The 144179-nt window shown below is 35.4% G+C and overlaps 4 protein-coding genes and 1 non-coding gene across 5 annotated transcripts in view; 2 read left to right on the forward strand and 3 right to left on the reverse strand.

The window, feature by feature from the left end:
• Nucleotides 1-13319: 13319 nt before the first annotated feature.
• LOC141324851 (transmembrane protein 104-like) lies at nucleotides 13320-82409 on the reverse strand. The gene is made up of 9 exons (XM_073833571.1): nucleotides 82365-82409; nucleotides 79710-79831; nucleotides 75191-75272; nucleotides 71400-71496; nucleotides 71211-71291; nucleotides 63321-63420; nucleotides 60561-60657; nucleotides 34097-34190; nucleotides 13320-14458 (listed from the first exon to the last, which is right to left on the reverse strand). The coding sequence occupies exons 1-9, from the start codon at nucleotides 82407-82409 to the stop codon at nucleotides 13695-13697; spliced, it is 1482 nt and encodes a 493-aa protein (XP_073689672.1). The 3' UTR covers nucleotides 13320-13694.
• A 3124-nt stretch (nucleotides 82410-85533) lies between these two features.
• On the reverse strand, nucleotides 85534-110593 carry LOC141317629 (transportin-2-like). The gene is made up of 24 exons (XM_073833151.1): nucleotides 110495-110593; nucleotides 108834-108909; nucleotides 108534-108683; nucleotides 105177-105283; nucleotides 104812-104945; nucleotides 104626-104707; nucleotides 101943-102065; nucleotides 101735-101853; nucleotides 100628-100688; nucleotides 100266-100437; nucleotides 99900-100052; nucleotides 98592-98817; nucleotides 98290-98461; nucleotides 98120-98206; nucleotides 97922-98029; nucleotides 97677-97835; nucleotides 92144-92231; nucleotides 91916-92014; nucleotides 91716-91811; nucleotides 91441-91516; nucleotides 91219-91318; nucleotides 89727-89801; nucleotides 88132-88275; nucleotides 85534-88048 (listed from the first exon to the last, which is right to left on the reverse strand). The coding sequence occupies exons 1-23, from the start codon at nucleotides 110591-110593 to the stop codon at nucleotides 88168-88170; spliced, it is 2670 nt and encodes an 889-aa protein (XP_073689252.1). The 3' UTR covers nucleotides 85534-88048; nucleotides 88132-88167.
• LOC141291767 (small nucleolar RNA SNORD41) lies at nucleotides 100513-100579 on the reverse strand. The gene has a single exon (XR_012340381.1). It is a non-coding gene; the product is annotated as a small nucleolar RNA SNORD41 (small nucleolar RNA).
• A 1976-nt stretch (nucleotides 110594-112569) lies between the features above and the next one.
• LOC141337033 (lysosomal alpha-glucosidase-like) lies at nucleotides 112570-130551 on the forward strand. The gene is made up of 19 exons (XM_073842770.1): nucleotides 112570-113515; nucleotides 115998-116149; nucleotides 116321-116486; nucleotides 116572-116668; nucleotides 116754-116873; nucleotides 116954-117072; nucleotides 119089-119220; nucleotides 119390-119500; nucleotides 119638-119751; nucleotides 120065-120149; nucleotides 120240-120357; nucleotides 120485-120618; nucleotides 120968-121119; nucleotides 125337-125485; nucleotides 125572-125713; nucleotides 126289-126387; nucleotides 126492-126656; nucleotides 129236-129388; nucleotides 129479-130551. Exons 1-19 carry the CDS (start codon nucleotides 112994-112996, stop codon nucleotides 129539-129541), a joined length of 2793 nt encoding a protein of 930 aa, XP_073698871.1. The 5' UTR covers nucleotides 112570-112993; the 3' UTR covers nucleotides 129542-130551.
• An 868-nt stretch (nucleotides 130552-131419) lies between these two features.
• LOC141317645 (TBC1 domain family member 16-like) overlaps nucleotides 131420-144179 on the forward strand; it is a 21515-nt gene continuing 8755 nt past the window's right edge. The window contains exons 1-3 of the mRNA XM_073833152.1: nucleotides 131420-131556; nucleotides 138068-138274; nucleotides 139673-140084. Of these exons, the coding sequence (XP_073689253.1) occupies nucleotides 138100-138274; nucleotides 139673-140084 (587 nt within the window). The 5' untranslated portion in view covers nucleotides 131420-131556; nucleotides 138068-138099. The remainder of the gene's footprint in view (nucleotides 131557-138067; nucleotides 138275-139672; nucleotides 140085-144179) is intronic.

Below are 144179 nucleotides of genomic sequence, written 5' to 3' on the forward strand. Positions count from 1 at the left end.
AAAAAAAGATGCAATTGCTAGACATAAACGCACAATGAGGAAAAAGTCAATTGCGAGATAAACTCACAATTTTAAGAAAGTCACAATTGCGAGATAAACTCACAATTTTAAGAAAAAGTCTCAATTGTGAGATATAAACGGGCAATTCTGAGAAAGTCACAATTGTGAGATATAAACTCAATTCTGAGAAAAAAAACAATTGCGAGATATAAAGCAAGGTTTTGAGGGGAAAAAGTCACAACTCACAATTGTGAGATATAAACTCGCTTTTCTGAGAAAAAGTCACAATTGTGAGATATAAACAATTTTGAGGAAAAAAAAAAATCACAATTCTGAGAAAAAAAGCCAATTGCGAGATATAAAGCAAGGCTTTGAGGGGAAAAAGTCACAACTCACAATTGTGAGATATAAACTCGCTTTTCTGAGAAAAAGTCACAATTGTGAGATATAAACAATTTTGAGGAAAAAAAAAAATCACAATTCTGAGAAAAAAAACAATTGCGAGATATAAAGCAAGGCTTTGAGGGGAAAAAGTCACAACTCACAATTGTGAGATATAAACTCGCTTTTCTGAGAAAAAGTCACAATTGTGAGATATAAACAATTTTGAGGAAAAAAAAAAATCACAATTCTGAGAAAAAAAGCCAATTGCGAGATAAAGCACAATTTTGAGAAAAAAGTCACAACTGCAAGATAAACTCACAATTTTGAGGGAAAAAGTCACAATTGTGAGATATAAAGCACAATTTTGAGGGAAAAAGTCACAATTGTGAGATATAAACTTGCAATTCTGAAGAAAAGTCACAATTGTGAGATATAAACTCAATTCTGAGAAAAAAAACAATTGCGAGATATAAAGCACAGTTTTGAGGGGAAAAAGTCACAACTCACAATTGTGAGATATAAACTCGCTTTTCTGAGAAAAAGTCACAATTGTGAGATATAAACAATTTTGAGGAAAAAAAAAAATCACAATTGTGAGATAAAAACTCACAATTCTGAGAAAAAAAGCCAATTGCAAGATAAAGCACAATTTTGAGAAAAAAGTCACAACTGCAAGATAAACTCACAATTTTGAGGGAAAAAGTCACAATTGTGAGATATAAAGCACAATTTTGAGGGAAAAAGTCACAATTGTGAGATATAAAGCACAATTTTGAGGGAAAAAGTCACAATTGTGAGATATAAACTTGCAATTCTGAAGAAAAGTCACAATTGTGAGATATAAACGCGCAATTTTAAGGAAAAAGTTACAATTGCAAGATAAATCCACAATTCTGAGAAAAAGTCACAGGTGTGAAATATAACGGACAATTCTGTGGAAAAAAAGTCATAATTGTGAGATATAAACATGCAATTTTGAGGAAAAAAGTCAATTCCAAGATAAAAACATGCAATTTTGAAGAGAAAAAAAACCTCACAATTTTGAGATATAAACTCAATTGCAAGTTAAAAACTCACAATTCTGAGGAAAAAAGTTGCAAGTGCAAGATATAAACGCACAATTGAAGAAGTCAAACTTGCAATGTTAAACTCACAATTCTGAGAAAAAGTCGCAATGGCGAGATATAAATGAGCAATTCTAGGTAAAAAAAAAAAGTCACAATTGTAAGATATAAACTTAAAAATTGGAAAAAGTTATTTGCGAGATATAAACACAATTTTGAGGAAAAAAAGTCCCAATTGCAAGATAAAGTCACAATTTTGAGGGAAAAAGTCACAATTACGAGATATAAACTTGCAATTCTGAAGAAAAGTCACAATTGTGAGATATAAACTTACAGTTATAAAATCTTGCAATACTGAGAAAAAAAGATGCAATTGCTAGACATAAACGCACAATGAGGAAAAAGTCAATTGCGAGATAAACTCACAATTTTAAGAAAGTCACAATTGCGAGATAAACTCACAATTTTAAGAAAAAGTCTCAATTGTGAGATATAAAGCACAATTTTGAGGGAAAAAGTCTCAATTGTGAGATATAAACGGGCAATTCTGAGAAAGTCACAATTGTGAGATATAAACTCAATTCTGAGAAAAAAAACAATTGCGAGATATAAAGCAAGGTTTTGAGGGGAAAAAGTCACAACTCACAATTGTGAGATATAAACTCGCTTTTCTGAGAAAAAGTCACAATTGTGAGATATAAACAATTTTGAGGAAAAAAAAAAATCACAATTCTGAGAAAAAAAGCCAATTGCGAGATAAAGCACAATTTTGAGAAAAAAGTCACAACTGCAAGATAAACTCACAATTTTGAGGGAAAAAGTCACAATTGTGAGATATAAAGCACAATTTTGAGGGAAAAAGTCACAATTGTGAGATATAAACTTGCAATTCTGAAGAAAAGTCACAATTGTGAGATATAAACTCAATTCTGAGAAAAAAAACAATTGCGAGATATAAAGCACAGTTTTGAGGGGAAAAAGTCACAACTCACAATTGTGAGATATAAACTCGCTTTTCTGAGAAAAAGTCACAATTGTGAGATATAAACAATTTTGAGGAAAAAAAAAATCACAATTGTGAGATAAAAACTCACAATTCTGAGAAAAAAAGCCAATTGCGAGATAAAGCACAATTTTGAGAAAAAAGTCACAACTGCAAGATAAACTCACAATTTTGAGGGAAAAAGTCACAATTGTGAGATATAAAGCACAATTTTGAGGGAAAAAGTCACAATTGTGAGATATAAAGCACAATTTTGAGGGAAAAAGTCACAATTGTGAGATATAAACTTGCAATTCTGAAGAAAAGTCACAATTGTGAGATATAAACGCGCAATTTTAAGGAAAAAGTTACAATTGCAAGATAAATCCACAATTCTGAGAAAAAGTCACAGGTGTGAAATATAACGGACAATTCTGTGGAAAAAAAGTCATAATTGTGAGATATAAACATGCAATTTTGAGGAAAAAAGTCAATTCCAAGATAAAAACATGCAATTTTGAAGAGAAAAAAAACCTCACAATTTTGAGATATAAACTCAATTGCAAGTTAAAAACTCACAATTCTGAGGAAAAAAGTTGCAAGTGCAAGATATAAACGCACAATTGAAGAAGTCAAACTTGCAATGTTAAACTCACAATTCTGAGAAAAAGTCGCAATGGCGAGATATAAATGAGCAATTCTAGGTAAAAAAAAAAGTCACAATTGTAAGATATAAACTTAAAAATTGGAAAAAGTTATTTGCGAGATATAAACACAATTTTGAGGAAAAAAAGTCCCAATTGCAAGATAAAGTCACAATTTTGAGGGAAAAAGTCACAATTACGAGATATAAACTTGCAATTCTGAAGAAAAGTCACAATTGTGAGATATAAACTTACAGTTATAAAATCTTGCAATACTGAGAAAAAAAGATGCAAGACATAAACGCACAATGAGGAAAAAGTCAATTGCGAGATAAACTCACAATTTTAAGAAAGTCACAATTGCGAGATAAACTCACAATTTTAAGAAAAAGTCTCAATTGTGAGATATAAAGCACAATTTTGAGGGAAAAAGTCTCAATTGTGAGATATAAACGGGCAATTCTGAGAAAGTCACAATTGTGAGATATAAACTCAATTCTGAGAAAAAAAACAATTGCGAGATATAAAGCAAGGTTTTGAGGGGAAAAAGTCACAACTCACAATTGTGAGATATAAACTCGCTTTTCTGAGAAAAAGTCACAATTGTGAGATATAAACAATTTTGAGGAAAAAAAAAATCACAATTGTGAGATAAAAACTCACAATTCTGAGAAAAAAAGCCAATTGCGAGATAAAGCACAATTTTGAGAAAAAAGTCACAACTGCAAGATAAACTCACAATTTTGAGGGAAAAAGTCACAATTGTGAGATATAAAGCACAATTTTGAGGGAAAAAGTCACAATTGTGAGATATAAAGCACAATTTTGAGGGAAAAAGTCACAATTGTGAGATATAAACTTGCAATTCTGAAGAAAAGTCACAATTGTGAGATATAAACTCAATTCTGAGAAAAAAAACAATTGCGAGATATAAAGCACAGTTTTGAGGGGAAAAAGTCACAACTCACAATTGTGAGATATAAACTCGCTTTTCTGAGAAAAAGTCACAATTGTGAGATATAAACAATTTTGAGGAAAAAAAAAATCACAATTGTGAGATAAAAACTCACAATTCTGAGAAAAAAAGCCAATTGCGAGATAAAGCACAATTTTGAGAAAAAAGTCACAACTGCAAGATAAACTCACAATTTTGAGGGAAAAAGTCACAATTGTGAGATATAAAGCACAATTTTGAGGGAAAAAGTCACAATTGTGAGATATAAAGCACAATTTTGAGGGAAAAAGTCACAATTGTGAGATATAAACTTGCAATTCTGAAGAAAAGTCACAATTGTGAGATATAAACTCAATTCTGAGAAAAAAAACAATTGCGAGATATAAAGCACAGTTTTGAGGGGAAAAAGTCACAACTCACAATTGTGAGATATAAACTCGCTTTTCTGAGAAAAAGTCACAATTGTGAGATATAAACAATTTTGAGGAAAAAAAAAATCACAATTGTGAGATAAAAACTCACAATTCTGAGAAAAAAAGCCAATTGCGAGATAAAGCACAATTTTGAGAAAAAAGTCACAACTGCAAGATAAACTCACAATTTTGAGGGAAAAAGTCACAATTGTGAGATATAAACGGGCAATTCTGAGAAAGTCACAATTGTGAGATATAAACTCGTTTTTCTGAGAAAAAGTCACAATTGCGAGATATAAACTTGCGATTCTGAAGAAAAGTCACAATTGTGAGATATAAAGAATTTTGAGGAAAAAAAAAATCACAATTGCGAGATAAAAACTCACAATTTTGAGAAAAAGTCACAATTGCCAGTAATATAAAAGCATTGACTTGATTAACAGGTGATCACAGACATAAATCTTACACGTTGAAGAAACAAACATAAGAAACAAATCGTTTAGAAGCAATAGCTCAAACAAAAATGAAAGTTTAGGCATCGTTTAGACCTACTCACCCTGTTGCTTCAAACTTTCCTAATTCGTTTCGATTCACGCTGCTCTTATGAAACTGGATGCCGTCCATGACTGTCAACTCCAAAAATGTACTACATACAGACATATTACAGCGTTGTGTGAAACTTTAGTCGTTATTATTTATTGTGGATCGTACCGATGCCACACTGTGGCCTAAAAGCGAATCTCACAGGTCAGTATGTCAGCGCCGGTGTTTATCAACACTTTCTGATAAAAAGCAGTTTTAAAAGCACCATGCAGAATATGATTAAGATGGTTTGAATACAGTGTCATGTTGAGAAGCACGGTCATAAATCAAACAATGACATGTTGTCCAGGCTCTCGCTTTGCAATACTCAAGCGGCAGCTGTCTCACAGTTGATCAATAGACAGCGAGACGGTCGGCATTAAAAACGCTATGTTTACAACACTGTCTGTACCTCAATATGCAGTTCATGGAGAGCCGAAGTCTTCGTAAATCTGTATTAAAGACATATTTCCGTAATTTCAATACACTTTTCAAAAAGTCGAAAGTGTCCAGTCTTTGATATATGACTATGCATTAGCAACACAAATGAGATTCCTGTATGCAAACTCCTCCCCGTACTTTCGTTCCAAAACACAGATTGACAAAACTATAGGAGTGACACGTCTTTGGTGAATCTATAGTCTTTGCTATAGTCGATGTTCTCGGCCCCTGCTGTACTCTATTAAGTCTAGTTTGTGCTGCAGGTGTGGATCAATATCCTTCTTTGTCTAATCAATAGAGTAAAGGTAGGACATAAATGAATGCAGGTGAGGCTCAAACGCGGCTGAGCCAACGGAGGACACCTATCTATGAGACTGATTGATTGGAACGACCTTCATGTCATTTTTAATGATCTAATATATGTATAATTAAAGGATGCACAATGCGTTTCTTTAGAGAGAAAAAAAAATGTGATAAAGCAAGTTTTATGAAGAGTAGGCTAATTAGGCTTCTCCAGTCTCCACTATTATTACTCAGAGGATAGAAAGCGAGTAAACCCATAAAAACACCACATTTCATCCAATCAAACCAGCAGGGTGAAATCCAGCAACTCCACTGCCTTTTCAAGCGGCTCCAAGAGTGTGGCATAAATCAAGGCAAATTTATTGAAATACAAATGAATTAAGAGAGACGTTTTAATTTGCAATAACGCAGCACCGTGTAGACGCAAAAGGATGGGGTTGTCACAGACATCCTGGGATTAAAATTCAGAGGTTTATGATCACAATAAAGAGCTAGAACTGTTAACTTGGAGAACTTTGGAAAAGATTCAAAATTGTGAAAAGAAAATGTCCTTGAGTGAATGTTCAGTATTGTCCTTTAGCAGATTTCTGCAGTGTTACACAATCTAAAGAACTATTCCAGTAAATCAAGCTAATAGACATAACAAAAACAACTTTCAATTTGTAACAGTAAAATAACTTAATAAATAAACAAAAATATAAATAAAATTTGATGCCATCTCAAAGCAATGCACATATGAAAATAAAAAGGCAATTGAGAAATGATTTTTTTTACACTTTTATATGCCAAACAATATTTTACATACACTGAGAATTTTCTTTACAGATTTTTTAAATATTCTTTTTTTCTTTTTTGTTGACAAAAACTATGGAAGCCTGTTTCGGCCACTGAATTAAAAAAAAAAAAAAAAAAATGTGTGATACAAACTCTCAGTTCTGACTGACTTTCTTAGAATTGTGAGATATAAACAATTGTGAGAAAGAAAGTCAGAATTGTAAGGGAAAAAAAACTGTTTCTATCCGGCAGTTGTGACTTACTTACTCAAAATTCAGTTATATCTCACAATTACGAGAAAAAAAGTCACAATTGCAAGATATAAACTCACAATTCTGAGAAAAAGTCACAATTGTAAGATATAAACGTGCAATTCGGAGTAAGAAAAGTCACAATTGCGAGATATAAAGCACAATTCTGAGGCAAAAAGTCAATTGCGAGATAAACAATTCTGAAAAAAGTCAGTTGTGAGATATAAAGCACAACTCTAAAGAAAAAAGTCAATTGCGAGATAAACAATTCTGAAAAAAGTCATTTGTGGGAAAATTCTTGGGAAAAAAAAGTCAATTGCGAAATAAAAACTCAAAATTCTAAAAAAAAAAAAAAAAGTCACAATTGCGAGATAAACTCAATTCTGAGAAAAACTCAACTGTGAGATATAAATTTGCAACTCTTAAGGAAAGAAAGTCACAGCTGCAAGATATAAACTCACAATTTTGAGGAAAAAAGTCACAATTGCAAGATAAATTCTGAAAAAAGTCAGTTGTGAGATATAAAGCACAATTCTGAAGAAAAAAGTCAATTGCGAGATAAATTCTGAAAAAAGTCAGTTGTGGGAAAATTCTGGGGAAAAAAAGTAAATTGCGAAATAAAAACTCAAAATTATTAAAAAAAAAAAGTCACAATTGCGAGATAAACTCAATTCTGAGAAAAACTCAATTCTAAGAAAAACTCAACTGCTGATATAAATTTGCAACTCTTAAGGAAAGAAAGTCAGCTGCAAGATATAAACTTGCAATTTTGAGGAAAAAGCCACAATTGCGAGATATAGGCTTGAAATTCTAAAAAGTCACAACTGCAAGATATAAACTCGCAATTCAGAGGAAAAAGTCGCAACTGCAATATATAGAATCACAATTCTAAGGACAAATCAACATAGCGAGATAAATACACAATTTTGTGGAAAAAAGTCACAATTGCATGATATAAACTTGAAATTCTAAAAACTCACAACTGCAAGATATAAACTCGCAATTCTTAGGGAAAAAAGTCAAAATTGCAAGATAAAAACTCGAAATTCTAAAAAAAGTCACAATTGCGAGAATTCTGAGAAAAACTCAACTGAGAGATATAAATTTGCAACTCTAAGAAAAGAAAGTCAAAGCTGCAAGATACAAACTCGCAATTTGAGAAAAAAGTCACAACTGCAAGAAACTCAATTCTGGAAAAAACTCAACTGCGGGACATAAACTCGCAACTCTGAGGAAAAAAGTCACAACTGCAACACTGTTAAAACAAAACAAATAAAGGCGTAAAATTTACGGTAAAAAACTGGCAGCTGTGGTTGCCAAAATTTTACTGTGAAAAATACAGTAGCAATGTTTTACATTTTTACGGTTTTCACTTAAATTTCCAGGTAAATACCATAATTTACCGTAATTAAGTAGTGAAATCTGTTTTGTATCTTCGTAATACACTGATAACCACCAAAAGCAGGTGGTGATGACAACATCACATGATGAACCAAAGCCCATTACAAGGAGGTTTTAAATAATTGCATTTATAGAAGGTGCACAGTGTCATTCACACAAACACTAAACACCATCATGGTAACACACATAAAACTGAAATAATGCAAAAAACATTAATTTAACAACATTAGATGTAACATACAACCCTAATGTATAAAACTGCCAAGAAAAAAAACTAAGAAAAAGTCATTTCAACAAAAAAACATCAAATAAAAAATGAAACACGGGGAATTCTGGAAATGTCAATTTACGGTTATTCACAGTAAACTTTTCATTCTTTTTCACTTCCAAAAACGGTATCCTACCATAAAATTACATGCAATGTCCAACCATTTTTTTTACCATATGTGACCCTGGACAACAAAACCAGTCATAAGGTTAAATTTTACAAAACTGAGATGTATAGTATACATCACATGAAAGCTCAATAAATAAGCTTTCTATTGATGTATGGTTTGTTAGGATAGGACAATATTTGGCCGAGATACATCTATTTGAAAATCTGCAATCTGAGGGTGCAAAAAAAAATCAAAATACTGAGAAAATTGCCTTTAAAGTTGTCCAAATTAAGTTCTTAACAATGCATATTACTAATCAAAAATTACATTTTGATATATTTATAGTAGGAATTTTACAAAAAATCTTCATGGAACATGATCTTTACTTAATTTCCTAATGATTTTTGGCATAAAAGACAAATCAATAATTTTGACCCATACCATGTATTTTTGGCTATTGCTACAAATATACCCCAGCGACTTAAGACTGGTTTTGTGGTCCAGGGTCACATATATAGAAGGGAAACTTACCGTTAACCATTTCACAGGTTTTTACCGTAACATTTTTACAGTTTTTTTACCGTTAAATTCACTCATTTTTTACAGTGAACATACACACTCAATTCTGAGAAAAAGTCACAACTGCAAGATATAAAATCGCAATTGAGAAAAAAAAGTCACAATTGCGAGATATACACACAATTTTGAGGAAAAAAGTCACAATTGGGAGATATATTCACAATTTTGAGGAAAAAGCTTGAACTTCTAAAAAAAAAAGTCACAACTGCAAGATATAAACTCACAATTCTTAGAAAAAATGTCACAATTGTGAGATAAACTCAATTTTGAGAAAAACAACTGTGAGAAACTCAATTCTGAAAAAAAACAACAACTCAACTGCTGATATAAATTTGCAACTCTAAGGAAAAAAGTCACAACTGCAAGATAAAATCACAATTCTGAGGAAAGTCACAATTGCAGGATATAAACTCGCAATTCTGAGAAATTCAGTGAGTTTGTATCTTCAGTGATGAAAACTGGCTTCCATAACAAATCATGGAATAAAAAATTAATACCCCCCCCCCCCCAAAAAAACAAAACAAAACGCATGAGTCAAATCTCAAAGATCAAAAAGAGCATTTCCATTTTTATTTTAACGAGACACCGGTGGATGTGATTGTCAAGTATTTGAAGTGACTTACATGCAAGTGACAGGCTGCACAGAACATACACACAAGAAAAAGACATTAGAGAGCGAGAAAAGAGAGACAGAAATAGTTTTTAAGATGAAAGCAGGACGATTCCTGGAAAGAAGGCACATTTGTTTCATTCAAAACAGATAAGAATTTGGTAACAATATTACATTTCACCCATGTGAAATGACTTACTTTTGTGCTTTAGGGACACATGAATGCTAATGAAAGTACTACAGTTCTTACAGTTTGTCTGTGGAGCACATCACAGAAAGAACTGAATGAAGGAGACGTCCATTCTATCCACAAACGACGTGTTTCCCTTTAAATCAGCAGTTTGAACCCAAACCTACAGCAGAAACAGTGTAAACTCAAGCACAGGTTCAGATACGGTTCTCTCAGATCAAAAGACGGCGCTCTCACAGAGAGCAGCGATCAGTTTACAGTATCAAACACGTCACAGATCAAACGAATCAACCGCTGGCAAACAACACAGGAAAAAAGAGAGAAACATGTCAAACTAATAAGTCTGAGACAGATTCATGTTGCCATCCAAAATCTGAGACAAACATGAGTTGGACGGAACTAAAATTATACGCAAGTAGAAAATCATTAGAGACATTGAAAGGAATAGTTCAGCTCTAATGCTATTTTGGACCCTACTGACTTTCACTCTTTCTGGCCATATAATGAAAGTCAATGGGGTCCAAAATAACATCGGAACACAGTGACTTTCACTATATGGCCAAAAAAAGCATTTTCAAAAAAGAAAGTCGAATTGTTTGACATGAGGGTATGAGTAATTGATGAGTTTGTGTAAACTAGCCCTTTAAGGACTAAAAGTGAAGTAAAATGTGCAAAACGAAGGGCAGGGTGAAAATCAGCCGCCGTACATTTGGTTCAAATTAAAGCCAAACTCGAGACAACTTTGTCAGAACTAAAGTGACATTAACATTAGCAACTGTGTGAATGTGTTCTCCCAGGCACGTTGAGGTGCTCCATATTGATCATGATAAATATCAGTCTCTGTAGATCATGAGGCAGATGTGTCCATTTAATATCTGGTTTGTCTTCGCTTCGTGCCTCCCTAAGGGCCCGTTTTGAGGAGCCCAGAGCTTGGGGTAAGACGTCAGTACACCGAGAACATATGGAAGCTTTCAATGCCTCTATCAATCTGCTGATGAACTGAGATTGAACTCCAGGTCTGGGCACATTATTCAGACGCACGTTGCGCTGGTGTCACCATCCGTCAGCGCAGGAGACGCAGCGAGGTGCCAGCGGGTTTGGTTAGGACCGCCGGAAATGCCAGCTGTGAAAAGCTAACAATCTTGGAAGATGAAAACAAGGAACGCTTATTGTCAGTCTGTTTGTCTTTGATTTGATGAATATTATGAATAGTTTTGGTGTACTGAATTTTTCAGTCCAAAAGAACAGAGACACACCAACACTTGTTGTTTCTTTTGAAGATCAACGAACATCAGTTGGTGACAAGAAATCTGTCAAGAACATGTAAAGGCCACATTTCACCCCAATATCAAAAAGATTGAAATTAGGAATTAAGTTTGGTTTAAATTACTTAAGAACATTGTAATTTAAAAAGAAAATTAAACCACACCCCAAATCCTTTTTTTTTCTTTTTTTTTTTTATAAATAATAATAATAATAATATACACTAGCAGTCAAACGTTTTTGGACAGTAAGATCTAAAAAAAAAAAGAAAAAAAAAAAAAGAAGAAGTTATATTTATTTGATCTAAAGTACAGAAAAAAACAGTAAAATTTTGAAATATTTATACTATTTAAATTTTCTATTTGAATATCTTTCAAATTGTAATTTATTCCTGTGATTTCAAAGCTGAATTTTCAGCATCATTACTCCAGTCTTGTCACATGATCCTCCAGAAATCATTCCGCTCAAAAAACATTATTATTATTATTGTTGAAAACAGCAGAGTAGAATTAATATTAACATTATAAATGTCTTTATCACTTTTGATCAATTTAAAGCATCCTTGCTAAATAAAAGTATTATTTCTATCATTTCTTCCCCTTCTATCATCTTCTATCATTTAATAATAAAAAATGTTTTTTTGAATATCAGTTCAGCATGTTAGAATAATTTCTGAAGGATCATTTGACACTGAAAACTGGAGTAATGATGCTGAAATTGTAGCTTTGATCACAGAGAAAAAAATACATTTTAAAATATATTCAAATTACATTTGAGTTATTTTAAATAGTAAAAATATTATTACTGCGTTTGCTGTATTTTGGAGCAAATAAATGCAGGCTTAGTGAGCAGAGACTTCTTTAAAAACTGTAAAAAATATCTTACTGTTTAAACTTTTGACTGGTAGTGTATAATATAATATAATAATAAAATTCAAAACATAACATGAGAAACTTTGAAGTATTTATACATCAATGTAGTCTATTATTTGCCTTTAATTTATGCAGATAATTTATAGTTTTTTTAAATGTTTTTTTTTTTTTTTTTATCACAATCACTGTATTACAGTATTTTAATAGATTTTCACTCCTACCAAGTAATTTTTTTACTTTATATTTGACAAAAAATGAGAATCACTATTAGAACAGAATTTGGGGTAAATGGGCAAAATTTTCTTGTAAATAACATCACATTTGCAAAAACTATTTTTTTTTCCTAACACATACACTCTTACAAAGGTTCCAAAAGGGTGTTTTTGCAGTGATGCCATAGAAGAACCATTTTTGGTTCCCTAAAGAAGCTTTAAGTGAACAGATCTTAAAATAATATTTTTGATGCAAAGAACCTTTTCTGCCTTTGAAAGTTTCAATGGATGTTCAAGGTTCTTCATGGAACCATCGATGCCAATAAAGAACCTTTATTTTTAAGAGTGTATGATAAAATTTTTATTTTATTATTTTTATATAATTTTGCTTTTGGGGTGAAGCGTGACCTGGTCAAGTTTTAATGCAATTTACCTGACCGAAGAGGAAATTTAAAAATAACTTAAGTACAAACAAATGAAGTGATGATTTGAATGAGCACATCTTATAAGGGTTTTAAATAATGCTTTTGTTGTATCCAGCCTTTTAGAACATCCACTAAAGGATTGTGGATCTGTGAGAGAAAAGTCACAAATCCAAATGCCAAAACTGCTTTTGGTCCCTTTTAAACACTGAATAGAAGGGATGGTTTAGAAAATTTAAAACTACCCAATGATTTACTCACCCTCAAGCCATTCTAGATGTATATGACTTTGTTCTTTCAGACGAATACAATCAGAGTTATATTTAAAAATGTCCTAGCTCTTTTAAGCTTTATAATGGCAGCGATTGGCTGTTTTTTGAAGACCAATAAAGTGCATAAAATCATCATAAAAAGTTGTCCACACAGCTCCAGGGGTTAATACAGGCCTTCTGAGGTGAACTGATGCATTTGTGTAAGAGAAATATCCATATTTAAAACTTTATCAACCATAATCATAATCTCGTATCGAAATCTAAGATTTTTCTTTACACATCCTGATTTTGTACTTCTAATGTACGTCAGTTAGTGGAAGCTAGAGATCTTAAATATGGATATTTTTCTTACACAAACGCATTGATTTACTTTAGAAGGCCTCTATTAACCCTCCAGAGCAGTGTGGAGTACTTTTTATGATGCACTTTTTTGAACTTCAAATTCTCAACAGCCATTCACTGCCATTATGAAGCCTGGAAAAGCCAGGATATTTTTTAATATAACTCCGATTGTATTCATCTGAAAGAAGAAAGTCATATACACCTTGGATGTCTTAAGGGTGAGTAATTCATGGGGTAACTTTCATTTTTGGGTGAACTATCCCTTTCAAATTAGACTGAATTAAACTTCAGCTAATGCCATTCTTTCAAACCAAAAATTAAAACAAAAACACGGCTTGACAAAACCAATCTACTTTTATACTCAGTTCTTGGCTTCGGTAAGGACAATATTAGCCGTCACAAACATTAGGCAGAACGTTGCCCACAATATCACAAACCAAACCCAGAACGTATGATGGAAAGGTGACCGGTGCTTATTTACAGCATCCCTTCCCAAAACGGGCTCTAAATGACGGCGACTAAAAAAAACTAAGAAGGCCGGGATGATATACTGAATGCCTGTTCCGGCATACGCCCCAGTGATACCCACAAGCGCCTCCAGATCGTGAGTACAGAAGGCCACGATAACAGGCGGCACTATAGTAATGAGTGGGAATACGATACGGTCCACCACCCAAGGGTATGTGCCGCCGTCCCGATGGAAGAGTGTTTTCCAGTTGTTGCGTAGCGTGACTGCTATTATGGGAAAGTTGGTGCTAATGGTGAAGACGGGAAAGAGGCCCAGGAAGTAGCGCAAGACTGGAATGCTCAGGACGTCGCAGTTATCTGTGAAATTTAAAGTGTACATGTCTCGCAGCAGAGAACTGTCAAAGCAGAATATGGCCGTGAGGGACAGCAGGCTGTAGAAGCACAGGATGAGGATATAGTCGGCCATGACCAAGGCGCTCATGCGCTGCTTGTCGGAGATGGGCGTCACGAGCGAGGGCAGCGAGTGCTGGCACATGAAGGAGTAGACGCAGACGCCGAAGAGGTTGGGCACACCTGAGATCTGAGCCACCGTTGGGTGACCCTCACCGTGCCCCTTGCCAATACGAATCAAAGCCAGGATGATCATCATGGTGAACGCTGAAACACACAAAGAGACTCATGTAAAATTATTATAGAAAATCATGTAACGTCATAACTAAATGAAGAGCTAGTGTATTCTATTGTATTTAAAGCACATTATAGACCAAAAAAAAATGCTTTGGGGATATTTGGTTATTGGTTTGTCATGTTGTTTCAGACTAGTGTAAAGAAAACTTGCCTCTGTCTTTAAAGGCTGTTTTCTTCAAATGTGTTTACATGTTCCCCTGCCAGCGTTTTTGAAAAAAGTTGTCAGCCACCGACAGCATTTTTGATCATTTTCACAAAAATTTAATGGCCCTCCAGAGGCTTTACTTTTAAACAAAACAAAAAAATAAATCTGTTTTATTCTAGCTTCAAGCATTCTTTTTAAATCAACACTTAAATGTAGGTAAGTTTAATTAAAAAAAGCAACATTAAGAAAAAAATCTCATTCTTATTAAATACTATATCTGGATTATATTTAGTATGGCGATCAAAGATAAAATGCAGTAGACTGCTTCCATTAGCACCCCCAAAGCTTGCACGGTCCTATAACACTTCCTGGATAGACATTTCACTCTGTAACATAAGGCAGTTTTCATTTATATGCTGTTTAATGTTGCCGATCGCATTAATTTTCATATGCATTTGCTTACATATGAGATCGCTCGTTTCTGTGTTGTCCTCGCCTGTGTTTTTGACAGGACCATTCTGGACTCACTCAGGAGATACGTAATAGCGCCACCAAGTGTATAACAGCGAAAACATGGAAACCTGGAAAATTCAGTTTGGCGGAAAGTGTTTTCTCATAAATAACGAAAAATGCCGTGTTTGGCAGAAGCGTTTTCTCATAAATAACAGAAAATTCTGTGTTCGCAAAGAAGTGTTGTCTCATAAATAGCACAAAATTCTGTGTTTGGCGGGAAGCACTGTCTCATAAATAACAGAAAATTCAGCAGGGAAGTGACGTCTCATGAATAACGGTAAAATTCGGTGTTAGGTGGGAAGCATCATCACATAAATACCCAGAAAATACAGTGTTTGGCAGGGAATCATTGTCTAATAAATAACAGAAAAATTCTGTGTTTGGCAGAAACCTAAATAGCTAACTGTTTGACACACATAGGTCAAAACACATAGACGAAGGTCTACATTTCAGTGCCTCTCCATATTAAAGTGGTTAAATGTAAATTAGGGTGTACTAGGCACAGTTGCCTTGAATTATCCCCCCTCCTCACTCCCCTGCCCGGACTGAATTGGACCTTCGCTAAAATTCTGCCTAATAAATTTATAATTTATGCAGTGCATTGACTTTCACTTGTATGTATCAGTTTCAGAATTATTACATACAGCTGACATTAATGAAAGAATTTGCAGCTTTACTCGCAATCTATTATTCCTGTTCATCAATAAGGAGAGAACCAGACCCAATATAAACCTAAATATGCTTGATTGAACTAAATTAACTGAAAAGTATAGTGTAGTAGTAGTAATAGAATATGTAATGACCAGGGTCAATCAAACTCAGGTACAGTTTTGAGTGTCCCAGAAAAGGGTATGAATACTTATGCAACGGGATCTTTTACGTTTTTTATTTCTAATAAATTCGCAAAGTTGTTACAAACCTGTTTTGTGCTTTGTCATTATGGTGTATGAGATGTAGATTGATGTGGAAAAAAAGTAATTTAAAGCAGTTTAACATAATGCTGCAACAAAATGTGAAAAAAATGAAGGGGTATGAATACTTTTGCAAGGCATTGTATTTAAACATTTCAGAAAAAAATGTAAGACAAAAATTAACTGTGGAATGGTATGGTGATATCTATTAGATAAACATTTTACCCTATTTTCCTGGGGTGTCTTGCTTTAATACTGTATATTCATCTCACACATGCGTTTGTCAAGCTGAGATGATTATTTGTTAACACTGTCTGCCTAAAGCCGATTTTAAGAAATAACCGGTTTTTTTTTTGGTAGCCGGAATAGCCAAAAAAGCATGAAATCTGATTTTAACTAAATCAATCCAAGTCTCACAAGGACATGACTTGAAATCCAGTTAAATTGGATTTGAGTAGATCCGTTTCAGCATGAACTGTACGAACAGATATCAAGTTTATCTTCCATCATTTGGGACACGACTAGATGTGGATGTGTAGTGTATGTTTTGTGCTTTGAGTTGTCATGATGGACTTAAGCAGAGGACAAATTCCCAGTTCTGGTCTGTCCACACTGACAGCTTGCTGCTCATATGCCGTGTCTACATTAAAAGCCACTGATGCATCGGCGCCGATAGCCTTGTGGGCAGCGCGTCGACATACAGCGTCGTTGCGCTCCGGGCGTCCCGTGTTTGAATCCCGACTCGAGGACTAGAGGTCGACCGATGTATCGGTTTTGCCGATTAATCGGCACGGATAGTTGTTGGCGGAACTGTCGGTTATCGGCAAAAATCCATGCCGATAGTTTTTCCAGATTGCGTTTGCTGAAGCAGCTCACGCTCCGCTCCACTGTCATAGAGTTTGAGAGGTTCAGTCCTACACCAATGTTCAATGTCAGGATTGTTACCATATATTTGCATTGATTTATATCAAGCTGGTCATATTGTTAGCCAGCAAAGTTGCAGATTTAAAGAGGTGATGTGAGAAAGCCAACATTGTTCATTCAGCCGACAGAATCCTGCAGCGCCACAGCGCGTCATTTATAGTTTTACATTACATATCTGTCCCAAATCGTTGTTAATGTTTATATATATATATATATATATATATATATATATATATATATATATATATATATATATATATATAGTAAAACAGATAACACATTTTCTTAAATGGCTACAACAATATAGATCGCACTTTCTCTTTCCGTTTGATCTGCTGTTTAAACTAATCTTTGCTGCTTTTTTGATCATTCTTGAAGTAAACATTTGCCAGTTTGGTGATTAAATAAACCGTTTTAGATTTCTGCTTGAACTACACGATGCGTCCTGTGTGTGTGTGTGTGTGTGTGTGTGTGTGTGTGTGTGTGTGTGTGTGTGTGTGTGTTTGTGATACCTGCGAGTTGTCCGCGCAACGCAGTGCTGCACTTTTGCCCGGTTTCATTAAGGGTGGGTGAAAAATTGATTCTCCGATGCATCGCAATCCTCTCTTCAAGGAGCTTGTGTTTTTTCCCCCATATGGCACGTGTGCGCGCCAGAAACACAGCAGGTTTCATTGCACAGAATTGGCACTGTGAGATACGTGCTCATTGCTTGACAGTGTGTGCTTCCACCCTTTATTGATCAATATATAATTAATAATTAATTTCAAAAACTATCGGTTAATTAATCGGTATCGGCCAGTGTGGTCCAACCTAGCTATCGGTATCGGTAAAAACCAATATCGGTCGACCTCTATAGAGGACCTTTCCCGATCCCGCCCCCCCATCTCTCTCCCACTTTGCTTCCTGTTATGTCTGATCTGTCCTATCATAATAAAGGCAAAAATGCCAAAAAATAAATCTTAAAAAAAAAAAAAAAAAACACTGATGCAACTTGTGTCTGTCAACACTGTGACTTGATGCACAGCTTTCTATGCCTACAATGTTTAACAACCACAGGCCAATCAGCAGTAAGATCACACCAAAACATTAGCCAGAACTCCAAAGTATAAAAAGTTGACTTTCGGTCATTTAAATATATTAAAACTTTGATTTGTCAATAGAAGGGGCATTACCGTGGTCAATAAGATTTATTCTGTCTCTTATGCTAGCACATATTTGTGCACAACATATGTGCCAATGGACATACATTAACACTGACTGTGGGTTGGGTTTGACTAATTGGTTTGCACACAGAAACAGCCACAGGTCAAACTCAAGAGTAAAGCCCTATTAAGCCCCCTTATTATTAAGTCTCCTAACTCTAACCTATTTATTTTATTTAAGCTTTTCACTATTTCTATAACACTGAATTTATAAAGAGTGAAAAAAATAAAGTGTTTGACTTTCCGTATTAAATTACAGATTCTGTAATCTGATCAATGTTGCAATCAATGCTGAACAAGATGAGATCGTTAAGGCTCTAATGGCCTGCTGGAAAATGCTGAGCTGGTTAGACTGGACCAATAACTTGTCTAGGCGATGTTCCCTGCGTGGACAACCAGGTAGAGAAACACTGGTGGTTAAAATCCAAAACGAAAAGCTCTCTCTTCTATTGTATTGTACAGACAGCTGACGTGCAATTAATTGGAGGTGTTCCCGACAGCAGTGCTGACCCAAAGGTCTCCATTAGCATTAAAGGTGTCCACATATGCTCATTCAGTGTTTGAGAAAGATGCATTCTTCCTGGCAGGAGTAAAACATTCTGGCAGCAAACAAGGGGCAGAGTGCATGTCACACTAATCTCAGTCTATTAACCAAGGGTAAGATGCATGTAAGGGGAATAAATAATTCACTAGTCGCAAATAACAAACAACATAATCGCAGTGATGTTGTAGTAAAAGGGTACGTGTCTTAAGAGAGAGTGCATGATGCCAGAAAAACTACAAATTGCCTTATTTCAAGTGCACAAATAAGCAAATAACTATTATAAATGACTTTAGAAAGGCCTTGAAAGTAATCAAAATGCAGGATTAAGTGGAGAAAAAAGCAGAAAACACTAAATCCATAATGTGAGAGACAGGTCTCATTTGTACACCAAACCAACAAGGCATCTGTCCCATGTGAACAAAATTAAATAAAACATGAGCCTGGACTACAAAACATAAGGGTAGGTTTTGTTAATTGGGATTTATACATCTTTTAAGCTGAATAAATAAGCTTTCCATTGATGTATGGTTTGTTAGGACCAATATTTGGTCGAGATACAATTATTTTAGAATCTAGAATCTGGGGGTGCAAAAAAAATAAAATAAAAAAATCTAAATTTTGAAGAAAAATATATATATAAATTAATAAATGCATTTAAAGTTGTCTAAATGGAGTTTTTAGCAATGCATATTACTAATCAAAAATTAAGTTTTGATATATTTACGGTAGGAAATTTGCGAAATATCTTCATGGAACATGATATTTACCTAATATCCTAATGATATTTGGCATAAAAAGAAAATAAATTATTTTGACCCATACAATGTATTTTTTGGCTATAGCTACAAATATACCCATACTACTTAAATCAAATCAGTAATATTTTAAAGAATTATTACAGTTTAAAACTGGTCATGAGTGTCACATGATCCTTCTATATATTTATAGTACAATATAATATCATGTAATGTAATATAAATTATTACAGTTCAAAAGGTCAGTAGGATTTTAAAATGTTTTTGTAAGAAGTCTCCTATTCCGACTAAGGTTGCATTTAGTTGATAAAAATATAGTAATTCAATAATATTTGAAAAATTTTATTACAGTTTAAAACCATTCGAGTGTCACTTGATCCTTCAGAAATTCTAAAATTCTGATCTGCTTCTTAAAATACATGTATCATTATAACTATAATATAATATAATAAACAGTTGCGCTGTTTTTTTTATGGAAACTGTGATACATTATGTAATTATTTAATTAATATACTGTATAATGAAAGTATAATATAATACAATATAATAAATACGGTTCAAAAGGACAGCATTTTTTTTGCCATTCTTTGATGAAAAGAAAGTTCAAAAGCACAGCATTTATTTGAAACTCTCCAAAATAAATAAATTATATATTTCAGTAAGATACACTTTTGACTGGTAGTGTACGTTTATATATTAAATATTAAAATAAATAAATAACATAAATATAAATATCAAATAATAATATTAGAAATACACATCGGTTACGCTATAGAAACACTGTACCACAACAGACATGTCAGCTAAGAAAGGACGGTAAAATATAGTACACAAAGCCAAAGGCAAACAACTGCATTAACAGGTAACCTTCATTGTGCGATATGCTTAATATAGCAAAACAGATATGCAAGAGCTTGACTAGAGGACAAACATAGGCACACACAATAATGGGACTGCAAATCACTGGGGGAAACGTCAGAGACAGATAATATAACCGAAGAACCAACCGGAGAGGATATAAGCATGAAAGAGATGTAGTCAGGTTCAAGATGCATTACTCCTTTTCATAACAATAGTGGTTCAGAAAGAGTCGCACCGAAAGAATAGGGGGTAGAGGATAAAAAAAAGAAAAGAAAAGAAAATCAAGGGCACAATTAATCCAAATACTCCTGACATCTCCTGACACGACTCAAGTCATTGTATAGATGCTTAACCTTCAGCACAGAGGCCTTTTGTTGTTTAGGGATGAGATGTGATTGCATCCTAGTGCATATGGCACAGCGATTCATCACACGCTATAAATTCCCTGAGTGTACATGCTGATGGCCATGGAAAACGCCACTGGTATCTGTGTCTTCAAGTCTTATTCATCATGATAAGTTTGTATCTGACACCAGTGCCAGCAGAGCCCGGTCGGAAGACCCCACAAAAGGTGGATATTTAAAAAAAAATTCATGCAGCAAAGTCAAACTTGTCATGGCATTACAATCAAAAATGACACTGATTGCTAAAGCTTCCCCAATGGAGAGTGTGTTGGGTTTTGAAGGATGCTCTTCATTAACAAAGCACCCATGAGATGGTGAGTCACATGACCAGCTGTGACCATCAAGTGTGAATGGAGGACGGTAAGTGGCGAGTACATTAGGCAGACATCAAAAACATCCCTGTGAAAGCATCATCAATCACCATCCATAAACTTGGTTATTTAGCCATCCAAAACAACTTACGGTAATCATGATTTTTGCCAAGGACACACTTCTGGTTTCAACAACCTTGCTTGCTTGTCCTAGAACATGCCTATCAAACAATCAGGTTCCAGGGAACATATACATAATATATATATATATATATATATATTATGTATATATGATGTATATGTATATGTATATGTTCCCTGGAACCGATAGTGATATCAGAACTCCAACTGTTTCACAGTTTGTATCACTTCACTTGTGGTGTTTCTCACAACAAGTTTCAACACTCAAATCCACTGCAATTTTACAAATACTGTTTGTAGCTCTATGAGTTCTTTTTTTTTATTTAAGACAAGAATGTACTTGTTTACACTTCAAATATACAGTCTATCTGAAAATTTGCTTTGATGTTTTCGGAGATCCAGGGTATCAGCGGCCGTTCAGCACTTATGAACCCACCGAAATCCACCTTAACTCAGCTGGCTCTGATGTCTCCATTTTGGTTAAACATGAAATATAATTTTTGGGTAAATCTAATGGGCAGTCTTTGGTCTCATTAATCTGTTATTTGTTTCAGAGCAGATAGTTTTGGCCGAAAGGGCCGAATGATGTTATATTTTACCTAAAATGCTGCCTTTGTATTTTGACTGAATTCAATAATTTTACTATTTAATAATAGTGTTTACTATTGGAAAAAGGAGCATGTTCGTGGTGTTGATTTTAGTTTCATTATGCTGCTATTAGATGGCGACGAGACAGCAGTAAAAAATTATATTGAAAGACTAAAACAGGGTTGTATACAAGGAAATTATTTTTACTTTCAACAACAGCGCTGTCATTGGAAATCACCCTCAACAGATGAAGTTATAGTACAACAAAGATATCAATTTCCTCAGTGGAAATTCAAACAAATTTTTTATTGTGAATATGAGATTGAGCTGGAGAATGAATTCTGTCGCAGATGCAGGTAATCAAACTCGCTCATTCCATCTCTCTCTCATAATACTCCACATAATACAGTAGGGTTTTAATACAGTAATACAAGCTTTCAGTGAAGCAATTCAACGTTCCTTCGTTATTAGTTCTAGAGTGACGCTTTCATATTAGTAACAAAGGCTTAGGCTCCGCTGTTAAACTGTCAAACTGAGATTTAAATCTGTGGCAGAAGAAAGTAGTTCTGCACTAAAGAAGGTTTTAAAGGCACTCTGTTGTTGTTTCTTATGTATTTACACTGTTGTGAACTGTTGTATAAGCACAATATAAAGATAACATCTATTTCAAAATTGCTTTAACGTTTTCAAAGATGTGAGCTACAGGGCATCAGTGGCCTTTTCAGCACTCATGAACCTGCTGAGAGCAGCCTTACCTTGGCCAGATGTTCTGGAATTTGCCTCTGACTTTGATGTCTCTATAGTGTTTAAACATTGTGATGACAATTAGCTGTTTTTAAAGATATCACTATCCTCAGCAGACATTCAAACTAATGTTTTATTGTGAATATGAGATTGAGCTGAAGAATGAATGCTGTATTAGATGCAGGTAATAGCACTTGCTCAGTCCATCTCTCTCATGATACTCTACATAATACAGTCAGCTTTTAATACAGAAAGTTTTCACTGAAGCAACTCAGCATTTCTTCATTACTAGTCCTAAAGTGACGTTTTGGAGTTTGCAATGGAGGCTTGGCCTCAGCTGTTCAACTGTCAAACTTAGATTTGAATCTGTGGTGGAAGGTAGTTCTGCACAAAAGATGTTTTATAAAGACACTTTGTTGTTGTTTCTTATGTATTTATACCCTTGTGCCATCAAACTGTTGTATAAACACAATGTCAGACTCGTAACCATACAATATGGCTGTATATCAACATGCTGTGATTAGCTATGGCCGAATCACAACCGCGCCAATATACAACCATAATCGCACTACTACTCGTGTGATATTACTTATTCATATTAGAGATACACTACTGTTAAAAAGCTTGGGGCCAGCAAGATTTCTATTTCAAATACATGCTGTTCTTTTGTACTTTCCATTTCTTAATGAATCCTAAAACAAAATGGATCATGGTTTACACAGTAGTATTAAGCAGCCCAATGTTTTCCAACATTGATAATAATACGAAATGGTTCTTGGACAGCAAATCAGCATATCTGAATGATTTCTGAAGGATCATGTGACACTGAAGGCTGGAGTAATGATGCATGATGCCGAAAATTCAGTTTTGCATCACAGGAATAAATTATATTTTAATATATATTTAAATAGGAACCAGTTATTTTAAACTGTAATGATATTTCACAATATTACTATTTTTACTGTATTTTTTATCAACTGCATGCAGTCTTGGTAAGCATGAGCTTAAGCATTTATTATTTTAATACTGTAAGGTTGCTTTGACAAAACTTGTATTGTAAAAAGCGCTGTATAAATAGTAATCTTGACATAAGAGTCTTCTTTAACACCTAGAGTATGCAGTAACAGTCTATTCAGTCTATACTGCCAAAAAGTCATTTGGAATGACCATAAATTGATTTTTGGACTGTCTTTGTGATGTAGTACTGTTAATTATTGAATAAAAATGCTTATGTGACAGAGGGCGAATATACAGGGTACATACATCTCCCTAATCGCCTAAACTTTATTCTGTGCCTAAATGTTAAAGTAATTAAAGTTTTAGCAGGAACTCATTAAGGAAGGAAATGTGGACATCAATACATAGCATAGGCTTAGAGAGTGCAAAATTTAAGATGTCTATTTTACCACAGTTTACACACAAAAAAAAAAAAAAACTCAGCAAAGAGCATCCACACTATGGACAGCCTGAGCCATTTCAGACTAATTGATGATCCTCTGAAATTTTCAAGCAAATGAGCGAGTGGTTTTATGGTCTGTTAAGGAACGCAGGGCATGGTAGTTTGTAGCTTGTCCATATTGCAGGCCCTGCTAAATGAGAGGCGCCAATGCATTTTCCTTGAGAGCAATTTTCAGGCTCTATGAGCTGAACCATTGCCCGGGGTATTCATTAAGGCACAGCTATATTTCAGAACACCTTGAGACTACACTGCCGCACAATATCCCACACTGATGCTGTTCCAGATCCAGCACCTTTTACAGTATATCTGACCTATAAAAGAACTATAAAGTCTGATTCTCAACAGACGCCTATTAATATGGGGGAAACCCGTAACATTCAAATAGTACTGGAGTTATATCCTTACAGTGGTTCTGCTGTTAATACAGTCTCTTTGAGAAAGAGCTGAAACTAATTGATTAAATTTATACAGAAAATAATTGAAATTCTATTGATGTCACAGTGACATAGTGCAGTAAAATAAAAAATGTTCAGGATAAAAAAAAGCATATTTAGTGTATATTTAGATTAGAACTGTCAATCAATTTTAAAAATGTATCTAATTAAATCGCACATTTTTCTGAAATTAATCACAATTAACCGTGATTAATACCACCCAACAATAAAGTTTTAGAAAATATTTTCATATTGCAATCATTTTACATTCAATCCTAAAATTCATGTAAATATTTTTAATAGCAAGTCTCTGTTAAACCTTTGCTTCATTAGCTGTTTCCATCTCCGTTTTTATCTGCATTTTGAAGTATCACATTAGAAATAAGTGATGAAAATGCCAAAATTTGAAAAATAAAATCCCTTAATTTGCAAAAAATTTTATGCTTGCTTGAGGTGGTTTTTGAATTGTGCCAAAAAAGGGTTCATGCGAATAATGGGAGATGGAAATGCATTTTATTAATAAATTCCTCCACACGCATGTGACTTTTTGACCCTATGGGACGGGATAAATTGATCTCATTGCACAGCATCTGAAATGTTGTTATGGCGATTCTAAATACGCCTGAGCAAAGTCTGTTGTCAAAGTATTTCTGTATTCTGAATAGGTACCTCCAAGAACTGTCTTACAAGACTCCATTCCCAAACAGCTGGCAACCGCCTCCTAAAGCAGTGAACGCATTTATTGTGCTTTGTCTGCTGCTCCAAGTGTTTCTTGGAGGTTATAGTACATTGAAGGATGATTATAGAACTTTTTACATACGTCATGTGACCTGTAAATGCCAAAAAAAAAAAAAAAAAAAAAAATTTTCATTGCAGTTTTGCGATCACCTCATGGGAATGTAAAAACTTTGCGATATATGGGAGTTTTCGCGCAAAATATAAGTATCCATTAGGCATATTTAGGGCTCGAGAACTGGTGGTGCAAGGATCCTATTGGAATTGCTCAATTTATTATTATTATTATTATTATTATTATTATTATTATTATTATTATTCTCCAAAATGAATTGCATTTTTGAGGGCCTAAATAGGCTTGAAAACTCATGAAACTTTGCACACACATCAGAACTGGCAAAAATTTACATCTGATATGGGTTTCAGAAGTGAGTGTGGCGAAATGGCTCAATAGCACCACCTTTACACGTTCAGCAGAGTGTGCTTAGAGCTACACTTCACGTAGATGCATGAAAACGGTACACACGTAACACAAATACCTACAGAAAATCCAAAACTCAACGGGAAGTCAGTTATTTTTAATTTTCTCTGCAAATTTTGTGCAATTTTTGCCATTTTCAGGCGTCTTACTTGAACTAACTCCTCCTAGAGATTTATTCGGATCAACACCAAATGGTCAGTTTAATCTAAAGCTAATCTAAAGCGTTTTCGTTGGAGGGTGTGTCTGTGGTGGCCTGATAGATTTAGATGTTTCTCCATGACACAGGAAGTTGTTATGACTCAGGCATACAATGCCCGATCTGCCGCAAATTTCACAAGTGTGAAAACACTCCTGACCTGAAGACATCTACATGTCCATATTCAGTTATAGTCATAGCGCCATAACTTAGGCATAAAATGTCCGATCCTTCTCAAAATTCACACGTTCTATAAGAGTCCTGACCTGAACAAATCTGAAGGCCAATATTCTCTCATGATCATAGCGCCACCTGTTGGCAGCAGGATATGTCATGTCACCAACTCAAACATACCAAGTTCAATCTGCACCAAACTTCATATGTTTGATATTTACTATATTAAAAGCATACTGCTCCAACGCTCACTGTTTTCCTAAAGCCACCGGTTGAGCCTGGATGCGAGGGCCCTTTCTTCACTGCTTGCAGTTTTAATTTCATTTAGCAATTTAAATTTGCGCAATTTATAGGGTATTGGAAATGCAGGTACTGTGGGGTGTGGTGTTGAAAGTGAAAAGTCTCTAGTCAAAATAAATACATAAGCTTGCATGCTGGTCCTGTAGCATGATTAGAAAGGAAAATGTGAACAAAAATAAAAGCAATTAAATGTGTTATAATTAAAATATGAAAATTAAACGACGAGTAATAGATTATGATGGAATATATATATATATATATATATATATATATATATATATATAGAGAGAGAGAGAGAGAGAGAGAGAGAGAGAGAGAGAGAGAGAGAGACTACAAGCTAGCTAAAACCGGCAAGCTAGCTTATTCACCATAAAATACAGGGATGACATGAATTTGAGTCTGTTGTGAAGTGAATTTCAAGCATGAATGAAGCGAGTAAACTCAAAATGTTCAAGCATCCAACTACGCGCAAATAGTGTGATTTATTTGCGCAGGACGCGTCTGGTGTGACCGCCCCATAATGCAACCTCTGACTCATGCCATTTTTTTTATATATATATAATTTTATAATATTACAATAAATATAAATAAATGCACTTTCCTTTTGGTGTTCATGCATGCACACGGATACCCCTACAAGGCTTGAAGTCTGCACATCTACACCTAATTCTATGCTCTGCATCTATTGCAAGTCACCTTTATATATGCACACATTTCCTTGCATTACATTTACATTTATGTATTTTGCATACGCTTTTATCTAAAGCAACTTAGTTTGCATTCAAGCTGCACCCCTGCTTGAGCAACAGACCCATGAGCTTGTTAGCGCTCCACTGTTTCAGCTATAGGATCGTATATAATGATGCAAATGATGTTTTCAACCTTAACAACAGATTTTGAGTATTGCGCATGTTGTTCCTGCACCATTAACAGTAATACAGTCTCTGAGGAGCGTTCGGTAGCCCAGCACAGCAATGCAACATGCAGTCATTAATCTCTAGTGAGTAATCACACACTCTTTGTCCGTTCCTCAACGTTCCCACTAAATATGAATTAAAGCGGCAACCTCACTGACTCATTTCGCTCTCCCCGTCAAAAGCTGATAAATGTTCTCTACTTCAGCGCTGAGAGGAGGTGATCCTTCCCATTTAAATTACCCCCACAATAAAACTGCCTTTAAATAATGCATGTGAAGACGCATAGCTTTGCATACAAGATGCCACATCACATCCGTGTTCCTGGTAAACAAGGCGCTTCATGAATTTCACACAAGTTGCGATTGAGAGTCTATAGCTTGGGGTTTGTGAGTAACAACACACAGGAAGCAGTATTAACTTGAGTATAAAGCTGCTGTGGTCGTTCTGAGGGTGCGGGCAGTAGATGGCATCAAGGCTAAAACACGAAGTGGCTCCCCTGATGCCAACTGAACCGAACCCTACTTACCACATCTCGTGTGACACAGGAGCAGGAACGGTCTCTCCTGTGCATTATGGGTGAGCGGAGGCACAGAAGGGACGTGCCCGCTTGTCCTGCTGTCTGCTGTGAGTAATGACTGAGAGGAGAGGATCATGGGAAAAAAGCACAAGACTGGAAAGGCGAATGGAAAGAGGGAAAGAGATGATAGGCGACTGGTCAACCTATTGGCAATGAGAAGTTCATGTTTGGTTCAAATTCAAAAACTTAGAAGAGCTGCTGCACTAATGTATTGGTATAGAGAAAAATGTGGAAGAATGTTGAAGGAAGTTTTGGTTTTGGCACTATATACTGTATAATTACTTGGTTTGTATATGGGCCATTCTACAGAATTGCTGCAAACTGCTGTCCCACAACCCAAAAAAAAAAAAAAAAACATTTAAAAAGCGTACAAGCATTCAAATCTTAGATGTTTACTAAGATTCTTCTATTATCTATTGAAATCCACAATAATGTTTAAAATATCAGTAAGCTTAATATATATAAAATCATCATTTATTGGGTACTTTCAATTGGGAGGTGGTTGTCTCAAACCCTAACCTACGGTGGCCGAGAGAGCTCAACGCGCTGCAACTTAAGAAAACACATGCAAACAGAAAAAAACGACAACAAATTAAGAAAACAAATTATTACTACTGTTTCGGTAGTGACAAACATTCTAATGCTTTCTGAAAATACAATGAGAATTAACTGCACAATTACTAGAAATGTTATACAATTTGCATACATCCAAAATTTGTGGAAAAATCCTTTTTTTTTTTCCAAGGCATTTCCAACTCTAATTTGGATCAATTCTGTAAAATGGCCCATATACATGACATAATGATGAAATCTCAGTCAGCTGGTCAAAATAAACCTTAAACGAATGGCAAGATCTTGAAAGTGTCTCGTATCTCTCAGATAGGGGTTTGTTTTGGGATGACCGCTTGAGTCCATTCTCCTTGTTATTACTAGATCAATTATGAAATACATTAAATGGACAAGAAATATCCCATTATCATACCAAATTATCTGTCCACAGAATGCAAGTATTCAACATATCAGTGTGATTTTCCTGTAAAATTTCATGACTGTTCGCAAAATAAAAAAGCCACTTTATATTCAATGCAAATGTGGGTCATAATAATGTCTTTGCAGAAATATTCGACCAACTAATCACATACTTTATATTAGATTTAGCTACCTGTTTTTCTCCTCAGGGACAAATATCAGTGTCTCAATCTATAGTAAAGTAGTTATTTTAACTTATAATTCCATTAACATAGATGAGGCTGTTTTTATTAATAATTAGATTGAGATTGTTGGATCACGCTGCATATTTAATGTACCAATGTTTGTGTTAATAATAGCTATATAAAAGGAACTAAAACCCTTGGACTATTGCTGGATCACATTAAAAATTCAATTCAATCTAAAGCCTAGACAAGATTTTCTTTATTTATTTGGCTTGTTTCACCTGTGAATTAATTTAGTCCTGCCTCAAAAGAAAGATTAATAAGTACACATGGAAAACAAGAATATTTGAATAACCTTGTAAAAGTTTACTTTTTAATGTTTTCACAATTGCTTGACAGAATTTGATACTTGAATTAAGACCAATTTTGCTTAAAATAAAATACAATAATTTTGATGACAACTGAAGTTATAAAAGGAGTTTTTACTACAGAATTTAAATTCCTCACAGAATAAATCAAAGTTTAGGTTTTTTTTTTTTTGAAAAGTGAACTTTGAATACTTTAACGTCTGAATACTTTAAGGACTCCTTAATATCCTAGTTCTAGATCTGAACGGCTCTAAATCATACCGTAGACTAAAAATGAGAAGAATGCAGTATCAAATAATTACTTTAGCTCTCTGGAGATTCAGAATGGAGGAAGGGAAAAAAACAGCAACAGAGAAAGATAAGCGCAGCACACATACAAAAAGATGGCCACTTTGCTGCAGGGCACCAGTGATGTATTTCCGCAAAAAGAAAAAACAATACAAAGCAAACAGCGAGCAGCTAGACCAGTAATGTCTTTCACGATCGAGTGGGATCATACATAATACATACATGATGCAAATGACCCCGTATTGATTCACACGGCTAACAGCGCAGGAATAGAGAAATAACAACACTGCTGTGAAGTTCATCACCTGCATTCAGCAGTATATGTTGCTGAAGCAAGCAGGATGTGCTGTTTCACCCCCCTTAGGTTATAGTGCCCTTAAATGGCCAGTGCATTAAAACACAGATGGCTGAAATATGGGTGCATATACTAATCAGCAGATTTCCGTAGTGTGTCTATACATTTCTTGATACATAAACTGAGTCATTGCTAGACAAAACTGCATAGCATCACTTTCCACCACTCAGCGTTATTGAAACCTACACAGCTAGAACTACCTCCGTTTTTTGCCTTCTTAGCGCCTGTGGAGCTGTTAGAAAACATATCCAACCTCCGATGACTCTCATTCACATCTCATTGATGATCAATGAGACGAAGAGCAGAGAAAGGTGAGCAAAAGGTCGTATAGTTGTTTCTTTAAAGCACTGCGAATGTGCACACAAGAATATGTGTTTTTGTCCATCATGCACGTTCATTCACCACTGAGTGCACATGGAAGCAGAAGCCACGATTCGGTGCGGCTGTGATTTGAGCGGCGGGTGAGGATGGGCGGTTTTATTTTGGGCCTGTCGTCTGGTAAGTGACTGCCCAATCACGCCTGAGACGGCCTGTCTAGCCTGTCAGGCTGAAGTATGAGGGAGACAGAAGGCGGAGACATGGAGCGGGACGCATTTATGATTGACAGACCCTGGCTACACTGCAGAGGAGGGGAACAATGTACTAACCATGATGGAATACCTTTAAGATGCATAAAGTAAGAAAATAAAAAAGGTTAATGGTGAAGTTAAAAAATTACTTAATGCACTTATCTTGTACATATATTTTTAAAGCTTTTACAAAACCAAGTTACTTGCAGAAACATTTGCAAACCACTATATATCGGGAGCATTTCCTATGAGGAGGCAAGGGAGGAAGGGAGTGTCTCCTCAAAATACTGGATGAGAAAAAGTTTGTAACATTATATAACAGTAAGTGTATAAATCACCTGTTTTTCTAACGAAACTAGGGGTGGGCGATTTGGTAAAAATATCATATCACGATTTTTTCAAGAAATATCACGATTCACGATTTTATCACGATTCTTTGTCATGTTGGTTTTACTTTTTTACAAGTTGTCTGAGTAGTACAGCCAAATTAATTTTTCTATTTTAAAACCAAAACCTTACAAGGTAACAAAATATAAAATAAAAAGAATGGCAGATATTTAAGCCAAAGTGGGCGAAGACAAAAAAAATCTTTGTCATTATTTTCTTTGTTTTTAAAAAATAAGAACAAAGATAAGCTACATGTTACAAATACACATACTATACTAAATAAAACAAACAGTGCTTTAATTTTCAGGTACAGTCGGTGTATTTATCAGTAGCATTCAAGAAATTTAATTAACAAATATAAAAATAAAACACTATATAAATTATATACATAAATTATACATAGAAGCAACATTTAAAGCAACTGTATTGAAGTTCTTCAGTCAAGAGCAGTGAATGATTTTCCTTTGTGTTTTGTTTTATTAGCGTATCTTCACCCAAAAATGACAATTCTGTCATCATTTACTCACTCTCGCATTTTTTTAAAGCATAAAACATGCTGAACATAAAACTTATTTTGAATAATGTGGGTAACCAAACAGTTGCTGGGTCCCCAGTTACTTCCATATATTTTATTTATTTATTTTAAGTCAGTGGGGAGCAGCTACTGTTACCCACATTCTTCAAAATATCTTCTTTTGTGTTAAGCACAAGAAAAAAAATAAATAGAGATTTAGGACTTGTGAGTGACAACATTTTTGGATGTACTGTCCCTTTAATGACAATCGGCAGCATGTTTAGCTCTGTTGCAGAGCTGCACGCATCTATTCAGGCGCGCATCCGTTTTTCTCTTAACTGTTTACTTTCACTTTAGACAACCAACTGTGCTTATATGTAATCCTTGCGTGTTTTTGATAGTATACGCAAATTAAACGCCAAAGATAGCTCAGTTTAGTAATCAGGTGCTGTCTGACTGGCTTTTAGCGCACGTGCTTCAGGTTTACGCGCTCATGAAGCGCATGCCAGAACAGCGCGCGGACCAAATGGCGTTATTTTACCGGCAAGACTTTGAAGCACATTCAAATAATGTACTTTTGTGATCGCGAATATGAATAAGTGCAGTGTCCCGTGAGTGAATGTACAGTATATTAAGACGGAGGCACACTGTAGCACGATACTACGATATTTATTCAAAAGCAGATCGTGGAGACATTTTAATCGTCCACGATCAAAAATCGTCATATCGCACACCCCTAAACGAAACAATGTCTAACAGCGACACCAGCAGGTAAAGTTAGTCTCTCTCACCCCCCCGAGCCAATTGAGTTTTAAAAGACACCCTAAAGCGTGCCGTGGGTTTGTTAGGGGGTAATTGAGAATGAATGGGGGAAAGTCACTTGAGGGGAGGATATGATTGGATATGTTTGGCTGTGATTGGTTCATGCGATAAATCCAAGGGGCAACCTTCCGGTCTCCCTCGTGAAACCAACACGGAAGTGACTGAAAACTGCAATTCATCGACTGGCCGCTTGAGGCTGGCTGCAAAAGGGAGTCAATCCCATTGACACTCCATGTTAAAATGCCCAACTTTACAGCAGAAAAAAGTATGTTTACAGCCTGGTTCAAAAAATGGTTTTGGTCTATATAGCTAGTTTTGCCCTTCATGTCAACTGTGAGGGGGGTGAATTTTTTTTATAGCTCATCGGTTTAAGTTATATTAAGCCTTAAAGTTCAGCATAATTAAGGGCGTGGCCACTTGAGTGACAGGGGGATTGCCGCTGCTGTCACCACTGTCGCTCTAGGCGGGCGTGGTTTCAGCAACCAGCTCCACCCACATCCCGCCTTTTTGCCCATTTTTAATTATCCGGGAGTGACGCGCGATGACGCGATTCCAAGATGGCGCGGCCGAATCCCGCCCACTATGAGCTTCAAATTAGCGCTTCAGAATCCTACGGGTGACGTCACGGATACTACGTCCATATTTTTTACAGTCTATGGATAAATCCCAGCTCTTGTGTTTGTGCGTGTTTTGCGTTTGCGAATCAGTTTGAATGAACAATATAATAGCGTTCATTTAAAAAAATATATAACCACATTGTTGCGTCAAAATAAGACTTGAAATTGTCTAAAAACATGATCTGTGGGAGTTTTTAGTGAGTATTTACCTTAGTAAAATTCAAGGTAAATCTCCAAGTCTGTGACCAATATTTACCAAGCTTTGATGACTGATGATCCCAAAATTGTAAACATAGTTAAAAGCTAGCAATTAAAAAGTATAGCTGAACATAAAGTTCACAAATAAAATATATTGTTTAAATTGTTACTGCCTAGAGTTATAATTTCGGAATAAATGTAAAATACTTAAAAACACTAACTTAGTGAGATTCACACTTGGCTTTAATAAACAGAATATTATGGAAGCCTGTTTACACCATTGAATAAACAATAAGAAAAAAAGGAAATTAAGACTCTCAAAATTCTGACTTTTTGTCTTGAGTCAAAAATATATATATTTTTTTAAATAAATAAATCACAATTCTGATCAGTATTTTTTCCGCTCAATTTCACAATTTTATATCCAAATTCTGAGAAAAAGACAGAACTGCAAGAGAATAAAGTCTAAATTGTGAGATATAAACTCGCATTTGCAAGAAAAAAGTCAGAATTGTGAGCTTTTATCTTGCAATTCTTACTTTGTTACTCAACTGTGAGTTCATATCACAATTCTACAGATTTCATAATTCTGTGAGATAAAAAGTGGGCTTCCATAGAATATTGATTACATTGTTACAACACAATTTTTTTTTCTTTGTCTGATAGTGTAAGTAATGTTTAACCAAGAAAATATGACTGGGACATGAATTCACAAAAAAAAAAAAAAAAAAAAATGTACGGTAGAAAATGTTCAAAATATCTTCATGGAACATCATCTTTACTTAATATCCTAATGATTTTTGGCATAAAAGAAAAAATGATCATTTTGTCCCATACAATGTATTGTTGGCTATTGCTACAAATATACCCATGCTACTTAAGACTGGTTTTGTGGTCCAGGGTCACATATATTAACTAAATAAATATCACCCATAAGTCAAAATCTAAAATAAATTTAAAATAAATCAATTTTTTTTTTAAATAAAATAAAGTAAAATAATAAAATATTAAACAACTTACCAATCCATCTCATTAGAGACGTAAGGATCTGGAGGTATTTGGTCTTCTGCGCATTGAAAAAGGTGAAGGGCCCCAACAACAGTGTGAAGGTAGCCTGAAATGAAATAAAAAATACAGAAAGCAAGTCAATGAAAGCAAAAAACAGTTTGAGTAATAGCAGTGTGCTGCAAGTAGGATACCAAGACAGATCTCAGTAAACATTCTGTGGTACTTTGACCTAAATAACCACCAAACTTGGCGCCCATTTCAGCCACAAATGAAGTGTATACATGTGGCACTGACACACAGAACTTCATGAATGATGGCTGTTCCAACTGTATGGAAATCTGTGCTTTATGGAAGCAGATTCTGTGTGGGTCTGCTTCTGACTCTCATGCTACACACATAATTACTTTTTAATGCACTTGTGTGTGCAGGCACATAGATTCATGACTCACATCTAATGAGCTGCTTTGGGTTAAGTGTTGACGCAACACTCTTTGATATGTATATTAGAGAATTTAGCATCTCAATAGACAGGACCTCTCAGTCCTACAGTGCATGACCATGCAAGCAAAGCATTTACTCTGAATGTCCCTCACAGCTACTTCACTATTAAAACTTTTGTGTTTTTAAAAATTTCAAATTCTGTTCTATTCTATTTTTAGATTTAATTTTCCATTTCTATTAAAAACAATCAGTCTTAAAAGCAAGAAACTAAAGTACATTTGTAATATTGCTGACTTGTTTACCACAGTGGTACTATTTTCTTGAAAGTAATCTCTAATCTGATTCAGCTGGCGTCTATTGGTACGTTACAAAAGCTCTGACTCACTATTTTGCATGTGATGATTTGGTTTTCAGGCCACCAGCATACAGATGTGTTTTCCAACAGAGCTGAATAAAGATATTTCCCTTTTCATTCACAATTAGACCAGGAATGTGAATTTAAGTAAATGGGTTCAATTTGATGTCTTGTTGAGCTGGTAGATTTATGGCTAAAACAGAGCTCATCTACCACAGTTTGTTCTACTTTAATACACTCCACAATATTGATGGATGTCTCTCATTAAAGAGTGAATTGTAAATCATCATGACACTATTCATACTTTATCTGGAGAGGTGAGGAGTGTCTTGGTTTTTGTATAGTCAGATAGGATGAGGGTGAGATAACAGTCAATCATGATGCCTGAATGTCTTCCCTGATAAAAGAGCTGACAGAGAGGCTGACAAAAGCTAAAACCCTGTAGGGACAAGACAAAAGAGCAGAAGACTCTAAATTCATGTGCCGTTCCTATTAAGGGTTGTAATGGGAAGCAATATGGCAAAAGTTAAACAGTTACCAGGAAATGGTTTGGACTCAAATGATAATTGAGGAGAGACACTGAGGAGAGGAACAGATGGGTTCTTTTTACCATTTCAATTTGGCTCTGAAACTGGCAGCGCATTGCCTAGATTTATGCACGTTATATACATTTTTATAAAACAGTTCTTGAATCGGATTAGCTGAAAAGATGTGATATTAGAGTGATATCAAAACACTAACAGCCTGTTTGTAATTTTATCACTCTGCTTGTGGTACTTCTTACAGCGAGTGTCATGGCGGACAGCCAAATCCACTATAACTTTATAAATATTACTGTTTTTGTCTCACAGAATGTAGTTTTAAGAGGTTTTTGGGCGAGAATGTACTTGTTTATAGTTCAAATATGCAGTTTGCTAATAAAGATAACATCTATTTGAAAATTTGCTTCAATGTTTTCGGACATGTAAGCTCCAGGGTGTTAGTGACATTTCAGTGCTCATGAATCTTCTGGCTCTGATGTCTCTATAGTGGTTAAAAATGAGATCTAATTTGTTTTGGGTAAATCTAACGGGTAGTCTTTGGTCTCAATAAACTATTATTTGTTCCAGAGGAAATAGTTTTGGCAAAATCTCATCATGTTTATGTAAATTAATGCTGTATGTCAAAGTGCTGCCTGTGTACATTTGACTGAACTGCCTAGCAACTTTTAAGACGGCTGTTGTTGTTTATTAAATATTATTATTCAATAAATAATATTTTATATAAAAATAGTAGTATTACTGTATTTTATATAAATAATAGTAGCATTTAAAGGTGTTTAGTTTTGATAAACAGTGTGTGTGATGGTGATTTTAGTTACATTGTTCTGCCATTAGATGGCGAAAAGAGTTTTTAACAATCAGCAGTAAAGACTTTTATACTGAAAAATGAATGTGGTTAGAAACTTATTTTTCGTTTCAACAACAGCTTGATGCACCGAACAAATGCACTGAACAGCGCTGTCTTTAGTAATCACCCTTAACAGATAAAAGGATATTAATGTTACGACAAAGATAATGCTTCCTCAGTGGACATTCAAACTAATGCTTCATCGTGAACATGAAGAATGAATGCTGTATCAGATGCAAGTAATCACGATTGCTCAGTCCATCTCTTTCTCATTAAAACTCAACCACACATAACACAGTAAGCATTTAATGCAGCAACTCAATGTTTCTTCGTTACTAGTTCGAAATTGACGTTTACGAATTAGTAACGGAGGCTTGGGCTCAGCTGTTAAACTGTCAACTTTAGATTGGAATTTGTGGCGGAAGGAAGTAGTTCTGCACAAAAGAGGGTTTTTAAAGACACTCCATTGTTGTTTCTTATGTATTTACACCTTTGAGCCATAGAATTGTTGTATAAACACAATATCACACTCGTAGACGTGGCAATACCTACAGCCGATTCACAGCAGTGCCAATATACAGCCATATCTCACATCCATTCGTGTGATATTGCTCATTTATACAACAGTTCTTTCCGGATCTTAAATCTGATAGGCTGAGAGGAGTACGACATTCTAGTGATATCAGAACTCCAAAAGTTTCACTGTTTGTATCACTTCGCTTGCTGTATTTTTCATAGCGATTATCATGGCGGATGCCCATATTCTATAATTTTACAAAAAAATGTTTTTGTGTCATGGAATGTGGTTTTAAGATGTTTTTTAGGCAAGACAATACTAGAATATATAATAATGTGGTTTGTTAATAAATATAACGCAAATATAAAAATTTGCTTCAATGATTTCAGAGATGTGAGCTCATGAACCCGCTGAGAAACCCTAACCTTGGCCAGATCTTCTGTAATTTGCTACTGACTCTGATGTCTCTATAGAGGTTAAAAATAATATATAATTTGTTTTGGGTAAATCTAACAGCCAGTCTTTGTCTTATTAATCTATTATTTGTTACAGAGGAAACAGTTTTGGCCGACTGTATTTATGTAACATTAATGAATATCAGAGTGCTGCCTTTGTACTTTTGACTGAATTGCCTAGAAACTTTTATGATGGCTGTTGTTGTTTATTTAAATATTATTATTCAGTAAATAATTGCATATAAATAGTAGTTTTTAATAAAACAGTATGTTCGTGATGGTGATTTAGTTATTATTCTGCCACCAGATGGCGAAAAGAGGATGTTTTTATGAGTGATTCAGCATTAAAGACTTTTATATTAAAAGAGACTCAAACAGGGTTGTAACAAGGAAGTTATTTTCCATTTCAACAACACCTTGTAAGACACAGCCAACAAATGGACTGAGCAGCACTGTCATCGGAAATCACCCTTAACAAATGAAATGAAATGATAATACGACAAAGATATAGCTTTCCTCAGCGGACATTCATTGTGAATATGAGATTGAGCTAAAGAATGAATGCTGTATCAGATGCAGGTAATCGCACTTGCTCAGTCCATTTCTCTCTCATAATATTCTACATAATATAATGAGTATTTCATACAGTAATACAATGAGCTTTTAATTAAGCAACTTAACATTCCTTCGTTACTAGATCTAAACTGACGTTTTTGAATTAGTAACAGAGGCTTGGGCTCAGCTGTCAAACTGACATTTGAATCCGTGGTGGAAGAAAATAGTTGCACAAAAGTTTCTTAAAGTATTTATTACAATTGTGCCGTTGAACTGTTGCATAAACACAATATCATTCTCGTAGCCATGCGATATAGCTGTATATCGGCACGCTATGATTCCCTACGGCAAGTTATTATTTACACAAAGCACATAAAAGGCCCCAGAGCAAGTGAATAATACAAAAAATAGGCATCTCCACATTCAGTCGAAGAAATCCACCTTGATGAATTCCCATAATGCATTGCTGTCAGCATGAGTTATCTCAAAGTGCATGCCTGCATCACTCCCACCACACAAAAATATACAACCAACCCCACCATTCAACGATGGTCGGAAACACCCACAACCATTTACTTCTGAGCAGAACTCCTACATTCCAGAATGGCCATAAAATACCAAATGCAATCTCACGTCAACACAAAATGAAACTGAAAACATAACCCCTGTAAAACAGCTCAGTTTTTTATGGGAGGCAATGTCTAAGATAACCAATCTCAGCTCTGATGGCAAGGCCCCGCTGTAGCTCTTCATCTGAAGCCTGACTTATAACATATGCCGCAGTTTCCGATTTGAAAAGGGACGCTGGCAGAAAGGTTGGACACTTGACAGGAGCTCGTCCACACATGCCAGGAGGGCAAAGCGATAGTAACGGATTTCCATTGCCTGTCCCATTCTAGAGTGTTGCCGATGCTGATAGTGAAAATGGTGCAACATTGGCACGCGGGTGCACAACGCGTGCCAGGAAAGGACAACAGGAAGGAAGTCTGGCAATGGATAAGGGGTGAGGGGAGAAATGGAGGGACAGGGCCAGGCAGAGAGGGCATCAGGGGAAGGAGAACAAGCAAGAGCTGCGGGGTGCTTGGTGACTCAGACATGACACGGAGAGAGACAGAGAGGCACTGTGACATACTCTACTTGTTATCAGAACACAGAGCTCATTAACACACTAATAGTGTATAATAACCACGCATGAAACACAAGCCATGGAAGTGTTAGCACTGCTTGTTAAGGAAAGCTCTCTATTACTACGGTTTATGCTTAGGGTTAAAGTTTTACAAACATTTTAATCAATAGCTTAATTTAAAAACAAAATCACAGTGGTTGACAAAATAAGACTGACACCCTCTGGCCAAGCAAAATATGCAAAAAAAAATAAATAAAACAAAATTTATATTATAAAATTATTTTGTATAATATTAGTAATTTATAATAGTAAATTTCAATTGTAGTTTATATTGTATATATGATTATTTAAATAATATATAATTAATAAATAATTAACTGCAACAAAAATATCTGATAAATAAATTAAATCTGATACTGTTGCATTGAACTGAAAAAATATTGAGATACTTATATTAATATTATATATTAAATATATTAAAATAGTTTGTTTGCATACTATGTGTGTACTGTGTATATTTATTATGTGTATATAATACACATGTATATATAAAGGAAAAATATGTTAGATTTATATGTAAAATATTTATAGTTATATATAATGATATACAAGAGTTTAGATACAAATAAATATGATACATAAAAATATACATATTTTTAAATATATTTATATGTATATACATAATGAATACACACAAATAGTATGCAAACAATTTTATTTTGAATCGTTTAATCGCGACCTATCGTTTTGCAGCTTTAGTAATATTTATTTATTCAGTAATAATTTCAGGAAAACACAGATCATTCAACGGGAATGTAAAATAGTAAATATAGAGTTGATTATGTTTCTGTAATAGAGTGAGTAGAATTTTTTAATTATGGAAAAAGTCATAAAGTCATAAGTCTAAAAGAAAAATCAAAACTAAAGAAATAATGCACCAAAGAAAATGTGGCTGATATTACTTGACAGTGCATTGTGGGAAAAACTGTATACTGCACATTTTGTACAATCTGCCTTGCGGAATATCTAATATTTTTTTAAATCTTCCTTCAAAGGCAATATGCACATTTAATGCTGTTCTTAATATATTTTATCTTTCACAATAGACAAGTTGTTGCTGGGTAAACACCGAGTCAATTTCCATGCTAATTTCGTCCTTCTTTTGCAGGCCAAAAATTGTGGTCACTGGGGCATTCTGACCGATTTGGATATCTTCTGTTTGGGTGACTGTAATGTTCCTAAAGCAATATCAGATAACAAATTCAGCAATACTGAGCTCATCTAAACCCAACACTTGACGGAAATGAGATAAGCCAAAAAAAATTAAATGAGAAAATGCAAAGGTGAATAGCTTGACGGAAAAGCAGGACTTGACTTATCGCATCAATACGAGTGAAATGAAACCCACAGTCGATGACCGTTATTTGGCACCAGGGGATGCTGACACTGTCACGGGCACAAGACATCAAATTCAGGATAACAAATAACTGAGCAAGTGAAATATTACCATGATGACTTACAAACTATTTTTAAAACTACCTCACTTTTACGCCCAATATATATAACACTTGTCAACTATTTAAAGTGTGTAGTGAGTAACCCTAATATGGTTTTCTTCCTGATTACTCCCTCAACTTCAGATGCACCAAGTGTGAATGGCTCCAGTGGGCATTTGTGGCTAGGAAGGCCCATGTGGCAGCACAGAATGTAGGATTATAACTCAACTGATAACAACATGCAAAGCAGGGATTAAACTTCCAATCCCCACAGTGCCAAGATCCCAGTGGCATTTGTCTCCACTGCTAATCTTTGTTAGACATTCCAGACAGGATCAACAAATGGAAAGCAGATACACTGCTACTACATCATCAGCTAACAGAGCAGACAGAGAATATTTCATTTACACTCAAAACAGAAGCATTCTCAAACAAACTTAATAACATCAAACTACGACACAAGTACAGCGGTGGCCAAAATTATTGGAACACTAGCATTTTCACCAGCTAAAATGGCTTTAAGATATTATTTAAGGTATTTACATTTTTTGCTGTAGTGTGTCAGTAGGAAATATCAGTTCACATTTCCAAGCACAAGGAGTCTGACAACAGCCAGTGCTTCACACAGAGATCTGATCTCAATATCATTCATTCAGTCTGTCTGGAATAACAAAAAGATACAAAACAAACCAAGACAAACTAAATCTAGAAGAACTGTGGCAACGTCTCCAAGGTGCTTCAAGAAACCTACCTGCAAAGCTAGCTGAAAAACTATGTGCAAGTGCACCTAGGGCAAAAGCTGCTTTAAATGCAAAGGATGGTCACTCCAAATGTTGATTTAATTTGGTTACTAGAAGTGAATTGATAAAGAAAATCTATTTATAACATTATCTGTGACAGCATCCTCATTTTACAGCATTTTTACAGAAGCGTATACAGTACCGTGGCTTTGCAGGGAGGTTTCTTAAAGCATCTTGGAGACGTTGCCACAGTTCTTTTGGTTTCGGTTATTTCAGACAAACTGGATGATGAGATCAGATCTCTGTGTGGAGCACTGGCTGTTGTCAGTTGTGCAAACAAAAATCTCACTGGATCATTACAATTGATGGCGAAATGAATGTTTGGAAATGTAAACTGATATGTCCTACTTGCACACTACAGCAAAAGAAAGAAATAACTGACTTAGCTGCCGAAAATACTACTTAGCTGTGTTCTAATAATTTTGGCCACCACTGTATATGCTACACTACCCGAACTTATAGAGTCTTGTAGTTCAGTTTTAAAGCCATCAGTGCAAAACTAATAAAACCTACACCAGGCAGAACAAACCTGCTACGAAGCCTGGGTAAAAACTGTGAGCCAATAATGACTCTGTAATTGAGCTTTTTTCAGCTCACTGTATCTGTCAGGCGGCATCATTAACCTCCAGAATGGGCTGCAATAAGCAGTCACAATTAAGAGCTCAATTAATGAATAAATGGATCAAAACAAATGCATTAAAGAAAGCAAACTAAAAATCTGAGTGCAACCGCAGCTTGAGCCATCCTTCAACAAGAAAAGGAGTTCAAGGATTAGTTCACTTCGACAATAAAATTTTCCTGATAATTTACTTCCCCATGTCATCCAAGATGTTCTTGTCTTCCTTTCTTTCTTCAGTCAAAAAGAAAATAAGGTTTTTGAGGAAAACATGCAGGGTTTTTCTCCATATGGTGGACTTCAAGTGGGATCAAGAGGTTGAAGGTCCAAATTGCAGTTTCAATAAGCTTCAAAGGGCTCTACACGAATGTGGGAAGTATCGCAGAGCTAGTGCAAGACATTTCTGGCTAACAAGTGCATAAATTTACATTGTTTTTTAGAAAATGACCTATCGTTTCACTAGATAACACCCTTATTCCTCAGCTGGGATCTTGTAGAGCTCTTTGAAGCTGCACTGAAACTGCAATTTGGACATTCAACCTGCTGATCCCCATTGAAGTCCACTATATGGAGAAACTCCACTATTCGACTGAAGAAAGAAAGACACGAACATCTTGGATGACATGGGGGGGATGAGTAAATGATCAGAACATTTTTATTCTGGAAGTGAAGTAAGGCTGTGTTTTTGTTTGTCACATCAAAAATATCTGATAAAAACTCCTAAGGATGTGCAATGAAATAACCGTGAATGATCAATCCAAAGTCACGCACGGCATGATCTGAAACCATGTCGTACATGAACTTAAAATTAGCACAAGAAACTTACAGGCATCAGAATCATGGTGCAAGGGTAAATCACGCTCAACATAAGACACTCAGATCCCATGAGGGCATGATGGTTCAAGTTCTGACTCATTCAGTCTCTCTCCAATCATTTCTGATGATCCAATAAAGCACATGTGCAAACGTGCTATAAAAAGCAGCAAATATACTCAGAAGTCCAGGAAAGCTGAAAGCCGTCAAGAGCGATCTTTCTGCATATTGATCTTTACAATCACAGAAAGCAAGAATATTTATTTGTCCCAGTAGATTTCCATATTAAGACAGGAAGTGTCATAAAATCAATGCTGTATATCTGATTTTTAGGAGAGGTCATTGGTTTTGTCTGCTTGAATCTGACAGTAGGAAAGGGCAAAAGATCACTAACTGTTTTTTGTCCCAGACATACTTTGGCTTTTGGTTTCAACCCATGACAACATTTTCCACTTAGAACTTTTCTTCACTGACAAAACCAATAAAATACAATAAACTGATGTGTTGGGCAATTTCTTCTCTTTTTGCTTGCTAACAAAGACATGAAGCTTGTGTATTACTCAGTAAGCCTGAGCACAAACAAACATGTTTAACTGTTTGAAAAGCTGAAACGAAGACTAATAAATACCAATTAGCTTTCTAGCTAAAGTTCTTGTAAATCTTGGAAAAATAATCAATAAGTCTATTGAAATGGCTTTAACTCTCCTCGCTCTCATTCATATCACACAATCTGTATTTCTAACGGTCACACAGCCAATAAATCACTATGGAAGAGCTTGTCGTGAGTCGGGCGGTGTTCATTAAAGCTGGACAGTTGCATTACTCCGCCATTCATGGGTCAACAGCTCTCTCCCAAAGGCCTTTCATAAAAAAAAATAACGCCTATATATTTTTTAAAAAGAAACCATTCGTCCGTTAAGAGTCATTTACAGCATGATTACTCTGGCAACTGTGGTGTGAATCAAAGCCGAAACCTTTCTAAAACAGCGGGAGCCACTGAGGAGCAGATCTAATTCTCATGACTTTGTAATACTGTGTCAAGTTCACCAAAGCACTTAGTTCCTTTGTAACCAGAGAGCTTTCTGTTTTGTCCAGTTCAACGGAAGGGAAATAGAGTCAAATCTTGTTCCTCGCCAAGATCGGGCGGACACAACTTTCATGCCACGTCACCATGTCAAGTCACAAGGACAGTCCCCCTAGAGCAAGCGAGGGCTACGTGCCTTGACCAAGGTCACAGCGGAGACAGCTGAAGCTTTGCAAATGCAGGTTTATAATATGCAACCTGTTGGTTAGAAACCCAGACGCGCAACAACTAAGCTTAACTGCATTAAGGAAAGGAAAGGAAAGGAAAGGAAAGGAAAGGAAAGGAAAGGAAAGGAAAGGAAAAGAAAACGAAAGGAAAGGAAAGGAAAAGAAAGGAAAGGAATCAAAATGAAACAAAAATGGGAAAGGAAAAGAAACCTAGAAGGGAAAGGAAAGGGAAAGGAAAGGGAGAAAAGTGGGAAGGGAAGGGAAAGGAACGGAAAGGGAGAAAAGCGGGAATGGAAAGGAAAGGAAAGGGAGAATAGCAGGAAGGGAAAGGAAAGGAAAGGGAGAATAGCAGGAAGGGAAAGGAAAGGAAAGGAAAGGAAAGGAAAGGAAAGGAAAGGGAGAATAGCGGGAAGGGAACCAGGAAAGCAAAGCAAGGAAAGGAAGAGAAACCAGCAAGGAAAAGGAAATGAAACCAGGAAGGGAAGCAAAGGAAAGGAAACCGGGAAGGGAAAAGAAACCAGGAAGATAAAGGAAATGAAAAGAAACCAGAAAGGGAAGGGAAGGGAAGGGAAGGGAAGGGAAGAGAAAAGAAAGCGGGAAGGGAAAGGAAAGGAAAGGGAGAATAGCAGGAAGGGAAAGGAAAGGAAAGGAAAGGAAAGGGAGAATAGCAGGAAGGGAAAGGAAAGGAAAGGAAAGGAAAGGAAAGGAAAGGAAAGGAAAGGAAAGGGAGAATATCGGGAAGGGAACCAGGAAAGCAAAGCAAGGAAAGGAAGAGAAACCAGCTAGGAAAAGGAAATGAAACCAGGAAGGGAAGCAAAGGAAAGGAAACCGGGAAGGGAAAAGAAACCAGGAAGATAAAGGAAATGAAAAGAAACCAGAAAGGGAAGGGAAGGGAAGGGAAGGGAAGGGAAGGGAAGGGAAGGGAAGGGAAGAGAAAAGAAAGCGGGAAGGGAAAGGAAAGGAAAGGGAGAATAGCAGGAAGGGAAAGGAAAGGAAAGGAAAGGAAAGGAAAGGAAAGGAAAGGAAAGGAAAGGAAAGGAAAGGAAAGGAAAGGAAAGGGAGAATAGCGGGAAGGGAACCAGGAAAGCAAAGCAAGGAAAGGAAGAGAAACCAGCAAGGAAAAGGAAATGAAACCAGGAAGGGAAGCAAAGGAAAGGAAACCGGGAAGGGAAAAGAAACCAGGAAGATAAAGGAAATGAAAAGAAACCAGAAAGGGAAGGGAAAGGAAGGGAAGGGAAGGGAAGGGAAGGGAAGGGAAGGGAAGGGAAGGGAAGGGAAGGGAAGAGAAAAGAAACCAGGAAGATAAAGATAATGAAAAGAAACCAAAAAAAAGGGGAAGGGAAGGGAAGGGAAGGGAAAAGAAACCAGGAAGATAAAGGAAACGAAAAGAAACCGGAAAGGGAAAAATTAAAAGTCAAAGAAAGGAAGAGAAGGAAAAGAAAAAAGAAGGGAAAATTAAGAACATTAAAAGAAAAGAAATTGAATATAATGTAAAGTAACAGAGTAAATGTAATAAAAATGTATAGTCATACTTCAAATTGCTCAATTACTAAGAGTTTGTGAACAGTCACACATAGTTATGAAAGTCACACTATTAGTTATAAGCCTATTTAGTTTTTTTATACTTGCACTTGCAAAAAAAAACAGGTTATTTAAAAACAAACAAACATTTAAATAAATTTAATAAAATGTATACAACATTGCATATTCTTCACTGTGTCAATTAAATATATATTTCTTCTTATTAAAGCTACAAAAGTAATTTAGTTAAGAGCGGTTAGAGTTTTCTCGGTTTTGTTGTTTGATTAACATGAATACCAGACAGAAGGAATATCAGACTGCTGTCACTTTAAGAGCTGCCCGGATCTAATATACTGTTACACATGTTTTCTTTCTCAGCTGTTTGTATTCACTTAAGACCTAAATTACTGCGTTTACGAAGAATCGTATGACGGGCATTTTGACACATACAAGTGTGTATTTAACCGCTCCAGGCCCATTAAGCGGCAAAAATAACTCTATGAGCACCGTTTTCAGGTGTCTCTCAGATAGCGTTTATAGCGAAATTAATTCTTTTTCACTGCCGATTGCGTTTCAACGGCTTTACAAATTTTAAAACCGCAGTGCAAACGATAAGTTTTCGTGACTATGTAGCACAGCAACTGCACATAAGCGTATAACCGCGCTAGAGACGATGGTCCAAAATCTCTACCCGTAGACAAATTTCGATTAATCATGTCTAGGTGTATATCGCCCACCTCTACTTGAACCTGAAAATAATATATTATTTAAAAACAAAACTCAAACCGTTTTTGTATTCATAACTTGCAACAGAGTGGGAAGAGTCTGTCATTTTCATGTCATTTCATTCTCATGCAATTTTCTTTAAAAATATCATTCAGACCTTCCCCAGTCTAGAGCAGTCAGGGGACTTAATGATATTTTTAAAAGAAAATGACAGGTCACAGCTTAAGACTGTGACTGAAATACTAAAAAAATACTGGAGAATCTCCACCAAATAAGTACTAAAGTAAAGCTCAAGTAAACATCCAAATCCACTGCCATCATCTCAAACCTCGTACTACAAATATATTTGTAAATCTAAAATGCTCCTAAACATTGTTCTGAACCCCTTTCAGGCAACAAACATGAGGTATGAAGGTCAAGCAAGTAGCTCTTGTGTTCAGGGTGACATACGCAAGGATGTTTTAATAATGAGAGATCGGCTGTGCTCGTGGATTTTCATTTCATGGAAATCACGTACAGCCTCGTCCTGACACCCACCGAGGAAGACCATTACATCACTCCGCGATGTCCTTGGACCAGATACCCAGCTTTTCCAACCCGAGAACAATATTGTACCCAGCAGGAAACTCCCGGTGAACACACAAGCTGTTCAGTGGACTGAAGTTAAGCATGCAGAAATTAAAGTTGTTATAAAAACGGGCTACAGCAAAATAAGACTGAAGAGGATCTGAATGAAGACTAGATGCAAACTTTTGAGGGCTGTCAAGATGTTCTAGATTACTTACTGGACCAAGTCTCTATGATATTCCAGTGTCTTCAGGTGTCAATCAATGGGAGTTTCCCCGACAGCTAACGCTGCTAATAACAAAACGAAATGCACTAAAACATGGGGCGACAGCTGTGGGATCCTAAACAGCATTTGGGAGCAGAGCTGTCGCTGTGACATCAACTACGGCAATGTTTACAGCATTGTGACAGACTCATCCTTGCATATCCTACAGAAGATATAAAGAGCTGTCAGGTGTGCTACAGGCGTGGTATATCATGATCTTAACCCAAGGCTGAGTTTGTTTTATCTGCATTTACTTCCCTGTCGCTCCCTTTAAGTTTATCTGGCACATCTTTTCATAGTCCTCACGACAACTCCTTCCCCGCTTTGGCAAGAACCGCCAGTGTGACTGTGGGTCAGCCAGTGTTTGCACTGGCACAATGGTCCAACTGTGGATTAGAGAGAGGACTCTTTCCCTGGTGGGCCAATGCTCTAACTCCTCATCCTGCTGCGCCAATATCCACTAAACCATCTGCGTTGTCTTATTCCTGCAGAGCCATCTACACTAACAGCTTTCTTAAAGAATCATAGGGATCATACAAAGTCAATCTTATTTTTTTATTTAGTACTGACCTGAATAAGATATTTCACATAAAAGACGTTTACATAAAGTCCACAAGTGAAAATAATAGTTGAATTGAACCACTTTCAAAAGTTTACATACGCTTGATTCTTAATACAGTGTTGTTACCTGAATGATCCACAGCTGTGGTTTTTTGTTTGTGTGTTTAGTGAGTTGTTCTTGAGTGCCTTGTTTGCTCTGAACAGTTAAACCGCCTGCTGTTCTTCAGAAGAATCCTTAAGATCCCACAAATTCTATGTTTTTTTCAGCATTTTTGTGTATTTGTACCCTTTCCAACAATGACTGTATGATTTTGAGATCCATCTTTACACAATGAGGACAACTGAGGGACTTATGAGCAACTATTGCAGAAGGTTCAAACGCTCACTGATGCTCCAGAAGGAAACACGATGTATTAAGAGCTGGGGGGGGGGGGGGGGGGTGAAAACTTTTGGAATTTAAAGATCAAGGTCATTTTAACTTATTTTGTCTTCTGGGTAACATGTAAGCTTCTTCTGTAGCTTCTGAAGGGCAGTACTACATTTAAAAAATATGATATTAAGCTAAGTAAGAAAAATGAACACATCTTCAGTCTTTTCAAAAGTTTACACCCCCGGCTTCCTTCTGAAATATCAGTGAGCTTTTGAACCTTCTCTAATAGTTGCATGAGTCCCTCAGTTGTCCTCAGTGTGAAAAGATGGATCTCAAAATCATACAGTCATTGTTGGAAAGGGTTCAAATGCACAAAAATGCTGGAAAACTAAATAATTTTTGGGACCTGAAGGACTTTTCTGAAGAACAGCAGGCAGTTTAACTGTTCAGGACAAACAAGGGACTCATGAACAACTATCGCTAAACAAAAAACACAGCTGTGGGTCATTCCGGTAACAACACAGTATTAAAAATCAAGTGTATGTAAACTTTTGAACAGGGTCAAGTTTAGCAACTCAACTATTATTTTGAACGTCTTTTATGTGACATATCTTATTCAGGTCAGTACTAAATAAAATAAAAAAACATGCTTTTTGTATGATCCCTCTTATTTTGGTAAAACAATTAAGATTTTGCAGATTCTGCAAGGTGTATGTAAACTTTTGACCTCAACTGTATATGTTAAAATGTATTCATGTGATGCAAGGCTGAATTTTTACCATCATTACTCATTACTTATTAGTATCAATGTCACACAATATCAAAATGTTTGTGGAAACCATGATTCACTGATCAATAGAAAGTGCAACAGAAGAGCACTTGTTTGAAATAAAGATGTTGTGTAATATTGACTTGACTACAATTGTGTACTTTAGGAGAAAATAAAATTACAAAATTACAAAATAAGGGTGCTTTGACTGTTCCTCGACTTTGCAAACAAGTAATTTCCTGTGGCATAAACAGTGATCAGTGAGAAGTTTAATTGTGTTAAACAACCATCACACGACTCCCTGAGAAACGTAGCTTATGAGCAGACCGTTTGGTACGAAGGATCCTCCAATTAAGATGGTTAAGGAAATGAGCTCATTTGACATGGACCCATAGAATAAAGGTGATCATGTACAGCCATTAATCCAGCTTCCCCTTCAGAATAATTACCAGCCCACACCTTTCTGTCCTTGATATAATTTACAGCCTCACTCCACATTATCCTTTCCATATATAAGCAGATCCACTGAAGGCTCTCGATACGTTCCTTAAATGAATCAACAATGTCTTGGACTTGAACTCAAGTATATCTTTTCAACTTTCGAGTGCTTGTTTGACAACGTTTCGGTCAAAAGGCGCGTGTTCGTGCCTAATGGTCAGATGCCATTAAAGCACGAACAGATACTCTGGTTCTTTAAAAAGCTCTTTAAACTGGACACTGAAATGAATCGACAGCAGATGAAGTCTCAGTCTACTGATCTTCTTAACAGCTTGGAGTGAACACGACAGATAAAAATGGCAGTTTTACAAAGTGTAGACCTTTACTACTGATCAAAGCCGCCACTTCCCGGGCAGACAGGCCTGTCTGAAGTTACAAGCAACAAAAAGATTCTGCCTTAGACATACCAGTTTCAGACAACCCAAATAGATCTACCAAAGTGCTTCACAATTGACAAAACTGCTTAATTTAGTGGTAAAGGAATAACTATTATTTAGCTTTGAAATGCCGTTTTGTGTCCTTGTCCCGCAGTCCTGATATTTTCAGAGGTTTGTGTGTCATCCGTCTTGGACTTTAAAAATATAGTATTGCTCAGGGACAGCTGTTGAGCCAGAGTTCAAAAATAGCTCTTTGTTTGCTGTGCCGCTAGAACGGCAAGTGCTGGAATAGTTTTTTTTAATGATAGGATAAAACAGTGACAGCAGTGATCTACTTAACACTTAAAAAGGAGAAAAATGGGAAGAAATGAAAAGAGAATGAAACGAATTAAGCGCATGCTGTTACATACACACTGTTCATTATGAAAACTAATGTGCAATGAGTCATAAAACATGGAGTGTAAATTGGATCATAAATGTAATGATCATAAATGTTATTATATATGGCTGGTTAAAGTACTTTTATTTATATTTTAATACAAATCTATTCATCTAGAAGTGAAGGTTGAGAAAAATAATAGTCTAACATTTTATGACCCAATCAAATCTTGAAGGATGAAGTCTCTTCCGATATTAATTTCCAATGAATATTTTATTCAGAAATAGGTTAAATCAGGTCACCCAAAAAGCAGATGCAAATCCATTCTACAAAGCCACAGATTTCGTCTGATCAGACACATTTTTAGTGTTATACTTGTGCAAATTAATAACCTAAACCATTTGTTCTGCACAAAACTACATACTTTAAACAATATTATATACTATAATAAAACAGCTCTATAAAAAAATGCTCTGTTCCCGAAAGTAAGTGTCTTTAAATCTTATTAAAAATTTAATTAATATTTGTACTGTAAAACTAAATATTTTGAAGAAAGTCAGTATCATACAGGTTTGTATGGAAGCCCATTTTTGCAAGTGAATAAAAAAAGTTAATTTTTTTCTTGCAAATCGCAAGTTTGTATCTCACAATTCTGACTTTATAACATACAATTGCGAGTCATTAAGTCAGAATTGTGAGATATAAATACAACGCGTTGCCTTTGCCCCATCAAAAATTAACTTTATAAGTCGCAATTATGAGATTATATCTAACAATTCTGAAAAAAAGTGTCAATTGTGACTGTCGCAATTCTGACTTTATAACTTATAAATGATTTTATATCACGCAATTATTAGGGAAAAAGTCAGAATCAAAAGTTTATATCACGCATTTCTGAATAAAAGTCAGAATTGCGAGTTTTTAAATCACTCAATTCTGAGAAAAAAGTAGTCAGAATTGAGTATATCATGCAATTCTGAGAAAAAAATTCAGAATCATGCGTTTGTATCACGCAATTTTGAGAAAAAAGGTCAGAATTGTGAGTTTGTATCGCAATTCTGAGGAAAAGTCAGAATTGCAAGTTTATAATACGCAATTCTGACAAAAAAAAAAAAAAAAACATCCGAATCACGAGTTTATATCACGCAAATTTGAGGAAAAAAAGTTGCAAGTTTGTATCACACAGTTCGGAGGAAAAAAGTCAGAATTGTGAGTTTTTAGCGCAAATTCTGAGGAAAAATCAGAATCGCAAGTTTATAACACGCAATTCTGAAAAAAAAGTCAGAATTGCACATTTAGAACACACAATTCTTAAAAAAAAAAAAAAAAAAACACACACCAGAATCACAAGTTTATATCGCGCAATTCTGAGAAAGAGTCAAAAATAAATATTGCAATTCTAAGGAAAAAAGTCCGAATTGTGAGTCTGTATCACACAATTCTAAGGAAAAGTCAGAATTACGAGTTTGTATTAGGCAAGTCTGAGAAAAATCTGAATTGTGAGTTTTTAATAACGCAATTCTGAAAAGAAAAAAAAAAACATCAGAATTGCGAGTTTGTATCACGAGTTTATCACAATTTGGAGGTAAAAACTCAAAATTGTGACTTTGTATCGCAAATTGAGAAAAAGTCAGAATCGCAGGTTTATAACACGCAATTCTGAAAAAAAAAAAAAAACATCAGAATTGAGTTTATATCACGCAATTCTGAGAAAAAAAAAAGTCAAAATTGCGAGTTTGTATTATGCAATTTTGAGGAAAATAGCCAGAATCGCAAGTTTATAACAAGCAATTCTAAGGAAAAAAAGTCAGAATTACAAGTTTGTATCACGCAATTCTGAGGAAAAAGTCAGAATTGCATGTTTATTATGTTCAATACTGGAAAAAAACATCAGGATTGCAAGTTTATATCACGCAATTCTAAGTAAAAAAGTCAAAATTGCAAGTTTGTATCAGGCAATTCTGAGGAAAAATGTCAGAATCACGAGTTTATATCACAATTCTGAGGAAAAATGTCAGAATCATGAGTTTATATCACAATTCTGAGGAAAAAAGTCAATTATGACTTTGTATCAGGCAATTCAGAGAAAAAAAAAATCTGAATTGTGTGTTTTTAATTAGGGTTGTTCCGATTCCGATACTAGTATCAGAAATGCCGCAGATACCACAAAAAAATCTAGCATCGGAATCGGCGAGTACTTGAACCCACGTACCGATCCGATACCATTTTCTTAAGATATGTTATTCCCGCTAGCAAATCAGAAGCCAGTTCTTCTTCGCGGCTCAGAATGCAAACAGTGTTGCCACAAGCAACCACTGTTTAGAGCAGCGAAGAAGAAATACAAATGTGCTAGCAGTTTGTCCGCTAAAAACGGCGGCATGTCTCATATGTAGGGCTTTATGATTTCTGCGATGCGGAAAACACGGACGGAATCGCGGAATCCAGTCAAAATGGAACTTACAGTTTAACGCGGAACGTCACGGAATTTGTCAAAGTTTGATGCATTAATCAAAGGTAGTTCATTACACTTAAATCAAATCGTGATATGGACTAATATTAAGCCAAAAACCGACTGTTTAAATATGAATTAATGCGCGGTTCTGTGTTAATGAATTGTACAGGCGCGTGGTTTGTTTACTCCTTGTACTGAAGCGCGCGGGACACTTGCGGTAATATTAAAGGGCTCCAGACTGTGACCAATTTTTCTGCCAGTGTTACTAATTTTCGTGAGCGGTCACACTGGCGTGACCACCGCGTTGTTCAACTCATAAGCTCTGTCTCAGATGAGAAACATAAAATGGCACGCGAAACGAAAGTGAAACTAACACGACATGTTTGAGCTGCTCAGCGCTGACCGTTTATCAGCTTGGACTGCAATGCAAACAAACTTGCACAAACCCCGAACAGCTTTATTCGGGAGCCAACGTTGATTTTGCAACACTGTTACTGCTGCGAGATGCAGTGAGGAGCATTTGAAAATGCCGCACAATGAATAAGGTTGCTGCGAGATCTAGTGTGAATCTTTCAAATTCTGGCCAAAATTCTCTGTTATAAACAGGGCTGATGTACATCAGAAAACCAGATTAGTAATACTAACTATATGAAAAAATATTACTGTCAAATGTATGTCATATAATAAAAATACTCTAGTTCAATGTATATGTCATATAATAAAAGTTCAATGTATGTCATATAATAAAAAAATACTCTAGTTCACTGTATATATCACTGTATATTTGTTTTATTAAGGAATAAGTCTGAAGCACACAATAAAATAATTTATTAGTATTATCTACAGCTGTATATACAATTACACACCCAGGTATCGGATTAGTACTCGGTATCGGTATCGGGAAGGAAAAAAGGGTATCGGAACATCTCTAATTTTAATAATGCAATTCTGAGGGGAAAAGTAAAAATTGTGAGACTATCGCAATTCTGAGAAATAAAGTCAAAAATAAATACTGCAATTCTAAGGAAAAAAGTCAGAATTGTGAGTCTGTATCACACAATTCTGAGGAAAAGTCAGAATTACGAGTTTGTATCACGCAATTCTGAGGAAAAAGTCAGAATTGCATGTTTATTACGTTCAATACTGAAAAAAACATCAGGATTGCGAGTTTATATCACGCAATTCTAAATAAAAAAGTCAAAATTGCAAGTTTGTATCAGGCAATTCTGAGGAAAAATGTCAGAATCATGAGTTTATATCACAATTCTGAGGAAAAATGTCTGAATCATGAGTTTATATCACAATTCTGAGGAAAAATGTCAGAATCATGAGTTTATATCACAATTCTGAGGAAAAATGTCAGAATCATGAGTTTATATCACAATTCTGAGGGAAAAAGTCAATTATGACTTTGTATCAGGCAATTCAGAGAAAAAAAAATCTGAATTGTGTTTTTAATAATGCAATTCTGAGGGGAAAAGTAAAAATCGCAAGTTTATAACACGCAATTCTGAGGAAAAAAGTCAGAATTGCACATTTATAACATGCAATTAAAAAAAAAAAACATCAGAATTGCGAGTTTATAACACGCAATTAAAAAAAATAAAAAAAATAAAAAAGAATTGCGAGTTTGTATCACGCAATTGAGGAAAAAAGTCAAAAATCGTGAGTTTATATTATGCAATTCTAAGGGAAAAAAGCCAGAATTGTGAGTTGGAACGACACCTTAGAGTTGAATTTGCTTTTGTTTTGAAGCTATGAATTTAAACAAGAAACTGCCCAGTTTTATAGCACCAATCACCAAATCCATTATACCTGTTAAAGCACCACTACTTTAAAAATAAAATAAAAACAAGGACACCTAGTCATCCATCCTGCCCTATCCCTACTAAACATGTCAGAATAAAGACACTGAATTCATGCTTTGCTGAGGCAGGACGTTTCACACAATGTTCGCTTGTGTTGTATTAGTTGTGAACAGCCGTTAAGCAGCACAAAGCAGAACAGCAGCTATAAAGGCCTTTGCTGAGATATGCAGTTTGACAATCTTTAGTCCAGTACAGTCCATTCCAGGAAACTCTTTGGCCGCATTCCCCTAAAGAAAGACATCCATAACATCCCTCTTTGTGAGTCACAGGTAGAGAAAGAACGGTGTCACGGTCTGCCACCCACTCGGGGATTATAGTGAGGCAAGGTGTTATGTGAAAGCATAATATCCCTCTTAATCTTCCCTTTTTCTTTTTTAAAGCTCATGCCATGAGGCTGCACTAATGTGTCAAACATCAATCCCGCCGGCCAAGAGGGGATACAACTGACCATCGCTCTCAAATATTCTCAGGCAGACCACGTACAGAATCAAGTCAAAGTCAAGACGCACCAAAAAGCAGAAAAAAAAACTAATGCATCTGCGGTATAGTAACTGCAGGGTCATAATTCACACTTTCTCAAAGCCAGGTTTTAAAAGTAAGATAATTTAGGAATATATATTCAAGACATGTTAAAAGGTCATAGGGGCACTTAGATGCAATTCAATAATCTGGAATATTTGCTGGAAACATTATGCTCCAGCAGAAACCAAAAATTGCATTTCTGAAGATTTAGGATATAATAACAGGTGAAACTGTTAGATCCCCTCATTTTTCTCACATCATGGTGCTTGTAATAGATTTGCGCTACGTCTCAGCAGCAGTCTCCCTAATAGGACAGGAGATAGATTTGCATGATCAGCACTGATCTAGAATGCAAGGCCAGATAAGTAACAAGGACTTCGGTTAGACTCTGCTTTGAAAGAAGTTTAGAGAGTGCCAGTGAGGAACTGCTAATTAACAGCACGATTAAAAAGCAATCACAGCAATGAACTTACATCAGTTAAGTTGCTCAGACAAGCTCAGGTATTGGACGAAACTGAAAACAAAGTTAGTGTAAAGATGGTGGATTTAGGTAAATGTCACTCATTTGCATGCAAATGCGACCTGACATTTTTGTGGTCATGTTAAAACACTGAAGCACCAGTGCGTGTTTAATTTTGCTGACGCGGTAAATTTGATGGTACGGTCTTAAAGGGATAGTTCAGGCAAAAATGAAAATTCTGGCATTAATTACTCACCCTCATGTCGTTCCAAACCTGGAAGACCTTTGTTCATCTTCGGAACACAAATTAAGATACTTTTGATGAAATCTAAGAGCTTTCCGCCCCTGCATAGACCGCAAAGCAACTGATACGTTTAGGACCCAGAAAGATAGTTAAAACTGTACATAAAACAGTCTTCGTAAACATGCATATCGTGGTACTGTCTTAAATCCACGTTGAAGGCATGGAAGAGAAGAAAACGTTGAATGAAGTTGTTGTTTCAGTTTTCTTTGCTCACAAGCTTCATAAAATTACAGCCGAACCACTGATTTTATCGATGTCCTTACTACTTTTCTGGACCTTGAACAACAGAAAGCTCTCGGATTACATCAAAAATATCTTAATTAATCTCAATTATTGAGAGAATTGTCATTTTTATACTATTAATTTGCACCAAAAATAAATAAATGTAATCCTTTTTTTAGGACCATTAATACTTGTTGCCATTTTTAAATTCATGACAAATAAGCACATTTTTGCCCCAAGATTCTCATTGCTATAATGCAGTGAAAAAATTTTAAAAAAAAAAAATGGCAAGAAAAAAGTCTGAATTGTGAGTCTGAATCTTGCAATTCTGAGTTTATTTCATACAATTCTGAGGAAAAAAGTCAATAGTGACTTTATATCTCTTGATTCTGACTTTATAACTCACAATTGTGAGCTTATATCGCACAATTCTGAGAAAAAAAGTCCGAACTGCAAGTTTGTACCATGCAATTCTGACCAAAAAAAAAAGTTAAAACTGCGATACATAAACTTGCAATTGCAAGAAAAGTCAGCATTTTCTTGTGAGTTTCTCACATTTCTGACTTTTTCTTCTTATATAATGCAATTCCGAGAAAAAAAAAGTCAGAATTGCAAGTTTCTATCATGCAATTCTGAGAAAAAAAGTCAAAACAGCGATATACACTACCAGTCAAAATTTGGGTTCAGTAAATTTTACTTTTTTTTTTTGATAGAAATTAATACTTTTATTCACCAAGGGTGTGTTAAATTGATAAAAAGTGATAGCAAATACTTACATTGTTAGAAAATATTTATATTTTGAATGAATGCTGTTCTTTTGAGCTTTTTATTCATCAAAGAATCCTGAAAAAAATATCACAATTTCGAAATAAATTCTTTGCAGGGCAACTGTTACAATATATAATCTAATAGATCCAATATAGATCATTCTAATAATAAATCAGTATATTAGAATGATTTCTGAAGGATCATGTGACACTTAAGACTGAAGTAATGGCTGATGAAAATTTAGCTTTGCATCACAGGAATAAATTAAATTTTAAAGTATATTACAACAGAAACCATTATTTTATATTGTAATAACATTTCGCAATATTACAGTTTTTTTCTATATCTTTGATTAAATAAATGTAGCACTGATGAGCATGAGAGACTTTCTTTAAAAACATTACAACTCTTACTGACCCCAAACTTTTGACCAGGAGGTGTATAAATAATTTGTGAGTTTCTCACATTTCTGACTTTTTTTTCTTTTATAATGCAATTCTGAGAAAAAAAGTCAGAATTGCGAGTTTCTATCACGCAATTCTGAGAAAAAGTCAAAACAGCAATATATAAATAATTTTTTTGTGAGTTTCTCACATTTCTGAGTTTCTCGCAATTGTGAGTTTATATCATGCAATTCTGAAAAAAAAAAGTCAGAACTGCGAGTTTTATCTTGTAATTATGAGTTATCATCACATAATTCTGGGGAAAAAAATTAATTGTGACTTTATATCTCTCACTTCTGAGAAAAAAAAAGTAAAAACTGCGATATATAAACTCGCAATTGCAATAAAAACGTCAGAATTGTGAGATTCTTTTTTATTTCTTGCAATTGTGAGTTTATATCACAATTCTGAGAAAAGGCAAAACCGCAAGTTTATATCATGCAATTCTGAAAAAAAGTCAGAATTGCAAGTTAGTATCACACAATTCTGAGAAAAAAAGTCAAAACAGCGATATATAAATAGTTTTTTTGTGAGTTTCTCACATTTCTGAGTTTCTCGCAATTGTGAGTTTATATCATGCAATTCTGAAAAAAAAAAGTCAGAACTGCGAGTTTTATCTTGTAATTATGAGTTATCATCACATAATTCTGGGGAAAAAAATTAATTGTGACTTTATATCTCTCACTTCTGAGAAAAAAAAAGTAAAAACTGCGATATATAAACTCGCAATTGCAATAAAAACGTCAGAATTGTGAGATTCTTTTTTATTTCTTGCAATTGTGAGTTTATATCACAATTCTGAGAAAAGGCAAAACCGCAAGTTTATATCATGCAATTCTGAAAAAAAGTCAGAATTGCAAGTTAGTATCACACAATTCTGAGAAAAAAAGTCAAAACAGCGATATATAAATAGTTTTTTTGTGAGTTTCTCACATTTCTGAGTTTCTCGCAATTGTGAGTTTATATCATGCAATTCTGAAAAAAAAAAGTCAGAACTGCGAGTTTTATCTTGTAATTATGAGTTATCATCACATAATTCTGGGGAAAAAAATTAATTGTGACTTTATATCTCTCACTTCTGAGAAAAAAAAAGTAAAAACTGCGATATATAAACTCGCAATTGCAATAAAAACGTCAGAATTGTGAGATTCTTTTTTATTTCTTGCAATTGTGAGTTTATATCACAATTCTGAGAAAAGGCAAAACCGCAAGTTTATATCATGCAATTCTGAAAAAAAGTCAGAATTGCAAGTTAGTATCACACAATTCTGAGAAAAAAAGTCAAAACAGCGATATATAAATAGTTTTTTTGTGAGTTTCTCACATTTCTGAGTTTCTCGCAATTGTGAGTTTATATCATGCAATTCTGAAAAAAAAAAGTCAGAACTGCGAGTTTTATCTTGTAATTATGAGTTATCATCACATAATTCTGGGGAAAAAAAAATGTATTGTGACTTTATATCTCTCACTTTTGAGAAAAAAAAAGTAAAAACTGAGATATATAAACTCGCAATTGCATTAAAAACGTCAGAATTGTGAGTTACTTTTTTATTTCTTGCAATTGTAAGTTTATATCACAATTCTGAGAAAAGGCAAAACCGCAAGTTTATCATGCAATTCTGAAAAAAAAAGTCAGAATTGCAAGTTAGTATCACACAATTCTGAGAAAAAAAGTCAAAACAGCGATATATAAATAGTTTTTTTGTGAGTTTCTCACATTTCTGAGTTTCTCGCAATTCTGAGAAAAGTCAAAACGGCGATATATAAACTCACAAATTGCAAGAAAAGTCAGAATTTTCTTGTGAGTTTCTCATAATTATGATTTTACATCACGCAATTGAGAAAAAAAGTCAAAATCGCAAGTTTATATCACGCAGTTCTGAGAAAAAGAAAATGTCCGAATTGCGAGATATAAACTCACAATTGTGAGAAAATGTTGAATGAAGTTGTTATTTTTGTCTTCTTTGCACATAAAAAGAATTCTCGTAGCTTCATAACATTACTGTTAAACCACTGATGTAGGAGTATTTTAACAATGTCCTTGCTACCTTTCCGGGCCTTGAACCCGTCAGTTACGTTGCGGTCTATGCAGGGTCAGAAAGCTCTCGGATTTCATCAAAAATATCTTAGTTTGTGTTCCAAATATGAACGAAGGTCTTACAGGTTTGGAACGACATGAGGGTGAGTAACTAATAACAGAATTTCTTTTATTTATGGGTCAATCTCACAAAAAATGCCTGGCTCATATTTCACCACAAGATAAAAAATAAAAAAAATCCTGTTTTTAGGACCATTAAGATTGGTTGCCATTTTTTAATTCTCATGTTAATGACAAATAAGCACATTTTTGCCCCAAAGCACTCATTACTATAATGCAGAAAAAGTTTCTTCACATTAATCTTATACAGTAATGAAAATCCTTCTTTCCAGACAAAAAATTATTTCTTTATTTTAATCAGAATAAACCAAATTCAGCACACTCAATGCAACTAAGCAATCTTTATCATTTAAATGTATTAATAATATTACATCAATATTTTAATAATGCATTAAACACTTAATGTACCATTTTATATATTACAGTTATAAGAATTAGATTTTTTATTTTATTTTTCTTTAGAAGAATTGGCAAGAGCTTGGTTAAATGGCCAAAAAAGACAACACCCTGTGGCACAGATTTACCAGGTCTGATAAAGCTCATAAAGTTGGTGGCTCAGACAGTTGGGCCCTATGGACATTCCCCAGACTCAAAATTGGTCAATTTTCTTTCACAACAACAGAGATAGTTGGAGGTGAAGGTGAGAGGAAGAGAACAGCCCTAGCGACACACGGTTCATAAGCCTGGTGGATTAATCTTTCATCAAAAAAAAAAAAGATGATTTATTTAAGGGCATGTCCAGAAGCAAAATGAATGATGGCCTTCCTATCAGAGTTTGGGAATAGAAGATATGGGTTATGTCTTCTAACATCCTAAATGCCTGCGTACAGAAATGATCTAATAAACTAAACTCAATTATATCTAATACACAACATACATAAAGTCACAGCATGTGACCTAGTCTTACATCTCATCATGAGATGACAAACCAAGCATGAAGGGGGAAAAAAGCTCCTCATCTGTAAGGCAAACACATATAGGCACATATTCTAAAACCAGCATAATTTCCTCTGGTTAACGCGCAATAAGAAGCTTATCCATGCGATGAGATTTAAAAAAGAAAAGCTGAAACAATGCTTTTTATTGGCAGACGGGACAGCCGCTTCCCTCTTTTCCAGAGATGAAGGAGGGTGGAGCAGAGCGGAATGAATCAGCACATCAATCACTGTTGCGATGCTAAAGCAGAGGAGGAAATCACACCGGCGTCTTGTGCTGTAGCTCTACGTGAATTTCAAGGGCACTCAAGAGCCTCCCGATACGCGTGGGGCGAGGAGTCCACGGAGATTACGCAGAAGTATTAAGTGTCTCGTTTGTCTTTCTTACCTTCAGCCTTCAACCGGTGTGAGTCCAGCACCCTGCCGAGACATAAGTGCTGCCAACGAGGTGCGTTTGTTTGACTGTGTTTTTTTTTAACAGGCGCTGCTGCACTCACCAGAAACACTCTGTAGGCGTCTTTGCGTCTTACAGGCCCCCAGCAGGACTCCGTGTCGTTGTATTTCACACTCCCGGCACTGCACGAGTGATTCCCACTGCGGGAAGGGCAAACAATTAGACACTTCTGACCTCTGAAAATCGATGTCAGGAGTTTATGAAGTACAACCATATATTTATACAGTGCCCTAATATTGGCACCCTTGGTAAATATGAGCAAAAGTGGATGTGAAAATAAATCTGCATAATTTATCCTTTTGATCTTTCATTCAAAATAATCTACTTTTTGAAAGGGTTTATTGAACCTCCTCCAAAATGTATTTTTTGTTAAAAGGGTTAGTTCACACAAAATGTAACATTCTGTCATTAATTACTCGCCCTCATGTTGTTTTAAACTCGTAAGACCTTCTTTTATCTTCGGAACACAATTTAAGATACTTTTTATTAAATCCGAGAGGTCTCTGTCCCTTCCATAGACAGCAAGGGTACTACCAGGTTCAAGGCCCAGAAAAGTACCAAGATGATCGACAAAGTAGTCCGTGTGACATCAGTGGTTCAACTGTAATTTTACAAAGCTACGAGAATACTTTTTTTGCGCAAAGAAAACAAAAATACAGACTTTATTCCACATTTTCGTCTCTACTGCGTTATTTGTGGATGCGTTTACGTGAGTACCCCGACACGTGTGGCAACGCTGACCCAGATCAATATATTTCAATAGCTTTCATACAGTGTGCGTCTTTCACCACGTGTAACCACAGCACAACGCATATGTTCACGACACAAGGCTGGATCTGGGTCCGCATCGGCGCCACCATGCATGCGTCATGGACTTGTGGTGCTCTCATAAATGTACATCCACAAGTTACACAGTACAGAAGAAAATGTGGAATAAAGTCGTTATTTTTGTTTTCTTTGCGCAAAAAAAAGTTCTCGTACCTTTGTAAAACTACAGATGAACCACAGATGTCACATGGACTACTTTGTCGATCATTTTGGAACCAAAATGCACAAAGGTCTTACGGGTTTGGAACAACATGAGGGTGAGTAATTCATGACTGAATTTTCATTTTTGGGTGATCTAATCCTTTAAATATCATTTTGATACATTCAGTGTTGTTTTTGACAACCATCTTAGATTTAGTCTTAGTCTTTTGGGCTAAAATGCTTCTTAGTTTTAGTCCAATTTTAGTCGACGAAAAGTCAAAAAGGTTTTAGTCTAGTTTTAGTCGACGAAAAGTCAAAAAGGTTTGTCTAGTTTTAGTCAAAAAAAGGGAAAAAAGTAGTCTTTTAACAAATTAATGTAGGTAAGTAAGTATTTTGCTGTTGGGTAGTGTCACTTATAAGTTTTGAAAATAGCAGATCTATAGTTCAACACAATGTGAGCTTCCGGATCAACTATTTTCACCAATAATTACAATAATGAAGGAATGTTTTAGAACATAAAAGACAAAAAAGGATGGAATGCTAAAACGTTAAGTTTTAATTGCATGCACAATAAGCGGAAATGTCATGCATTTTAAACGTCTGACAGACCACCCACTAACATTTTCGTCTATTCTCGTCTCGTCAACGAAAACTCACACACGTCTCGTCATGTTTTAGTCATCAACGAGCCATTTTTATCTCGTCATCGTCTCGTTATCGTCATGAAAAAAAGTGGCGTCAACGAAATGATTTCGTCATCGTTGACGAAAACAACACTGGATACATTAGGCTTTTATGACTCATATATAATGTAGAAAAATATGGTGCACACACTTGTTTTATTCACAAACTGAGCAAAAATAATACTTTGGTGCACCTATTATTTATATGAAATTCGGAATAAATTGTAATTTAAATCAATGAGAGCTTTCGAAATGAACAGCCAACTACTTACTTAAAATGCATATAAATGTCAGTTGTCACTCTATATCTCCCGATAGTATGTCTAAGATGACATTTTAAAGGATTACATCATTCCAGAATTGATTTCCTAATTTACTTACCACTATGCCATCCAAGAAAACAAGGTTTTTTTTCCATACTTCAAGGGGGATCAACGGGTGCTAGGGTTCTAGCAAAGAATTAGTCATTTTCTAAAAAATTCTATACTTGTTAAACACAAATGATCATCTTGCACTAGCTCAACTTTACACATTATATAGTCACATTTGAAAGGTCAGACACGATGTAGGTGGAAGTACCGACCCAGTGTTTACAAAGCAAATGTCCAAAAAAAAAATTAAACACCCTTTAAAATGGTAAAACGATGACGGATGATTTTGAAGCTGGAGGAGCCCTACCCTTTCCAACATGATTACATAATGTGTGAAGTCAAGCTACTGCAATACGAGCATTTGTGGTTAAAAAGTATATCATTTTTTATTTTTTAAGAGCATTACCGATCATTTCACTAGATAAAACCCTTATTCCTCGGCTGGGATTGTGTAGAGCCCTTTGAAGCTGCACTGAAACTGCAATTTGGACCTTTAACCCGTTGATTCCCATTGAACTCCACTATATGGAGAAAAATCCTGGAATGTTTTCCTTAAAAAGCTCAATTTTTTTTCGACTGAAGACAGACAGACATGAACATTTCAGATGACATAGGTCAAAAATATCAATTACATTGTGGAAATCAGCTGAGAATTATGACTGAACAATTTTCTTAATCTGAAACTAATATGAAACAAGTCAAGTTTTAATGGACTGTATTAACATTCCAAAATTACAGCTTATGCTTCATTAATTGATGTGTAGAACAATATAAACTCACCATGCAACCTCCATCAATGATACAGGTACAGCCGCGGCATAAATGGCCAGGTCTCCGTACAGGTACACGATGATACAGATGTAGAACATGTTGACGCCAACTGCGAAAAGAACCAGCATCTGTCATTCCAAAGATTCATGGCTTTACATAAAACATCACCTCAAATACAAACAGGTGGAGATGTTAACTGAACATGAAGATGGGCGGCATCATTCCCTAGAAGATTCCTCTGATGTTCCTCCCCAACACTAAACGCATGGAGCCGCAACGCAGCCGTATAAATCAACCTAATTAAAGAAGCAAGCACTTCATTACGAAATTCCCCCCTGCTCTTCTCTTCATTAACCCCACACTCCTCTTCACCTGTTCCTCCATCCATCCATCACTCAGTCCCTGCAGTTGGAGAAGGATGGAGAGCATTCAAGAGGAAACACATGGGCTTACAATATCACATTCATCACTGAAACTCCTACAAGGATCTTGAACGGTCCAACCGACCAACAAGCTCATTAATTTCTCTTAAGGCAACTAGAGCTAACAGACTATTAAAAGTAAATTTAAATAAAGAAAAAAATTACGAAATACACTTTTACAAGCTCAATTGAGTCATTTTCCCTCCACATAAAATGCAGCAAATGGTGCTATCATTTCCAGTTCATTTTACGAAGATGAGTGGAGAAAAGCTGGCAGAAAATGTGGAATATTATAAATCTTAAATATTGAGGTTAATTAAGAATACAGTGTTTCAAACCAGTTCCAGTTTGTTTTACAAAGATGAGTGGCAAAAAAATGTGGGGAATCATAAAGTCAGTTGCAGAGCTTATTTTACAAATTTTTAAGCAAAAAGGAGAAAGAGCGAGCATGTTACTTTAAATACTGAGGTTAATTGAGAATATCATTTTTAACCCAGTTCAAGATCTTTTTACAAAGATGAGTGGCAGAAAACATGGGAAATTATAAACACCAAATGAGGTGAAGTGCTTATTTTACAAATTTGTAAACAAAATTGACAAAAGAGGAAAGGTGAGTTACTATAAATATAGAAATACTGAGGTTTACCAAAAAACACATTTCTTGCATCATTAGACATATACAACTAAATGTAATAGGAATGCAATGATAACTAAAATTTAGGTTGATTTAGATTCATGTTATGGCTATTAAAGGTTGTATCAGCGATTTCTAGCCTGAAACATAAAGTGTCAATTTCAGCTGACCTTTCTTCACGATCCGCTCGCTGCCTGCCCCATAAATTGCCTGTGAAAAAAACGCGTCTCTCTGGTCAGCCTAGGGTCCGAGATATGCCAAAAAACCAATCAGCGTCAGGGGTTTGGTGTTGTGGACTTTCCTACTGGTGTAGGGATGTGAGGGAGGTGGAGTGAAAGTCCACAACACCAAACCCCTGACGCTGATTGGTTGGAACACTGTTTGTTTATCTGTGGAAAGGTTGGTAGTGCCGATTGTTTTTTTGGCATATCTCGGACCCTAGGCTGACCAGAGAGATGCGGTTTTTTCACAGACAATTTATGGGGCAGCCAGCGAGCGGATCGTGAAGAAAGCTCAGCTGAATTTGACACTTTATGTTTCAGGCTAGAAATCGCTGATACAACCTTTAACTGATGAATGGAATTTAAAAAACTGTGGGGGAAAAAAATTCTGAATTGTCCTCACAAATGCGAGTTTGAATCGTGCAATTCTGACTTTTTTCTTTGAATTGTGAGACAAGAACTCTGAATTCAGATTTTTTCTTCACAAATTTGAGTTTGTGTCTCGCAATTATGACTTTTCTCAGAATTGTGTTTTACCCTCAATATTTAAAAACCTTGCAATTAAGGTTTTTTCTGTATTGTGAGACCAAAACTCGCAATTCTGCTTTTTTTTCTCACAAATGCGAGTTTGTATCTCACAAATCTGACTTTGTCTCAGAATTATGAAACAAAAAGCTTGCAATTCTGTTTTTTTTTCTCTGAATTTTGAGACAAAAACTCACAAGTACAAAGTTTGTATCTCGCAATTTTGACTTTTCCTCAGAACTATGAGCTAAAACTTGCAATTGTGGAATGAAAACTTTGAGATAATGAGATAAAAACTCCCAATTCTGATTATTTCCTCACAAATTTGAGTTTATGTCTTGCAATTCTGAATTTTTTCTCCAAACTACAAGATGAAAACTGGCAATTCAGATTTTTTTCTCACAAATTTGAGCTTGTCGCAATTCTGACTTTTTTCTCAGAATTGTGAAAAACCTTGCAATTCAGATTTTTTTTTCTCACAAATGCAAGTTTGTATCTCGCAATTCTGTCTTTTTTTGTCTCAGATTTTTGAAATAAAAACCTTGCAATTCTGATTTTTTTTTTCTCTGAATTGTGAGACAAAAACTTGCAAGTTCAAGTTTGTATCTCGCAATTCTGACTTTTATTTGTCTCAGATTTTTGAAATAAAAACCTTGCGATTCTGATTTTTTTCTTCTCTAAATTGAGAGACAAAAACTCGCAAGTTCAAGTTTGTATCCCGCATTCTGACTTTTTCTCAGAACTATGAGCTAAAACTTGCAATTCTGACTCCAAATTGTGAAATTTTCTCTCACAAATGCAAGTTTTTCTCTTACAATTCTGATTTTTTTCCTCAACTGTGAGTTTATATCTAGTAATTCTGAATTTTACTTGCGAGTTCATCTTATAGTTCTGTTTTTTTTTCTGACGAATGCAAGTTTGTATCTTGCAATTCTGTCTTTTTCTCACAAATTTGAGTTTGTCGCTATTCTGACTTTTTTCTCAGAATTGTGAAAAACCTTGCAATTCAGATTTTTTTTCTCACAAATGCAAGTTTGTATCTCGCAATTCTGTCTTTTCTTGTCTCAGATTTTTGAAATAAAAACATTGCCATTCTGATTTTTTTTCTCTGAATTGTGAGACAAAAACTTGCGAGTTCAAGTTTGTATCTCGCAATTCTGACTTTTATTTGTCTCAGATTTTTGAAATAAAAACCTTGCGATTCTGATTTTTTTCTTCTCTAAATTGTGAGACAAAAACTCGCAAGTTCAAGTTTGTATCCCGCATTCTGACTTTTTCTCAGAACTATGAGCTAAAACTTGCAATTCTGACTCCAAATTGTGAAATTCTCACAAATGCAAGTTTTTCTCTTACAATTCTGATTTTTTTCCTCAACTGTGAGTTTATATCTAGTAATTCTGAATTTTACTTGCGAGTTCATCTTATAGTTCTGTTTTTTTTCTGACGAATGCAAGTTTGTATCTTGCAATTCTGTCTTTTTCTCACAAATTTGAGGTTGCATTTCCTCAGAATTGTAAAATAAAAACCTTGCAATTCTGATTTTCTTTCTCTGAATTGTAAAATAAAAACCTCGAAATTCAGATTTTTTCGTCTGATTTATGAGACAACTCACAAATCTGATTCTGATAATGAGCTGAAAACTCCCAATTCTGTCTTTTTCACACAAATTTGTTTGTATCTCGCAATTTTGACTTTTCTTCATCAGAATTGTGAAATAAAACCTTGCAATTCTGACTTTTTTCTCACAAATGTCTGCCCACTTCCACCACTAAATAAAAAATAAAAAAGGTAATTGTGACTATTTCTCTTAAAATTCTGACTTTTTTTTCTCAGAATTGTGAGATATAAACTTGCAACTGCGAGTCCAATACTGACAGGAAAAAGATATGTTCTCATAATTTATATCTTACAGTTCTGACTTAACTTGCAAATTCATGTAATAAAGTAAGAATTGCGAGATATAAACTCGCAATAGCAAGAAAAAAAAAAGTCTGAACTGTAAGATAAAGTTTTTTTATTTAGTGGTGGAAATGGGCTTCCATAGCTAAGTGAGGCAATCTAAATACAGCAGTCAACATATGAAGTGGACCAAAACTTTTCAACAAAGTTGTCCTAAAACCAAAACAACAAATGTCCTTGTCTAAAGACAACTTTGATGAACTTGTTTGATCCACTTCAAAAGTTGACTACTATACAAAAAATAGGAAAAAGTTAGCACGTGCGAAATTAAATATGGCTATGGTTCTTCTTTTCACTTAAGTCTATAGGATTTGGTTCTAGTTTTATCCACCAGGTATCACTTTGTCTCACAAGTAAGTCCAATCACTTTGAAAAGTAACAGCATACCTCTTTTCAATAAGGCATAAACACTGCAAGTCAAATTACACACCAAAGTTTAACAGCTCTGGTGTTAACTGAGGTTTTGAAAAAAAAAAAATCCCCATCATGAGCCAAAAGTAATAGTCTTAGCAAGCACACCTAAAAACAAAATCAATCATGAACTAATCTATCTCCTCTGTGACATTATCCGAAGATGCCTTCTAATCAACCTGTCAGAGGGAAGGTTACAGTGACTGTGAACATCCCTGATAAACCAGCGGCCATGAAGAAAACTGTCCGATGATGAAACGTTGAAAGCCAGGCTTCCCGTCAGTGATTTCAGACCAGAGCGGATTCACATTCCGCTTCTGCAACCAAATAGTGGCTGATTGTGTTTTCTCTAAAAACAACCTCCCACCTGCCTGGACAATCCTAAAGTCCATTCACAAACATTAAAGCCTCTAACTACAGTTGATTTTGCTCTATAAAAGACTGCGGTTTCTTGCGGCTCATGGATTGATCACCCCCATTACGAAGGCTGCGTTTAGCAATTGCACCAGCGTTAAAAAGACAGCATGTCCTAAGACAGGAGGGCAAACCTGTGTTAGATTTAAAGCTACAGTCAATACTAAAGTCACACTAACTAAACTAATCTCCTTCACAGTGAGTTACGCTTCCATTTAATACATTTAAGATCAGAGTCTGCAATGCTCCTCAGGTAGTCATTAGTTTCTCCCAAATGCACCTCCAAAGTGGCCGCTTCATTCCAGTCTATGCTGGGAAAGGTCAGGGCAAAGCAAGCTATTTTAACACATCACGCTTAATAGAATAATGAAGAGTCGACAAGGCGAGCGTGTGACGTCTGTGCTGAACACTAAGCTGGCGTTTGTGTTCACTAAAAGTGAGTGTGCAGCATTGGCTTGTTGGAAGGTGTGACGAGTGCGCTATCTAGTGGGTGCCGTAGGCCATCACATGCTGTGGATATAGTCAGAAATGAACTTTTTCATTAGGATGCAATATTTCCACCTGGAATTGATTTCTGGTGCAATTAAAATCAAATACGCTTTTTACAGTTTTGTCTTGCTTACAAAACAACAATTTAAAAATATGGCCATTTTTAAGACCCCCTTCTTGAATCAGGCATGTGTTTTTAATGTGCATATAAATGCAGCTTTGCTCAGCAAAGAAGAATGGTATAATAAATGTATTGATAGAGCAGTGTAATGACTGTTATCATTATTTTTTATCTTACTTCAATTTATTTTACAGAACAGTTAAAATTACAATGCATTTATGAATGTTGACTTCACATTTCATTTTAAAACAAAACTAAATCCTGCGTTTTCAGATAATTTCCTCTTCACTGGCAACTAATATCAACACCTGTTTGGTAGGGCTGTCACGGTTATGAAATTTGGCTGACGATTAATTGTCTAAGAAATAATCATCATAATAAAAGGCCTAGATTTTTATGTGCATTGTGAATTTAATTGTTACAAAGGATTGTCATTAGGGACAACATAAAATGGAAAATATACAGTGCCTTGCAAAAGTATTTATTATTAATTCATTTTTTTTTTCACATTTTGTTTTGTTGCAGCGTTATGTTAAACTGCTTTAAATGAGTTTTTTCCCCCCACATCAATTTACACTCCATACACCATAATAATGACAAAGCAAAAAACAGATTTGCAAATTTTACAAATTTATTGAAAATAAAACACTGAAATAAGTACATTGCATAAGTATTCATACCCTTAACTCAGTACATAGTTGAAGCACCTTTACAGCCTCAAGTCTTTTTGGGTATGATGTGACAAGCTTTGCACATCTGCATTTGGCAATTATCTGCCATTCTTTGCCTCACCTTTTCACCTCTCAAGCTCTGTCAGCTTGGATGAGGGCTGGCAGACATTTTCTAGAGTCCTAGTTGTTCCAGACGTCTTCCATTATGGATAATGGAGGCTATGCTTCTGTGAGCCTTCAATGCAGCAGATTTTTTTCTGAACTCTTCCCTAGATCATTGGCCTTAACACAAGTCTGTCACTGAGCTCTACAGGCAGTTATCTTGATCTCAGGACTTGGTTTTTGCTCTGATATGCATTTTCAGCTGTTAGACCTTTTCTGAGAGGTGTGTGTCTTTCTAAATCATACTCATTCAAATTAATTTGCCACAGTTTAACTCCACTCGAAGTGTAGTAACATCTAGAAGCAATATGAATGCTCCTGAGATAAATTTCGAGTGTCCCAGAAAAGGGTATTAATACTTATGTAACAGGATCTTTTCCGTTTTTTTATTTCTAATAAATTTGCAAAGTTGTTACAAACCTTTTTAGTGCTTTGTCATTATAGTGTATGAGATGTAGATTGATGTGGAAAAAAAAGTAATTTAAAGCAGTTTAACGTAATGATGCAACAAAACGTGAATATATATATATATTTTTTTTTTTTTTTTATTTAAAGCTCTGTTTGTGAGGTTTTTTTTTTTATATTGTGAGTGCACACAAATACAAGTAGACCCTTTACAGTTTTGTGAGAAAAATGACGAATAATTGTAAATTGTTTTCACTGAAAAAATGCAAGTGTTCACACTGGCACCTGCATGTAAAGCCCACTTCAGTTTTCACTCTCCACAAAAAAACAATCGGATAAGCACCTAATAGCGCACATCTATCTAGGTGTAACGTTTAAACTAACATCATTTCATACTTAAACTGTTTTTATATCTATAGATTTTATTTTAGGCAAGTCATGATGATTTGAGAAGGCATGCTATGAATTCCAAGCTGTGAATCCTCGCAGTTTCGAGACTTTTAGGGGATTTTGCTCCCGCATTTAAATGCTGTTGTCACTCCTGGAACTTAGTGTGTAAGTGGCCTATGTGTGAATGCGCTAGCTTTTTTGTGGTTGCCAAAGAAGTGCAATAATAACTGTTGTCTGAATTGACCGTGGTTTGAAGAAATAAGCACGATCAGACGGTTATTTAATAATCTTGACACGCCTACTGTTTGGCCATCACATTTACAAGATCAAAAGAAACATGTGATTCATTCTAATGCTTGACAGTGAGCTAATCTAAATATGCCATAACTGTCACTTTGCATTTTGCGTCACATTTTGTGTTAATCACGACAGTTGCAATAGATATAGTTTAATTGTAAAGAAGCCTTTTTACCCCTTTATCTTGAATTTGTGATGATTTTTTGTTAACTTTGGTGGCAATTTTGCACCAAGCCTCAGTTAAATTTTCAACCTTGTATGGAACAGAGCAGCAGGCTATTTCTGATGTACGTCCTTTGTTAGATGGTTAGAAAAGATGCCAAAAGCAATGCTGGTGAGATATTACAAGGCTCCTCTGGGCACTGTTGAGTCAGCCTTTGTGTAGTACCGCTCGTGAAATGATGCTTAGGAGGGCAAGAATCCTGAAAAAAGGAATCTGTATAAACGCCACCTTGGTCTGTAGTTCAAGGTGAACACGTCGTCTTTAAATTCATCATAAGATTCTCATTACCTGGGTTCTCCATCTTTAGGCAAGCCTCTCCTTTCTTTACATTAGAGTAGATAACAGATCTAGAGTGAGGTGATTACAACCAAAAGTAATTTAACTAGTTCTAATTATACCTCATTAGCAGCCAATAACCTTGTTCACCGTGACTGAACATTCCGGCAAAACTTGACCTTCGCAAGCCATCTTTTAAGGCCTGTTTAATAGCCTTATAAAGCTAAATGTCTTAACTGGAGATTACACTGTAATGCATAATGATGCAAGAACTCTTACCTTTATTAAAAAACATGGATGCCATTTGTCCCATCTCGACTCTCTCGACAATGTCAAAGTGGTCTATATTCGCAGCACGCTCTGTTACATCAGATGACAAAACCAACAGTGACCTTAAGATTTTGATCTTGGGTAACATTGCAAACCATTATATCGACAAAGACACAATGCAATACAAACAGCACTTACGGACAGAGAGAATGGGCCGCGTCTCGACCGGCTCCGAACGTCCCCGGATAATGACCTCATCATCTGAATAGTCCGAGCTGGAGTCGCTGTCATTGATCTTAAAATGGTTGGGAACACAAAAATGGTTAATTTAATTATTTTATGCCCCGAGCAAACATGCTTACAACCAAAAACCCAGCATATGACATTGATTTCTGAAGGATCATGTGACACTGAGAACATAAAGGAGTAATTCACTTTCAAAACTAAAATTTACAGATGTACTCACCCCCTTGTCATCCAAGAAGTTCATGCCTTTCTTTCTTCAGTCATAAGGAAATTATGTTTTTTGAGTAAAACATTTCTGTTTTTTTCTTCATATAATGGACTTCTATGGTGCCCCAGAGTTTGAACTTCCAAAATGCAGCTTCAAAGGGCTCTAAATGATCCTCCCTGAGGAAGAAGGGTCTTATCTAACAAAACGATGGGTTATTTATTTATTTTTTTAATTACAATTCATATAATTTTTAACTTCAAATGCTCGTCTTGTCTAGCTCTGCATTTTTTTTTTTTAGAAAATAACCGATCATTTCGCTAGACCCTTCTTCTTTGGCTGGGATCATTTAGAACCCTTTGAAGCTGCATTTTGGGAGTTCAAACTCCGGGGCACCATAGAAGTCCATTATATGGAGAAAAAAAACAGAAATGTTTTAGAGCCCTTTGAAGCTGCATTTAAACTGCATTTTGGAAGTTCAAACTCGGGGGCACCATAGAAGTCCATTATATGGAGAGAAATCCTGAAATGTTTTCCTCAAAAAACACCATTTCTTTATGACTGAAGAAAGAAAAACATCTTGGATGACAAGGGGGTGAGTACATTATCTGTAAATTTTTGTTCTGAAAGTGAACTACTCCTTTAAGTAATGATGCCGAAAATTCAGCTTTGTATCAGAAATAAATTTAATTTTAAAATAATATTAAAATAGAAAGCAGTTTATTTAAATGCAATAATATTTCACAATATTACTGTTTTTATTGTATTTTGAAATACTGTTAGATCAGCAGAGTACAGCTTTTTTTTTTACATCTTTGGTGATTTTTTTGTTGTTTTTGGAGCTCTACAGCACTCGTCCCCATTGACTCTATTTTGTGAAGTAATTAGGGCCCTATGAAATCCATTTTAATTTTCTCCCAAATTCCGTTTTTCCATTTTATTTTTTTTTTAGACTTTGTTTTGGTAGTTAGATTAAACTTTTTGATTAATGAAGTATCTCAAATTAGTTACAAGTTACATTTTTAAGGCCCTATGCTATTTTTTTCTTCAAATTCTGTTTTATATTTTTACAAAATATAGGTAAAAATGTGTTAATTTTAATGGTTTCAATAAATTTTAATAGCATCTTTAAATAATAGATTTTTTTTAATTATATATACATATATATATATAAATAAATAAAAGGCCAGTTTTATGCACCTGCCGTGAGAGGTTTGGCACAACATGCAGCGGCACCGTCTTAGTCTCTGTCCGGCAGGGGTAAAACAATTAAAATGCTGAAGGTGAGGTACAATTCATATTTCTTCATTAAATAACTCAGAAAGTCATTTGAAAGCCTTATAAGAGACATAATTTCAGTAAATGACCTAGTGCTCTCTCTCTTTCTCTCTCAATGTGCGCAAATGGCTTCCAATCACCACATTGCATCTGACTATTAGCGAGCTGCATGCTGCACAGTTGACACAGGAACTGTTACTTGCACAGTAGAGGCAGTGTTGCATAGTCACTAAAGTTTATAAATTGCAATTTCTTTTTAATTCTTTCCAGTATTTTAACCATTTAACCACTTGCACACTCCCTCGCACAGCAGTGCAGATTTCGTTTCTGCAAAAAGTCTACGCTGCACACGCAGAATTATAGTCACAGTGCATTGTTTGCTGTAAATTTGAACAAGGATTGACACGAAAATTTCATAATTACCCCATAAATGCAATAAAATTAAAGTTTACTGTATTTCACAGTCAACACATATGGGTTTCCGGCTAGGTGTAAAGGAAAAGAGCACTTTTAGATAAACAAGGCAATAACAGATGCCACTCATGGAGGTAAGAAAACAAAGTTCTTTATTAACAGCAGGATTGCTTGTAATAAAGATTAAAATGCAAAAGAAAAGGCAGTAGAACTGAATATTTCTCTCAATAGTAAGTTTTAATTTAGAATGTTTCTAATAACAAAAGAAAAGTACTTTAAATGTTTTGCCACTTGCTTGAGCAACCTAATTTATACATCTAGAAAAAAAAGTGTAAAAAGCATTGAATAATAAACTCGTCTATGAAAGATTACTGTTACTGTACATTTACAAAAAAAATGTATCACAATGCTAAAAAAAAAACATTCTCAATATCAGTGCTTGGATTTGAAATCCAAATAATTAATAAATGTATTTGCAGAAATCAGGCCTGCGCCATGTGTAAGCCAGCGGTCCTCACTATTTTTTCGCACTTGTAGGACAAAGTCAATAGGACAGCCAGTGTTACTGCAAAGTATACCAAAAGTCACATCCAGTCATAGCATGTCTGGTTATCAATCTGTCATCCCTGATCATATGCAATGCAATAAGGGTTATTTTTAAAAGTTATTTTTATAAAAGTTATTTGCTTCTACATTATCCCATCATGTATCTAACCATCTAAGAGCACATTTGGCGTTAAGAGCTGGAAGGCTTGCTGGAAAGGGTCAATGTCATGAACATAAGGGCAGAGCAATTTTAAATATCTTTCTAGTCTAGCTTGTATTTTCGCTGTTTTGGGTAATTATGTGTAATTATTATTATTTGTAATAGAGCAGACACTGACTATTGTTCATGTATTTATGTCCTCATTTAGTGAGACAGCAGTTTATGTGTGTAGTAAACGAAACCGCACGTCTGTGCTATTCATAAAAAGACACACAGGATTCATATTAAATTGTATTTTTGCAGCTTAATATTTCCAGATACTAGTCCATAATCGTGATTTGATTTAAGTCTAATGACCTACTTTTGATTTATTCATCCAAACTTTGACAAATTCAGTGATATTCTGCATTATACAGTATTCTGTTGTTATGACTGGATTCCGCTTTTCCTCCATGTTTCTGCATCACGGAAATCATAATTACAATGGGCCTAATTATGAATGCTCCTGAGCTAAATTTCAAGTGTCCCAGAAAAGGGTATGAATACTTATGCAATGGGATCTTTTCAGTTTTTTTTTTTTTTTATAAATTTGGACAAAGGTTAACATTTTTTGCTTTGTCATTATGGAGTAGGGAGTGTAGATTGATGTGGGAAAAAAATAATTTAAAGCAGTTTAACATAAGGCAGCAACATAACAAAATGTGAAAAAAAAATGAATTGCGCAAGGCAATCTATATATGTTGAAGCGGAAAAGGCTGAAAAAAGAAAAAAAAGAGAGATAATCTATTAAATATAAATATAAACATTTAACTTTTAGCTTTTATAGGCCAAGATTGTTTGCCAGAAGACGTTTTCTATATTCTATTTGTATTGGTGAAACAGACTAGAAACATACTGAGCATTGGCCTCGTTCTGAAACACATAATGGCTCTATTTTAGAACTTCTGCCCTAAATTGCCCTGTTTCATTCACTGATAGGTCAATCTCGTTCAAAGCTTCATCAACTTTCTGGCTTGATTACCTGCAGTGGGAAGTGCAACATTTCCATGATCAGTGTAGTTTTCATAGGGAACGACCTGAGACTGAATAAGAACATACTGTTCAGGGTAGAGCTGGCATTAAACTGATGCAGTCACTAACCTCTTCCTGTTCTCTCCTCTTCCAGCGCAGCTGGGCATTGGCAGCAGCCATGGCTTCGATCACAAATGTGGTGGTCATGAAACTGAGAGAAGAAAGAAAAGTTAAAAACACGTGTAGCATGTCTTAGAAAACAAGAATAAGGGAAAACATGATACAGAGACATGCCACTGGTTGGTATAAGAAAGAAAATCCTTTAAGACTAAATTATTTTCTTTTTTTTCCCCACTGTTGTCAAACCACATGTTGTGGTAAGAAAGAAAAAAAGTAATAACTGACAATATCTACGCACAGACTAGATCATTCAATCTTAGTGCAAAATATGCAAAACTGTATGTCATACACATTACGTTCATCTCCTCCTATAACCAGTATTTAAAGACCACTGTTGTCTGGTCTCTTTCCTCTGCTTTTTCACTGATATACAGCGCCATCCTGTTTCATCTAAACACTCATAACTCTCCCCTGGGCTCTGTCAGTGACTCAGACAGCTGGCAGGTTGGCAGAGGTGATAAATGTGTTTTGATGGCCGCAGCACCAGCAGCAGCGGTAACAGGGTTGAGAGGTCGGCTAAAGATGAGCGAGTGACGGAGAGAAATAGCATGCAAAAAAACACATTGCAGACGAGATGAGGTAGAGAATTACACTTCTCAAATTCATGCCCTAACAACATTGGAGACCCATGCTAACCCTGTTTGGCAAACCACCACGAAGAATATTGAAGGAAATCCAATACACACTGCCTCCTAAACCTGATATGTGAAACCCCCAAATAATCAAGCCTAGCAGCGAGGTATGCACTTAAGACTCGCAATATGAAAACGGCAAATAAAATAAGATTAAACCACGTGGCTTCTGCAAACAAATGCTTCTAGAGCTTTTCTCAGAGCTTAACTTTCTGACCCCTTGTTGCAATGACTTTTAGGGTGTATTTACACTTGACAGGTTTTGTTCGATTAAAACAAACTCTGGTGTGATTGGTCTGTTGCTTTGGTGCACACGAAACAAGCTTTCAAACTGCGTTTCGACTAAAATATAAATGCAGCACGGACCAAAGGTTTCTAAACAAACCAAAAACAGGACGTGATGTATGCAACAGAAAATCCTGGTGCTGTTTGACTACACATTTTTAAGCTCTTTGTGAATTACAAGCTGTTACAATATCATCATTTGTATACATATATGAGTGCATTTAGACCAGCACACAACAGTTTTGGATGTTCAGTTAGTTTGCAAAACATATGTCATAAAAGCGGTCTAATTAGGTTGTAACTGTATCCTTATGTCTTTTTTTTTTTTATGGAAGCCCGTTTCCGCAACTGAATAAAAAAAATAAAAAAAACATTGCGATTTTTTCTCACAATTCGGACTTTTTTTTCCACACTGAACTATATATACTATATATATAAATTCACAATTGCGAATTTGTATCTTAGAATTCTGACTTTTTTCCCGCAATTGCAAGTTTAAATTTCGCAGTTCTGACTTTCTCAAAATTCAGACTTTTTACTCAGAACTTGCAATCACAAGCTATAAAGTCCTATTTTGAGGGGAAAAAAAGACTGATATGTTCTCAGAATTGCAAGTATCTCAAAATTTTGACTTAACTCACAATTGCAAGATATGGACTCGCAATTCTGAGGAAAAAAACAATTGCGAATTTGCGAGATATAAACTCACAATTCTAAGGGAAGAAGTGATGATTGTAAGTATATATCTTGCAATGCTGACTTCATTACTCAGAATTGAGTTTTTCCTCAAAATTGCAAGTTTTTCCCTCAGAATTGAGTTTATTTCTCAAAATGTACAATTCTGACTTTAAATCCCGAAATTGCGAGTTTATATTGCTCAATTCTGACTTCATTCCTCAGAATTGCGAGTTCATTTCTCAGAATTTAGTTTATTTCTCAAAATCCAGAGTTTTTCTTTCTTAAAATTGCGAGTTTGTCTCAAAATTCTGACTTAATTTCTCGGAATTGCAAGTTTATTCCTCAAATTGTGAGTTTGTCTCGCAATTCTGACTTTATATCTCACAATTGTGAGTTTAAATCACTCAATTCTGAGTTTATTCCTCAGAAATGCAAGTTTTTTCCCACAGAATTGCAGGCTTTTCCCTCAGAACTGCAAGTTTATTCCTCAGAATTGAGTTTTTTCTCAAAATTTAGAGTTTATTTCTTAATATTCAGAGTTTCTCACAATTCTGACTTCATTTCCCAGAACCGCAAGTTTATATCAGTGAATTCTGACTTAATTTCTCAGAACTGCAGGTTTATTTCTACAAAACTGCAAGCTTATTCCACAAAATTGAGAGTTTATTTCTCAAAATTGCGAGTTTGTCTCACAATTCTGACTTTATATCTCACAATTGTGAGTTTTATTACTCAATTCTGACTTTATTCCTCAGAATTGCGAGTTTTTCCCACAGAGAGAAGTTTATTGCTCAGAATTGTGAGTTTATTCCTTAAAATTCAGAGTTTGTCTAGCAATTCTGACTTTATATCTCACAATTGTGAGTTTTATTACTCAATTCTGACTTTATTCCTCAGAATTGCGAGTTTTTCCCACAGAGAGAAGTTTATTGCTCAGAATTGTGAGTTTATTCCTTAAAATTCAGAGTTTGTCTAGCAATTCTGACTTTATATCTCACAATTGTGAGTTTTATTACTCAATTCTGACTTTATTCCTAAGAATTGCGAGTTTTTCCCACAGAGAGAAGTTTATTGCTCAGAATTGTGAGTTTATTCCTTAAAATTCAGAGTTTGTCTAGCAATTCTGACTTCATTTCTCAGAAAGGCGAGTTTATATCACTCAATTCTGACTTTATTCCTCAGAATTGCGAGTTTTTCCCACAGAGAGAAGTTTATTGCTCAGAATTGTGAGTTTATTCCTTAAAATTCAGAGTTTGTCTAGCAATTCTGACTTTATATCTCACAATTGTGAGTTTTATTACTCAATTCTGACTTTATTCCTCAGAATTGCGAGTTTTTCCCACAGAGAGAAGTTTATTGCTCAGAATTGTGAGTTTATTCCTTAAAATTCAGAGTTTGTCTAGCAATTCTGACTTCATTTCTCAGAAAGGCGAGTTTATATCACTCAATTCTGACTTTATTCCTCAGAATTGCGAGTTTTTCCCACAGAGAGAAGTTTATTGCTCAGAATTGTGAGTTTATTCCTTAAAATTCAGAGTTTGTCTAGCAATTCTGACTTTATATCTCACAATTGTGAGTTTTATTACTCAATTCTGACTTTATTCCTCAGAATTGCGAGTTTTTCCCACAGAGAGAAGTTTATTGCTCAGAATTGTGAGTTTATTCCTTAAAATTCAGAGTTTGTCTAGCAATTCTGACTTTATATCTCACAATTGTGAGTTTTATTACTCAATTCTGACTTTATTCCTAAGAATTGCGAGTTTTTCCCACAGAGAGAAGTTTATTGCTCAGAATTGTGAGTTTATTCCTTAAAATTCAGAGTTTGTCTAGCAATTCTGACTTCATTTCTCAGAAAGGCGAGTTTATATCACTCAATTCTGACTTCATTCCTCAGAATTGGGAGTTTATTCCTCAGAATTGCAAGTTTTCCCTCAGAACTGCAAGTTTATTCCTCAGAATTGCGAGTTTCTCAAAATTCAGAGATTATTTCTTAAAATTCAGAGTTTGTCTCGCAATCCTGACTTAATTTCTCAGAACGGCGAGTTTATATCCCTCAATTCTGACTGTTTATTTCTCAGAATCGTGAATTTATTTCTCAAAATTCAAAGTTTATTTCTTGAAATTGCCAATTTATTACTCGGAATTGCGAGTTTATTTTTCAAAATTGCGAGTTTATATCACTCAATTCCGACTTTATTCCTCAGAATCACGAGTTTATTCCTCAGAACTGCAAATTTATTTCAGAGTTTATTTCTCAAATTTGCCTTGCAATTCTGCCATTATATCTCACAATTACGAGTTCATTCCTCAGAATTGAGAGTTCATTGCTCAAAACCGCAAGTTTATTTTTTTTTTAATTTAGAGTTTGTCTCGCAATGCTGACTTAATTTCTCAGAATTACAAGTTTATATCTCACAGTTCTGAGAAAAAAGTCAGAATTGCCAATTTGTTTAACGCTGTTCTCTGAGGGAAAAAAAGAATTGTGAGATATAAATTCACAACTTTGAGAAGGAAAGTAAGAATTGTGAGATAAAAAGTTCCAATTAGCTTTTTATTTTTATTCAGTGACGGAAATGGGCTTCCATAGTTTTGTGTCTTTAGTTTTGGTATTAAAAAATACCGAATGTGAATGCTAAGCACACAAACCAGGACTAAATGAATCATTTACTTTTTTGATCTGAACCAAATACTATTGAAGTCAATGGGGACCAACTGTTTTGTTGAAACTCATACAAGTCTGGAACAAACTGAGGATTTGAGGGTTGAGTAAATGACAGAATTGTTTTATTTTAGTGTACTATCCCTTTAAGAGTGACAAAGAGAGAAAGCAAGGGAGTGTGATGGATTAAAAAAAGCCTAGAGGAAGAACATACCTCATAAAAGCCAAAAATGAGATGAGGGACACGCTGACAACCCAACCAGCTGCTGCAAAGGCCTTGGGCATGGTCAGGGCACCAGTCCCAACAATTAGATTGAACATGTACACCAGGCCAACCTACACAAACACAAAACAAACATGTCTATAGCAGATTAAACCGTTTTCAGAAATAACAGATGCATAGAAAATGCATTACAAGAGGCACTCAAGTTTTATCACACAGAGGGGACAATTACACATCAGCTGTCTACGTTCTCAGTTCTACTTCCTTGCAAAGAGGATGTGTCTGGTATGTTTCACTATCATGCAATTCAATAAGCTGATGTATGTGATAACTCATTTGAAATGCCCTGCGTTTTCTCCCACTTGATTGTGCAAGTCACACGTAAATCAATAAAGTCTACTGTAAATTAGTCATGAGCATTACTTACAAAATTTACTGTTAATCCCTTTAGAAACTGATGAGCACTTCCCTTATTGATTATATAAAAAAAAAAATACTTCCTATTAACCAATGAGAGTAAAACGAAACAGATAATGGACGTACTGTACTGTACACTAATACTGACACATTATGACCCTACTGTAAACTTATTGATTTATTTTGGTTTACTTCAAGAGGATTCTTTTCAAAGAGTTTTCAAATGAAGGCCAATGCATATTTTTGTAGTTGACAGCAATAAAATACTTTGCTTAATTTTACAATTGAAGTCAAAAGTTTATATACACTTTGCAGAACCTGCAAAATGTTAATTATTTTATCAAAATAAGATGAATCATACAAAAAGCATGTTGTTTTTTTATGTAGTAAACAATGACTGTATGATTTTGAGAGCTGTCTTTTCACACTGAGGACAACTGAGGGACTCATATGCAACTATTACAGAAGATTCAAACACTCACTGATGCTCCAGAAGGGGAAAAAAATGCATTAAGAGCCAGGGGGTGAAAACGTTTTTTTTTTTAAAGATCGGGGTAAATTTAACTTATTTTGTCCTCTGGGAAATATGTAAGTATCTTTTGTAGCTTTTGAAGGGCAGTACTAAATGAAATTATGATATATAGGCAAAATAAGAAAAAAAAAATGTATTCTTCATTCTGTTCAAAAGTTTTCACCCCATCGGCTCTCAATGCATCGTTTTCACTTCTGGAGCATCAGTGAGAATTTGAACCTTCTGTAATAGTTGCATACGAGTCCCTCAGTTGTCCTCAGTGTGAAAAGACGGATCTTAAAATCATACAGTCATTTTGGGAAAAGGTTCAAATACACAAAAATGCTGAAAAACCAAAGAATTTTTGGGACCTAAAGGATTTTTCTGAAGAACAGCAGGCAGTTCAACTGTTCAGGACAAACAAGGAACTCACGAACAACTATCACTAAACAAACAAACAAAAAAAACACAGCTGTGGATCATTCAGGTAACAACACAGTATTTTGAATCAAGTGTATGTAAACTTTTGAACAGGGTCATTTTTATAAATTCAACTATTATTTTCCCTTGTGGACTGTATGTAAACGTCTTTTATGTGGAACATCTTATTCAGGTCCGTACTTCATAAAAAAAATAACACGCATTTTGTACGATCTCTCTTATTTTGGTCAAATAATTAACATTCTGCAGATTCTGCAAGGTGTATGTGAACTTTTGAGTTGTATATCTTAAAAAAAAGATGTAACGTATCCTAAAGCCTGTTTAGATAAAATGTTTAATTATTTAATTTTTCGCATCATTTTATCATTTATACAGATTTTTTTCTCAAAAATTCTAAATCTATAGCCTTTCAATTTAGTTTTTGTTTCTGCTACAGAACAATAATAAAAAAAAAAAAATCATAATTGCTGCTTTTTACAATTCAGACATTTTTCTCTAATTTGCAAGATTACATCATGCAAATTCAGACTTTTTTCCTCACAATTCTGACTTTTTTCTCCGAATTGTGAGTAAAAAAGACAGAATTATAAGATACAAATTATGAATTGCAAAGTCTTGATTACGTTTTTTTATTTATTTTTTTAATCGTAACAGAAACAGTTTTCACTCTTTATCTGTTAGTTTTATTTAAATATATTATAAAAATAGCCCTATTTGCTAGTAAATTTAACACAATTACTCTGTACAAATGTCTAGCCATTTCCCATATTTTCAGAGGAAAATGAGTTCAAGAAAACCACAAGGCAACATGCCAAAAACACGAGTCTGGCTCATGCGCCGGTTTCTGCTGATTTAAAGCGTTAAAGCATGTTTCTCCTGTTCCCTGAGCTTTCATTTCCTCTTTAAATGAGTAACACAAAGTGAGTGGTTCGAATCACATGACTTACAGTGACATAAAGGCACCAAAAGCCCTTATGTCAACTGTTAATCAAAATGATCTAGTTATAAAACAGAACTTTTGTAGTTTTATCGTCAATCACTGTTGTTAAAGAAATGACAGGTTATCTTGAAGTATTTCATGAATGCCGGTAGGAAGCAACAGAAACCATGTCACATGCATGACACAACCTGACCTGATAGTTTGCAGTTGATACTGTCACAAGACAAAGAGCTGAGTGTACAGAATAATTAAACTGACCAGTTTGTTCTTGTAAAGTAGGTCAATCAATACCTAACGTTACTACATGTACAAGCACTTGGTGAAATGAAATACTCACAAATGGGGAGTAAGGCTCCCCTGTTTCTGTAATGCCGCCAGGCATCTTCGTAGACAAAAACACAACTCTAAAAACTGAAAGTTCACCAGCCTAAAGAAAGAAAACACAATTTTAGTATTTAATGAACAACAATTTTGCCAAAGGGACATAAGTAGGCCAGAGTACCGTTAACATGACTAGCGTCAACCGTTGTTTACGGTTTATTTATAATCACGCAGATGTCACAAGGAGGTGGCAGATTTAATAAACATGCGCTACATTTCTTAACACAACTGCTTTATGATGTTTTAAGTGTAACTGTTTCACCACAGCGAGAGAAAACTTTTTTAAATCACTCATACTGCTAATATTTAAGGCTCACCTGTCACCGTTTGAGGCGACTTGAGTTGTCAAGCGAAGTGGCGGTTTGTATCGTTATAAATTACACCTTATATATATTACGTCCTCACGATCAGCGACGCAGCTCGAGAGCAAATGAGATGTAATAACAAACTGGAGCGCATCGTGCACACCTCCTCGTTGTTTTAGTCGCGGATCATTAAGACAGGCTGCAGAAGTTCTTTTCTCTGGGAAAACATATCCATTAAAATTAAAGAGTACACAAACGTCAGCAGGAAACAGTTCCTGCGAAAGGGGTGGGGCGAATCAGATCGGAAGTGTTTGCTGATTGGCCGGATCTGGTGACGTTTTATGAAAAAGACGCTTTGTGACGCTTGCAGCATGGAAGCTGAAGATAGTCATTACTTTAATAAGAAGTGTATGATTTTAGTATTATTTAGTTTTATATTTTGCAAATATCTGAACAATACACTCGGATGTAGGATGAGTAAGGTTTGTAATGTTTTTGAAGAAGTCTCATGCGTATCAAGGCTGCGTTTAAGCAAAAATAAGGTAAAAAGAGTAATATTGTGAAAAATTTCAATCTAAAATAACGTTTTTCTATTTTAATCAAATGTAATTTATTCCTGTGGTGGCAAAGCTGAATTTTCAGCGTCATTACTCCAGTCTTTAGTGTCACATGATCCTTCGGAAATCATCTAATTCTAATACAGATGAGGTCAAAAGTTTACATACACCTTGCAGAATCTGCTAAATGTAAATTATTTTACCAAAATAAGAGGGATTATACAAAAGGCATGTTTTGTCAAATTTAGTACTGTGGTGTTACCTGAATGATCCACAGCTGTTTTAGTGATGAGTCTCTTGTTTGTCCTGAACAGTTAAACTGCCCGCTGTACTTCAGAAAAAATCCTTCAGATTTGAACCCTTTCCAACAATGACTTATTATTTTAAGATTATTTTTTTCACTATTTTCACACTACAGAAGGTTCAAACTCTCACTGATGCTTCAGAAGGAAAAACTATGTATTAAGAGCTGGGGGTGAAAACTTTTGTACAAGATGTGTACGCTTTTCTTATTTTCTCTAAATATCTTTTTTTTCCCCCATGTAGTACTGCCCTTCAGAAGCTACATATTTGTTTCCCAGAGGACAAAATAAGTTACATTTACCTTGATCTTCACATTCCAAAAGTTTTCACCCCCCAACTCTTAAAGGCATAGTTCACCCAAAAAATGAAAATTTAATGTTTATCTGCTTACCCCCAGGGCATCCATGCCTGCGGATCGTGACGATACATTAATGTCCTAAGACACGAAACGATCGGTTTTTGTGAGAAACTGAACAGTATTTATATAATTTTTTACTTTCCTGAGCACGAGTTTGGCATCAGTCACGTCACATGAGCACGCTCTCTGGCGTAGAATACGCAAACGCCATAAGGGGAAATCAGTGAAAAGTCCCGGATGCAAACGTAATATTTTAGCTTTAAATCGGTTTAAACTATCAGGATACGCGCAAGTAATTACCATTTTGAATAGCCGCTATACCCACAATCTCTGTGCACTGTGTAAACAATGAGTGTCGTATACATGCGACAGATCGCTTCCGGCGTTTGCGTATACTACGTCAGAGCGCGTTCACATGTCACGAGCCGAAAGCTAAACTCGTGCTCAGGACAGATGGACGTGGCTGTGTATCAAAGGTAAAAAATGATATAAATACTGTTCAGTTTCTCACAAAAACCGACCGTTTCGTGTCTTAGGACATCAATGTATCGTCACGAGCCGCAGGGTGTAATTTGGACTTGTATGTGCATGTTTTTGTTTACTTTTAAAGGTTTGGTGCCCATCCACATCCATGATATGGCTGGCAGATTGCACCGGTTTTCATTAAAAATCTTCGTTTGTGTTTTTCTGTGGAAACAAAGTCACCTACATCTTGGATGCCCTGGGGGTAAGCAGATAAACATCAAATTTTCATTTTTGGGTGAACTATCCCTTTAATGCATTGTGTTTCCTTCAGAAGTATCGGTGAGCGTTTGAACCTTCTGTAATAGTTGCATATTAGTCCCTCAGTTTGAAAAGATGGATCTCAAAACCATGCAGTCATTGTTGGAAAGGGTTTAAATACACAAAAAGCTGAAAAACTGTTCTGGACAAACAAAGGACTTGTGAACAACTACCACTAAACAAAAAAAAACAGCTGTGGATCACTCAGGTAACACCACAGTGTTAAGAATCAAGTGTATGTAAACTTTTGAACAGGGTAATTTTTGTAAATGTAACTATTATTTTCCCTTGTGGACTATATGTAAACATCTTTTATATGAAATATCTTATTTAGGTCAGTACTAAAAAAGAATATTTTTGTATAACTTATGTATTGTGTATTGACCTCTTTCCGCAGTTGAAATAAAGCATTAAAAAAACGTGAATGAACATCAGAATGCATTTTAAGGAAATAAGAAAAGACAGTTGGTTAATTAATTTTGTATAATTGTATAAAATTATTTTACCAAAATAAGGTTATTTAGCAGATTCTGCAAGGTGTACGTAAACTTTTGACCTCAGCTGTATATATTATAATGATTAGGAAGCTCAAGAGTATCTTATTTGTAATTAGTATATTAATACCAATTGCTAAAATGGAACTTAATGTGACAGTAACAGTCTGTTTAACTAATACCTTACACTTGAATGCAGTAAAGCACAGAATGAAATGTCTTGGCAATAAAGTGAACAATAAAGTCACTAGGTGTATGCATTGAGTTTGTCTAGACCATTATGTCAACATCTAGACAGCTAAAGGAGAAAATCAGACCACACAGATTTAATTAGACAGAAAATGTTTATTTCCCCATTCAAAGAATTCAAAGAAAGGTGATTAGTGAAAAACAAGTCGACATCGAAACTGAGGAGTGGGAAGGGTGAGAAAAACATCATAATGCATCAGCAGACTTTCTGAAAATCATAAGCTAAACGCATTTCTCAATCGCAAAATGTCTAAATAAAAACAAATAAAATTCTTTAAAACAAAAAGAAACCAAAAGGAAAACTTTTAAAGTCTAAAAAGATTTTGTGCATGTGCACAAAACAAAATATATTAAACAAAAGTATATTAAACACTTAAACAAAAATACTTAAAATCATTTAAATAAAATGCAAAAAGTAAAAAAAAAACAAAAAAATCAAATTAAAATAAAAAAATAAGGTCTTGGTGGAACACAGGTCTGCTTGGCAGCATATTGTCATTACAGTAACAGGAGCAAATGCATCAGTGCATTAATCATTTAGAAAGTGACGCTATTCCATTCGACAGTTTTAGATAGATAACCAATTCTAAATACTTACAAATACAGCATGATTTTAAAACCTGACCACAATATCCACTTAAATTCTTTTGAATTAAAATGTCTAACAGGGTTGCTTACCAAATCTGTGAAATAAATCTAAACAAAAAAACATTAAAGAAAAAAAAAAACCCTAAAGGGTGGAGCAGCTTACAAAAGAAGTATACATTTTAAAAATGAGATTGTCAGAGCTAGTGTTTAATGAGAGAAGAAACCTTTAGACGCAACTGTCATTTAGAGATGAACATGCATATTGCTTAAACAGGCATTTAAAACCACGACAACGGCTAAAGTAGGATCAAAACGACTAAAAATAAGGAAAAACGATTTGGGAAACCTTTCCTAAACTCTAAACCCCATCGACACAGAATGACAAACTTCCAATGACGTTATACTTAAAATCAAATGCTGTTTTACTATTTTAAGTTAAGCTGGACTCACTAACACTGCGCTCCTGATTCTATACTGTATGTTTTTCCACAATTCATTAGTCAATTGCATATCGTGTTGACTGTAGACTGGAGAATCTTACACCATTACATGCTATTAACACAGGTTAGTTTTCTTTGCTAAAATTATACTCCTCAGTGTTAAATTTAAGCTCATTAAAGAAATAGCTTTTTCTCTCATGTGATAATTAGATTGTCCTTATACAAGCCAAGCGTTCTTACTCCTAACAAAACGGCCTTCATAACTACACTAGATTCCCAAGCTTTGAGGGGGAACCCGACAGTCGTTATAAGAGAAAGTGCATATCAATAACACCACTAACTAAAGTTCCTTAAGCGTTATAGTTCTTTAACTCCCTAGAATTTATTTTAAAAGCAGCAGAGGCAAACATCTCTACAGTGAATTCTTGGCGCAGGCTTTCTTAAATCAGTCTTTACGTGACGTTTGCAGCACAAAAGGAATAATAATGCTTAAATACAGACTACAGATCACAGCGATCAGTAAGGAAAAAAAGATTACTCGTCACTGAATCAAGAAACCACATTGCCTTTCTTGCTATGCGCAAAAATGAGGAAACAAAAGATGTGCTTAATGAAACATTGCGTGACCATCATATAATCAGCAACTCCGTTATGGTTTCTTTACTGGTTACAGCAGAATTATCAGCAATAAATGAAGCAAGCAGGTTGTTCATGGAATGAAAATATAGCTCGATGTAATGTGGAGCCATGGAAAGTAATCAAGCAGGCAGAAAACTCAGAAATATGTACTGAATGCGTCATTATGATTGCATGCTTCTGTCATTAGCCAACTAAAAACGTTATAGAATTAACAACTTTTAAACAAAAGTACACCCAAAAATGAAAATTTTCCCTCCAACACAAAAGTAGACAGTGACTTGAGCGAGACTTTTAGCGAATAACTACTACTTCCAGCCAATTTCTCACACAAACCCCTGCATGGCTTCAGAAAAGTTGCATAACTACTTTAAAAATCTTAACTTTTTGCAGCTATAATGCACTTTTTGTTAAATGTAAAAGAGCAATTGTGCTATCCAACATCTTAAAGACGATATAACTTTTGTTTTGAGTGACATTAGTGTAAAACTTTTCATTTTTGGGTGATCTGTCGCTTTAAGAAAACATAATTTGTTCAGGCACATTTTGCCTTAAGCGTGTATGCCGCTCGCTGCAGTTTGTGTTTTTTGTGTGCTTTTGACATCTAGCTGAGAAGCCAGGCGTTTGCTAAGGCTGGACTATTTGAATGGCGTCGTTTTGTCCAAAAAGCAGCTGGTGAATCTTGCCTGAACGAACCCTCAGATCCCTGAGCTTCAGGTTTCATTCCCATTCTGAGCAGGTCAGAAGCCAAACTGTGACAATAAGAAGGTTGATTTCACATTAACTCTTTCAAATCCTCTTTCGCAGAGCCGGAGGAAGCGGGATCGCCCCAGATCGCAAACCGTCACACGTCTTTGGCTCTAACAGCAGGTAGTTCCCACAAACAGACATGGATGAGTTCCCCAGTAACCCTCCCGTAGATTTGACCTGCGAACAAGAAAAAGAGTTTCAACAAACGGCCAAAGCTGATTCAGTGTGATGTTTTACTTTATCACTGAGGTTATTCTGACCTAATAGTTGGTTCCCATGTCAGCAGGGGCGGCGTTCTACACGCCGTAGCAGGCTGAAAGCCTCTCCTTTAGCAGTGGTGGAAACTGTTCGGAGAACTGCTGCCAGTTCTCCTCACCAACCTGATCCTTGAAGCCGTGCAAAATCTAGAAAAGAAACAAGTAAAAAAAAAAATAATAATTGTTGAAACAGACATTTGACCCTTCGCAAAAACCCTCCCTTCTTAGTTACTTTTGCCATGTCTGACAAACATCGAGAGACAAGACAGAGCAGAGGGGTGTTCCATAAAACAAGTTTACCAAATAAGCCAGGCTTATTTTAGTTAGTCTGACTTATTGTGACTTGATTTGGCTCAACATAAGTCAGACTAACTGAAATAAGCCTGACTTATTTGGTAAACTTGTTTTATGGAACACCCCCCCTGGTTACTTCTGGTATGAAACAAGGTCTAGACTTTAAAATGTTGTCTTCAAGACATTCAAACAATAAATACAGTTTTGTGGCTCTTTAAAGTGACAGATCACTGTATTGCCTTATTAGATCAATTGACACATTAACGAACTGTCTTTTCTTCTTTCCTTAAAATGCATTCTGATGTTCATTCACGTTTATTTTATGCTTTATTTCAACTGCGGAAAGAGGTCAATACACAATATTTCAAGTTTAAGTCCACAGAAGTTAAATATATGCTCCTGTCTGATAGGGGTGGGAGGAAAAAAAAAAGAATCATCTATCACAATTCTTTTTGAAACCATTTAAAAATCAATTGGTTTACCTCAGAATTAAATTACCTCTTTTACCTCAGAAAAAAGAGAAAATAAACCGTTACATTTTAGCTGCGCAGCAAGGATCATTTATCAGTTCAAGTGTCCAAGTTTAAAAAAAGCTTTACTTGGGAGCCAAGTTGATTTTGTGACGCTGTTACTGCACAGTGCTGCTAGATCCAGTAAGAAGTGTTTGAATTCACCACACAATGAAAATTACAATGAAAATGGCTGCTGTAAGATCTAGTGAGACTCAAATTCTGCCCAGAATTCTCTGTTATAAAGATCTGACTTACGCCGGAAAACCAGAAGTATTAATGCGAACTAGAACCATGGTGTTGTGGTATTCCTTTGAGAAAGAAATTCAAACACCTTTTTAAAAGACTTTCCAGCACTTAACATAACTATTTCCAGCACTTTAAAGCTCTAAAATGATCCAATTTTAATGTTATTTTTAATAGGATGACCAAAATAAACTTTGCGGTAAACAAAGTAAAATTTGTTTTGCCAGGAAAACATGACTAAAACAGTTTGCAAAGTAACATAGCACTCATTTTGTTGAACATTTGAATTGGCAGACTAGCATATCATCCCAGCCCTAATAGCAATATCGAATCGCAATACTTGTAGAGGAAAAAAAAAAAAAAAAAAAAAAGGATTGTGGTAGTATTGAATCAGGAGGTAGGTGTATTATCTCATCCCTAATGTCTGATTTGTTAGTTGGACATAATGGCAGAATCGTTATGATTGGTCAGATCAATTGTGCTTCCATCTTGGCCAACTGTAAACAAATCAAATCAAAGTTGTTAGTTACAGAAAAAGACCATATGTACCTTGTAAAACATGTCCCTCAAATCGTCTTTTGGATTTACCCAGGAGGCCACAGCGTCACAGAAAAAGATGAAGTCCTGCATCCAAAAGAAGTTGCATTAAAGCCACAACAGTAACTTTTAGTCCAGCAACTCATATAATATGTTTTTTTATAAATATTTTAATAATTGTTATACAGTATTGGTAACATTCATCCAAACCCATTATTTATTTAAACTGGTTAAACTAGATACATTTTATTTCTATTTTGTGGAAGTACATAAGAGAATAAAGAGAAAATTCTACACAAATTAATTTATTGCTTTTATTTTTAATATTGCTATACAGTATGCAGCCCTTAGCCCAACAACCCAATTTATTATTTATTTTAAATTTACTAAATTATATAATTTTTTATTTTAGGTAGTAAGTACATCAGAGAATGTACACTGTATATTTATATTGCTTTTGTTTCTGATATTGCTATACAATATGAATATTATTACATTTAGATAAGAGTTATAAATTCAACAAATTTCCAGTGCAGTTAAATTAAAATATATCAATTTACCTTAAAGAAATCATTCACACACAAATGATATTACCCATGATTTACTCACCCTCAAGTCATCCTAGGTGTACATGACTTTCAGACGAATACAATCAAGAGTTGTATTAAAAATGTCCTGGCCCTTCCAAGCTTTATAATGGCAGTGAATGGCTGTTGAGATTTTGCATCCACCCATCATAAAAAGTACTCAACGCCAGGAGGTTAATAAAAACTTTTTAAAGTGAACCGTTGTGTTAAGAAAAATATCCGCAAATATTCGCAAACGATTCTGCCTTTATTAACCCCGGGAGCCATGTGGAGCACTTTTTATGATGAATGAATGCAGTTTTTTGGGCTTCAAAAATCTCAACAGCCATTCACTGACATTATAAAGTATGGAAGAGCCAGAACATTTTTAAAATAACTGATTGTATTTGCCTGAAAAGAGAGAAGTCATATACTGCCCTCCAAAGGCAAAGCGCAGTAACTATACATTTGGTCAAAATTGCGTTAAGGGTTAAAATCGACTTTGTGACAACTGTTTTGTCTTGTGGCAAAGTCTCCTGGTTTAATTTTGTCCAGTTTCAGAGAAACGTTCAGAGAAACGAGAGTGTCAACATGTTTGACTAGCTGTTGTAAAAACTTAAGGCATTTTTCTCAGTTTCATTGTTCGCGTAGTTACTGCATTTTGCCTTTGGAGGGCAGTATACACCTACGATGGCTTGAGGGCAAGTAAATCATGAGGTCATTTTCATTTTTGGGTGAACTATGCCTTTAAATGTCTTAGAGTTTATCATATCTAAAGTTATTTTATTGTATTTATTGTAAATGATTGGATACATTAATCTCACTATGTCTGTCTATTGTTTAAAATCAACTCAAGTAAATATTAAAAATATATAATAAATGAGTTTTTAATTATATGACTGATTTGATCTTGAATGATTTCCACTATATCCTCTTACCTGTACAACTCCTCCAGGATTTACCCCAATCATTACACAAATGCCCCTGAAGGCGGAGTCTTTCTCTTCATTGTCCCGAATGTTTCTAAGCGACGTGCACCTAAGTTGAAAAAAGGAACACATAAAAAAAAAAAAAAAGCCATTTATTTCAGAAGTTTAGAAAGTTTAGTCAAATTCATTGTTAAAATAGCATGAAACCAGAAATAGTTCACACAATCTCACCAAGGGCGAATGAACTGTGGCAACATGGGGGCAACTTCCTGTGGACACACATATCCCAGCCGACCAATCGTAATAGCTGTTTCACACACACAAGTACAAAAAAGGATATGAGTGGGTTTCAAAGTTTCAAGTTAAAAATTCGTCAACACTAAAGTAATCAGAAAACAAAACTTTCCACAGATTATTCAGATTTCGAATGTCTGTTAAAGAGTTCATCATATGTTCAGTGTGATTTCACTCAGGTGATTGCATGCATTCTTGCTGTATTCATTTACCTGTGTTCTCCAGCAGAGTTTTGGGTGTATTAGGTCTGTTGATGATCTCCACAAGGTTATTAACAACCAAGGCCACAAACGGCTGCATCTCCGTACCTGGAAAAACCCCAGACAAATTATATAACAAATGGCTGTGCAAAATTACACAGAACAGATATGCAAATAATTGTGTTCTTATAACTGAGTGCATAAACGCTCACCCATCTGTATGGCGATCTCTCCGATGGCCCATGTGGCATTGTTGCACACAGATATGAACTCAGGGTTGAGATTGAGGCCCAGGACAGGCATGAACTCAGCTAGAGAGGGTAAACGGACACCAATGACAAACTGACCAGCACAACACACACAGAAGCAACATCTAGCATGAGAAATCGGCTCGGCATGTGTCAGACTTCACTCAGTATGAGTCAAAGGGCGCAGCTTACCGATGCAGGGCTTCACATGAAGGAAACACGCTTTAGTCAGGTCTCCCAGCAGAGCAAACGAACTCTGACGCACTTCTGGCATGGTGTCCTTGAATTATAATCAGGAAAAAAATATTTTAGGCTTTGTTGATACAGCAGACAATTCGATTTTCTTCATCAAATAAATGCGTTTAAATATATCAAAGTTAAATACACTATATTGCCAAAAGTATTGGAACTTCCTTCTAATGAACAGGTCTGACTACTTTAGTAATCTCCATGAGTACAAATATTAATGTTTAAGTATTTAATAATATTCTAGGGGATTGTGTTTCCAGTTTTATAGCAACAGTTTGGACAGGAGCCTTTTCTATTCTAACATGACAATGCATCTGTGTATAAAGCAAGGTTAAAAAAGAACCTATTAATTCAGTCAGTGTGGAAGAACTTGACTGATCTGGTAAAACCAAGTCCTAATCCCAGCTCTGGCGTGACTTTAAATGCAGACCTTGAGCCAAAAACTAATCACCAAACACCAATGACTTGTACATACACTATATGGACAAAAGTATTAGGACACCACTTTCTTTAGAACAGAAAAAGGCACTTTTTAAAACTGTGGCAACAAAGATGGAAACATAAATCATTTAAAAACTGTATTTCCATCTCTGTTGTTGTTTTGGAAGAGTCTAAAATTACTGTATCTACATGTACAAGTCATTGGGGTTTGGAGATGAGTTTTTGGCTCAAGGTTTGCATTTAAAGTCACACCAGAGGTGTTCAGCTGGGATTAGGACTTGGCTTTATGCACAACAGTCAAGTTTTTCCACACTGACTGAATCAAGTCATTTCTTTTTGAACCTTGCTTTATACACAGATGCACTGTCATGTTAGAATAGAAAAGGGTCCCGTCCAAACTGTTGCTACAAAATTAAAATCATACAATACCCTAGAATACCATTATATGCTTAACATTAATATTTGTACTCATGGAAGTAGTCAAACCTGTTCATTAGAAGGTGTCCCAATACTTTTGGAAATACAGTGTATGAAATTATACTACAGTAGTCAACATTTGAAGTGGATTAAAAAAAGTTGATCAAAGTATATATACATAGAAAGAGCAAGGAAATATTTAAATTAGGGCCGGGACTTTAACGCGTTAATTTAGATTAATTAATTACACAAAAATAACGCGTTAAATTTTAACGCATTTTAATCGCACTTAATTTTGCACCGCGGAACGTTTCTCACTGGATGAGTTTCAGCGGACCGATTATACTGGAGCACCAACTAGTGTTCAGACAAAGGAATGCGCATATCACCGCAGCACATCGAGCCTCATGTATCACCTCAATGCTTTTACAGAAGTTCTACCTACCTATAGGGTACCTGAATTTCTGAAATGAAGGCTAGTATATTTCTAAATATCCCAGTGTTTCCCCTACCATTATCTTAGGGGGGCGCGTTTACAATGTCTCCTCCAAGAAAACACGGACTGGATCGCGGACTCCATTCATAAAAACCGAATTTACTATAGCGCGGAATGCCACGTAAATTCGTCGATTTTTGGATTGATTAATCAAAAGTTGGTCTGTCACTTAATTCAAATCGCGATATGGACTAGTGTCTGTGAAAACTGAAATGCAAAGAGACAGTTTTAATATGAATCCTGCATGTACCGTTTGCCTCTGTATGTTAGAATGGCAGAGACGCGTTTTTTGTTTTGTTTTTTTTACTGCACGCGTGATACTCCCGTTAATTTTTGGCGTTTGCATCTCACATGAACAGATAGACTCTATCTCCAAAGCTTCTGTCAGTGTCACTTTTACCATTTCATTTGAGAAAACTAGCATCATATCATACTTTACACACAGAAACTTAACGGCAACCTGTCAAAATAAAAGTACGGTTTAACATGAAACAGAACAATATTCCTATTTAAATAATTGACAAAAAACAATATATATGATAAAAAATAAATATAACAACAAGATTAACCACTTAATTGTAGAAAAAAAATACTACGATTTAGGGGTGGGCGGTACACCGGTATCATAGTTAACACCGGTGTGACATTGCGCCACGACATGGATTTTCTAATACCGTCAATACCGTAATAAATCAATTATGTGCCTTGAACGGCTGCATTTACATCAATAATAGCTAATTCTAAATAATAAGCTACACCTAAGTTTAATTTGCCTGTGACCGTTTGTCAATTACGTGCGCACATATAGTCGGTGCGTTCACACCATGCGCATGGCGTCACTCACTAGTTTATCCGCGGGAGGTTTCCCCATCACTCGCGCGAATAACAACACTGGTGCGATCGACCATGGCGGAGATAAATACGATCGCTGGTTTGTTCCTGTTGTGTAATTTCTAAATGCACCGGAAAGCCAAACGCCGACCGACCCGTCTAGGTTCACAGCACAGTAATGTATCACAGTCATATCTCACGATTCCTTCTATCAACAAAGTGTAGAGAGAGTAAATAAGAGATTGATTGCAGTACAGAGAGCGTCTTTGATTATACTAGAGCTTTGTGATATCGCAAACTAAGATGAGGGACAGCTTTTAATATTTTTATGGGAGTTTGTAAATGAGATATTAATTTACTACAGCCGTTAAATAAACAAGTTATTATTAAGTGACTTACATTACTGAGAATAACACTATACCCGATTTTGCTCAGTTTCATTTTCAAAATTTATTCTGGAATAAGTCACACCGCTGTGTTTAAATGAAGATGCGTTCTCCAATCAAACACAACGGTGTTTCGTTTATAAGTGAACGTGCGTTTTTAAACTAATCTAGTGAAATGATTCAATTTCGCATTCATAAAGAGTCACTTAAATGAACCATGTGTTCAAACGAATCAAATGAACAATACGATTCAGTAATTAATTTCAGTGTCTTGCCGCCACCTGCTGGCAGATCCTTTCAGTTATTGAAATCTTAAATACTACTTGTGTATTCCAAATTTTATTAAAAAAAAAAACTAAATCTCAACATGAATTTATAAATTTGATTGCATTCATGGCACCTCTGAGCCTCATTTTCATGGATGACACTATACAAATAAAGACAGAAATCTTGCTGATGATTATTACTTGCTGAACTATTGGCACTACCTCACAGGGGTTTCAGTTCAATGAAGCAAATTGACTTGACTGGAGAAGCCACATCTCAGTGAATTCACTCTACCAACTCTTATTTGTCAGCATTGAAGGGACCAGGAACATAATACCGTGATATTATACCGTCACCGTTCAAAAGATGAAAAATACCGTGATATAAATTTTAGGTCATATCGCCCACCCCTACTACGATTATTATTTAAATGTTAAATTATTATTTATTGATTTTAACAGCAAACCACTGTTTGTTTGCCAAAAATTAAAAAGGTTTAATTTTCATTTGATTAAAAATAAATAAATGTTTATGCTTTCATTTGATTATGAGAAAAATTAAAACACAAGAATTTCTTTAAAAAAAAAAAAAAAAAAATAGTAAAAGATTGTAAAGCCCTATTGCTCAAAATGTTAAAATAGAGATTTTTTTTTTTTTTTACTGAAATAAATGTTTTCGTTATTACACAAAGTAGGGTAAAGTACCGAGAAAAAAAAGTATGGAAACCTAGAGGAAACACTAGGGATGTAACGGTATCAAAACTTCACGGTACGGTAATACCTCGATATGAATGTCACGGTACGGTATTTATTGAATCATTTACAGGAAAAACAAAACTAATGAAGAGACTCGAAAAAAGTGCCAGAAGTGCTTATTAAACAGTTTACACGAACACTGAACATATCAATGGCATACAAATTAGCCATCTATCACTTTGAAACAGGAACTTCAATTTTAATAACAAAAAAATTAAACCATGTAAAAAAAAAAAAAAAGTTTCAATTTAGTATTCTTGAAAACTCAGAAAAAAATAGAAATAGCAGCCTACTTATTGCAGCTGGCCAATGTGCTGAATGAGTATTTGAGAACACTCACCTCATTCACTCACACACTCACTTATTCAGGCAGAGACAGGTTTTTTTTTTTAAAGGAAATCTAGCATATTAACATTATCTGGTAAAAGCTGGGATCTCTGGGCATTTACAATGTCCCCTGCAACAGAAAAAACCCTCTCACTTGGGACCAGAGTATGTGAGCGGAGTGGAGCGGCAACAATTTCCCCTCCGCGCTCTGTGCATTTAATAATCGCTCCGCTCCAGCTCCAGCTCCGCTCCGGGTTCACAATTTTCCGCTCCCGCTGCACTCCTCGCTCACTGATGTCAGAAACACCGCTCCGCGTCAAAAAAAATTCAGAAATAATGTTTGAAATATAACGGTCCTGTTCATAACTTGTATTAAAATAAATCCTAAAATAAAATAACAGGAGAGTTTGGAACACTAGTGTGCAAACTTTGTTCCTACCACATACCAAGCTAATAACATCAGCATTAAAAGAGTATAATTGCTGCTTTATGCAGTGCAAAGTTTGTAATGAAAATAAAAACACATTTTCGTCAGTTATTTTACTTATGGATCGCTGCATTTCGTACAAATTTCTGCTCATTCGAAATCGGATACCATTACATTTGTTTTAATGCATTAACAGAGTGATTGCGTGTGAAAATGATGTCCATTGCCGTCATCATAGCCTTCACATTATTTCTGATTTGAGTGATCCATCTCTATCAAGCGAAATATGTTTAGCATGTGAATTCCTGCTTAATATGCAGTTATATTACGGTCAGTTGGCGTGAATTGTTCTCATGATGGAGCGATGGTGGAGCGGTCTTGGAGCGAGTTAAAACCAAGACGCTCCGTCTTTTCAAAAATCCGCTCCTCCCTCCATTCAGAATCACAACAGACCGCAAAGGATGATGGCCACGCCTGGGCTGATGGGAATTGTAGTTCCCGATACCTCCCGTTCGCTCCATTCGCCTGAGCAAACTTTTCTCAGAAGACCTATCGTTTTATCGAGTCATGCGACCACGGTAGTATCGAAAAAATTTGCTATTGCGGTACGACGGTATTTACAATACCGTTACATCCCTAGGAAACACTGTATCCTATTGCTACACTTAATGGCAATATTGCACTGGTCTGTTGGACTTGGTTGAACAAAAATAAACAATATTTTGTTGCTTAAGTTTATGTATTCAGTCATTATTCAATGGTATACTAAAAATCCATATGAAAAAACTTACTTCTCACTGTTCTCAGGTCAAATATTTATATGCGATTAAAATGCGATTAATTTCGATTAATTAATTACAAAGCCTCTAATTAATTAGATTAATTTTTTTAATCGAGTCCCGGCCCTAATTTAAATATAAATATATGAAATAAAATAGATGAAATATTTACATATATTGAATAAATACTAAAATTGTATTAGATAAAAAAAAAACCTTGTGACTGGTTTTGTGGTCCTGGGTCACAATTATTTTATTAACAATGATAGTTATAAATCAAATATTTATCATCGTTATTAATAAAATATTATATTATAATATTTAAAATACATTGATTTAATATACCATACCTGCATGCACTGAAAGAGCAGGGTCATGATGTTGCTGCGAGTGACCAGCTGTTCTACATGACCTCCAAGTCCCTCAGCCAGACCGCTGAGCAGATCGAGGGCCACAATCATGAAATCTTTATCAGGGGCCTCGTACTGGTCAGGCTGCTGAGTATACATCTGCAACAACAGAAAAAACATCAAAATCTAAATAAATGAAGCAAAAAAAAAAAGACAACATGCTACAGCTGTTGATGTCAACTGACCATGGCTTGAGCAAGGTTCTTCTGAACCAGGGTGACACAGCGCTGGTAAACCGGCTCACAGTAGGGCAGGAAGCCGCTCTGTAGTGCTGTGGCTACTGAAGACAGACACTACAAGAAGAAAAAGTGACTTAAAAAAAAAAAAATTCTTAAACATTTCAGATTTTGATGCATGAAATTCCCAAAGTCGTAAAACTATACCTCCAATAAAGGGAACAGATCCTTGTCTTCATCTTTTAACTCATTCCATTTCTGAATAAGAGGCGGCATGAGCTTTTGGATGTATTCCTGTTAAACAAAACGGTTACATTTAATAATGAAACATACTGAACATTTTCATCTTTAAACACTCAAATGCACAGTGATCTTACCGGCTGGTTAAGATGGTGTCCGACAGAGTCAGCAAGAGTTCCAATGGCGTCATAGAGGATCAACAAGTTCTTGTGCTGGTACTTGCTGAAGGCAAACACCAGTGTGTCCAGAATGAAGCTCAAGTAGGGAACCAGCTCTGTACAGGCCTCCTCCTCCAGAGTCGCAAATGCACTGATGGAAGGAAAAACCCCAGGATTAGCTCATCGTGCCAATAAATCTTCACAAACACCATCCAGACTGAAAGAAAAAGATTGAAAAGCACCACAAAAATCTATCTATGGTGGGTTTTCACCAAACGTACCTGCAGGCGGCCTCTTGGACCCTTTTGTTGCTGTCGAGGATGCGTTTGAGCAGCTCTGTCATGAGGGGTTTGAGGTAGGAGTCTGGCGGCTGGCTGACCACCCAGTGTGCATAGCGGCTCAGAGTCCAGCAGGCGATGGAGCGGACCAGTGCTTTCTTATCACAGAGACACTGGATCAGGTGAGGAATTAACTCCGGCAGGTACAGAACCATATCCTGCATACAGCCTGAGGACAATAAAGAGGATGAGTTTAGAGTAGTCATACTACCATATAAAGATTTGTTTTCAACACAGATAGTAAGAAATGTTTCTTGAGCAGCAAATAAGCATTTTATAATGATTTTTGAAGGATCATGTGACACTGAAGACTGAATGCTGAAAATTTAGCTTTGCATAAAAGGAGTAAGTTACATTTGAAAATATGCTGTTCTTCAGAAAAATCCTTTGGCTCCCAGTAATTCTTTGGTTTTCCAGCATTTTTGTGTATTTGAACCCTTTCCAACAATGACTGTATGATTTTGAGATGCATCTTTTCACACTGAGGACAACTGAGGGACTCATATGCAACTATTACAGAAGATTCAAACACTCGCTGATGCTCCAGAAGGAGACACTATGCATTAAGAGCTGGGGGTGAAAACTTTTGAACAGAATGTGTAAATTTTTCTTTTTGCCTAAAAATCATACTTTTTCATTTAGTACTGCCCTTCAGAGGCGACAGAAGATGCATGTTTTCCAGAAGACAAAAGTTAAATTTACCATGATCTTCAAATTCCCCCGGCTCTTAACGCATCGTGTTTCCATCTGAAGCATCAGTGACTGTTTTTGCATATAAGGTGCAGTTGCATACAAGTCCCTGAGTTGCCCTCAGTGTGAAAGGATGGATCTCAAAACCATACAGTCATCGTTGGAAAGGGTTCAAATACACAAAAACAAGGGTTTTTCTGAAGAACAGCGCGCAGTTTAACTGTTCAGGACAAACAAGGGACTCATTAACAAATATCACTAAACAAAACAGCTGTGGATCAATTCAGGTAAAGGCACGGTATTAAAAATCATTGAATGGGGTCATTTTTATAAATTCACCTATTATTTTCTCTTGTGGACTATATGTAAATGTCTTTTGTGTGAAATATCTTAAGGTCAGCACTAAATGAAAAACATGCATTTGTACGATCCCTTATTTAGGAAAAAAAATAAACATTTTGCAGATTCTGAAAGGGGGGTGTAAACTTTTGACATACAAAAGCCTAGATTTAGAGCAAAGAGAGTTCAATTTTACACCTCCATGCATTCATTGTCCCATACCTTCAGCAATGGCTCCCAGCACCAAGATGCCAGACTCTTTAACAACCCAGTCCGGGTGGAACAGCAGCTCCTTCAACACTGGAAGCAAGTGAGGCAGCAACTCATCCCGAAACACGTTTGCCAGGACATCAAGGGCGGCTGCTGAACACTTGCCTATGGAGGAAACGCACATGTAATAGATGGGGTTAGATGTTTCTCCAAGCTCCAATTCAACTAAAAGCTTTGAAAGCTTTTTGTGGATCAGACAGTATGAGTAGAATACATCACTGACAATCACAAAATTGAGTGTAATCATCTCCACAGTAAACACCAAATATGTGAGCAAACCTCAGCATCAGGTTGTTTTTTTTAATACAAGACACTTACGTAGATTCCAGTCAGACAGACTGTCGTCATCATCGTCATCATCCTCTTCACTCTCCTCTCCTTCTTCGCCTTCATCACCTTCGTGCCGAAGGGTGACCGTACGAGACTTGTGAAAGCGTGGCTTTATGTCCTGCTCGTTGTCTGGCACGGCCTCATCTTCCTCCACGTCACCCTATACAGGAAGCAGAACATCAGTGTGATGAAACTGAACAGCCAAATTTAGACAGCAATGACTGAGTTGAAGGCTGTGGGTCAGACAGTATGAATACTTGAAAATCAGAGAAAATCAGGGATAATGTTATCGTCACACCCAAGGAAAGGCTGGTGTAGAAGTTGTTGTGAAGTAAAGTGAAGTAACCAACCTTTAACAAAATGATGTCAATCTCAGAGTATTTCATCCCGTTCACCAGAACAGGAACCAGTCTAAAAAAAGTCAACACTGAACATCAGGATATTTGGTATACACTACCAGTCAACTGTTTTTGAAAAGTAAGATTTTTAACGTTTTTAAAGAAGTCTCTTCTGCTTACCAAGCCTGATATTCAATCCAAAGCACATCAAAAACAGTACGATTTTGAAATGTATTCACTATTTAAAATTACATTTTAAAATGTATTCAAATAGAAAAGTTATGTATTCATGATTTTTTAGCAACATTACTCCAGTCACATGATGCTTCAGAAATCATTCTAATATGCTGCTTACATTATTGTTAAAAACAGCGGCGTAGAATTCTCAAGTTTCTATAATTTCTTTCCAAAAAAAAAAAAGTGCTTTTGAAAGACAATGTTTTACAAAATAATGTGTATAATGTTATTAAAGCTTTTTGTAATATCAGATAGATGCTGATCTTTAGATTTTTCTATTCAAAGAATTCTGAAAAATTACATTTTATTCAATTTATTCAAATAAAAAGCAGTTATTTAAAACACTAAAAATATTTTACAGTATTACTGCTTTTGCTGTATTTTAGACCAAATAAAAAAAGGGCTGGATGAGCAGAGGAGACTTCTTTAAAAACATTAAAAATCTTATTGTCCAAAAACTTTTGACTAGTAGTGTAGATGGATGCAATAGTCACTGGGGTGTTAATGAAATTATAAAAGCATCTGACAATTAAGCAACGAATGAAAGCATATGGCAACAGGCAGGAAGTTCAGTTGCTAAATACCGTGCAAAAACAAAAATGTCAATTGGTAGAGATTCTGCTATACTGCAGTTATTTGAATGTCTCAGGGCTCCAGCCTTCGACTAAAATGGTCGCATTTGTGGCCAATATTATTAATTTGCATTTTTGTATGAATTTACATGTTATGGACTTGGGGGAAAATTGCATGTAAAGCCTTTTTTTCTGATTGCTTTGCAATCACATATTTTGTTATGTTCATGTATTAAACTGACCCGGTGCGTTTAAGCGCCAAGTGAACCCATTATATAGACTTTTACAAGACAAAGGAAAGGTCACTTACTGTGCGAGATGTCCAGACAGGACGTCCTTACAGATGGGCTGCTCAGCCAGCGTAAGCCAGAACTCACAGGCCTCCAGAGACACGTTCTCATCAGGGTCCTGTGTGCGCTGCAGCATGTACTGCACAAACAGTCAACATCATCAGCATCTCTGACTGTTCAAGATCTACACCACTTCTGTGTCATCAAGACAGGGGCAGTTCATCTCACCTCAACGATACTGCGCATGTGAGGGATGAGTCGGTCCACTCGCACCTCCAGAAGCATGACCAGAGCCCTGCACACGTTCTTCCGCACCTCCGAGTCCTCATCTGCGGCCAGCGCAAACAGACTCTGGAATAACAGGCGAGGAGGAAAACCGATTAAAACAACGGAATTGCAGTAATGGCCATATTTGGCTGATATTGGGCTGAAATGATTATTCTACAAATCTTTCTGTTGTTGAGTAGTTGTTTAATCTCATGACCTAATGGAAGAGCCTGCAATAATGCGGTTTGACCAGTGTGGCGCTGTAGCGCAAAACTGTAACGTAAATTCTGATGCAATTCAAGAGAAGACAGCACTTTAGAGCAAACCAGAGCAAATGCAGCCAAACCTGAACCAGAGTTTGGATGAATATGTAAATATATGCTGCACACTTTCCTCTCAATAACGAACTAAACAAAACCTGACAGCGGTGTGAAAGTGATGTAGATGTTTGCACAAGTTCGGTGCTCCAGTAAAGCCCAGTCACGTAACTTGTGATTTTAATAATGCAGTAGTAAATGCTGAAATTAACATTAATATCAATAAATGCTGTGGGAATATTGTTTATTATTAGATGTTAACTAATGAACCTTTATTTTAAAGTGTTACCAATTTATTGTATAATAATTGTAATTACATAAGATTTTCAAAAACTGAAGTGACCTTTATTTGCTAGAATATGTATAACTCAAAGTCTTATTGATTAATTAGTGAAATGATCGATGATTAGTGGTAACAAAACAAAAAATATTTTATTGAAATTTAATTTCTGCAAAATTTAAAACCTTTAAATAACTGGGGGAAATCAACCCATGGCAACAGTTTAAAAGTAGACCAATTCTGTGGGGAAAAAACGAGGACTTGGCAACCCTGCATCCAACACCAGCTGCTGGAGTTAATGTCATTGCACACATGAGTACCAAATTTTCGTCTGAGATTTTTGCACGTAAAAAAAAAAAAATACAGGTTATGTTAATCGAGTTTACACACTGCCTCTTACACACTGAAACTTTCGTCTGTCATAAAAAAAAATTCGGATCGTGTTTGATTTTCTGCATTTTCGCATAAGCATTTTGATAAGGATGGCGAATATGAGAAAACTAAAAAAAAAAAAAAAAAATGCATACGAAAATCGGACTCAGTGTACAATGACCTTTAGATTTGAATGATCACGGGTCGAATGTAAAGAGATATGACAAAAATAGACTGGAGGATTTGCTGCAATCTTGTACTCACTGACAAATATCTATTATAAGAAAAATCGAAAGTAAAAGTAAACAGCGGGAGCACTCAGTTAAAAGTGCGAAAATTATATACAATATTAGTTCGCCTCGCGCCCGCTCAATTTGTGATCCGCTGTATAAATCTTTCGGCCGGCAGACCGGGAGAAGTCCTGGTCGTCCCGATTGCCACTCCGTCCCTGGTATAGGCTACAGGCCCAACCTTTTCTTCACGATTTTTTACCAGTTGTTTAATGGCCACTCCCCTTTTACCTACCACCTGCAAAGCTGATACGAATGTTTTACTTTATTTACAACAAGATATATAGTATAAGGACAGGTATTCAGACCACAACTGAACGTTTGAAGAAAATTTTATGGCTAATTTAGAATTAGCTATTATTGATGTAAATGCAGCCGTTTGAGGCACATTGTTTTTTACGGTATTGACAGTATTAGAAAATCCATGTCGTGGCGCAATGTCACACCGGTGCTGACTATGACACCGGTGTACCGCCCACCCCTACTCTGAAGTCCCAAACCGAATCAAATATTTTGCGAACCTACACCAAAGTTCAAATCTAAATCAAATGATTCGCGAAACCACTCCAAAGTCCCGGTCTAAATCAAATAATTCACAATATGCGATCCAACTGGAGCACTTCGAAACAGTTAATCATTTTGCGACGCTATGGTTTAACTGATTTGTGGTTTTGAAAAACCCATCAGTACATGCTTTTTAAAATCATTACAAGCAATGTCAAAATTCAACAGTGGCTTTTGTAATTTGATCCGGTTTTTGCTATTGAATCACTTGAAATGAATGATCAAAGTTACAAGTTTGAATCAACTGGAGTGGTTCTAGTGTAAATGACTCACTCAATTGATTCAGTTCATCTGTTCCTCTTTTCACGTCTTCAGCAATGTTTACATGACATTGTCAGTGCTACTACTGCTTTAGCTCGCTAGCTTTATTTTTATGCATTTTCTTACTAGTTTTAATTGAAATAAGTGAAAAAAGCATTTTGTTTTTTGTTAATTGTGTGAATTTTGCTTGAAAAGATATTAAAGACACATTCTAAACACTTTCAACGTCTTTCAATATACTTCAAATACCTCTTCAGGAATACTGCCATTTTCAAGGGTTTTCCCAGGCTTAAATTTCAAAAAGTTAAATTCAAGTACTTTAAGCACCTTCTCTGAACCCTGCATAACAAACCATACATCAATGAAAAGCTTTTTTTTATTCAAATTTCAAATGATGTATAAAACCCTTACGACTAGTTTTGTGGTCCAGGGTCACATATGAAGATCATGTGACTGACCACTTGACCATCAAGTTCATAGGATCACAGAAATTGCCATTTCATGGCCGAGGTGACATGCAAATTTATTTATTAAATCAATCACGTTCAAACTGCAGGTACCTCAATAAAGGGGTCAATGTTGTCCATCAGGGCTTGCGCTCTTCCGATGATAAACTGGTTTACACAGGCAATAGCATGAGACCTAAACACACACATGAACCACCATTCGATTTCCATACGCTTTGTTCCAGAACAATTTAGTGAGACATTTGAAAAATAACTCCATCCATTCTCTCGCAGACTTACCTGATCTTGGGGCTGCAGTGTTTGAAGAACTGCAGGAACTTGGGAATCATGATGTTGAGGGGTCGGTTGAGAGCGTCACTGTCCAGGAGCTCAGATGAGTCCTCGCAGATCTTCTGTAAAGCTCCAAATGAGCCCTGCGTGTGCATGAGAACAAACTAAGATAAGTCACACAACTCAGGGACATCTGCAGATCTGATTCAGAAAGCATCGTGGCTACTTTGCCTACGTCTTGAATAATTTCCAAACACATTTGCGTAAGAAAATTGTACACAAAATAGAAGGGGAAGAGCAGGATAAAAGAGTGAGAGAACAAAGAAAGGTCTAAGTTAAGACAGCTGTGAAGAGCAAAAAGAAAACATACTGACCTCACAGGTGTTGTAGTCTTCTGAATTGAGCATGTTGCACAGCTGAGGCAGCAACTCCGGCCATGTCTGCAGCTCGCCTTTGGTGGAAATCGTTGTGATGAGGATACCTGAACACAGAGAGACAGGAAATTTGAAATTAAGATGTATACATCATCTGAAATTTGAATGAATAGCTTTTCGTTGATGTATGGTTTGTTAGGATAGGACAATATTTGGTTGAGATACAACTATTTGAAAATCTGGAATCAGAGTGTGCAAAAAATAAAAAAAATTAAAATAATAAAGAGAAAATCACCTATAAAGTTGTCCAAATTAAGTTCTTAGCAACGCATATTACTAATCAAAAAATATGTTTTGATATATTTACGGTAGGACCTTAATATCCTAATATCAATATTTTTTTCCCCAAAGAAAAATCAATCATTTTGACCCATACAATATATTGTCGGCTATCGCTACAAATATATCCATGCTACTTAAGACTGGTTCTGTGGTCAAGGTTACAAATATAAAATTGATATATGTGCACTGACTGCACATAAATTTATCAAAAGTCACAGTAAAGACATTTATAGTTACCAAGTTCTACTTTTTCAAATAAATGTTCTTTTGAACTTCCTATTCATCAAACAGTCCTGCAAGTCTGTGTAAAGGCAATTCAGACAACTGTTTCTAAACACATAAGTGTTAGAAACGTATTGCTGAAAACATGTTACAAAAACAAACTCATAAGGCCTTTGTTCATCTTCAGAACACAAATAAAATATGTTGGATGAAATCCAAGAGCTCTTTGACCCATAGACAGCAACACAACTGACACATTCAAGTAGGGCTGTCGCGGTTAAGGAATTTCCCTTGCGGTAATTTTGAGTGGCTCAGTAGCGCGGTATGCGGTATTACCGCCATATAATTGTGTGTAGGCTGTTACAATGTAAGGTCATATTCAGAAATCAATAAACCGAAACCAAATCGCGTTGATATATGAAGTGAAGTAAACAGTACTTACATAGAAACCTAGCCAGTAAGAAATGCAAATTTTGAAGAAAAATGTCAGACATACTTAGAGGCTTTGCATCTGAAATCTTCGTGTATATAACAGTTAGCGCGCACCCTCGAGTCTGACTGGACGAGAGACTTTCTGTCAGTATTTCACCTGCGTGTTTTAGGCGAGCTGTCAGTCAGTGCAGTTTCATCGTTACGCCACAAGATGGAGGCAAGAGACTATCTTTGAGTAAGTCTTTAATCCGTTCATTCAACTATACGTTCAAAAATGCTTATTTATTCAAAGAGAGACGTAATGAAACACGATGTTGAAATCATTTTAACTTTAATCGCCACTTTTAAAGGCTCAGCTGACCAGCAGAGCACCGATGTTAATACAGAGATTTCACTTTCCTTGGACATGACAAGCTAGTTTCACATACATACCTGACTCGATCTGAAAGACAGACGCAGGTAATCGCACATGCTCAGTCGATCTCTCTCTCATTCGCTGTCTGTTTAGGCTTGTTAAGTGCATATCTACTGAGCCTCATAATAAACACATTATGTTATCATAACTAACTTATTACTAATTTAATATTCAGCGCACAGGCATTAAGTGAGAAGGGCAAATCCTTAGGAAAAAAGAAAACAGGCAAATATCGCGGTTGCTGCGGTTGTTGCATTCCTCTGCGGTTATGCACGTCAATAGCGCGGTATTGCGGTTATCGCGACAGCCCTACATTCAAGGCCCAGAAAGGTAGTAAGAACTAGGGCTGCACGATAGATCGTTTCAGCATCGTCATCGCGATGTACGCATGCGCGTTAGTCACATCGTGGCAGTCACGATGCAGGGCAAAAAAAAAAAAAATGTGTGTCTGATTTAAAAATGTACTTTCTATATTTCTAAACTTTCTATTCACGGATCTATATTTGTCTAAAATAAAGTAATTAACTCATGTATAAGGGTTCTTTAAAAACTACAATGCACACGTTGCTTCACCTACTTCATGCATGCAGTCTCTGCGTGCGCATGGCGAAATGAGCGCGGGACAGGAGAAAAGCGCCGAAATGGAAGATTTGGTCGCAAAAAGAAACGCAACAGTCATATGGAAGTATTTTGGATAAAAAAAAGGATGCTGCTGACCAAAAACAGGTGCTTTGTCGGGAGTGCCTGGCAGTTGTTGCCACAACTCGCGGAAACACTACGAATTTAAGGGACCGTTCACATGTCGCGCCTAAAAACGCGTGGAAAACGCTAGGCGCGCCGCTTTCTCCTCCTTTCCAAAGCGCTCTGTAACTTGAGCTCCAGTGGCGTCTGCCGTTGCTAAGCAACCATGTTTCAGCAAAGATAAATAAACAAAGATAAATGGATTTCCAAAACTAAAAATTGCTTGCAGTAGCTCTGCTGCTAAAAAATGTTATCCCTGTAACAGCTATGATCGGCTAGCTGTTCCTCCATCTTGGCTAAGCTTTTAATGTTTTTCGTGAAAGGAAGAAGCTGATTTCCCTTTCATCAGGGTAAAAGCAACATTCATTATTAATTTCATATTAGAGCCTTGAATTGCCTGAATTGACAGTGAATAAGGTGAGTCAAACTGTTTATGAAACCACCCAAAATAAGCTTTAAAAAGTATTTTATTTCAGGGTTTTGATTCTACTGTACTTTTACATTTTTTATTCTTTGAAAATGCTTACAAAATTACCCCAATTCTTGAATTATTATTTGATTTTTAAGCAGTTCAAAACAACCTGATGAACAAATGAATTTTTACACATTGCAATATATATCGCAAGAAAAAAATATATCGCAATGTAATTTTTTCCCAATATCGTGCAGCCCTAGTAAGAACATTGTTAAAACAGTGAAAATAGCCACTATAAATAGTTCAATTGTAATTTTATGAAGATACGAGAATACTTTTTGTGCACAAAGTAAACAAAAATAACTTTCTCTTCACTGTTAGTCTTCGACGTGTGTTCACCAAAAAAACCACAACACGTATTTTCATTTTCTTTGCACAAAATATTCTTGCAGCTTCATAAAATTTTGGTTGAACCACTGATGTCACGTGGACTATTTCATCAATGTTCTCACTACCTTTCTGGCCCTTGAACGTGTCAGTTGTGTTTCTTTCTTTGCAGGGTCAGCAAGCTCTTGGATTTCATCAAAAATATCTTAATTTGTCTTCTGAGAATGAACAAAGGGCTTACAGGTTTGGAACGACTTGAGAGTGAGTAATTTGACAGAATTTTCATTTTTTGGTTGAACTATCCCTTTTATAAAGACTGCGTTCACAAAATGCAATTTCTAGCCACTAACATTCGAGTTCATTGAGATGCTTGGCTTATTCTAGGCCAAGCTGAGAGACTCACCGATAGTGGCACGGATGAGAGGAGACGGGTCTCCGATGTTGTTTAAACATTCCTGCTTGATGAAGTGTGCGACTGCAGGAGGGAAGTTCTGATAGTGAACCTTCACGTTGTTCTTCAGAATCAGACCGCTGAGCGATCGAGTGGGCTCATCTGTGAAGCATGAAGAAAGGAAACAGACAGTTACATAATCAGTCATACATAAAGACTGTCTGAAACCCTCACGGAACAACCCACATGAGTAATACGATTTAACAAATGCTATGAGATGATCTTCACACAAAAATAAACCCAGACACCCACCTTCAGTTTTCAGCCTCGTCAGGACAAAGATGAGATAGTTGTTGAAATCGGGAAACTGGTTCAGCTGCTCTAGTTTCTGCGAGTTAAAATGAAAGAGAATTAAAGTTGACAAATAAAAGTCAGACCTTTTATGTATTTGTAAGTGCTATAACCAGGTCCCCAGTGCATGTACGAACAGACAATGTGAAAAAGGATGCGGTAAGAGATCTCAATTGCCGCACCCTAAATCTGCATGTTTTTACCCACAGTGCCGCCGTTTTGTTTTCGCAAGTGACAACGATGTACCAGTTCTAACACCATGGCAAAAGTTTGAGCAAAGCATGCTAACGGTTCTGCCGTTGGCTGCACAGATGAGCACTGAACACTATTTAGAGTCCCAGCCTCAGGAGACAAGAGAGCAGTGGATTTCTTGATTTATTTACTGTATATTACGCTACTGCCACACAGATCTAATATAAACGTGATTCTTTCCCAGTTTGTTTACCTTCACAGACATAACCGACTGTTTTTGTAACTCGTGTGCTTTTAACATAAACTTGTGCGTATTTGACAGTTTAAGCGCAATAAGACATGAAAGAGAACTTAATTATATATCAGATGTTTAAACTAATATGGTTTAAAACGCATGATTTCAGTGCACTGGACAATTAAAAGCATGAGTTGTAAAGGCACAGCCTTACTCTAGAAAAATGGGCGGGAAGCAGCAGCTCATTTGCATTTAAAGAAACGTGCACAAAAACAGCACGTTTCTGCTCCCACTCAAAATAAGCTTTTTCAAATTGACAAATTATGTGTGAGGTACTTTGAGCTGAAACTTCACAGGCACATTCTAGAGACACCTGAGACTTAGATTACATATAGTAAAAAGATGCATAAGAGGTCTCCTTTAAGATAAATGACATTACCACATGGTTACTGTACTAAAAATGGTAACTGACTGTAGATAAAGTTGCAGTTCAACATGTATACTAATGCTACTTTGGTAAAGCAGATGAAAATGTATTTATAGTATATATGTGACCCTGGACCACAAAACTATTCTTGGGTAGACATGTATGGGTCAAAATTATAGATTTTTCTTTTATGCCAAAAAACATCAGGATATTAAGTAAAGATTATGTTCCATTAAGAAATGTATTAAATATCCTACCATAAACATATCAAAATGTAATTTGATAAATAATATGCACTGCTAGGAACTTCATTTGAACAACTTTAAAGGTGATTCTCAATATTTTGACTTTTTTCACCCTCAGATTCCAGATTTTCAAATAGCTGTATCTCAGTTAAATATTGTCCTATCCTAACAAACCATACATAAATGGAAAGTTCATTTATTCAGCTTTTTATTTATTCACGTATAAATCTCTAGAGGTCAATAAAAGACCCACAGGTGATAATTGTTTTCCATGTTACGCCACATTAACAGGTATTTAAACATTACTGCACTGTGGAAAAAGCCTGATAACCATTGAGTGCATTTGAAACCTGGCGGTTTACAGTTCACAAGTTCTTAAAATAAACAAAGCCGTAAATTTATGTAATGACATCAGTATTTCCATTTACTAAAACATCTTTGTCACACTGTTATCTGTATTTAAAAAAAAAAAAGTTGCATATGGCAACTGCCAGCTAATACTAGGCTTTCTAAATGAGGATACCTGTTGCACAGCTCTCTGTGTGGCTGTGTTTGGAGATTGGGAGTCTTTCAGGAGATGCAGGACCTGCTGGAGGCCTTGTTCATCCGGCTGCCACTCCATCCTATGCATAAAGACACAATTACATTCTCTCTCCTCATGACTTAATAAAATACTTCCTCATATAGAACTATTTTGCAACACCTATGAGTTCAAAACAACTTTTTCCACTTTGTGGTCTGTGTACTTCTGCAGAGCAATTTAGTCCACTACTACGATCTTGCATATTGTGCACTGCAAACTTTTTTTTTTCACATTGTGTATGTGATCCTCGACCACAAAACCAGTCTCAAGTAGCACAGGCATATTAGTAGCAATAGCCAAAAATACATTGTATGCGTCAAAATGATTGATTTTTCTTTTATGCCAAAAATCATTAGGATATTAAATAATGACCATGTTCCATTTAGATATTTAGTACATTTTCTACCATTGCTAAAAACTTAATTTGGACAACTTTAAAGGCGATTTTCTTAGTATTTTTTTTTTTTTTGCACCCTCAGATAGCTGGATCTCGGTCAAATATTGTCCTATAAAACGAAATAATGTATCAAATCTATTTCCTAAAAGCATTCTATTTATTTAAAAGAAAAACACTTTGCATAAAAAGCCTTTACTTATATTAATCAACTAAATTCGGTTTATAAATCGGTTTAAAATCGATTCAACTCGTATAATCTGTTGCGCACTTAATCTACAAGCATTCATTGACAAACCGGTACTTTGCGAACTAGGGATTTATGCATAGAGTTTATGCAATTCAATAACATTCCTAAAATCTGCATAAAGTTGTTAAAAAACGTTTATCCAATGTTTGACCAAATGATTGTTCGTTATTAAGTAAAGACATCAAAGCATAAAGAAGAAAGCAGTGCACATGGTCATGCCTGCATACCATGCTGCGGCCTTGTCTTTCACTTTATGCAACAGTGTACGTTAGTTTGAAAACCTCAGACACGATCTGCATTAATACACAATAATAACCTTATAATAAGACCTGTATAAAAAGAAAAACCTCATGCGAAACTTTAAATCCTACAGCAACAAGTAAATCCAATCCATCGAATCGCACAAAACAGCATTCGCACATAAGAAGTGTATATCTTAGTACATGATCTAGCATGCATACTCGTTCTAATCCATGCTACGAACTATTACTGCGTTAAAGTCTCTCTCTCTATATATTTATAGTACGTAAATAGTATTAAAAATGAAAACTAGGTCGTGTTCACTTACACATGCCGCGTGTGGAGGCCTATCGATCTGCTGGTCTAGCGTGCAGCTCACGCTAGTCTCTCGTAATGGCACTTTCAAACACTTCCGCAGCGCCAGCGCTACAATGAGGAAGTGACGATCTTTCGGTCAGCGGGACACTGTAGCCAAATTCAAATGAATAGAATCTAAGAGGGATTATTTTGTAGCAATACATTTAATTGAAACAAAAATATATGGAATGAAATTTGTATGTTTACACACGTAAATGCAAAAAGAGTCTATATAACAGTTACAAATTTGGAATGCAATAAAAAAATTGTTGCATTGTTTGCAACAATTATGTCCACATAAAATTGAACAATATAAATGTAGCATTAACAAAGCCAATTAATAACACAACCAGAAAACGACTAAAATGTAAATAAATACTACATGATACAACAAGACAAAAATACGTTTTAATAAATGAGGAAACACCGATTTCGTGACGTCACGGGAACATGGCGGCGCTTAGAGAGCAATCTTACATGCGTCTTTAAAGCAACTCTGGATCGTCATGTCGAATTTGTAAACTCATTTATTAAGTTTTGTGATTGCGCAACTGCGCATGCGCTATTTTCTTCCCTGCTTTGAAGAAGGGGTGCGATTTTTAAAGGGTTTGCACTCATGTCACGATTTGGTCAGTTTCCCGGATGTAAACAGCAATACTGAAAACTGAATACGTTGTTTTGGTAATTTAAGATGTTTTAACCACGCTGCCAAAAAAAAAGCTGCTAAATCATATATGGTTGGACTTAGTAAGCAGGAAAGGGCACAATATTTTAACAAACTAAAGTTATTAGGTGGTAAAGATACATCTGAGCAGTAGCCTAATATTTCACCTACATGACTGGAAATGAATAGAACAAACACGAATGTTGACAAGATTCTTGTCCTGGAAATTCTGGTTTAGTTTGGCCAAATACAAACGCCTTTTGTTGACCGTTTTTTGCACTCTTGTACTTTATTTGTTATAACTTTTGGCAGTCTGTAGTACTTCAAATGTTTTCCCCCGATCCGATCAGTTAGTACAGCCCAAAACATGATGATAATTGACCATTTTCAGCAGAAATAATCAGCAAAATATGCAAGTTTTGTTCGGTTCAGTGGAGTTGTTTGCTTTCTGTGCCATTTCCAAGTTATTATATTGCTCACTGCAGCTTGGTTAACCCGTGTTTAATGCAGGAAGAGTCAAACTAACTCCTTTAAATGGCCTGTATTTGTTGTGGGCCCCTGCACACATTTGCACTACTGATTTCTGTACTTCTCATCTTAGTGCACAAGGACAAGTATGTTTCACTTGCCTTTTCACCATCAGCAGAATGGCGGCGTAGTTCAAACATCTCATACAGGAGTGTTCAGTTCCAAAACTCCTTGAGCAATAATGCTTATTTTACTGCTGATCTCAGCACTCACTCTAGTTCTGTCAGAGATCAGTGTAGTATAGCTGTGGAGGGCCGCATCGACTGTGGCCGTGATCGATCTTTGAGTCGGGCTGATTGTGAGGGCAGAGGATGCTGCTATGTGCCGTTGCCTCAGTCTGGATTCAGAGGACCACCATGGTGTTTCTATCCAGTCCGTTACCCTGGCTATAAAATGGGGCCTCTGTTGCCCACAGAGAAGGGCCAAAGAGCCACCCTGACCCGTTCTGCACCCTCATATCTGCCCGGGGACATCCCCACACTGCAACTAGATGTGATGGCTGAGACTTTGGGTCGTCTTCATCTCACTGTGAGAAATTCTTTCAGTCATTTCAATTACAAATCATATAGATGTTGTCATTTGTGGAGGAATTTAGTACAGTCACATGATCTGTCCTTAAATTCTAGGTAATATAAACACATGAATCTGTTATAAATTAGCATCAGAAATATCAATTTTATTATTATTTAATTTATCTTTTTTTAAGGTTGGAATACATTACACAAAAGTGGGATTTGTAAGATTTTGTAATTTTTTTAAGTATTTCTCTGTGCTTATTTGATTAAAAATACAGAAAAAACTGTAATATTGTGAAATATTATTGCGATTTAAAATAGTGTTTTTTGCTTTGTCATTACGTTTTAAACCATATTAGTTTAAACTTCTGATATATAACTTCTAAGTTCTCTTTCATGTCTTATTGCGCTTAAACTGTCAAATACACACAAGTTTATGTTAAAAGCACACAAGAGTTACAAAAAGAGTCGGTTATGTCTGTGAAGGTAAACAGCTGGGAAAGAATCACATGTTTATATTAGATCTGTGTGGCAGCAGCGTGATATACAGTAAATAAATCAATAAATCCACTGCTTTCTTGTCTCCTAGTCAATTTCCAATTTATTCATGTGATGCAAAGCTGAATTTTCAGCATCATTACTCCAGTCTTCCAGTGAAACTTTTTAATGGATTCTTTTGATGAATAAAACGTTAAAACAACATTTAATTAAAATAAAAAATATTTTCTAACAATATACACCACCATTCAATGTTTGGGGTCAGTACATTTTTTATTTCTTTCTTTGAAAAGAAATTAATACTTTTATTCAGCAAGGATGTGTTAACTTGATAAAAAGTAATAGTAAAGACTTAGAAAAGATTTCTATTTTGAATAAATGCTGTTCCTTCATTTTATTCATCAAAGAATCCTGAAAAAGTATCACAAGTTCCAAAAAACAACAACATTAATAACAAATCAGAATATTAGAATAATTTCTTCTTCCAACCATTTGACTTTATGAAAATATTAATGAGCAAATCTAATGAATAAATAAAAAATAAATACTAGATCTTCACCATCCAATGAGAAATGTCTTAACATCACATCAGTTCTTCAAATTAACAACAGTCTTAGCTTTTTTGTAAATTATTTCTTATTTCTTTTTCATTCTCTAACATGTAGCCAAAATAAATTACTTTTTTTCTTTCTTTTTTTTTTTTTTTTTTTTTACAAATAAACACCGACGTCTTTCACATTAACATTAAAGTGCTGAACAACAAGTGACCTAATAGGTGAAAGACCTCCTTTACTTTATAATACTGTATACTTTGTAAAGCAGTTAGTCAACACTAACCTGCCAAAAGTGTGTAATAGCTAGTTTTTCGCTGTAACCATTTATCGAGTACCTTGTGTCTTAAAATCTGTTCAGAAGTGACATACAGTGCCTTGCGAAAGTATTCATACCCCTTCATTTATTCACGTTTTGTTATGTTGCAGCCTTATGTTAAACAGCTTTAAATGACTTTTTTCCCCACATCAATTTGCACTCCATGCACCATAATGACAAAGCAAAAAACTGATTTGTAACAACTTTGCAAATGTATTAAAATTAAAACACTGAAATAAGTACATTGCATAAGTATTCATACCCTTAACTCAGTACTTAGTTGAAGCACCTTTACAGCCTCAAGTCTTTTTGGGTATGATGCAACAAGCTTTGCACATCAACATTTGACAATTATCTGCCATTCTTCTCCTCACCTCTTCACGTCTCAAGCTCTGTCAGCTTGGATGGGGGCTGCCAGACATTTTCAGGTTTCCCCAGAAATATTTGATTGCGTTCAAGCCAAGAACAAGACCATCAGCTTCTTGTCTTGGTCACAAGATAACCAAGGCCCTTCTCCATCAATTGCTCAGTTTGGCCAGGAGGCCAGATCTAGGAAGAGTCCTGGTTGTTTCAAACGTCTTCCATTATGGATAATGGAGGCTACATGCTTCTGTGAAGCTTCAATGCAGCATTTTTTCTGAACTCTTCCCCAGATCTGTGCCTTGACGCAATCCTGTCTCTGAGCTCTACAGGCAGTTTTTTTACCTCAGGGCTTGGTTTTTGCTCTGATATGCATTTTCAGCTATTAGACCTTTTCTGAAAGATGTGTGCCTTTCCAAATCATACTCATTCAAATGAATTTGCCACAGTTGAACTCTACAAGCAATATTAGTGCTCCTAAACTCATTTTCAAGTCTCCCAGAGAGTATGAATACTTATGCAATGGAATCATTTCAGTTTTTTATTTCTAATAAATGTGCAAAGTGGTTACAAACCTGTTTTGTGCTTTGCCATTATGGCGTATGGAGTGTAAATTGATGTGGGGAAAGTTATTTAAAGCATAAGGATGCAACATAACAAAACGTGAAAAAGTAAAGGAGTATGAATACTTTCGCAAGGCACTGTAAGTGACCTATCTATCAGATTACCTAATCTTACTTTACCTTACTAATTTCACTTTAAAACAGCTAAAGGATCCAGCATCTCCACGATATGAGGTCCCCTTTGTGACATCCCAGTGCAAGGTCAACAAACATAAACAAAACCTGCTCTATGATGTTGACTTCCAACCAGATCCATTTGGATTTATTGTACGGCGAAAATCCAATGGCCGTGTTCTGTAAGTGACCATTTTTCTTTTCTTGCTTTGATGTGTAAGTTTTCTGCTTATTTTACTTGTTTTGTTTCCGACTGGTGGTCAGTGACAGCCCATGGAAGCATATGATAAAAAGTTGTGTTCTTTTCGCTTACACAACATTAAATAAATACACTGTATGTTTCTTGTTCCTAGTCTGAATACTACGATAGGCCCCCTCCTGTTTGCAGATCAGTATCTACAGCTCTCCACCAGCATGGCTTCCTCTGTGATATCTGGACTGGGTGAACATTACACCTCCATCACGCTGGACCTCAACTGGAGCTCTGTTTCATTATGGAACAGAGACATGGCACCACATGTAAGAGCTTCACATCATTTCACATTCTTCTTTAACCTTCCTTTTACTCACATCTGTATTTAATGTTTTATATGGGCCTTTGTAGAGAAGTGCCAACCTGTATGGCTCCCACCCTTTTTTCCTGGTCCAAGAAGGTGATGGACAGGCACATGGAGTCTTTCTTCTCAACAGCAATGCGATGGGTATGTGCTTTGTTGTTGTCTAAAATGGCTTCTTATGTGAGTTTCCGTTTTAAGACTAAAAGTCTTTATAACTTGCCAATTGCAGAAGTGTTTCTGCAGCCCGCTCCAGCATTAACATGGGGGACCATCGGAGGAATACTGGACTTCTACATCTTCTTAGGCCCAAGTCCTCAGAATGTGATTCAGCAGTACCATGAGGTTATAGGTATTTAACAGTCTACAGCTGTGTTAGAATTGCATTTTTCCCACAGGGCAACTTATGATGTTGTATCTTGTCACTTAAAGGTTATCCTATGATGCCACCCTACTGGTCACTGGGCTTCCACCTCTGTCGCTGGGGTTATACGTCCACCAACATAACAAGAACCGTGGTACAGCTCATGCGCCAGGCCAAGATCCCGCTAGTATGTCAATAAAATTAGTAATAGCTGTGTTTGGAAGTAATATACTGCTTACTAAACAGTATATACCAGTCATTTTCAATCTAGGTGCCAAATTAAGGCTGGAATACATGACATGACTTTTAAAATCTGAACAGATTTTTTTAAACAATAGGCATCATACACTTACCGACTTCGTAAATAGGAAAAAACTGGCCATCATAAACTGACGACTGAGGATTACAAGATACCAGACTTTGAGAATGGCTCTGAACAAACTCATGCAAAAATGTGCACCTTGTTGCTAGGAGATGCATGTCAAATGAAAACAGTATGTGTTCTAAAATCGGCTGAAAATATCAAATATGCTTGATATCCTCTGACTGGTTGGAAACTAAATCTGGAGCTAAAAAAAAGTCAGTAACCATCATACACTATGCGATTTTCTGTAGAATCTGTCAACTTCAAAATCTGTAGACTGTAGACAGCAACTAGTGACAACATCTGCGGAAAATCTGGGCAAAAACTTCCAAGTGGGCCTCAAGATTACTTGAAATGATTTTTTAAAATGATTTACATTTTCATTCATTTCAGAAAGTATGAAGGTTCCGTTCAAATTTTTTGCACGTTAAAAAATAAATACTCACGTTGTGTCAATCACGATTACAAACTGCCTCCAAAACTTTCAAATTTTTTGCACAAACTTTTTTTGGCGAAAGTTTTGGAGGCAGTTTGTAATCGTGACTGACACAACGTGAGTATTTATTTTTTAACGTGCAAAAAATTTGAACAAACTGCCTCCAAAACTTCATAAAAAATTTGGATCGGGTTAAATTTTCTGCGTTTTTCACATCTGTAGTAAGCATTTTAAGAGGTGTTTTGACGATTCAGAGCCACCGTGACATTCAGTACGTGACAAATTTTGACAAATACGAGAAAACGCATATGAACATTTAAAAAAGAACTTAACTTTTGAAAATCCTGTCAATTAATAAAATCTTAAAACTACATTTATGATTAATATACATTTTGTTCTAATATATTTTAATGGAAATTGTGAGTTTTTTTTTTTTTGTTTTTTTTTTCATTTTAAATATGGAATATTTCTTGAATATTGTTGTAGGGGGGCTTGGAGTTAAAAGTCTATATGTTAAATATTAGAGGGCCATTCCATGTCCAATCAACCAAGTTTCAGAAACATCCCCTGCTAAATTTTTTATTTTGTAAGACAGCAATGGCTAAATTACAGGAGGGGCAAACTAACTTATATCAAATTTTATTTTTACTCAGAGATCCGCAGGCCTATTAGTAAAATATGTTCACTTGTTGCATTATGTGCCAATGGAGACCAAAAATGGGAACAAGTGAGGTTTTTGATGAAAGTTTTCTTTTGGAAACTTAATTTTTAAAGCCATGTCTGGTTAAATTTTAGAAATCTCAATGTGGCTTCATGAGTAAATTGTTCAGTTATACACATTTTCAGTGGTCAAAAACCAAATGTGGGTCTCTTTGCATACAGCTAATACTTTTTTCATTTGAGGTGGAACACTGCAGGTGAATAGGGTAAAAAAAACAACTAATAGTTATCACCTTACTTATCCAGATGATTGATTACATTAATAATTGCAAAAATATTTGTATTACAAGTTTTCTGAAATCTTAGGTTTAATTATGCAAATTAGGCATTATTTAATAAAATATGCACTAATTTGCATACATTTCTAGTACAAAAATCTAAACACTAGATGAAGTCAGTTTCAAAGTTCTTGTTTAATTGTTTTGACATATCAGAATCAAATGTTTTACAAAGGGGATTTTGGATGTCCCATATTGTCACTCCATAATTCAGAAAAAACTTAGCACAGATAGAAAACAGTGTATTTTTTAATATTTTTTGGGGAATAAAATGTTGTATAAGATCAAGCAAATTATATATGAACAAATCCCTCTGTAAAAACCTTCAGAATATAGACAGGAATAAAAACGTAACGTTTGTTGTGTGTAAGTGTTACTGAAGTGGAGATTTATCTTCTTTTGTAGGATGTACAGTGGAATGACCTTGATTATGCAGACCAAAGAAGAATCTTTACTTTTGATCCGCAACGGTTTGGAGATTTACCACAAATGGTTGAGGAGTTCCATCAGCTGGGCATGAAGTATGTGCTCATTCTGGTATGTGGATGATTTTTTGTTATCGAAGCACTTCCGCCGGGTGTTGTTTGTGCTGGATGCTTGTGATATTAGTGTCTTTAGTAAAAAATATACATATATAATAATAAAACACACACACACACACACATACACATAAATCAGGAATGAATAGTATGTGGTGTTGTGTTAGGATCCAGGCATCAGCAGTGCGAGTCCTCCTGGTTCATACAAACCCTTTGATGAAGGGCTGAAGAGAGGAGTGTTTATCAAAAACTCCACTGGACAGATACTTATTGGAAAGGTTAGTGCCACACATGAAAAAAATGCCGTTTACATCATGTATTATTTCCTAAACCATCGTATCATCATTACCAGTATTGAGGTTTTTATAGAATATGGCAAGGAGTGTAAAGGATTTGTATCTTTATTTCTAACCAGGTATGGCCAGGCCCAACTGCATTCCCAGATTTCACCAATCCTACAACACAGGACTGGTGGATGGACTGTATCAGAGTCTTTCACAACAAGGTACCTGTGGATGGACTCTGGATAGTAAGTACTAATGAATTACATTTTGAATATATAAAGGGTAAGGCAACAAAACATCAATGTGTGATTTTAAAGGGGCAATTATTATTATTTAAAGTTATTTCCATTTCTTTTAATATATTTGTAATGTTTTAAATATTTTTTGTAATTTTGTAGTGTAACATTAAGATTAATATGTGTAACTGGCATATTTTTTAAAAAACATGTAAAAGTTTTTTTTTGAAGTTTTATTTTCATTTTTAGTAACCTTTAGTAACTAATTTGACCCAGTTTGCCATTTATTTTGTTAAAAAAAGTGGCCTTTTTTTCCTCACAGGACATGAATGAGCCATCAAATTTTGTGCAGGGCTCTGTGGATGGATGTCCTGATTCTGACTTGGAGAAACCACCTTATACTCCAGGTCAGAATAGTAAACTCTTAATATACTCTTTTAAAATGACTGTTATTGATTTGATGTGACCTGCATGAAGAAATCTGTCTGGGTTTACAGGTGTGATTGGAGGTCAGTTAAACTCAGGAACTCTGTGTATGTCCGCACAACAGTATGTGTCCAATCATTACAATCTGCATAATCTATATGGGCTGACCGAAGCCATTGCTACCCAGAGGTCAGAGAAATCTCCCTTCAGTTCATAAAAGCACTATATATATCTCACATGGCACAGGGAAATATCTGACGTTCATTGGGATGCATTTTTGATATTATTTCCAGCATTGCACTCATTTGTATTTCAGGGCACTGTTAAAAGTGAAGAGTACTCGGCCATTTGTCCTATCCAGATCGTCTTTTCCAGGACTGGGCCGTTTCTCCGCACACTGGACTGGAGATGTGCGGAGCGACTGGGAACAATTGCGCTTTTCAATACCTGGTGAGAGAAAACACCAGAAAGAGAAAATATCACACATGCTCAATTTTACTTAGAATTTGCTCTAACATCCATTTATGCTAAAAAAAATGTTTCTTACTTTTTCCTAATGTTCCTTAAAGTTAGAGTGTACTATATAGAGAAATTCTAATGTTCAAAATGCAACTGGCCACCCAGGTAAGTATTTCGATTTTTTTTTTTTTTTTTTTTGAAAATGTGTGGATTTTCAATTTTATAGAACATGAGCTGAAAATTGACCTTCACATCTTCACGTCTTTTTTATTCCTAATGCTTGCAAAGCATGTTTTGTCTTTGTTCTTTGCTTATTGCTGTGTTTCTTTGTCTGTACCAGGTGTGCTGCTGTTTGGACTCTTTGGTGTCCCGTTAGTGGGAGCTGACATCTGTGGGTTTGGTGGAGACACTACTGAAGAGCTATGTGTGCGCTGGACGCAACTTGGAGCATTTTACCCCTTTATGAGAAACCATAATGACAAACCCAATGCGGTGAGATATCAAACAACAATTTAAAGCCATCTAGAAAATGTATATTTAGAGATAGACATAGACATGGATCAAAGACAAGACATCCGATTTTAGTTTCAGCATTAAATTAAATGCACTAAAGTGATTTCATATACACAGCAAGCATATTAAATGCAAGTAAAGTATCTACTTTAATGTTTCATAAACTTGTGTGAAAATAAGATATGGGTGAAGTGTTGTTCCATTGTCATTCAGCGTAACAGACACAGTATTTATGTAAAAATTAAACAACATATTACACTTATTCTGAATTGTAAATGTAAAAGGAAAAGTGATTATACTAAATTTTATTAGATTTTAAATAACTAAAAGCTTCTTTTTGCTAAATGGGTAAAACCTTTTGAACGAAAATTGGTTTGAACGATGGTGGCCAAGACTGGAAAAGATTGGCACTGAATGACATTTTAGTGGGTATCTTCTATAAATCATGGTAAAAATGAGTGCTGGGCAATGATTAATCACAATTAATCACATCCAAAAAAAGTTTTCGTGGTCACAATACATTGTGTCACAGAAGTGAGTACACCCCTCATATTTCAGCAACCATTTTAGTATATCTTCTCAAGGACAATACTAAAGAAATGAAACTTGGATATATTTTAGAGTAGTCAATGTGCAGCTTGTATAGCAGTATAGATTTACTGTCCCCTGAAAATTAGTCAACATACAGCCATTATTGTCAAAATAGCTGGCAACAAAAGTGAGTACACCCTAAGTGAACTTGTCCAAGGTCTCAATATTTTGTGTTAGCAACATTGTTATCTGGCACTGGAATTGACCAGAGCTGCACAGGTTGTTGCTGGGATCCTCTTCCACTCCTCTATAATGACTAGATGTTAGACACATGGTGCTTCTCCACCTTATGCTTGAGGATGCCCCACAGGTGCTTAATAGGGTTCAGGGGCCAGATTCACGAAACATTCTTAAGAAGAAATTTCTTCTTAACTGCCATTTTCTTCTTATTTTTTAAAATAAGAAAAAAAGTTAAGAATATTTTGTATTCCCCCAAAAATCGTCTTAAGAATATTCTTATCTTTTTACTTAAGATTGTTCTTAAGATAAAAATTAAGAAAATTCAAATTCTTGAAAATAATCTTTTTAAAAACCATCGCCAATAACTTCATAAAGTTAGGATAGCCCGAGACTTGTCTTAAATCCCAAACAGTAAGAATTATTTAATGAATTTATTGGGTTATTTCAAATTAATTGTTATATTTAAGCATTGCAACACGACTAGCTACATATAATACATATTAGGACTATTAATAGAGATGAGCATGAGTTCTCTGAAGTGACAGCGATGACTGATAACGTAAACAATGATCGGTCATATTAGCCCATGTATGACTTTACTTTTTGCTGACGTCAAAACTCAGTAGCAACTCTACAAAAACGAGTCAGATAGGGAGGTTTAATTAACCTTTTTTAATTTTTTATTGTTTTTATTTATTTGCCTATAAATACGACATAATCTTTGGCCACACAGTGCACACACCGGAAGCATTTATTTGGATGAGGGCACAAAAACAGCACAAAAATTAATAAAACAGATCGCAAGACTTAAGGTAGAGCTTTTAAAAGTAACTGTTCAAAAACACAGTGCATTAAAAACGTGAAGCCGAGCGCCAGTCAAGGTCGTGACGAAAATAGTGTGCGTGCTTATTATGATTATTAGGATAATCTGCAGAAACTGCAAAAAAAGACAATCTTTGAAGTGCAAGTTTATAAATGCGTCTTCAGCCATGTATTTACTCAGATAGATGTATAATTTTCTTCCTAAAGAAAAAAATTAAGATGTTCTCAAGAACATATTTAAGAACTTCTTAAGAATTCTTCTAGAATTGCACTTAAGAACATTCTTACGAACTTCTTAGAATTTATCTTAAGAAATTTCTTAATTTATTTCTTAAGAAGATGTTTGTGAATCCGATCCCAGGTCTGCATATGTACTTGGCCAACCCATCACCTTCACCTTCATCTTCCTCAGCAAGGCAGTTGTCATCTTGGTGGTGTGTTTGGGCTCGTTATCATGTTGAAAAACTGCCTTTTGCCTAGTTTCTGGAGGGAAGGCATCATGTTCTGCTTCAGATTGTACAGTACATAATGGAATCCATGTTTCCCTCAATGAACTGCAGCTCCCCAGTACCAGCAGCACTCATGCAGCCCCAGATCATGATGCTACCACCACCATGCTTGACTGTAGGCAAGACACATTTTTGATGAGGCTTCCTTCTGGGACTGCACCTATGCAAACCGACTTGTTGCAGTGTGCGGCGTATGGTCTGAGCACTGACAAGCTGACCTTCTACTTCTGCAACCTTTAAAGCAATGCTGGCAGCACTCATGCATCTGTTTTTTAAAGCCAGGTTTTGCACCTGACACACAGAACGAATGCTCAACTTCATTGATTGACCCTTGCAAGGCCTGTTTCAAATGGAACCCATCTTGGAAAACCTCTGTATGAGCCTGACCACTGTAGTGTAACTCGGTTTCAGTGTGCTACTGAACCTCTAATAGCCTTGGACATCTTTGTGGAGAGAAACATTTCTAATTCTCAAATCCTCAGAGAGTTCTTTGCCATGAGATGCCATGTTGAACATCCAGTGATCAGCATGAGAGAATTTTACTTAAAGCACCAAATTTTAACTGCTCTAATACAAGATACACAAATTTGTATGGTCCTGTCAAGCAGCCAATAACTAACACATGATGCAGAGGACATGTGGCTTTGCATGGTTAAACAATTTTTGTTGGCTGTATGTTGAGTTATTTTCAGAGGACAGTAAATCTATATTGCTATACAAGCTGCAAATTGACTACTCTAAAATATATCCAAGTTTCATTTCTATAGTATTGTCCCTTGAACTTTGTCCCTTGTGCTGTGCATATTTATTATGTATATATAAATACACACAAATATATTTATATTAAATATATTTATATGTAATATAAATTATATGAATTTAAATATATACATGTCAATATTTTCAAAGTATATACTGTATGTCTGTGTCTTTATATATACATAATAAATATACACAGTACACACACATATATAAACAAAAACTTTTATTTTGGATTGTTTTTAATCATGATTAATTGTTTGAACAGCACTAGTAAAAATGTATGATAAATGTCTTAAAAATGTTAAGATGTATTAAACTTTTATTGTTTTAATGCTGTTTTAATGTCTTTAACCCATAAGATCAGTAATATTTCTCAATGTTTTTGTGTTTTCTGAGGCTGATCAAAACTACTATACTGTAAAAACTACTATATTTGATCAAAACTACTATACTATAATAATGTGCAATATATACAGTATTATTATGAAATATTACATTTTAATACATTTTAATTTTATTTTAATTCTAATATGCTGATTTAGTGCTCAAATAACTGTTCATATTATTATTAATGTTAAAAACTAGTGTGCTGCTTAAGAATTTTCTGGCCATTTTCTGTATATATTTTTTACATTTAAAATATAACACTTTAGTTTGGGGACCAGTTCTAATTATGAACTAGTTGGTTATTAGCATACATATTACTTAAATATTGGCTGTTTATTAGTACTTATAAAGCACATACTAATGGCTTATTCTGCATGACCATATTTTACATCCCTTACATCTCTACTACATACCTAAACATAAAGGGTTAGTTCATCCATAAAAAAAAGTCATTAACTACTCATTCTCATGTCGTTCCAAACCCATAAGACCTCTGTTCATCCTTGGAACACAAATTAAGATACTTTTGATGAAATCCAAGAGCTTTCTGTCTCTGACCCTGCATAGACAGCAGCTCAACTGACATGTTCAAGGTCCAGAAAGTTAGTAAGGACATTATGTCCTTACTGTTGTCACATAGTCTTGAATGTGTCAGATGCACTGATGTCTTTTGGATTTTATCAAAAATATCTTAATTTGTTTTCTGAAGATGAATGAAGGTCTTAAGGGTTTGGAATGGCATGAGAGTTAGTAATTAATGACAGAATTTGTATTTTTCTTACTACTAAAACTGTTAATAAGCAGCAAATAGGGAGTTTATTGACGCAAAAGTCTGAGTTAATAGTTTGTTAATAGTAAAAACTGGTCTCCAAACTAAAGTGTGATCAAAATATGATACAATATTAGTAGAACATGAATATTTCTTCCTATATTCCATTCTCCCAGCCCCAAGAGCCGTATGTATTTAGCCAACAAGCCCAGGATGCCATGAGGACTGTGATAACACTGCGATACTCTCTGCTGCCCTTCCTCTACACACTGTTCCATCAGGCACACACCTCCGGCAGCACCGTGGCCCGTCCTCTCTTCCTTGAGTACACACACTCAAACACTTTCAGCTCGATATCTCTCGATCTGAGCTCGGCGATGGCCTCTTTACTGACACTGCTCATTCTTTCAGGTTTCCCACTGATCCAAATTGCCAGACCATTGACAAGCAGTTCCTGTGGGGGAGTTCACTGCTTATCAGTCCTGTTCTGGAAGAGGGAGCGCTGGAGGTGACAGCCTATCTTCCCCCGGGGACTTGGTACAGTCTGCACAATGTAATACTTTCTCTGATACTATGCACTCTTAAAAAAAGCACATTTATCATGACTGTTTTATTATTTATTTATTACCTTAATCAAGTTAAAAAATAAAACAAATATTAGTTTTAATAATATTTTTAAAAATAATTTTATTGAAAAAAAATAGTATTCTTATAAAATATATTTTAGTTGTAATTTTATTGTAATATTATGATGAAATTATGAATGCTAAAGCACAAATGATGAATATAATAAAATTACTGATTATTTTACAAATAAGGTCTTATTACTCAATGTTATGCATTATTTAACAATAACTAACAAAGTGCAAAACATTTGTTACAGTATTTATTTATTTTTTTAACGTCACATTACAATTTTTTTTAACATTTTTAACTGTTTTTAGTTCATGTTAGCTCCAGCCCATTAAATAATAAATAATAATAACATTTTAAGCCTGCTTCACAATGTAATATGTTTACAAAGCTACAGTGTGTTGTTATCATACAATGTAATTCAGAAGCTTTTAAAATGACTGCTTTATGACTCTTTATGTGAGATTGAATCTTTTGTTTTTTTTCCTCATATAGGGTGAAGTATATTACAGTAAAGGCCAATACATTCTGTTCCCTGCTCCTTTAGACACCATAAACGTTCATGTGAGAGAGGGGAGCATCATCCCACAGCAGGTGGAGTAAAGCCTAGCTCTAGCGAGATTTGTTATTTGTTATTTGATCCAATTTAATTTATGCTGCTTATCAAGTGAATTTTCTCTCTTTTATTTGTTTCTCAGGTTCCTGCATTGACGACTACAGCATCTCGCAGAAACCCTTTCACCCTAATCGTGGCACTATCTGAAAGAAACTGGGCTAAAGGAGAGCTTTTCTGGGACGATGGAGAAAGTCTGGACACTTTTGAGCATGGAAATTATTCATATGTTCTCTTCTTTGCTAAGGAGGTACAAAATAGGGTGAATTTTGAATTTTCATGTTGCCTTGAATGGTTTGGATGAGGATTTTTCTATTGAACATCTGTTTCCCATTGTTATTCCGCGTTGGAGCAAACCAAAGTGAATTGCTTCATGTGGTATTAAAATTGGAGAACAGCGAGGATTGTGTTTGCCAAAGCATTGAAAGATGGTTTAATTCACTGTTTGTGGAAGTAAAGACAATATTTAATCCAAAATGTAATATTGATTTTGCCCTCAGGCCAGTGTTGTTTTTGACAACCATCTTAGATTTAGTCTTAGTCTTAGTCTTTTGGACTAAAATGCTTATTAGTTTTAGTCCAATTTTAGTCACTTCTATATGTGATAGTTTTAGTCCAATTTTAGTCGACGAAAAGTCAAAAAGGTTTTAGTCTAGTTTTAGTCAAAAAAAAGGGGGAAAAGTAGTCTTTTAACAAATTAATGTAGGTCAGTAAGTATTTTGCTTTTGGGTAGTGTCACTTATAAGTTGTGAAAATAGCAGATCTATAGTTCAACACAATGTGAGCTTCCGGATCGACTATTTTCACCAATAATTACAATAATGAAGGACTGGTTTTAGACATAAAAGACATATATTTGAAATATTGTGCAAACTGCCACCATCATGGTTAATCGTCTGTCTGTCTGAGTGACAACAATGTGACATGTTGAGCACGTTGTGCGCTGCACGCCAGGTGGTGGGCGTAACCAAACAAGGATAGAATGCTAAAACGGCTTGCCATACTAGTATGGCAAATAGTATTTAATGCTAAAACGGCTTGCCATAGCGTCAGATAATTTTTAAGTTTTAATTGGCATGCACAATAAGCGGAAATGTCGTGCATTTTAAACGTCTGTTGGACGGACCACCCACTAACATTTTCGTCTATTCTCGTCTCGTCAACGAAAACTCACACACGTCTCGTCATGTTTTAGTCATCAACGAGCCATTTTTATCTCGTCATCGTCATGAAAAAAAGTTGCGTCAACGAAATCATTTCGTCATCGTCATCGTTGACGAAAACAACACTGCCTCAGGCCATCCAAGATGTAGAGAAGTTCTGGAGACTTTTACACTGCAAAAAAGGCTTCTCTTACTTAGTATTTTTGTCTTGTTTCTAGTGAAAATATCTAAAAATTCTTAAATTAAGATGCATTTACTAGATGCAAAATGACATAAGATATTTAGTTTTGTTTTAAGCAATATGTACTTAATTTAGTGAAATTATTTGCCAGTAGGCTAAGTAATATATTAGCCTTACCCCACTGGCTGATCATTTTACTTATTTCAAACTGCGCTTAATTTAATTTTTTTCCTGGAAATAAGACTAAATATCTTATGTCACTTTGCTTATCTAGTAAATGCCTTTTAATTTAAGAATTTTTAGATATTCTGACTTAAAAACAAGACAAAAATACTAAGTAAGAGAAGCCTGTTTTTGCAGTGTAGCGTTCCATCACTTGCTCAACAATGCATCCTTTGCAGTGAATGGGTGCCGTCAGAATGAGAGTCCAAACAGCTGATAAAAACAAAACAATTATTCACAATGACTTAAGTCTGTAAGATAATGTCTTGTAATGTGAAAAGCTGTGTGTTTGTAATAATAAAAAAAAAAACTAATTAAATCTTTAACTTAATTCCATTGCTTCTGGCTAAAATACGAATCCTCTATCCATATTATTGCTTTCTCTTGTCAAAAAGTGTGTCCGAAACAGGAGCGAAATGGTCATAAGTGAGTATTTAAAGATAAAACGCCTTTCTCGAGATGTGTTCTGAAGAAACAAGCTCATCTGCATGTTGTATGGCCTGAGGGTGAGGAAATTTGCAGCTTTGTAAAAAAATTGTAGCTATTCTGTTACCACTAGAATATCAATTGACCTTTTCCAAGGAGTTTGATTGACAGGTGATCTGACCAATCATAAAGCCGAATCTGCCATTCTGTCCGATAAATAAATCAGACAGGAGAGTAGATTAACATCAGTGGACTTGAACTTGACAAATGGTGTGTATTGACGTCGTCTGATGTTCATTCATGTTTATTTCATGCTATAACTAGTAAAGAGAAAGAGATGATCGCTTCATGTGCCATTTGAACTGAGGCGCTACGGTGATCTGTCATGACACATTAAAGAGCCACAAAACAGTTTTTATTGTTTGAATTTCTTAAAATTACAAAATTTGAAAGCCATTTGTGGCTACTCAGTTCATGGGACACGTGAACCGATCATCTCTTCTGGTTTACTACAGTTGTTATAGCATGAAATAAACATGAATGAACATCAGACGGTATATTGTTTCAACCATGGAAAGACATCAATACACTCTGTTTTTCAAGTTGAAGTCCACCGATGTTAATCTTCTCTTTTGTCTGGTTTGTTTGTTGGACAAAATGTTAGATTTGGCATTATGATTGGCCAGATCACCTGTCAATCAAACTCCAGATGAAGAGTTGAATGAAACCCATCAAACAAATGGACTTTAGAAGAGTACTCAAAAGTTATGGTCAATATGTGTGTTCATTTGAAATGTATTCGGTTGTTTATTTGATTTTTTACATATTTCCCTGTAGTCTTATGTGGTCAGTAAGCCAGTCAAGTTAAATGGATCTCTCGATCATTTGGTCCTCGGGGAAGTACGTGTTTTTGGGGTTCAGACTCGACCTAATGCTGTGTGGGTCAATGGGCAAAAGGTTCATGACTTCTCTTACTCCTCAGACACTAAGGTATGCAGCAAGTGTTTCACATTGATTCTTAATATGAATCTTTAATAAAGGTGCTGTGTTAAAGTTGTGTATTTCATGTATGTGTTTCAGGTTCTTACAGTGTCTGGTCTGGACTTACCCATGACAGCCATGATCACAGTACAGTGGAGCTGATGAGAAATTACTGTTGTGTATATGTTGCTTATGCAATGGCATACACTACCAGTCAAAAGTTTTCGAACAGTAAGATTTTTAATGTTTTTTTTTTTTAAGAAGTCTCTTCTGCAACTAAATCTTAACTATTTAAAATAGATGTTTTCTATTGAACATATTATAAAATGTAATTTATTCCTGTGATTTCAAAGCTGAATATTTAGCATCATTACTCCAGTGACATGATCCATCAGAAATCATTCTAATATTCTGATTTGCTGCTTAAAAAATTATTATTATTAATATTATGTTGAAAAGAGCTGAGTAGGTTTATTTTTTTCAGGTTTCTTTGATAAATAGAAAGTTCAGAAGAACAGCCTTTATCTGAAATAGAAATCTTTTTAAACATTATAAATGTCTTCATCATCACTTTTGATCAATTTAAAGCATCCTTGCTAAATAAAAGTATTAGTTTCTCTAATTTCTTTCCCAAAAGAAGAAAAAATATACAGACTTCAAGCTTTTGAATGGTATAGTGTATAATGTTACAAAAGCATTTTATTTCAGATAAATGCAGATCTTTGGAGCTTTCTATTAATCAAAGAATGCTGAAAAATGTACTCAACTGTTTAAATATTGATAATAATAATATTAAATGTTTCATGAGCAGCAAATCCGCAAAGTAGAATGATTTCTGAAGGATCCTGTGACACTGAAGAGTAATGATGCTGAACATTTTAGCTTTGAAAGCAAAGGAATAAATTACATTTTAAAATATATTCAAAAATAGAAAACAGTTATTTTAAATAGTAAAATTTCTAAATATTTGTACTGTTTTTGCTGTACTTTGGATCAAATAAATGCAGGCTTGGTGAGCAGAAGAGACTTTTTTAAAAACATCAAAAAACTTACTGTTGACTGGTAAAGTGTCAAATGTTTCTACTGTATATTGCCCTTTAAATATTGTTTTTGCTCTAAAATATAATTTTTTTTATTCTTATTTAATGTTCTTAATGTTTTGTTGTGTGACACTGATACAATAATCAGAAAAATCAGCATTTCACATAACCCATAAGTTTTTCCTTTATTTTTAAAATGTCAGAGAACTAATAATAAAAAATATATATATTATTTTTGTTGTTGTTGGTCTTCTTTTTCTTCTTCTTGCAAGATTAAACAGATAAATATATTCATATAGCGGCATTGCATAAAACATTAATTGCATTGCATTTTTAAATTTAAGATGAGTGTTATATATTATATATAAATTATGTAAAGAACGATATTAGAAAAATAAATGTTATTTGTCTTTTTCTTGTCAGATTGCATTTATTTGATCCACAGCAAAGCAAAAAAAAAAAAAAAAGCAAGTAAAATATTTTTACTAGCTGTTTTCCATTAGAATATATTTCAAAGCTGATTTTTTGCATCATTTCTCCAGTCTTCAGTGTCACACGATCCTTCAGAAATCATTCTAATATGCTGATTTGCTGCTCAAAAAATTTTTTTTTTTGGTCTAGACTAAACATAAAAATATTCATAATCTTAAGGGCATTGCATAAAAATGAATTGCATTGCATTTTTAAAATTAAGATTAAATTTATATATTATATATAAAATATAAATTTAAAAAAGTATGATAATAAGATTTTGTTTTTTTGTTTCGTCTGTATTAATTTTTTTATTATTACAGGTGTGTTTCATTTTATATACTTTTATAAATGCTAATTCCAACTCATTAACATCAGAAACTTGTATCTATTGTATTTTCTGTCCTCCACTGATTATTATTATAAATAGGGCGAAAAGTCCTGCCTCGAGCATTGCATTCAGAGGAAGCGCAGTGTCGTTCCGGAAGCAGCGGAATGTCAGTGGGCGGACCTTGAAGTCTGGCGTCAACGGCGGCGTGCGGAGTGAAGTGTCACCAATAAACATAGGCGTCATTCAGCGTAGCCTGGATCTGTAATATAGGAGTCGGACGCGCCACTTCTGATATGGACGTGTAGCGACGGTTGTAATCGTTTCTGGTACTGAAGGTAAGACCGCTACATGTGTGCTTTTCGATTGCAGATGTATTCCTGCGGCTGTCATCATTGCAAGTAGTTTAGTTAGCGTCCCATATGGGTACAGCAGGCAGTGCATACTGTATATCTCTATCATAGCAGATATAACGGGACGCAAGCGTGACTTCCGTCTGATATCAATCCTCACACGAGATACCTGATCCCTCAAAGTGGGACAAAAAGGCTCGTCTGTTAAAATACAATACTGATACAGGTCAGTCTCCCTGATAAAAGGACAAAATAGCTGATACAGGCCTGGACATGATCCAAATTTTTTAATTGTATTCACCTGCTGTAATGTTAATGTTAGGAGATGCATAGACTTTATTCTTGAAGGCTTGTAACTTTTCAAAATGTGCTTTTACCCAAGTAAATAATTTTATGACAATTCTTAAACCAATAGTTCTCCCAGAAATGAAATTCTATCATTTATTCACGTTCACACACGCTTCTTTTTCTTTCTTTATTTCGTTGTTTTGTGGAACACAAAATAAGCTTCCAGTTTGTATGCACAGTGCAATGCAAATACATGTAACTGTATCAAATTATTGAAATGAACAGTAATTTAGTAAACAATATTTAAAGACACTCATAATATAATCTATAATGTATAAAGTAGACCCCAAAGAGATGTTTCCCAGAATGAAGCTTTTTTTTTTTTTTTTTTTTTTTTGAAAAATGTACAAAATAAACCAAAAGACTGCCATTGAAGTTTTTATAAGAAATACTTTCATTCTTTCTACTATAGAATTTCATTTTTAAATCAGCGTTTCTTGCTGTTTCTGTGCAGTTGTAATTTTGAACGTTGTTTTGAAGGAAATCCTACACCATTTTTTGCTGTTTTGCTGTTTGCTATGTTGCTTATGCAAAATAGTCCGATTTTTAATGCCTTTTAAGTCTCTTCTGCTCAACAAGCCTGCATTTATTTGATCCAAAGCACAGCAAAAACAGTAACATTTTGAAATAGTTTTACTATTTAAAATAGCTGCTTTCTATTCAAATATATTTTAAAATGTAATTTATCCTGTGATTTCAAAGCTGATTTTTTTTTTTTTTTTTTTTTTTTTTTGCATAATTTCTCCAGTCTTTAGTGTCACATGATCCTTCAGAAATCATTCTAATATTCTTATTTGCTGCTCAAAAAAGCGTCCTTTTGTTTCTACTAAAGAATTTAAAATTTTAAATGAAAATGTCTTGCTGTTTCTGTGTTATTGTAATTGTGAACATTGTTTCGACACCATTTTTGATCAGGGGCTTTCAAGCTCCAAAAATGGCAAAAAGAGACAATAAAATAATTTTGGGCTGGAATGATCTAGAATGATCTAGCATGTTAATTCAATGTAAGTAAAAAGTATTGTATTTTTACATTTTGAATTAATTTATTTTTAATCCATTTAGTTGGCAAACAATATGTGTAGTCAGTGACAGATCCTGAAAGAGGTGACACTCTTTGCCTAGACCAATGCAACCAAATGTGCTGTCATTTCTGATATGCGTCAACTGATTTATTAAAAGACAAGTGTCGTGTCATATCTTGCCTAGTGCAATTAAATCATTACATTGGTCATTCTTTAGAATTCCATTTGTGTTTAAGATTCAAAGTCATCTTTGGAGGAAATTTTTATTTTTTGGGTGAGCTGAGACTCATTTATACTCTAAAAAAAATGCTGGGTTATTTGGCAACCCAGCACTGGGTAAATATTGGACAGAACACATGCTGGGTTATTCATGGGCTAAATGTTTTTACCGAATATACTGAGTTGTTTTATTTAACTATTGTTTAAAATGTATTATATTGCTGGCTTAAAGTGGGCTGGAAAATTAAAAATCACACACAGAATTTTTTATATTTATATTTTTAAACATCCAAGATGTTTCTTTCTTCAGTCGTATAGAAATTATGTTTTTTGAGGAAACATTCCAGGATTTCTCTCCATATAATGGACTTCTATGGTGCCCGCGAGTTTGAACTTCCAAAATGCAGCTTCAAAGGGCTCGAAATGATCCCAGTCGAGGAAGAAGGGTCTTATCTAGTGAAATGATCGCATATTTTCTAAATGTACAATTTATATACTTTTTAATCTCTACACAGAGCTAGACAAGACGAGCATTTGAGGTTAAAAAGTATATAAATTGTTAAAAAGTATAATTTTTTTTTTTTTTTTTAAATAACCGATCGTTTTGCTAGATAAGACCCTTCTTTCCTCGGCTGGGATCGTTTAAAGCCATTTGAAGCTGCATTTTGGAAGTTCAAACTCGGGGGCACCATAGAAGTCCATTATATCGAGAGAAATGTTTCCTCAAAAAACATAATTTCCTAACGACTGAAGAAAGAAACACATGAACATCTTGGATGACAAGGGGGTGAGTACATTATCTGTAAACTTTTGTTCTGAAAGTGAACTACTCCTTTAAAAATAGTATTTTAATTTAAGTGTATTCAACCATTCTCTATAATCGCTTTTCAACAAGCTGAACCTAGCATTTGGGATATAAACCCCCCCCCCCCCTCCCAGCATTTTTAGAGTGTAGTAGTATTATTGTGCTTGTAATGAATATAGGATTGAATGGCAAGAATTGAACAGCAGATTATCTTCTGTGTGCATTCCTGGTGAAGTTGTTGTTCTGTTGTATGGAGCTTGATATCTGCCAGAGCGAGAGATTGCAGCAGTGCTGACAGCTCCGAGGAGAAGCGACACATGGTTCTACTACTGACACTCTCTCTTCTTAGTACACTGCTTCTGATAGTACTCACTTTCTCCTGATTTGGCCTGTGAGTCTGCTAGTTCAGTGCAGTGATGTGGCATGTTTATTCACCGGAGTCATGTTTGCGCTGCAATTATAGCCATATGATACATGAGGCCATGCTGAATAGTCACCGTAAAACAGAAGGTAAATTGAACTCCTAGTCCTAAGGTGACTTACTGGACAAACCTGTTCCTTTCTTAAATTCAGTAGTATTGGGGTTATTTGATAATTAAGCCTTTAACAAGGTTTGAGATTCTCTCTGTAAGTGCTCAATTGTGTTTTTATTCATTGAGTCTATATAGCCCTAAAGCTATTTTATTGTTCATAATAATTGCCAAATTATTAACAATTAGAAACACTCATCTTCACTGGGTTGTGACAGGAAGTTGACCTCAAATCAGCACAAATGAGCAATACTATTCTGGAAGAGTTGGGTACCGTTAATTAAGACAAGGGAAGGGAAAAAATAAAATCACGAGACAGAAGAGGTAGATTGAAACAAAACATCCGTCCTGACTGAGGAAGTTGGTGTCACGAGTGATGGATGACTCTGAATGTTGCATAGTTTGTTTTTAGTAGTTGACAAATATGCTTTTTGAAAATGAATGTTGAAATATGAATGTTTAACAGACTCTGATATTTGGATATTTTGTCAATTTCTGACCGTAAATACATAAAAACTTAATTTTTTGATTAGTAATATGCATTGCTAAGAACTCCAGTTGGACAACTTTTAAAGCCGGTTTTCTCAATATTTAGGTTTTTTTGCACCCTCAGATTCCAGATTTTCAAATAGTTGTATCTCGGACAAAGATTTTCCTATCCAAACAAACCATAAGTCAAATGGAAAGCTTATTTATTCAGATTTCAGAGTATACATAAATCTCAATTTTTTTTAAAAAACTGACCCTTATGACTGGTTTTGTGGTTCAGGGTCACGTTTCCCTGCTAAAAAAAACAGCTAAAACCAGCCTAAGGTGATTGGCTGGTTTAAGCTGGACATTCCAGCTGGTCTCCCAGCCTGACCAGTTAAGAGTGGCCAAAACCCCTCTAAAACCAGCCTGCTGACCAGCTATGACCTGCTAAAACCAGGCTGGTTGACCAGCTAAAAACCAGCCAACCACCTTAGGCTGGTTTTAGCAGTTTTTTCAGCAGGGAAACCAGTGACCCTGGACCACAAAACCAGTCATAAGGGTCAGTTTTTTTTTTTAAATTGAGATTTATGCACACTCTGAAAGCTGAATACATTCTAAGACCAGCCAACCAGCCTAGGCTGGCTTTATTTTTTATTTTTTTTTATTTTTTTATGACTCTAGCCCCAGATAGCACACATACGTCTGCAAGATGTCTGTTAAAGATCTCTTGATCTGGAAAGCATCTGCTGTGTACAAATGTCTGTAAGATGTAAATGCAGCATCCGAGATGTTCTGCTGAAAAACCCCCAGCTAAAACCAGCCTAGGCTGGTTGGCTGGTCTTAGCTGGTTAAAGCTGGAAGTAGCTGGTTTTAGCTGGTGTTTTCCCAGCTAAGACCAGACTGGCCAGGCTGGGAAAGTGGCCAAAACCCCTCTAAAACCTTAGCTGTTTTTTTTTTTTTTTTTTTTTTTTCAGCAGGAACATCTCGGATGTTGCATTTACATCTGCAAGAAGTCTATTGGATGTTTCCTGTAGACGTCTATTAGATGTCTTTAAGATGTTTATGAAATAGAATGTATGTAAAACTAATGCCGCGTTCCAGGCAACCCGTAACCCGTGTTTTTCCAACCTTCTACCAGTGAAAGTGCACTGGAACGGCAGTCAAATCCGTGACTTCCCACTCGTGAACTCGTACTAGATCGATGTAACGTTACTCCCAGTTACGAGTTCTGACGTGACATAGCCCGCGAAACAACAAATGTCAGCCCTAATGCGCGGTGTTTATGCAAGTGGCACACGGTGGAAAAACAGAGCTTAGGACAATATAACGTTGCAATCAAATTAATAATAATATAAAAATAATAGTAATTCATAAATGTGCCCAGGCAGTTTGGCGTGACTTGCCTGGAACGCTACAAAGTCGTGAGTCGTGGTTTGAAGTGGTGATTTACCAGTTAAAAAACCTGCCTGGAACTCAGCATAACTGTGGTATCAGGGGCACAAACAGAACAAGTCGCTGACTTTAAGTACTTTGGATGTGGGGCTTTTAAAATATAATTACAATTAGGGTTGTCACAATTCCTCAGTTTAATTCGAGTAGGCTACTCGATTTAAAAAAATAAATAAATCCTGTACTGACCGCGTCCAGTAGCCGTCGACTATTACACTGACGAGAAAGGAATTATTAGGCCGTTTTCCAAGTTTTCTAAGGATTTTTTTTTTAAATTCATAAGCATAATGCTACTGTGAATTCACAAACACTATGATTCAATTAAATAAATGTATGCAATGCAGGTTTAATATATGCATACGTGCTTTCACAGTGAATGCTCCTCCACATGAGCTGATATCATTTACATGTGTGGAGCGTCTCAAACACCTCTGTTTTTTACTGTGAGTTTGAGTCTGTTATAACTCTTTTTTTCATCTGGGAACACCATTTCATCAGATTTATAAGGTAAATCGTTTATAAACCTACACAAACAGCCGAATACATTGTTATGTTTCTCAATATGCCAAGTGTTTATCGCAATTTCAAAATAGAAGCTCAAACCCTCTCTCTGAGTTCACATATTCAAGAAATTACAACGGCTGTAGCATTTCTGTCACAAACAAATGTCCAAATATTACATATTAAGTGGACATTTGAATTAAATGTTGTTTAGTAAATATTATTAAACAAGGATTAAATCGCGCAGGCTGTTGGCGCCCTCTGCAGTCGATATAATGCGTAATATACATTAGCTCTATTGTTTGTAATATATTTTGTATTTTAGTAGTTTTGTTCAATGAAATCATGATTACTTGCGTTTGATACTTTATTTGAACTCATTGTCACTGCCTCATTGCTATTACATATGTATTTAAAGTCATTTCAAAGGATATTGTTCACTGAGGTCTATTTTTCTACCACAAAACAATAATTATAATTATCTGATTACTTGATTAATCATCAGAATGATCGACTGATTACTCGATAGTGACATGTCTAATTACAGTATTCGATAGGTCATAAAACATGAATGTATAATTATACAAGAATTAGACAATTGTGTCTAAAGTAGATTTAGATAAAATATAACTGCTTGAAATGCCACGTGAAGCTGGCCTTTCTTGAATGGCTTATTAGCATTTAAACATTATTTAGACTCTGGCAGTAAAAGAGAATATACCACAAAGTGTTTTACAAACGTTGTCCTTACTTATAACATTTGGCACGCTCTGTTGAACGGATGGCACACACAGCTGCAGCTTTGGGTTCCTGTGAGTTGGCACATTTGTGTGAGTATGTGTTTGTTTTAAGGTGTGCCTATGTTTGACTTAGTCATGAATAACCGTGCAGTTAGTTTGAAGAAGGTGACATGGATCGACTGTGACTTTCATAAATTATTCATATGTTGTCATGATTAGATCAATTAGGTCAGTTTTATCACCGTTACTTTTCATAAATGAAACCGCCTCAATTATGAATGTCTCCAAAGTAAGATTTGCATTTTCATTGTATCATTTTTATTGTATGGCAAGTGAGGATTGTAAACCTGATTGCTTAGAAAAGTAAGAAGCCACCTGATTGGAGGTTGCCTTGTTGTTTCTCTCCTTTAGAGGATGGGAGCAGTGAGCGGTCACTGGAGGAGATGTCATTCGGTCGACTCTTGCGACGTGCATCCTCCAAAGCCTCTGACCTTTTGACGTTTAACGTGGGCACGGGAGGATCAAGGACCGTGCTGGATGGAGAGATCATCTTTTCCAAGAACAATGTGTGTGTGCACCCGGCTGAGCCCCTGCCTGGACTGCCTGAACATCACCCAGGTACCACGCACCCATGAACTGAAATACACTTTAGTTATTCACACGTTATGTGAATATCAATACTGAAAGATTTTGCATTCACATGCCATATTTTTCATGTCTTTATGAATGTTTTTGTTTTGAGTTATAGTTTTAAAACATCCAATATGAATAATGTTGAGCACTGCTTAGATACACTACCTTTCAAAAAAAACTTTTAGGCTTGGTTAAGTTTTTTTTTTTTTTTTTTTTGAAAAAATGTATTTAGATTAAAAAACTGTAAGATTGCAAAATAATTTTTATTTTATTTTATTAAATCAATTTTAAATTGATTTATTCCTGTGATGGCACAGTTGAATTGTCAGCAGAAACAGCTGTGCTGCTTAATATGTGGATGTTTGTGGAAACTGTGATTAATTTTTTATATATTTTTTTTAATGTTCGGAAAAAATGTATTTAATCGATGAACAGTAAGATTGTAATATTTTATTACTGTGATGGCACAGCTGAATTTTCAGCAGAAACAGTGCTGCATTCAAAGAAATAATTAAAATATTAATTATTTTAAATTATTATTTATTATGAAAATGTTTTATTTTAATTTATTCCATGATACTTAAAAAAAATTTTTTTAAAGAATTTATTCTATAAAAAAACATTATGATTGTAAAATTATTTTATTTTAGTTTAGTTTATTCCTGTGATGTCAATGCCATGATACTTTTTTAAATGTTTGGAAAGAATTTATTCTATAAAAAAACTGTATGATTGTAAAATTATTTTATTTTATTTTATTCCTGAATTTTAGCAGAAACAGTGCTGCATTCAAAGGAAGAATTAAAATAAAATGATAATTATTTTAAATTATTATCTATTATTAAAATGTCGAGAATAAAATTTAAAGGAATGTATTCTATAAAGAAACAGTATGATTGTAAATTTATTTTATTTTATGTTATTTTATTTTATTCCTGTGATGTCAAAGCTGTGATACTTTTTTTTTAAATGTTTGGAAAGAATTTATTCTAGAAAAAACTGTATGATTGTAAATTAATTTTATTCCTGAATTTTAGCAGAAACAGTGCTGCATTCAAAAGGAAGAATTAAATTAAAATGATAATTATTTTAAATTATTATTTATTATTAAAATGTTTTATTTTAATTTATTCCTGTGATGGCAAAGCTGTGATACTTTTTTTAAATGTTTGGAAATAATTTATTTTATAAAAGACAGTATAATTGTAAAATTTTATTTAATTTCATTTTATTCCTGTGATGTTCCCGTGATACTTTTTTAATGTTTGGAAAGAATGTATTCTATAAAAAACAGTATGATTGTAAAATTATTTAATTTTATTTTACAAAAAAACTCTTTTATATGTTATTATATTAAAATTGCAAAATTTTCCTCTCTTTCAGGTTACCTTTGTGTACACCTGGAGAAAGACGAGGCCCTCGGCTCCACCCTCATCCTCACCTGGGTGCCCAACTCTCGCATCCAGCGGCAGGACGAGGAGGCGCTTCGTTACATCACGCCCGAAAGTTCACCCGTTCGCCGCAACCCTCGACGCCGAGCCCACCGGAGCCACTCTCGCCCTGCGCCAGCCCCCGAGGAAGAGGAGGATGAAGAGGGGCCAGAGCCGGCCTTGCAGAACCAGCAGCTTTTGGAAGAGGGCGATGAAGGCTCCTGCGAGCTCTCTGCGGACGAGGTGAGTCGGGACAGCACCCTCGGCTCGGACTCGGACACCTTCTCCTCACCCTTCTGTCTGTCGCCAGTCAGCGAGGCTCTGGGTGAGAGCAGCAGCTCCGTCTTCCTGGATAATGAGAGCAGGTGAGATAAATGCAAAATTCACTTTTACATTGTGTTCACATATAAATGTTTCTTAGCAGTGTGTAGACTATGACAACCTTTTAGTACCACATTAAAAAAACTAAGATTACTAGACTAAAGTCAGAATATTATGAGAATAAAGTCGAAATACTATGAGATTAAAGTCAAAATACTACAAGAATAGAGTCAAAATACTAAGAGAATAAAGTCGGAATACTATGTCGGGAAAAACTTCGAGAAAAAAGTCGGGAAACACTTCAAGAATAAAAGCAGAACGCTTTGAGGATAAAGTCGGAACGCTTTGAGGATAAAGTCGGGAAACATTTTGAGAATAAAGTCGGAACGCTTCGAGGATAAAGTCGGGAAACGCTTCGAGAATAAAGCCGGGAAACACTTAGAAAATAAAAGCGGAATACTATGAGAATAAAGTCAAAATACTACGAGAATAGAGTCAAAATACTAAGGGAATAAAGTAGAAACGTTTTGAGAAAACAGGTGGAATACTATGAGAATAAAGTCGGAATACTATGTCGGGAAATGCTTCGAGAATAAAGTCGGGAAATGCTTCGAGAATAAAGTCGGGAAACGCTTCGAGAATAAAGTCGGGAAATGCTTCAAGAATAAAAGTGCAATAGTATAAGAATAAGGTCGGGAAACGCTTCGAGGATAAAGTCGGGAAACGCTTCGAGGATAAAGTCGGGAAACGCTTCGAGGATAAAGTCGGGAAACGCTTCGAGGATAAAGTCGGGAAACGCTTCGAGGATAAAGTCGGGAAATGCTTCGAGGATAAAGTCGGGAAACGCTTCGAGGATAAAGTCGGGAAACGCTTCGAGAATAAAAGCGGAATACTATGAGAATGAAGTCGGGAAACGCTTCGAGAATATAGCCGGGAAATGCATCGAGAATAAAAGCGGAATACTATGAGAATAAAGTCAAAATACTACAAGAATAGAGTCAAAATACTAAGAGAATAGAGTCAAAATACTAAGAGAATAAAGTAGAAACGTTTCGAGAAAAAAGTCGGGAAACGCTTCGAGAATAAAAGCGGAATACTATGAGAATGAAGTCGGGAAACGCTTCAAGAATAAAGTCGGGAAACGCTTTGAGAATAAAAGCGGAATACTACGAGAATAAAGTCGGGAAATGTTTTGAGAATAAAGTCGGAACACTTCGAGGATAAAGTCAGAGCGCTTCAAGGATAAAGTCGGGAAACGCTTCCAGAATAAAGTCGGGAAACTCATTGAGAATAAAGCCGGGAAACGCTTTGAGAATAAAAGCGGAATACTATGAGAATAAAGTTGGGAAATGTTTCGAGGATAAAGTCGTAATGCTTCGAAGATAAAGTCTGAACACTTTGAGCATAAAGTTTTGAGAATAAAGTCGGAGAGCTTCGAGGATAAAGTCGGGAAACGCTTCGAGAATAAAGCCGGGAAACGCTTCGAGAATAAAAACGGAATACTATGAGAATAAAGTCTAAATACTACGAGAATAGAGTCAAAATACTAAGAGAATAGAGTCAAAAAACTAAGAGAATAAAATAGAAACGTTTCGAGAAAAAAGTTGGAATACTATGAGAATAAAGTCGGAATACTATGTCGGGAAACGCTTCGAGAATAAAGTCGGGAAATACTTTGAGAATAAAGTCGGGAAAGGCTTCGAGAATAAAAGCGGAATACTATGAGAATGAAGTCGGGAAACGCTTCGAGGATAAAGTCGGGAAACGCTTCGAGAATAAAGTCGGGAAACGCTTCGAGAATAAAGTCGGGAAACACTTTGAGAATAAAGTCGGGAAAGGCTTCGAGAATAAAAGCGGAATACTATGAGAATGAAGTCGGGAAACGCTTCGAGGATAAAGTCGGGAAACGCTTCGAGAATAAAAGCGGAATACTATGAGAATGAAGTCGGGAAACGCTTTGAGGATAAAGTCGGGAAACGCTTTGAGGATAAAGTCGGGAAACGCTTTGAAACGCTTTGAGGATAAAGTCGGGAAACGCTTTGAGGATAAAGTCGGGAAACGCTTTGAGGATAAAGTCGGGAAACGCTTCGAGGATAAAGTCGGGAAACGCTTCGAGGATAAAGTCGGGAAACGCTTCGAGAATAAAAGCGGAATACTATGAGAATGAAGTCGGGAAACGCTTCAAGGATAAAGTCGGGAAACGCTTCGAGAATAAAAGCGGAATACTATGAGAATGAAGTCGGGAAACGCTTTGAGGATAAAGTCGGGAAACGCTTTGAGGATAAAGTCGGGAAACGCTTTGAGGATAAAGTCGGGAAACGCTTTGAGGATAAAGTCGGGAAACGCTTTGAGGATAAAGTCGGGAAACGCTTTGAGGATAAAGTCGGGAAACGCTTTGAGGATAAAGTCGGGAAACGCTTCGAGGATAAAGTCGGGAAACGCTTCGAGAATAAAGCCGGGAAACGCTTCGAGAATAAAAGCGGAATACTTTGAGAATGAAGTCGGGAAACGTTTTGAGAATAAAGTCGGAACGCTTTGAGGATAAAGTCGGAACGCTTCGAGGATAAAGTCGGGAAACGCTTCGAGAATAAAAGCGGAATGCTATGAGAATAAAGTCGGGAAACGTTTTGAGAATAAAGTCGGAACGCTTCGAGGATAAAGCCGGGAAACACTTCCAGAATAAAAGAGGAATACTATGGGAATAAAGTCGGGAAACGTTTCGAGGATAAAGTTGTAATGCTTCACAGATAAAGTCTAAACGCTTCAAGGATATAGTTGGAACGCTTCGAGGATAAAGTCGAAAAGTTTTGAGAATGGAAATTGTAGAAATTAAAGTTATATTTTGAGCGCAATAGGCTAAAATATACTCTCAAAATATTATAACTTTAATTTTGTAATTGTTAATAATTAATTCTCATAATTTTGACTTTATTCTCTAAACATTTCGACTTTATTTTGGCATCTTTATTTTTAAGGACCTGTGTGGCTCCAGGAGTGAATCATTAAATTGTACACATTTTCAGTGGTCAAAAACCAAATGTGGGTCAGTTTGTAAAAACATGAGACTGATTTTCTTTTAAAGAGGAATGTCTGAAGAACAAATAATGTTGAAACTAGAGATATATCTCATTTCCTTCTGTCAAGATGACTGTATTGATAATGTGTTTGAGTGCCATAAACATTATTATTATTATTCTAAAGTTTGAAAACAAAATAGTGGATTACTCAGTAAATATTCATCCATGACATTTAATATTTTGGTCTTTATCACACATTTAGCTTTCTTCAGAAAAAAATCTGAGCTGCATAACTGCTTTTTTTAGCCGTTTATTCTCAGCTGACAGATATAGCATTTATTAACAATTTTTTTTTTATTGTTAATAATACATATAATATTTTTGATAAAGAACAGAAAAAAACATCCAATATGGTATGCTAAAACTCAAAAGTTTAGAGTCACAAAGATTTAAAAGTGTATTTTTGGGATGTATTAATTTGATCAACAATACTTAAACTGTAATATAATGACATTTAAAAAAAAAAAAGTTTTCTATTTGAATATATATTTTAAATGTAATTTAATCCTGTGTTGCAAAGCTGAATTTTTAGTATCATTACTCCAGTCTTCAGTCACATGATTCTTCAGAAATCATTCTAATATGCTGATTTGCTGCAAAAAAATGTTTCTTATTATCAATGTTGAAAACAGTTATGCATGAGTTACAAAATAAAAAGCACTTTTGATGAATTTAAAGGAATAGCACAAAAAATGAGGTTTTACAGGTTTCAAATGAGGCATGAGGGTGAGTAATTAATGAAAGAATTTTATTTTTGGGGTCAAACATCCCTTTAATTCCTTGCTGAATATTTCTTTCAAAAAAATATCTTTCTGACCTTAAACGTTTGAACTGTGTTAAATATTATGATTTTTGCAATAGTAAAACAGTAAAAACTATAAGCATGCAACCTTTTAAACTGGAACTACATATGTAGCATTGCATTACAGCAGGTGTTTTGAGTAGATGTTAATGTTAGCATGGTTCTGTCATGTACACGCTGTGCTGCTGCAGGTCTGTGTGTTGTAAGAGGAGCTGCTTAGAGCTTATTCATAATTCATAGATCAGCTCAGCATGCCTTAT

This window comes from Garra rufa, chromosome 1, assembly GCF_049309525.1.
Source record: "Garra rufa chromosome 1, GarRuf1.0, whole genome shotgun sequence".
In the NCBI taxonomy this organism is placed as follows: domain Eukaryota; kingdom Metazoa; phylum Chordata; class Actinopteri; order Cypriniformes; family Cyprinidae; genus Garra; species Garra rufa.

Coding starts and splice junctions, on each gene's coding strand:
- LOC141317629 (XM_073833151.1), bottom strand. CDS start 110,593: ATGGAGTGGCAGCCGGATGAACAAGGCCTCCAGCAGGTCCTGCATCTC. Junction 100,438..100,627: donor TTGACATCATTTTGTTAAAG/GTTGGTTACTTC, acceptor CTTCCTGTATAG/GGTGACGTGGAGGAAGATGA. Junction 91,812..91,915: donor AGAGATCGCCATACAGATGG/GTGAGCGTTTAT, acceptor GGGTTTTTCCAG/GTACGGAGATGCAGCCGTTT.
- LOC141324851 (XM_073833571.1), bottom strand. CDS start 82,409: ATGCCTGGCGGCATTACAGAAACAGGGGAGCCTTACTCCCCATTT. Junction 75,273..79,709: donor TCATTTTTGGCTTTTATGAG/GTATGTTCTTCC, acceptor TTCTTCTCTCAG/TTTCATGACCACCACATTTG. Junction 63,421..71,210: donor ATCCATGTTTTTTAATAAAG/GTAAGAGTTCTT, acceptor TTCTTTTCGCAG/TTGGCGTCAACATGTTCTAC.
- LOC141337033 (XM_073842770.1), top strand. CDS start 112,994: ATGGCCTGTATTTGTTGTGGGCCCCTGCACACATTTGCACTACTGATT. Junction 120,358..120,484: donor GAAGCCATTGCTACCCAGAG/GTCAGAGAAATC, acceptor TTTGTATTTCAG/GGCACTGTTAAAAGTGAAGA. Junction 129,389..129,478: donor CTTACTCCTCAGACACTAAG/GTATGCAGCAAG, acceptor TATGTGTTTCAG/GTTCTTACAGTGTCTGGTCT.